Source organism: Telmatherina bonti, assembly GCF_933228915.1.
Source record: "Telmatherina bonti genome assembly, chromosome: 17".
Lineage (NCBI taxonomy): Eukaryota > Metazoa > Chordata > Actinopteri > Atheriniformes > Telmatherinidae > Telmatherina > Telmatherina bonti.
This window is the reverse complement of record NC_136615.1, coordinates 22,810,900-22,955,078: the sequence shown is the minus strand read 5'-3', so window position 1 is coordinate 22,955,078 and position 144,179 is coordinate 22,810,900. Positions and strand designations below refer to the sequence as shown.

Genomic DNA, 144,179 nt, shown 5'->3' with positions numbered 1-144,179 from the left:
GGATGTCTCTCTTTGGTAAACTCACCGGCCATCGTTGGAAATAACTTTATCCAACGTTTTCCACCCGCCTGATGTATTTGTACATGTCCTTGTTAACCAGTAGAAGGTAACCAATCACCGAACCTTATCCCCCGGGACGTCACAAGGATTTCCAAGTAGAAAAAACTCTCTAAAACTACGTGTTTTTTGTTGCCATGGAAACCGAACGGAGAGCGTGCTGGAACTCAAACTCAAACAAACATGCGTTTAGGTGATAAAAAAAACAGTGCCGTTCACATGTCTGATGAGGATTCAACCCTGTAACACTGTAGAAAGCTCAGAAAACTCCAAATACCATAATAGCACCCCTTTAAAGTCCACTTTCAGTTTTTATGCCTTTGCTCTCACTAACTGCTCAGTTAAAATAAAATCCTGGTTATTAGCAACAGTAAAGGTAGTGTTTTGCTGTAAATTAAACCTTTCAAAACCTGCTTTACCACATTGCATCACAATGTAAAAAGGTGTGTTTCATCCATCTCTTTTGGTTGACAAATGGTCATCTTATTTTGTGAGTGGTCAGCGCCAAAACATTAACAGCTATTGCAGTTTTCTGAGGCTGTCCCCCTGAATATGTTCCTGTGCATGCAGGTTGACACAGACCATAATTATGACTGAAAAACTGCATGTGGAGGAGGAAATTGGTGATGATGACAGTTACTTTGTAAAACTAATGTACGACAGACCTTGCTGTGATCCTTTCCTGAGCATAACTAAATAGTTTTGTATGTTAACCTTATTCAAAGCATTTAAAAAAAAACAGAAATGAAAGTTTAATCAGTTCTACCGAGGTAATGGATTTTTCAGGCTACTGATGACATACATGTTGTTCTCACGCTCACATAAAGACCTGTCATTGAATGCAATGCACTCAGCTCCTCCATATAACCCGTCTTTCTTTGTGATGTGGACTTTGTGGTTTGTGAATGAAAGATTTCTGAGTTCTGCTCAGATGTAGAAGTGTTCTATTTAGTGTATTCCCCTCATGATGAGTTACAGGATGACATTATGAATGCACAGTCATTTGGAGGATTTTTCAAGCTTTTTTTGAATGTTTTATGTAGTTTAAAAAGTAATAATTAAAGTGTAGCCAGCATTCAGTAGGACCAGTGAGTAGTATGTAATGACATCTGTGAGGTTGGACATTCCAGCCAGCTGCTTGTTTTGCTTCGTCTGTGCATGCAAATGCTTCAAACTAGCGTACTGAAACCACAAAGGCTTGAGATTCTACATTTATTCAGTTCAATGGAAAAGTTATTTACATAGCACCTTAGAATTACTTCAAGAATGACAACACTTTAAGCCATTATACCTGATTTCTGGAGTTATGAGATATTTTAATTAGTCATGTAGTCAGCATAATCTGATATTCTTCATCAATTAATTGTGATTATCTGATCATGAGAAAGATCTGACTTTGATCTCCCCTCAATACACAAACATATTTGTGCATGTTTTCACATATATCTGATTATTTTTTGTTCATAGTCATTTATGTCAATGCAAGTGAGAAAATAAAACTGCATGGGTTCCATCCTCTGCTTCTTCTGTAGATCCATCACAGTGTGACCAGATTGTAAACAAAAAACACAATGCCATACAACAGCTAGACACTGATATATACCTGAAGAAATGAGTTCACATTTTAGTCTATTTTGCAGCTTATTAGCCCCACAGCATCCAATGTTTAGACTTCATTGTAGACAAGGACGTTTTAGACAGATTTTGATGGATATGTGAATGAAATTATTTATGAATATTATATTTTAACTCCTTTTTTAGGTTCACCTTGATGAAAAACAGTGGAAATTTGTCTTTTTGATACGTCAATTTATGTCTTAGCAATGTGATACAAACTTTTAGGTTGAATTATTTCTTCCCATGCATGCTCGTGTAAAGACTGAATAAGGATCTTTCATTTAACTCAAACTGTGGTTTCTAAAGTCAGTCCTCAATGGCCGCTGTCCTGTGGGTTTTTGATGTATCTCTTTTGTATGTCTTTCGTTAAATGGATCCAACAACTAATTATATTCTGCACAATGGCTCATTCAGTCGATTAAAGTATTTTATATGGGATACCTGCAAGGCTGTGGCCCTCGAGGAACTGGACACTCCTGAACTGAAACTACGTGAGCATGATAGTCTTTATAACTTTGAGGATCTTTGCAGAAGAGCTATAAAGGCAAGTACACATACAAAAGAGGAACCTTGTCTCCCAATGCTCTTTAGGCATTACAGTTAAATAAGAAAAAATACAGGTGAGGCTCCAGTTTGACATTACTTTACTTTTTACGTTTTACCTCTTGACTGACATGTACTGCATGCAACTTTTACAACAAAAATCATTTTGGGAGAGTCTGGAAACCTCCATAGGTGCAAAGAGGACAGCAGCATGATGCATAATAGCAAAATATGACAATGATAATATGCTGTAAATCATCAGAATCACTGCAATTCTCTCACTTTCAATAGTGATTTGTTTGCTGTCACTGCCTTGAGAGGGGAATTGTTTGCACCTTTCTTCCAGATCATCCACCAGACTATGGCTTTCAACATTAATGAACCTTTTTCTGAGCCTGAGTGATAAATATGAAAACACCTTGGGTGTATACAGTTTGTCCAAACAGAACTTGTCAGTTTTCCTTTAGAATAATAAAATCAAAGTTGTGGGCTTTTCAAGTGAATATTGCATTAGCGTCAACTTGATACAAGAGAGCTCTTGCTGTAAACACTATTGATGCTACAACGAAAATATGTGCCTGTGTGATTTAATATCTGTTAGCATTTGGGTATGTGCTCAAATCCCTTTAATACAGTAGGCACAATGCTGAGCATATATACAGTCTTCACTTTTTCTGTCAACTCGTTTGAAAATCTGAGTTGAGTACTTGGATCCCAACATGCAATTGAGAGGAAAAAAGCCTGAGCTAGTCCTCTTTGAAGTCTGACATCCTGTTGTGCTGATGTTTAAGCATTGCCTTTAGGTACTTCTTCAATACATGAAGCTCAGGAACATGGCAAGAAAGGTTTAAAAAGAAAAGAGAGAGAATTAAATTATAATTCATTCTATAAAGTATATAGGATGATGAATTGGTTGTTTGTTAGCAGGTGGTCACCAGCCAGGACTTTGCACTCAAATCGTGTTTATGTACTTGTTGAGTCTTAGAGAAAGTTCAAGATGCTTTATTAATTCTGTTTTTATTTGCAACCAGTAAACAGCTTCAGGCCATTAAATGAAACTGTAATGGTAGTTTGCTTTATGCCACTGCCACTCTGTTGCTTGCTAATGACATTTATCTAAATTCTATGAAATGGAAAAACCTTTTTCTCTTCTGCTTTACACACACACACACACATACACACACATACATATATATAAGCAGACTTGTGTAGAGCTTGACATCAATATATATATGTACCAAATGTACCAAATCAATGGGTAATTAGCAGAATTAGCAGCATTTGATGTCAAGCTCTACACAAGTCTGCTAAAAGGTCTGATGTGTTGCAGCAGGGAAACTCTCAACACTTTCAGGACCACGGCTCTTAAGGACCAGAGTTGCCAACCCCTGATAAAGTGTACAGGGAAAATTATATGGTGGGACACTTGCTGTAATAACAATTTGTTTTAAATGGTTGATTTGTGGGCTTCAATTTTTATTTTTTTATTTATTTATTTGTTTATTTTAGTGTTTTGGTTGTGAGAAAACTAAAGCCACACCTACCTAATAGATTTGTATAGATCTGAATGACACTCAGTGGAATAGAACAGAACAAAGTATTTATTTTAAAAAGTTTTGCTTTCATTATGACTTTTAAGAAGCCCAATTATCAGAGATAGGGCTTTAAGATCACTATCTGAATAGTTGGTTTAGCTCTTGAGATGTAAAAATAAAGATATGAGCCAGTATTTTAATTCAAAACTACTGTGATGGTTGTCACACAGTTCTCTATAATTATTATGGATTATATTATATTATAAGCACATGTTGCTAATGTTCAGTACACTTCTCCCTGATAGTGACTTGGTGGACAAATATACATGAAGCACACTGGGAAGCTCAGGCAGGATACTGGGAAAAGAAGCTGCATGAAACAAATCTTTATTAAAACTAACAGTGGCTGTTCATTAATGTTCCACATAGGTAATGTGCTTTTTACTTGTGCCCTTGTTTATCCTGCCTTAGAAAATCAGCGGTGTGTTTTCATAAGAAGCAAAAAAAAGACAGAGATCGGTTCATCAACATCAAGCTAAAGACCCTTGTGCAGTCAGTACAGTGCAGTTTTTTTTTTCTCATTTTCTTCTTCCATTTAGAAGGAAAAAGGGAAGATGAAGCAGTAACTTAATGGACCAAAGTTTCGAACTGGGATGGTTCATTAAAATCGCATTATGCAGAGTCAGAATTATGAGAGCAAACGCATAGAAGCAAACTGTCGATACTTTGGATTGACATTCAAGAGGTGAATCATTTATAATGCCAAAGGGCAAGTAAATAAAAAGATTATTTTTTGTGAATACGAGTAGAATTTAACTTATTCAGCTCACTGTTCACCATCAGTATGTTTTATGAAGGCTGAAGGAAAAGAGAGGCAGACCATTGACGTGTTTTCCTATCACCCCCACACAGAACTGCAAAGAGCTAAAAAATAAAAATTACCATTTATTAAACACAGTTGGGGAAAGTAGACCCTACATTTGACCCATCTCTAGAGGAATGGACTGCCATGCTTTAGTTCACCCTTGTAGCCAGTCTGAAAACTCAAATCAACTCTAGATTACCACCCCCTTGGATACCCTACCCTGGGCCAACTACAGCAGAAGTCATACAGTTTTTACTGGTGCTGCTGGACTTGACACAAACCCTCAAGTGCCACGGCATCACCAGAAAAGTCAGTATAGAGAAATACGATTCACTATCATTATGTGTCTCTGAAAGACATTTCTGGAATGCTTGAGATAATTTGTTTGAAACTGTGGGTACATTCAGACACTCAGACTGTTTTCTTGTTGATGTGCAGATCATCCGCCATTGTTAGTCTGCCATTGTTCAGCCATTCAGTGCTGGTGGTGTGATTGGGTGATGTTTACTTGTGTAGATTCTTTGTATTGTGGCATGATTACCAATTACTGAATATTCCTGTTTACCTTTTTATTATATCTGAATATTAACATTAGGTAACATTTTCACTGAATCAGGACTCCACACAGGTAATAATAAGAAAGCCGACAAGAAAAGTCCAGTATCAACAGAAATGAACAGGAGCTGGAAGCCACTTTTCTGTTATTGACACCATCTTTCACAGTTTGAAATAGCTGGAGAAAAAAATCCAGATAAATCCTCCTTCAGAGGGTCACAATCCACTGTGCAGTTGTAAACTGCAAACAGACTTAACGATTTCTATACATAGAAGCAGTTTTGAACAAAAGATATTTAAACTGACACAACTAAAAGTAAAAAAATAAAATCTTTTACAAGATTTGTTTGTTCATTCTTTTATTCATTTGTGCACGTGTACATTTTTTTTGTATGTGCAGTTTCTAAATATGTGTGTGTGTGCATTTAAACGTGCATTTGCAAGTACCCTAAGTTACATCCAAAATGGTTTACATTGTTTACAGATCATGTTGCATCCACAACTATCCAAAGTTACACACAAATTAGTTTACACAGTTCACAAATCATGCATTATACACAGTGATATTGAGCTGCCTTCCCACCTGACGGTGAGACAAGAGGAAGATTGTAGTTCATTTATTTTGATATAATAATAACATATGTGACTTTGGTGAATGAAACTGCAAACTGAATCTTTGACTTGGAATTTGATCAACCAAGCCTTAAGAAAAAAGTGCAATTACTTGTATTAGATGGTTTGTTTTTTTTTTCCTTTAGTCCCTACTTTATTGTGTATTAGAGTGGCAAATTGATCCTGTGGATTGTGGATTCACCGCCATGAAATAAAAAGGTTTCCGCACCTCCCAAATCAATTCAGCTTAAAGCTCACATTCAGCCTTGGGCTGCACTGTTCTGTCCTTATCATTTATCAGAGGGGACACGTGTGTGGTAAGAGTTCAACAAAGTACAGCTTAGGTGGAAGCTCCAACACTGCCCCCAACAGGTCTGACTACAAAAGCTTTTCCCTGAATGGCTTTGTTTTTGTTCAGTACTTTGCGTCTATCCTACCTGAAAACAATTTATTTTATATTAAAATAGTATGTTTTGCTCCTGTGTTTGTTTCTGTTGAGGATAATGTCAATGAAAATGTTTGTAAGTATTTAGTTGTTTGCTCTTGTATCAAATGTATGAAAGTTTGTCAGTGTTTCTTTAGAATTACTAGAATAATCTTGTGGATATGAGAATTCACATGCCTAAGGGAAAGCTTCGCACTGTAGCCAAGTTTAAAATGGAAAGTTTTGACAAGAATCACAAAACCCCTGCACAGCTACCATTTTCAAGAAATTAAATTTCAAAGTCTACAAAAAATAAATTTAAAAGACCAAAACAACAACAACAATAACAAAGAAACAAGGACATGCTGGCCACAAAGAAACCACTGCAGAAAACTATAGTGACAGTAAAAAAGAAGTACCGCCGGTTGTGCTGAAAAGATTAAAAGCAACATTATCCTCATCAGGATCTCCACAATATTCTATTTCATTTCCATTTACTTCCCATGCTGATTGTGACACAGTAGACACAAAATAAATGTATATCCATTGATTGAAACAATAGGTGGGGGGGGAGGGATCCTCTGTGAATACATCTATTTCAGTGAGGTCCTGAGACTCATAACATCTAGAAATGTCAGCAATTTGCTGTCTAATGAAATATATCCAGATGAGCGCAGATAGAAAAAAAAAAGCTAAATCAGTTCTTTGTTATATCTTCAGGCTCTGTCGTCCCTGCAGGGTTTCCATGTCACCGAGCTATTACAGTTCCTATTATCCACCCTCTTCGTTTACAATGAGGGGATATTAAAAGTGAAGCTGTTTTTACAGTGTTGTGAAATTTTCAGGTTTCAGTTGAGCCCAAAGACTTCTTTCTGCTGCTTGCAACTGTGATTCTGAAGTGTGTGTTTGATAATTGTGCTGGCGCTTTGGAGTAGATCAGGGACATGAAGTCACAAGGTTTGTTCCACTTAAAGTCACTCATCTTGATCACGGTGATGATATCAGAAAAAGTTGGCAGAAGCAGGCAGCTGATGAGTTTAGTTGTTTTGATCTGACTACTTATAATTCTGATTTTTTTTTTTAAGCTACATTACAGCTCCTAAGCTGGAGTGTTTGACTTCCTGGGAAAAAAATAAGAAAAAAAATTAAGAATTAAGTAGACAATTGAGACAGCAGGCGTTGCTGGGAAACAAAGGGATGGAAAAAGTGAGATTTTATGGTCAGTCAGTTCTCTGACCTTGTGTTTCTTCAAAAGAGAAAATGAAATGAAAAGTAAGAACTGTACAGCGATAAATGTGTTTAAATTTCTTTTGTATCCTAACGGTTTTGCTTTCTATTTGTATGTGTTTTCGAAAAGCTTCAAAATACCATTGAATAAGAAAAGATGCATCTCATTTTTGGCTAATTAATCAATAAAATCAATACATTAGCATACTCATACAAAGTTATAGGTCGGGATTTGTTATGGTATTATCGCAGATATAAATCTTTAAAGCAAATATAACTCTGATATCCAGCAATAATCTGGAAATTTAGGCGGCATCAACATCACCTAACAGCAGCAAATGCAATGAATCCTCTTGTTGTGCTTCGAGGAGTGTGCCAAAGTGCCATCTAGTGTCCAAATATGTCTACAGTTAGGTTTCAGGTCTCACAGTCTAACTTTCTCATCTCAAATTAACACCCCCCTCTGCCTACGCCCCCAAACGACAAACTACCTTTTCCGTCACACATCATTGCAGTAGCGCGTGGGGTCTGTAACATAATAATCAAACCAGTACAGAAGTGGTCTTGCCTGATTTACAAACTCTGTCAGCTCTGACACTTGTCTGCACTTCTCGTGATCTGGTGTCACTCTTCTTCTTCCTTCTGAAGTGCTGTCACGGGTGTGATCAGCAATGTCTCCAGGAGTCGATGAGATTCATCTGCTGCAGCTTTGCCTTGTCAGTGTCAGTTATCTGAGCTTCTCTCTTGACAACCAGAAGAGCCTTGAGCTGAAGTACACAGCTCAGTCTTCTGCCTCACCATGGCAGCGAGCTCATCTCTAATGCTTTTTTTAAAAATAAAGGATGTATTCTGACATCTGCAAATGCAGCAAATGAGTGCACTATTAAAAATTGTCTTTGTCTGACTGGATTAATTTTGGCTTCTTTTTGTTGGGTGGTGATGGGGGTGACTTATCCAGCAGAGAGCTGGACATTTCAAAGCTGGGTCAAGGTGGCTTCTTAAAGAGATTTTCAGGTCAGAGCTGAAGTACAGAGGTTTCCTTCTCCATCTTCTTAACATTTTTCCACCATGCCAGAGTCAATCCTTCTTGCTAAGGGTGAGAGGTCATAATCCTGCCTTTGCAAAATGAATCAAACATGCATTTATAGAAACTGAATAACAAATTTTACTCATTTTGGCACTTCTTAAAACTTTTTACAGAGCAAAACTTTGTGTTTGTGCAAGAACAAAGAAAGCATTAGCTCAGTGCAGATGGTAAAAAATATTGTTTTATTTTTATATTAAACAATAATCTTCTGTTTTATTCACCTTATTCTGTCACTCCAGGATCAAATTGGTCCAATTTAGACAAAGGTCACATCCATTCATTTTTCCACTAACGGTCTTCTCATTGTTCTGGCAGCCATTTTTCTGTCTAATCATTTGAAATTCCAAAATGCATTCAGATCAAAAAGTTTCCCTTCACATAGTATTAGATTTTTTTGATTTATTTATTTGTGGTTTTTTTATTTTATGCAAAGCACTTTGATCTGTGATCCTGAATGGAAAACAGCACTGAACTTGGGTCGTGTTCCTTCTCTGCTTTTCTTGTTACAGCTGGAAATAACAAAAGATGCAATGAATACATGAAACAATGCAGGATGTTAATGAAGAAAGTATGGCAGCCTGGGTTAAGAACCTTTATATAAAAAGCATTTTGGATGGCCAGATTGCTTTAGAAATAAATATCAGTTTAAAAAAAAAAAACTTTTACAACTATAAAATCTTTATGCGTTCAGCTCATTTGTGAGAATTTAAGATAATCCAAGGAATGCAATTACAATTTCTAATTCCATAAAAAAGTGTCATGGAGGACAAGAAGAGAGAAGCAAAACACACAAGTTTGTATCAGCTGCTGTGTCAAGGAGGCAGGCAAACATCAAGGATCAATTTACCTACTAGCTCTGTTCTGGAAGCTCAGGCCAATAAATTTTACTTTTTTTTTTAAATCACAAGACACATTTGACTTATTTTTAGTTAATAAAAAAAAAACTGGAATTCAGAGATTTTGGCACCATGAGAAAGTAAGCGGCGATTTAATCCTCAATAAAAAGTTACATAAAATCCAGTTGTAAAATTTTTATTAATCCCATGCCTTGATATAATTTTTCAGGAGGAAAAACTAACTATTTGCAGCTGTTTGGAGGAGACTGGGTGCTACTTCACAGTCTAATCACTGAGAGTTTCTTACTTTTTCACAGCCTCTGACTTGAAATTGATCTTGGCAGGTTGAAGTCTTGTTCCCAGGTGATTTATATTCAATAATGTTATCTCCTTTTGCTGAGAGAACCTAAGGTGAGGAGACTACGAACTAGGAGGAAACACTTCACATTTGCCTTTAAGCAACTGAAAGAGAACGGTAAGGGGTTTCAGAGGAGGTAGTGGCACTGTCATCCATCTTTTAAACAGAAGGGGAAAAAAAACTAATGATAGATGCATCCCAGAGGAAGGAACTCAAATGTTTTGAGAACTTTACTCTGGATCCTTTTATAGCAGGTGGTGTTCTCTGCCATGTTGTACTTACGCCACAATTTAAGTCCCAAAACATGCAGTTTGTTGAAGTAAATGACAGCTTAATAATCACACTCATGCTTAGATAAATGGTTTGCTTGATGTTTCTTGTCATGTTTGAATATACTGTACTGTAGCCCACTTAAAAAAATTCTCCACTGTATCAGAATAGGACAAACATGGATATATCACACTTCACTCAAATGTTTTATTTTTTTCATTCTGAATAAAACATGCCCAAGATAATTCAGCATGTTTGCATAAACTGGGTAGAGGGCTGTGTGTCCAGCAGTAAAACTCCAGCTATTATTCACCAGATTTAAATAAACTTCTCAAATTCTTCACATTGATATTTTATTTATTACCAAGTAGCTAACATAACAATTCAATTATAAAACAAAACTTTAATGACAGAAAGTGTAGTGTGGAACATAAGCAGCCCACACTGTGACATTTGGACTCTCATCCATTATGCAGTGAAATGACTAGATCTCCTTTATTCTATCCTGACAATGAATGGTTGCAGGTTTTCAGGTGAGTAACTACATGGCCTGTTACACTGTGCAAATGTCATTACAAACCTTGTATGGAAAATCCATGTGCATATATATCCTTAGATACAGATGATTTTGCCCTCTGTGTTGTTATAACAGATAAAGTCAAGACTTGTGAGACTCCATTCAGCTGTTAAACTGATGCATTGTTTACAAAGTTAACTACTTTGTCTTTGTTAAAGCAGTACAATATGATGGGCAGCATGGCGACATCGTGGTCAGCACTGCAGCCTCACAGCAAGAAGTTCACTGGTTCAAGCCTCGGCAGGGGGGGAAGTCAAACAGAGGCCTTTCTGTGTGCAATAAACATGGGTTCTCTCTGGGTACTCCAGCTTCCTCCCACTAGACAAACACATGCATGATAAGTTAGTTGATTACTCTAAATGTTCCCTAGGAGTGAGTGTGAGTGTGAATGCTTGCTTGTCTCTCTGGGTTGGCCCTGTCCTTGCGTACTCTGCTTGATGGATGTTGGGATAGGCTTCAGCTCCCTGTGACCCTTAACTCGACTAGGTGGTTAAGATAATGAATAAAAAATACAATAGAATGCAATACAGTGTGAGTTTTTTTTTCTTTTTTTTAACCTGTCCTGTCCAGCATCACAGCATACAGTACAGCAATCTGTGTGTCATATTTTTGCCAGACAGATTCACTCTGTCAAGTGAGACATGTCATGTATATGGCTGCCCTTGATATTCTAAATATTTTCTTTTTTTTTTTTTTTTTTAAATCATCGTCGGAATTGATATAGCAGCGCTGGACCTGATGGGAAAAGAAAGAAAAGAAAATGAGAGGAAAAAAAATAAAAAGAAAGTGAAAAGAAAAGGAAAGAAGAGAACGTGCCCAAGCTGCTAAAAAAAAAAAAAAATACAGTATTCGCAAAAACAACAAAAACTACTACAGTATTACAGTACAACAAGATTTATAAAGTGGAGTGATAACGATGTGCAAAAAAAGTAGACACACACACACAACCGTTATTGGACATACCTGCAGAGAAACTTAACAGATAAACATCTGCAACATTTAGTAGGATGTACAAAAGATAAACACTTTTGTGTGCATGCACACGTGAATGTGCAACCTGTGGTTATGCCGACGCGCGGGTCAGACAGCAGAGATCCAGCACCCCACAGACCCCAGGACCACCCATACCCCTCCAACAGAGCCCTGACCAAAACCCAGAGAGACCCGGCACCAGCCACATCCAGACAGATGATGGAGAGAACATCCACGGAAGTATTTGTCTGCCTGTAGATTGCTTAGTCTATTAAAGATTTTTAATCTCTGGTTCCAGCTCCGCGAATATTCCATGTAAGAAATCCAAGTGGTGGTCATGCTCATGGTGACAAGGTGAGTGTTAGAAGCTTCCACTAGACATAAATTTCTAATGTACTGAGCAGTTTTATATCGGTGTTCTGTGTTATTCTGTGAGGTGGCAGCTAGAGAAAAAGAAGTGTGTAAAAAAGTTGGCCAAAAGAAGGAAGTGGATGGGAAGAGAAAACAGACCCATAAGGAAATCTATTTTGTGAAAGAGACTGGGAGCTGTTATTGTCTATTGTGAACAGACATGAAACTCTGTGAATCAAACCCAGTGAGTCTTATTAGTGTCATATCACCTGTGCAAAGTGTGGAGAGTGTCGATACATATCTGAGATCAGCAGAGCCATGGAGTTGTGTTGCAGTCATGATGTAGCTGTCCATCAACATAATTCTTGTCCACCGAGATGACCGCTCGGGCTCCTCCATCCAGAAATTTCCTCTGGACAGGTGGATAATAGGAGGAAACTGATCATTCATGGAGCTGTCTGCCACAACGCTTCACCGCTTCTTTTTCTTTGTGTAGCACAAATTTTGCGACTATAGGTCTTGGTCTGCCCTCTGTTTTTTTCCCAATGCGATGGACACAATGAAAGGAGATGGCTTTTACCTTTTCCTCTGGAAGTTTCAGGTGGGATTGCATGAATTCTTTCACAGCTCCTTCTATGTCTTCCTCCGGCTGCTCAGGGATCCCTGAAATAACTAGGTTATCTCTCATGCTACGAGCCTTTACATTAAGAGTAATTCTTTCATTTTTTTATTTTCCTCCATTGGTCAACTTACTTTGTTGGAAACAGTGTAAGTTTCCAACGTTATAACTCTGTGCTGATGGCACACTGACAATTATTATGGGCATTCCTGGAGCAGTTATTGCCCTGCAGCACCCCAGGGCTGAAAAACCACACTTCACAACTTCACAGCTGTGTTTTACTGAATGTCATCATATAATATACTATACGGATCAATAGAAACACACTTGCTATTTTGGTTCATGGCTGATTCAGAAAAGAAAGTCAGGAGGATGTTAGTAGAGGAAGTGAGAGAAAGGAAGAAAGAAAGTGACACAGCAAGAGATAAGATAAGAGTCCCCGTCAGACTGACTTTTACTGCCGACAGAATACATAAATCCACCAAAGTTTAGTCGTGCCACTTTAAAGAGGTCTTCTGAAGGTCAGCAAGACACTGGGGAGCATGCAATTTAATAACAATTTCCAATCAAAAACCTTCATTTTATCTTTGTAATTATATGGTAGATAAATACATCCAGCAATTATTAATCATGATGTTAACACACACAGCACCGCAAAGCTGAAAATCTGTCTTTTCTATTCAAAGTCTTAATTTCATTTAAGTGAAGGCAGTCTTTGTGTGTGTGTATTTCGTCTATGATTCATATGGTGAAAACACTTCTTAGGATTATACCTCATTGTTCTTGTAATAGTCAAGATAATAATTACTGCAGTCTGTTCCAGACAATCCTGTAGCAGTGCTCCTCCTCAACTGTTTTTTGGAGTTTAAATTAGAAGTGACTTCTCTGCAGACATCAGCTGAGAGAATAAGTCCCATTAACAACACAGGTATGAGTAGGAGCTAAAGTCTTATCAGCTCTGACTGTTTTTGAGTGAAGCCTCTGTCTTTGTCCCCGTTGATGTGCTGCAGGGCTGTAAATAATCACCGGGGTAATGAGGTGTTCCATGTGTAGGTGCTTACATTTACTTTCCAATAAACTCCAGCAAGCGACAATATCATCCCTGTTTCTTCTAATGGCATTTTAATAGATAATCATTTCATAACACCAGAGTACCGTTAAAGCAAGGGAGGATGACAGCTACAGGGATGTGAAGTGCATGTGCCTTTGTGTAGGTGTTTATGCCAAAACATCTAATGAGAGAAATCATGGGAGATGGATAAAGTGACATTTTAATAGCCTGCTAAAGGACATGTTTTATATTCTCTTTATATTCTCACAACAGTCAAAGCTGCACGCTTCAATCAGGATGTTGGCCAGAATGCTCACTCCTCAGAGATAAGCTAAATTTACAGGCTAGCAGGAATTTTGCAGATGAAAGAAAAAAATCCGCACCTGCCTTCATGTTGAAAGCTGCTTATTATATATTGAAGGTTTGATTTATCTATGCTGACCTCAGTGAGTTTTATTTAGCTTTTGTACATCAAGCTAAATAAATAAATGCAGCAGGGATGAGTAAAATAGTGTTTTTTGGAGGGGCGAGTGAAATCATTCAAAAGATAACTCACTGCTGAATTGGTTGAGAGTTTGATTTTAAAAAATAAATAAAAACTACATATTACAAATGAACACATTTATTATATCTGTGTACCTGTATTGTTATTTGTAGAATGGTTGAATTCTAGTTCAAAAGGGTTTTTCTGTGTGCAGTGTGTGTTTTTTTCCCAGTTGGCATGAATTTTCATCAGGTGCTTGTTCAAGTGGGAAATAATTTAATAATTGAGATCTGCTGCATTTTTAAAGCAATATTTCACAATAATATGACATTTTGCTTAGTGATATTAGTACTATTAGTCTTCACCCACTGATCTATTCCTGTACTTCCCCAGTTAGTTTGAAATATTTGCCTCAAAAAAGTCACTCAAGGGTAAAATCACACTATAACATTAACAAAATTAATACCATTTTAGGCCATGAAATAGTGAAATGTAAATTTACAGAAGAAAAAGAGAACTAAAGTGAAGTCTTTTGTGACAGCTTCTGGGCAGCCAAATTCACTGAACCATTTGGTTTTTCCTTTTTATTCTCTTACACCTTGGGCTTAATTCTTACTCTGAAATGTTATATTTTACCATAATAACTTTAATTTAAATTGCTTTCAAGTATTTAGGAATCTAAAAGCAAACTAAGGGAACTGAAATAGGAAACTGTTGAAAACTGAACAGTAGTTTTGATAACAAATGAATAAATAAATAAAGAGTAGCACCTCAGTGATGTAGCGAATATGTTGGCCTTGAATCTGCATAGCACCACCTGTAGTCTCAGAAAAGTGATGGCGGCCATTCAGGTGAGATAGTTGAAGGATCAACTTTTACACCTGTAACTGAGGAATCAAATCCTGGCTCTCTACACAAGTGGCTGTACAACTCATTTTTATGCACCTAAAGTAAGCTTTTAGTACAGGACACCATGCAGAGATCGATACAAAACAAAATGGATGTTGTTCAGTTGGGGGAAGATTTAGGATTTGACAGGTTTGTACACATTATCTATTACATGTATCTGTACGCATGTGTGCATGTTCTGGGTTAGGGATGTGGGAGGATGGAGAGGGGGTAGGGCTGATTTTAGATGTGCACAGCATTTTGCATAGTTTTAATTTGTGACAACTACTTTATGAATAAAGTTTGAATTAAGTTACATGCAATGGAATCCATACACACACACACACACACACACACACACACACACACACAGACACACACGTGTGAAACTGCCTCAGATCTCCAAAATATATGTATAAATAAATATAAATATAAAAGTGAGGGTTTTTTTTTTTTTTTAAATGTTGGGTATATGTTCTGATTGTGATTTTAAGTTGTTTAATTCCAATTGTGTTTTGAACAACTTAAATGTTGCAGATTTCTGCTGGTTGTGCAGGAAGATTGACGCTCAGTAAGGAAAAGTATTTCCCTTTGCCGACAGAGGGCAGCATTGCACCCTTTTTGACTGCCTAAAGGGGTACAAGACATGTCACCTCTTCAGTCCTTTTCTGATTTGTTTGACATATGATTATTAGAAATCAACTGAAGAAACTAAAGAAATATTTTTTTGTCTTTCGCTGATACCTAAAAGTTAGCCCTTGTCTTTGATTAGAGGAAGTTGGCAAACAGATTCTTCTTTAGTCATTTTGTTGTCATTTTTATCCTTCTTCCTTTTTGATGGGAAACTTTGCTGATCATGTTTCCCCTTTCTTGAAGTTAAGTCTAGAGGAACAACTTTTCAGCCTGAGAAATGGAGCAGATTGAGTACGAACTAAACCCACAGATCCTATGGGATTTGGTTTGGGTTTGTGTGCCTGTGTTAAATGCCTGCACGTATAACGTTAGTTGAACTTGTGAATGTGTGTTAATGTTTTTAGAGTAATAGTGTGTGTGTACGTGTGTGTGTATGTGTGTTCTGACTCCCAGTTTGAGCTCCCAGTGTGGGCTTCCTTCTATCCACAACACTCCTCAGAAAAATAATTCCTGTAAATGGGATCCATTGACCCAAACTGGGGCTGAGTGACACCCTGTGGTGCAGTGCCAGCGCAAAAATTGTTCATTTGTTTATAAGCTGACAATCACAGGCAGTCCAACCTTGAGAGGCCTTTAGAGACATAAAAATGTTTTCGTTTTGAAATTCCAGCTGAACAGAAATATGGACTTAAAGTCTAAATGGATGAGATGACCGCAGGATCATTTTTAACCAAATATTTGTTTTAGATTTGAGGGCAACAATGAATGGAAAGATAAATGATTTATTCTATATGAAAGAAGCTAAATGTCTTTGAGCTGATGGACTAAGCAAGAATTGTTTCAGTTTATTCACACATCTGCTTTGATTTCAGTGTTTGTCATTTTTACCATGAAGAGTCTTACAACGAAAACCAAACTGCTTCACAGTCAAGTTTCAACTACGTTTTAAAACAAAGTGCTTTTCTTGTATTTTAAAAGCTTCTCTTTGATTGTCAACAAAGGCTAATAACAGATTAATCATAGTAGAACTTACATTTCAATTATTTATTATGTTTGTTTAGCTGCTTTTGTACATATGAACTTATTTTTTTAACAATCAGCTGGAGCAGCGCCGAGATGTTTTGGGGTCAAATATGTGAAGCAGCTATAAATGAAAACTTTAGAAACACCTCTGGTAATTTATAAGTGACACTATACACTAATGTTACTAAACAAAGATAATCCTCTTCTGATGTAGTTTAATGTCGTTTAGATGTTTTTGGATCACATCCATAAACAGAATATATCAGCTCTGTGGACAACACAACAAAAGCCTGTAGCTACTTTCTTCCCCAACTAACTTGCACTATTTTGTTGGTTACACTGGTTTGTCATTAATTTCATAGTTTGGCTTTCAAATTAGAAATATCTATCTACCCAGCAAGTTGTCGGGGCTTTGTGCTCCCATCTTCTGCATATAGACTCTTTATTTTGAATTGACATACCTACAGAAGAGCCACAGCAGTAAAAGGGTGATCTTGTTCATATTATGCCTTATAACATATAAAAATGTTTTAAAAACTTGTTAGCGAGGTAAAAGTCTTGAATCTCTCCTCGAGTTAAACGCGATATGTATTTAACTTAACAAATGGCTCACTGTATTTTTACATTGCAACAGAAATGTATAAAATTGCAGCTGATAAAGAAGGATTAGGCAGGCTTTCATTTTTATCCAATGCTTCTTGGCTGACTTTTCTTACTATGATAGTAAAAACCTTGAAATGATTAAAAAAAAAAAAAAAAGACAAAGTTACTTTTTTAATTTGTTTCTTTATTGTGAGTACTTTCCAGTAAAAGTTGTAATGGTTATATTTATGGTATTAAATCATTTCTTCAATATCCTAACCGCTTAATCTGATGAAGGGTCTGATGAAGGGGAAGCTGGAGCCTGTCCCAGCAGTTTTCAGGCGAAAGGCAGGGTACACCCTGGACAGCTCACCAGTCCATTGCAGGGCGGTATTAAATCATATCAAGTGGTAATAAAAAAAGGGGGGAAAAAGCCGAGTAGATGAATTAACTAACTTAGAAATAGGAATCTTGATCATCTAAAATGGAAACATGGCATGGAAGTTACATGGAAACTATGACATTATTAAAAAGGTCAGTATAAAATATATGTCAAATCTAAATCAGATCAAATCAAATTTTATTTTTAAAGCACTTTTCATGCTCAAGGCAACACAAAGTTCTTTACAATATAAAAACAATTTATACAAAGTGTATGACAGTAATTTAAAATCACACACCTCATTACAGTTTTCTTTCACATCTACATGACATGAGTATAGGAAATATGATAACAAATAGCATTTCTCTCTTTTTTTTTTTTTTTTTTTTTTTAAAGAGAACTCAAGAAAAAGGCAGTTCTTCCATTTCCAAATTCTGCTATTTATATAGTCAGTTCCCACTGGTCAATGCTGTCAAAAACACTGATAAAACTTTAAAAGGATCCAAGGAAGACTTACTGTGTAAATATACTGAGGACTCAGTCAACAGAACACTAATTGCCATGGGTCTCAGTTAACACTGAAATAACTGTTTTAGACTGATGCAGTAATAATAGCAACAGAGAGACACTCTACACTTACTGTCAGCTTATTTATGCAAGGCTGCAGGACTGATCAGAGCAACATCAGATAAACAACAGCCTGCTGTTCTCGTTTCCACAGGCAGAATGGATTTAACCACCTCCTGCTGAATGTACAGTATGATTGACACTGCACAGTCTGATAAAAGCATGACAAAAATGAGTCTTTGTAATGAAACTCATAAAATTCATGGCTAACCAGTAACACTACTTTTTTTTTTTTTTTTGCAAAATGCCTAATTATTAACTACCAGACTGTACTCGTACTGTTACATATTTATTTGCTGTATCTTTACATTTGCCCTCAGTTTTCCCGCCTTACAGGAAACAGACGTCTTTGTGGACATCTGCTTTCAATTCCTACAGGTCTGCTTTTGTCCAATCTGCCAACCCTACCTCCAGTCCAGTGTAGTGTGTTATACTAAGACTTGTTTTCTTATTTGATTGTCCATGTCTGTTGAGAGGATTTTTTTCCTTTCCGTTTTGTGATATATGTGAGTACAGTATACTGAGAGAAAAACGTCCTGCCCAACAAATACAGTTACAGATCTGAAAGACAGTTCTGATGTAACATAGTTTGTTTTCCCATCATTTCATATCTTTACAGCATGTTAGTTGAGGATATATGATGATGATCAGAATTCCAGTAAAAATATAGCTCCGTCCTCAAGTTAATTCATGTCAATCATTTGAGTGGCCTTAAGTCTGAAATCAGACTTACTCAATTAAAAAAAAAAGGACTAAACTGAAAGTTCATAAAATATTTTCTTAGTTGAAGGGTCTAGTCTTGATTTTTTGAAGTGATTTATTCCTTCACTGCAGTCAGCTCTTATGCTGCTCAGGTCGATTAAGAATTCACACCCTTTTTAAGCCATATTTCTGACAGTAAATGAGCTATAACATCTGTCAGCAAAAGCACTCAGCAGAAGGCAATTACAGGAGAGACCTTCACCTTTGTTTGTTTGTTCTTTTATGGAAGTGACTGAGTGACTTACATGGCTGGTTGTTTGTAAAAGTTTTAGGTTACATGGAACAGAGGGGGAAAAAATGTCTTTCAGAATGACATGCTACTTTGAACATGATGTGTCTTTAATTTTTTTGAGCAGTTGGACTTGTTACAGACATGACTGGAGCTACAAAGTCATTCTGCCCTTTTCCCTATACAATCAACCAATGAAAGGCAGTAGTGTTCAATTTTGTATTTACACATAAGGTCAGCAGAAAATGTCTGGGACTCAGTTTGTTTAAGAGGGAGGGAAAGTAATGCTGCCTGATTAATTGCAGTGTCAGAAGTAGGACTGGGTCATTTGTTGAGTAAAAAAATTCAAACAGCTATCCAGGTGTTATTTTCCGATGAGATGAATTAAACTACCTTTATTAATGACACTCTGATAGTATCACTTTCTGGTATATCTCCAAAATCTTCACATCATCATATTGCACGCTTGCATCGGCACGTCTAGCATACAGCCCCTCCTAACTCAAATTTGCAGACTAACAAGTCAATTAGCTATCTTTTCCTGTTGATATAACAAATCAATTAGCTCTCATTTCCTGAACATCTAACGGATCAGCTCTGGCTCCTGTTTCCTGTTTGTTTCCTCATTTGCCAGCAGAGCAGCTGTGTTGGTTTGTGGCAGACCACATGCAAACATCAAACAACTTTTAATGGCTGCCTTATCAGCGTACAAGAACAACACACAAACATGTCATGAACCCTGGATGAGGGCACAAGGGCAGCAATGTGTTTTTCATGTTCTATTATGTTCAAGTTAGCAAGAGCACACAGTCATTATGCCACGATAGCAGGATTAAAGCTGACTTTGATCTATTACAACCTTATAAAGCCGGTGAAAATCTTAGTAAGGAGTTGCTTTTTCATACATTCAGAACTTTAGAATTCATTTGGACTCAGCTGATGAAAACTCAGGTCTATTATTCCACACTGGTTTCCATGGAATCCTTAAAAGAAAAAGAAAACCACCACGTCCACCACTAAGTTCTTTACTTTCTCAGTGTTCTCAGTAGCATTTTATGGATCTGGCAGCATGGTAGTGGATGGGAAAATGTGAGCAGAAGATATCCAACTTTACTGAACGGATTCTTAAAGGTTCAACAAAGAAATTAAAATCATGTGCTCACAAAACTTAAGTTATGCACTGATAGCAAAGTAAGGATCGTCATCAGTACTGGGCTCTGCAATGAAAATCTTGCACCCAGTAGTTCAGTATGGTTCAAACAGTCGTTATGTGAACCTGGAAGTTGAGGTGTATAAAGTAAAAGTAAAAGTAAAGTAAAAGTCCTGCCATGTTTCTGGATCTACCTGTGCATTTTGAACAGGTGTTTTCATGAACAAGCTCATCTACTTTGCAGTGGAGCTGAGCTAATAAAATTCATCTGGTTTAGTGACTGAAAGCAGAAAGAGCTGCTGGACAGGACTTTTACTTTCTGGCACCTGGATTATACACCTCTGTCTGGTAGACAGGCTCGCTGGCTTTGATCCATCCAGCAACATGATGCATCCTTGTAACCAGTGAGATCCATGCCAAGGATCATAAGCTACCTTTTGAGCTCAGTTTGTCCTACTGGCTAACAGGTATACAGTTATAAAGTTGAAAAATAGTATATTTTAGCTGCATGAATTTGAGCTCTGGTTTATTCATTTCCATACCACTTAATCCAATTCAGGATAGCAAGGTGGGGGGGGGGGGGGGGGGGGGGGGGGGGTCAAGCATATTCCAGCAATTAGCAAGCAAGATGCAGAGAACATTCTAGACAGGTTGTCAGTCCATTGCAGGGCCAACACAGAGAGACAAACACCCACATTCACTCCAGCAGATCAAGAGACCCGTTAGCCTGACATGTATGTCTTCGGACAGTAGGAGAAAGCCAGAGTATCTGGAGAGAACCCGACTGCACACAGAGAACATGCAAACTGTGCACAGAAAGGCCACTGTTCAAACCTCCCTCACAGCAAAGGCTTGAACCAGCGGCCTTCTTGCAGTGAGGAGCTAACCATGCAGCCATCTAAGTTCAGGACCAAAACAAACAAACAAAAAACAAAAAGAAAAGCAAAGTCCATCTATTCATTAGCCTAAGCGCTTAGTCCAATGACGGGTCGCGGGGATGCTAGAGCCTATCCCAGCTGACTTTGGGCGAAAAGCAGGGTACAACCCTGGACAGCTCGCCAGTCCATCGCAGGACCACACAGAGACAACCACACATGCTCACACTCACTCCTAAGGGCAATTTAACTAACCAATTAACCTAACACGCATGTCTTTGGACAGTGGGAGAAGGCTGGAGTACCCGGAAAGAACCCACGCCTACATGGGGATTGCATTCATGTATGCATTTGCACATGTGGGCAAACTCCACACAGAAAGGTCACTGTCCAAGCCTCGCCCCAGCTTCGGATCAAACAATAGATATTCTTGCTGTGAGGCCACAGTGCTAACCACTACGCCACCGCGCAGTCCAGACTTAAAAGTCAGCCATTAAATTTAAATTTCTAAACAGTCTCAGGTGAGATACACAGTCCACGTCTCTTCCAGTTCGACCTTTAAAAACCGAGCTCCCTAAATTGGGAAATTTTAAGAACAAATGGTGCTGTGCAAATGTGCTGAAACTGTCTGTTGTAAAACCTGTAGATTTGTTCTTATTCACTTTATCATGGCGCATCTTGGCGGAACTAGTATCCACATGCTGTAAAATGATTTGTAATACTACTAAAATTCCAATTCAATTATATTCTTTCTCCTTTTTCAGGGAAAGTTTAAAAAGTTTTACATTTGTGCTTTGTGCTATTTTAATAAATTTCTCATGTGTTTCCGTAGTATTCAGATTAGAGCAGTGTTTGCAGATATTTCATTATGAATAGAGGCGGAAAACAGACACTACACTAGCAACATGATAGCTACATGAAAACCCATCCCAAAATATTATTACTAAAAAATATTTATACAATTATATTTATAATGATCCATTGTGTTTATTGATTTGAATGAGCTTAAGAATCAACAATAAAATCAAATATGACTATCTCATATTTTATTGTTTGTCAATACTAATACAATCATCTCCTGCCATGAATGAAAAGTGAAAACCCTAAAGCACGATGACACATGTGGCCTACAGGTGTAGACATTTTATTAATTTAAAACATATTGTCATCAAAACTTGTGAGAAATACACATTTGGACATAAAATTGAAAAAAATGTTTATAAAAAAAAAAAAAAAAATCAAATGAAATATCTCATATGATTTACAACAAAACTACAGTAGTTAAATAAATAAAACAAATGACCTGTATGTGAAAAATGCATGTTCCCATATGATTTTATTTTTTGACAAATATCAAAGCAAATGATAACACTGATAACATAAAGCACAAGAACCATCATATGTCTCTTTCAAAACATTTGTTTCAGTGAGACACACAATGTGGACTATGGTGGTTAGTTCCTGATCTCATTTTAAAAAATATACTGCATATGTACATATTCAGCAGAACGGCAATGCTTTTGATAATTTTCTTATTTAATAACTCTAAAATACATCTATAATATTTAAAAAACATTATGTACAATTCCCCCCCACAGAAGGAGTTTATGCAACATTAAGTACATTCCTCTAAAATGGAAGAATAAATTAAGGTCTGAAGAACAATTTTGTTGGAAGGAAAAAGGCGTCTAAGAGCTGACAGACTATGTTTGTTACCCATTCACTCACACAAGCACCATACTTACACACACTCTAACTCACATAGTTACAGGACAGACACATAGTTACAGTTGTGCTTATGAAAGGCATTTGATATTCTGCAATGTTTTAAATGATATTTTGTTCGCTGAAAAGTTACTTGAGTGAGATTTTTTCGTTGCAGACAACTGAATGTTGAATACTGCAGGCCTGTAATCCATCAAGGAGCCGACATGCTTTATAATTTATGTGAAATGTTTAAAAAAAACTTCCTTTTGTGTTGTCATTTTTCTTATTTGTTATGCTCAGTATATGCTCAGTCCTGCTCTGTGCATAAAATGATAAAAAAGAAGGGTTTTTTTGTTTGTTTTTAAGAAAGCTCACTTTCAACAGATTTGCACACTCATTAAGACCTCAGTGTGATGGATACATGCCTTCTTAGCAGGATTCAACTTTCAGCTCCAGCAACACATTTTTTTTATTTTTATTCAAATCCAACATCCATGAGGTCAACCATCAGCCAAAAGCTACAAGTAAAAGCTCATTTTACAAGCTTCCTCCATGTTTTTTGCAGCCTCCTCTTGGTCTTCAGCAGACCCTTTATTTATTCATTTATCTAAAACCATCAAATGTTTGAGTTTAAACTCAAGAAGGCCGACTGATGTTTACAGTCCTAACCAATGTCATGCTAGAGGATCACAGTCCATATCTGCGGGATCGCTGTTAGCGATGTGCAACCGAGGAGAAGTAAAAATAATGAGGATGAAGAAGTGGCCGATGCAGACGGTACGTAATGATGGTCATGGTGGCTGTGGACTCTGTTAAGTGGCTGCACTGTGATGTAACCATTAATGATGCGAACCACGGGGGGAGGCGGGGACTGCACCATTGAACTGTGGAGAGAAGACGAGAACAGAAAAGACTAATTAGATTAAAGATTCCCCCTTTATCGCATTTTCAAAGGCATTTTGGGCTCTTGTGGCCTTCATTCAACAGTGGATTGACAGGAAAGGGGTCAGAGAGAGAGGGGGGGAATTAGATGTACCAAAAGGATCCAGACCAAAACTTAATTTTCATCCTTCTAAAATCTCTCAATACCAATTTCTTTCATTTTAGCTCATCATCTTAACATCTCTAATGTGTCTTTAAACCAAGACAGATAATTATTAATTGATTAAAGACTCATGTCAGCGGTAGTTTTCTTTCACAGTTTCTAAAAAGCCTCACACCTACTCGTCTTGGCTTAAAGCCTCCCATCCTGTTTTAGATTTGTATTATTCAGTTCTTCTTAAATGGTAAATGATGTCAAAGAAGTTGCTGAGGCAGAGTTTTTAACAGTACAGAAAGAAAAAGATTCTTATGAAGTAGGTTTATCTAGGCTAAAGGAAGCAGGTGTGACATCAATGTGTGGCCACGCATCAAACACAACAAAGCGTCGTGACACTGCACTCGTTTCTGTTCTTTGGACCGCCTCGTCTTTGCTTCCTTGGCCACCTTTTCAGATGGTAAAATATACAGAGTACACTTTGCAGCGTGTACACACAAACAGTCTGTTTCCTTTACATTCAAAAACGAACGGTCTCGCAGTAAGACAGAAAAACATTTCTACAGAGAAAATGTACACAAACGGCCACAAACCTCCTCTGTTCCCTTGATGAACAGATGCCACTTGTGTGGATTTTGGTCTCTGTCACTAATGTGGAATTAGTGCATATGGAAAAAAGAATGCATGCTCAGTCAGGGAATCTAAGAGTCTTGTACAAATTCAGCTGCCTCAACCATTTCCCTTTCAGAAATTATGATGAGGCTAAGATAAGAACTTTTTAGGCGCACAGTTGCATAAACTAGTAAATCCTGCAATGACAGAGGAGGTTTTCTTTTCTTTCAGATTTTCCTGTTTGATTTATCTTTTATGCATCTCTTATTATTTCTGTAGGACTCTCCTCTACAGTCTTATAGTTGCAAACCACAACGCAATTATAGGCAATGCCGATGAAATGATGGGATTTAAAAAGTTTTAGGTAGGTGGACATGCAGGAAAATGCACGGGCCCTAGGAAGCTCAACATGTGACCACACTATAGACATAAGTGGCTCAGATGACATCACACAGGTAAACTATAGCATGGCTATTTATATGTATGATAGTAATCTTTCCCCAACAAGTTTACACCCTATAAGGCAAAAACATGTACACGGTATATGACATCCACAACAATTCTTGATTTATATTTGTCACCAAAGGAATCTAAAACTATAAATAAACAAACAGAATTAAAGGAAATGTTCCAAAAATGTTAGCTACATGCTAACATTTAGATATAAGATGTGCTGCAACGCCATGTGTAATACCAACATTACATTGTTACATTTACACATGTAAATGGTTCACAATTCTCTTACAGATCAATTTTAAAAAAGTGGTGGCTAGGTTTAAAAGATTTTGATCAGCTTCACTTTTCAATTCTGGGAATGCAGCTATATTGAAATACTTATGTTTTGGCTTAAGTTTAGCACAGTTAATTTTCCTGAAGATCTAATAAAAAATGTCTTATTAGACTTTTCCTGTTAAGATCTTTATTTCTTCCTCCATTACTTTGTTTTGTCATCTTTGTGCAGTTTAGTTAAAACAGAAACTAAAAAAAATGCCCGTATATGTTAATATATTAATGTGAACCTTCTGTTTTGACCTCTTGCGATGCTGTGAAAGATTCACACAACACAAGTGGAGAACATAACAGATAAGCGTCTCTCATGAATGGAAGTATGATGTTTTGGTCATTCTGACCACTTTGCTTCCTGTGAACGTGAATAATTGCCATTAAAAGAAAATCTTCTTGTTACAAAACATTGAAGGAAATTGACACTGAAGCCTGTACCTTGTGCAGAGGGATTCTTTTTGTATGAAAGGCGATCATGTTTTGCTGTTTGGTTAGTCCCTCCCTAGAGCAACAGTGAAACCAAAGCTGGATTTTTAATAGAAATGATCAGGTTGCTATTTCCAGGATACTTATACCTGCTAGGAACTAGTCTGGACTCATGTGCTGCAGGGTGTGAGGGTATTTTCTTTTTTGCCACAGCATGATGAGCATTGTGATGTGATATGGTGGCTGTTTGAGCCTGCGGCCTCACAACAGGAAGTGTTGTTTTAATTCTACACAACATTACACATTTCTGACTTCCCCTCCCTCTCCCTCACACACTCTGTCCTTCTTCTAAAATGCTTTTATTTCTTTTTGTTTTATTCTTTTGTCCTCTCTGGCTGGCCCTTGTATTAATAATACATCAGCGATAAAGAATTGTTCATCTTGACACCTCTCTTTATGTCTTCTTACCTCTCCTCAATGCGAACCCAGAGGTCATTAAAATGCCGGTTTCGCTGTTTCTTCTGTTTGTTCCGCCTCTTCTTCTTCTGCATTTTCCTCTCAGCTTTCTCCAGCAGCTCCAGGCTATCTGCTGGCAAAAGCATGTGGGGTAAAAAATCTTCCTCCAGCCCCTGATCCTCCTCCTTGTGGGGGAGCTCATGAAGGAAAGGCTCCAGAATAGGAGACTCATCGCAGTGATCCTCCGAAGGTGGCAAAATAGGTCTGGATGATGATCTCCTGGAGGGCACATATGAGAAAAAGCTTTTAAAGGAGAGAAATGAGAGACATGTTTTATACTTGCATGCAGTATTTCCATACAAACTTGAATTTGTTGTTAATCTATTGCAAACATATGACAGTGTTAAGGTATGAACAGGCCAGATCCGAGTTTATCTCAGGCTCATGATCCTAAATAAAACCTAGGATTTGTGTGTGAAAGTAGATTCACTCATTCATTGACACACACACAGGATCAAGAATGCAGATTCAAAATGAGATAGCCACCCGCAGCGTGCCATGGTAGACTGACTGCACTACAAGCTTTGCAGCAGGAGGTACGAGCCCTGCGAAGGTTGGCCTTTTCAACACCACTTCACTGGTGGCCGGTGGGGAATTTGTCAGACTTATCAGCTACACGATCTATAAAGTGGAAGCAGTCAAAGACATGCTGAAACCCCTGAGAAAGAGATGCGTCACTGAGAATTATTTTACTAAAACTGAAAAATGCAAACAAGAGATCCATGATTTGACTTCACTTGACTTTGACTTGGCTGCACGGTAGCGCAGTGGTTAGCACTGTGGCCTCACAGCAAGAAGGTCGCTGGTTCAATCCTTGGCTGGTTTGGTCAGTGGCCTTTCTGTGTGGAGTTTGCATGTTCTCCCCGTGTATGCGTGGGTTCTCTCCAGGTACTCCGGCTTCCTCCCACCATCCAAAGACATGCATGATAGGTTAATTGGTCACTCTAAATTGCCCCTAGGAGTGAGTGTGGTTGTTAGTCTCTCTGTGTGTGGCCCTGCGATGGACTGGCGAGCTGTCCAGGGTGTACCCTGCCTGTTGCCCAAAGCCAGCTGGGATAGGCTCCAGCTTCCCCATGACCCTGAATTGGAATAAGCAGTTCGGAAAATGAATGAATTGACTTTGACTTTATTGTCCCTGAGGGGGAATTTTTTTTCCACAACATAACAGTACTACACAGAACACAACATAATTCTACACAGATCACCACATATTACATATAACTGTGCGACAGCGAACACATTATGACAACTCAGCAGGGCCTATTGTGTAGGACAGCCATGACTCCAGGCATCAGGCTTTATCCAAACCAAGCCTTTCTGCACCACAATGTCCTCTATCTACACCCTGAGGGCAGTGGGGGGAGATGTTTGTGTAGTGGATGTGCGTAGTACTGTGCTATTGAGACTGCAATGCATGTGCTGGCCTAACTATTGAGTTCAGTTAGGTTGGATCTTTGCAGCAGTGTTGGTCAAATGAGTTAGTTTGATCTTGTTTCTAACAGAGAACATGCTTTGAAAGCATACTGAGCAGTACACAAGAATGGTTTGGATGATGATTTGGTTCTATGACAAGAGAAGACGTGGAGCAACATAGAGTCCCTAAGTTTACAGGTGGCTGATTGTCTCTGCTTACGCCATTTCTAAATGTCTGCAATGGGCTGATAAAAGGTGAGTTGTGGTGAGATATTTGAAACGTCCCTCAAAAACATCCTGTTTCGTACAAGCTGGAAAGAATTGAAGTTAGTGCGCCATTGTATGGTACTATAACACTGTGGTTTGTGCTTTTTCAGTTCCTGCTAGAAGTAGTAAGGAGCTGATATTATGATCGGCCAGTCTGAGTGGGAGATACGAATGAGGACAAAATGCATTGGTGATGTCCAAGATGTTTTCCCCTTGAGTGAGAATGTTCATACAGTGCTAAAATGATGGTAAAACACAGCCCAAACTGCAGGTGTTCAAATCCCCGAGTATGAAAAGGGGAGCACAGGGATACATAGGTTGGGATTGCTGTTAGTAATGAGTCCATGTACGTATCTTGGTTGCCACATGTTCCTAGTGTTCATTCAAAACGTAGGTTGCTAGGATTGACGTAAGACAACGTGCTGTGTGTGTGCAAGGTGCCACATTGACTTGACTGCTGGAGGCACTCGTGCAAACAAGGGCATGAACACGAGATCAGAGGTAAACACATTGAAAACATGTCTCTCTGGTTTTTCCTCCTTGTTGCACAGTGACAAACACTTGTACCTCAACAGTTAGCAACAGACTGGTAAACTGATGTTTATGGAAAATTTCTGGAAATTCTATGTGACCGGCAGATTGGCTCTTTCACTAATTCAGAGACCAAGTGTTGTGTAATCTCCTGTATTATACATTTTAGCTACACATCATGCTTTTGTTGTTAGGAACAAGCATATATAGAGACAGAGTGGAACATTGCCATGTACATTTGTGCACACTGCAAGTATATCCCAGCTCTTAGCCAACATGGCTATAGCATCCCTGGCTATAATCTCTGCGGCAACAGTAGTGTTAACACCGGGCCAACACATACATACACAGCTGACCACAACGGTGGAGAATGCCCGGGGCAAGCAGTAGGAGTGAATTGATATGGTTAGCTTCTTTAGGTGGGGTGTGCAGAGCTTATGGTGGACTTTGATGTTGTTTGTCCAATTATGGTTGATATACAAACTTACTGCCACAAGTTTTCCCAGATTGCCCTGTTTTATCAAACAGGTGAATGTGTCCAAGCTGACCTCAGAGTCTGAGACTGTTTCAATAAGCCACATCTCTGACAGGGCAATGATGCAGTGTTCCCTGAAGGCCTTCTCCAGACAACTGGCATGAAGCAGATCCATTTTATTGTAAAGTGAACAGATGTTTGACAAAATGATGAAGGGCAGCAGCGGTTTAAATGTTCGTCTACTCAGTCTGCTACAAATGCCTCCGTATCTACCTCTTTCCCTTTGCAACTAACTAAATAGCAACTGTAGCCACATTTGGCTTTGCAGATACAATTTCCATAGAAACTTTATATTGCATTTCCGTCCCTGTCAATGCAACATTACATAACTTTGACCTGTTCAGAGATGATTATGATGGAAGCTACTTGACATACTTGAAGAGTGAGTACCTGCTTATGGGCTGCCCAGCGGGGGTGTGCTCCACCTTGTATCCTTGGCGACGGAGAACATCAATGACTGTGTTGTTGCCAAGAAAGTGGCCTACAACCAAGAAAAAGAAAAGAGACTTCAGGTTTTGAAAGGTCATGATAAATTTTGTCATGCTAAACGAAACAAGACACCACACAGTTAAGCCTGTTATGGTAACAAAGTTTGCCTCAGAAATTATTGCGATAAATTGATAATATTATTGTTGTCATTTTGACACCATTTTCAACGAAAATAACAATAATGCCATAATAATGCAAGTACACCCTCTCAAAGATCAGCATACTTTAATTTCTAAAGAACATTTAGTTCGATGTGCAGTCGAGCTTATGTTCATCCATTCCCTAGTCTGCTAAAAAAGATCCAGATTTCTCCTGCAGTTTTGACAACGTGTTTATCTGGAACATATGTTTTCTAAACACAATGTAACACAGTTACATAGTCTATGGTAAAGCTCATATAAGGGGACATGTTTGGACTTGACCAGAGGTGGAATGGTAAAACTGAATGTCTTTAAACGCCTTCAGTATGTCATTTTTCATGTTATTGTAAGGTTGCGGAATTGCTGTTTGTAACATGTATGTTCATCCAGGCAATTCATACTGGCTGTAAAATGTTTAACAATGTTAGAGGGCAGCGACATACTGTCGCACCACATTTTGCACTGTCCTGTTTGTATTTAATCTGTTGTTTAAACACCCCAGTGATCATGGACTGTCGGGAAGATGGAGCTAGCCTGTTTGTTAAGATCTTTTTTTCCCCAGCTGAGAAAACTGCAGTTGATGTGCAGATGGAAGCTTGTTGTATTGCCGTGTTTAGTTAATATTGTCTTAAAATAAATGTGGGACTCAAGAAAAGAAAGAAATATAAAAATTATTGCGTCCAGCAAACTTATTGTGCACATTTCTTCTCATTGCAACAGGCCTACACTCAGCAACACGTCACAATGTTGATTGGATTTATGTTACATTGGAGATGCAAACACTCAGGATGGGACATGAGCCTATTATATTGCATGACAGAGGTATTTTCTAACTGGGTGATACTTTTCTCGGAGGAAAACCTGGAAACTGTTTCTTTGTGTTGGGAGAAGAAATTAGTTAAAACATATTTGTCATTTGTGACATCCTTTCTCAAATCCGGCACGATAATGAGATTAAAAACTGATACAATGCAATTAATTATTGTGAGTGTGAAAAGTATAATTTATGCCTCCATTCCTGCCTTCAGATTCTTCCTCTTAAATATTGATTTCTGCTGTATCCTCTCCATTTTCTTTCCAAATCTCACTGGGTATGTGACACTCTCCACTTCCCTGAACTTTAGAGTGACAGTCCTTTATTTTCATTACTCTACATCTCCTTATCTATTTTTGTCCATCCTTTAAAATTCTCCATCCACCCCCCCCTCATATTCTACCTCCTGCCTTCCCTTTCATTTTGATCTCTCCATTCTCCTCCTTGCTTATCTCTAACTTCCCCTCTTGATGTGACCCTCCCAGCTAGGTGAAGTGGGGGTATTGAGGCTTCGGGTTGCCATGTCAAGAGGTCTCCATTCTTCCTCTCAGTCTGACAAAGGGGAGCAGGGGCCCATTGTTTGGGCCTGCTCAGCCATGGCACCACAGAGCTGTGTAAACAATGAGCCCCAGCACTCTAATCTGGCCCAGAGCCATCGATAGAGAGAGGTTAGCCTGGATGCACTCTGGGTGCCATGATGCAGCCCTGTGACTTGGACAAAATGCAAAATGCACCCAACAATGTTGGAAGATCCAGTCATGGAAAAGGGTGTAAATAGGATCTTTGGAAAATGTCATATACATATATATGTGTATGTATATGTATGTATGTATGTATATATATAAATATATATATATATGTGTGTGTATATATATATATATATATATATATATATATATATATATATATATATATATATAGTTCAATCCACAGAGAGGAGGGGAGACATCAAAACTTCGAGGGGACGTAGACACGTACATGGATTGCATGTATTAGTTAATTTTGTATTGATAGAAGCAACCAAATGAGAATTTGGCAGTTAATTTATCTGATTGGCAACAGGTCAGTGACATCACCGGGTATAAAAAGAGCAATTCTGTGACGCAAAGCTTCTCAGAAGTAAAAATGGGCAGTTTTACCAACAGAAAACATTTGGTGCATCATGAACTAAAAGGCTCAGCAATAGAGGCTGTCGAGCCACTAGAATACTGCACCAGACAATAACGTGACAGCATTCCTATTGTAGCTATCCAATGACTGCATGTTTTCAGGCAGTTGTTTCAGAAGGAGGGGATGTTACACAATGGTAACCATCACACTGAATCCAACTTTTCTGAGATGTGCAGCTGTCATCACATTCAAAATGAGCTAATGTTGTCCCTGGAATTTTAAAATGTCTCAATTTCAACATCTCACATGTTGTTTATTCTCTACTGAAAATAAAACAAGGGTTCATGACTTCTGTAAATCACTGCATTCTGTTGTTATTTACATTTTATTTAGTGCCCAAACTTTTGTGGAATAGGGGTTGTACATCCATTTTACACCCTTTATATTCATTTCTTTGACAGCTTTGTATTCACTTAATCAAACTATGAATTGCCAGAAAATAAAATAATACTAATAGTAATATTTATTGTGACAGTAATAGTAATACTAGTTATCATAATGTGCCACAGTTACAGTGTCTTTTCCAAAGTAAGAGACATGGTAAACAAAATTATCCAAATATCTAAAAAGTACAAATGAAAAGGGGTTTTCCAATTATGTAAAGTGGACTTAATATAAAATTATTACATTTAAATAATAATAATTTGAAAAGAGGCTGCATCAGCCGACATGTTGTTTTATAAAGAGGAAACTTTCCTTTAAACAGTAATAAACTACATTTTTATCTGTTAAACTGAGCAATAAGGACATGACTTTATATGGTGCTTTTCTAGTCATGCTGGCCACTCAAAGAGCTTTCCATTACATGTCACATTCACCCATTCACACACTCACACACCGATAGGCATATCAGGGGGCAATGCAGAATTCAGTGTATTGCCCAAGGACACTTAGGCATGTAGTCAGGTAAAGCATGGAATCCTTCCTCTAACTTTCTGGTTGAAAGATGACAGCTCTTTCTCCTGAAATACAGCCATCTTAATATGCTGCAAGAACTCATTAGGAAGATTTTTACATGCAGTATTTTTCCATAACAAGGACATATTTCACACAACCATTCTGCCAGTCTGTAATAAAAGCACAAACAAAAACAAGTGTTAAAATGAATGATGCCTTGGAAGTAGAAGTGGAGAATATGATTTTGAAGGTCATTTTTTGTTGAAACTAGGCTTAATGTATGATGTCTATTGTCCATCCTGTATGTTTCAACCCATTCTGGGCTAAAACTGAGAAAAACTGATGGGGATAAGTTAGAGCTGTCAGACTGAGCTGACATCACAACACACTAAAACCATCCAATGGCGGAAAACTAAGCATTCATTCCCCTTTTTACCTAAAACAAACCTGGGTTTCACAAGATGTCCTACAGTATAAGACAGCTGGTTTCACAGATGTTCTGGCAACATGGTTTTGTTCCACACACACAGTTTTTTAATAATCAAATTAAAAATGCCCAATGAACAGATGCAATGTTTTATTTAAAATGACTTTTTTCTTTATTAAATAATCTAGTCAATTATTTAAATCTAAACATTCATAATATTTGGTGTGGGAGTTTTCCACCTTAAGGCAAATTCTTTTCCTTTTTTCTTTTTTCCATCCACCCATCCTCCAGGTTACAGACATAAACTGTACTAGATATATTTATTTAAAGGCTCCCTCTGGAAACAGACCTGCAGTCCATGTTCCAGCCCAGCCCCATAGCTTTAAAGGTACACATCTGGAGTAATATGTGACATCTGACATACATTTCCACTGGTTATTTATTCAAGCCAATTTCATACATTTGAAATCTATGAATCCCGTAAGAAATATATACACAAATGCACAATGTATTCACTGTAGGTCTTTTAAGTAGCATTGAGAGAGAGAGGAGATGGTAGAGATAAAGAAGTGGGACAAACTTGAAAGCTTTCATTCACAGTAGACTCCCTTCATGCAACACCATTTGTACATGAAAGGACCATAGAGTAAGAGGATCGCAGATCAGTCCACGTCAAACTTAGAAAATCTTGATTTCAATAAATTCTTTTCAGTTTTTCCATGATGTGACAGATTTTAAAATTATTGGTGATAGTGTCTAACACAAAATAAAATGCAAACAAAAAAGTTATACAAAAAAAAAAAACCTTGTTCAAAGCCTTCTTTCACCTCACTAATAAGTATAGCCACGTCTATGAAACGTAGAGTAATTAGTTGCTCTGCCAAAAGTATTTCTGAGCAGCTATTTCACCCTGGATTAGGTTTACAGAGGGGTGCTCCAGTATGGCCAAGAAGCTGAATGGAGGAGAAAGAGGTGTGTTGTTGAGGGTAAGGCAAGCTCAGGATACCAGAAACCAGTAGTTTATGTTTTGCGAGAAGGTAAAACTAATAAAATACAAAATTTTAAAGGTCCCATAAAATACTCCACCAAGGCAGGTTAACTTCAGCCTTACATGTTCCCACAGGGTAACTTTCATGTTTTAGTGCATAACACTACAGAGGAAGCTCATTTTGCCAACGTAAAATCTGTTCTTTTTTCTTTTACCATTTCAGTGTCTGTAGTTTTAAATATTATTGAGGTTTCACCGCTCAAATCTCTTCTGGGAAACTCATGTTTGGCATCATCAATATGGTAAGAACAAAGCACGAGGATTTAGATCAGATGTTTTAGCTGCAAATCAAAATGAAGACAGTACCTTATGGCACCAGTAATTCAGCAAACTACTTTTATATGACACAATTATGAAATTTTAGTTTGTAAAGATTGAAAAGAATGAGAATTGGTAATGGATGGTTTCTAACCAGAGTGCACACACAACTGAGGGGTAGAATTGACAATTTATTATCAACATATGCAGTGCAATTCTGCAAATACAAATATGCTTGTATGAAGAAATGGTGACAACAAAGTCCATAGTAGTGCATAGTTTTAGGAGATATCTGATGTATTAGTTGTTGTTTGCAGATGTCTTCATTTGTTTCTCTTTGGTAATATATAGTACATATAGTAAATTTGACATACTTTGGAAACATAATAACTGAGAAATGCTTATTTCTGTTCAAATAGTTTTTTTTGTACCGCTGTGCTCAGATGAACACTAGATGAGTACCACAGCAATATTTGTCCTTAAGAAGACATCAAGTCTCCACAATAAGTGGCTGAAATTATTACAACACATGGTAAGTCTTAAATAGTGCTTCGTTTCCATACACTTCAGTATTTACATTACAGCTTGTAACCAGGGCCAAAGCAGCAGTTCTCATAACATTACAGCATGTTGGATAAACAAACGCCTTTCTGCCCCATACAGCCTTTTCTTGCTGTTTAGAGCCACACATGTGTCTTGCTGGTTGGTTGGCCTTGGCAGCCCATAATCACCACCTCTGTGCACATAGTGAAGCGGTTTATTGAAAAAGATGGGAGTAAAGTTACACCTTATATCTGTAAATTTTTATAGCTTGCTATTATTTTGTAGACATTTGACACTACAGTGGATTTAGGATGGTCCCACTGTGTGTAGATCATTGCACATAAAGACACACACACACACACACACACACACACACACACACACACTAAAGTTAAGCTTTTGAAATACTTGTCAAAATGAAATAAAAGACAGAATTTTGCTATCTGACATTTCTGGGACACGGTATCTGCTAACCAGCAGAGGATTTTACTGGAAAATCACACCACTCGGTGCTCAGAGTCAAGAAAAACCTCAGTTTGTTCATCTGTCAAGAAGACTTAGCCGTCCATAAAAGTGACAGTCATGTCAAAGGCAAATAACAGGAAAATGAATAGTTATCCATTGGCATAGAAATCTCACACTGTGTTTCCAAACAATGCCAGCTCTATGTTAACATGCGGATAAAGTGTCTGGAAATACAGACTCTGCTTACATAGCACTTTTTTAGATCCCTGGTTAAGCCATGAAGTCATATGTCCATTATGGACAGACAGTTCCAGACTATATTGAATTTACTAGTATCAAAGAGGGAAATCTTTATTTGACTCCAGGATACTGTTGGAAATAAGTCTCAAACACAGACAACATTATTAAATACTGACAAACTATTTTAGAAAAATAATAATATGGGGTAATAATGCAATTCAGGGTATCTGTGTTCTATTCATCATGTTTTAGTTATTTGAAGATTAACTATAATGACTGTGCTGTAGTTTTGCCCAGACTTTATGGTTTATTTAACTGGTTTTGAACCTGGCTTTCTGAACATTATATTTTTACAGTATTTGGGACAAGCCAAAGCCTAATGGGGAGATTCATATCACTTACTGATCAATATATTACCAAATTTAAAGACAGAGAGGCAATTCTTTGTATTGTCTTCCTGCTGATCACAAGACTTTTGCTGTCAACACACTTTAAGTCATTAGTATAAAGTTATAGTTATTTTCTTCTTTTACTGATTGTGGACTTCAGAAAGCACTTAAGCTTTCTGCACCATTATGGTACACAGAATCACTGTAACGCAACCAGTGGAACATTTTCCTGGAGTTGCTGGCACTTAACCACAGTGAAGGTTAGTATTAGGTGAGGCCTGTTTGTTAGCATGCCAACATACATGCAAGACCTGGTAACATAATTTAAAAGTCCAATCCAAGCCATCTTTATTATCTGGATTTAGCATGTTAGCATGCTAACATGGTTGTTAAAATAACGGGGAAGTCATTTGCTCTTGGTATTGGCCTAAGGATCTGGCTCGATATATTACTAAAGCTGCACTTTGAGTGGTGCTGGTCAATATTCCAGTTCCTACTTAAAACTATTTTATTCTTTTTATGAAAGGAATTAGCCTTGTAACATGAACTAGTTAAAATAGGCCTAAAACCAATGTTGGAACAGAACAGCCAGAGAGTAGTGGCTGTTGCACCTCTTGACGTGCATGCAGCGATGCAGCCGTTATCAGACACGTTAAGCAGTTAAAATGAACAGAGGAAGTTCAGAAACATTAACAGTTAAAAAGTTAATAAGAAGTTTGTAAAGAATAATTGTAGTTTGGCAGCAAGCTCCAATCCCATCACTCCTTTTTAAGCAATATAGCAATGTAGCATGTTTATTTAATATTGATGTGAATGCTGAACATTGTACAGTGGTGTGGTGGTCAAAAACAAGGGAGGAAGTATGCAGCCTAAAAAAGCCATGCAAACTAGATGAGCATGTTTGATATAGAGCATGAAATTTTTGAGGCAGATCATATGTGGTGCAGCACAGCAGCTTGAGTTGGCTGCCTGAACTAGCTTGCATGTTTTTGAATGTGACGTAGTTTGGCTTTCCAAAAATGCATGGAATTGCTAAAGGTACCGTCCAGATCATCAAGTGATGATCGGACAGATTGTGATGACGGATTCCCATCAGAGGTCATATGTAAATGTGTTTGATATTGGTTTTCCTACAACAACAAGAAAAAAGAAAGATTGATGGATGAAGATAGCTAAGACCATCACAATTCATGAGTACTATGGAGAAAGACAGATTCAGGGCTTTCATCAAGACCCTTTGGACATTATAAATCTTTTCTCCCTTTCTGTTTGAGTTATCTCATATTTAATCTTCACTGTAGCTACTGAAATTAATTTTCAACTAATTAAATTAAACTTTAACTTTTAGCCCAGCACTAATTATTTCCTATCAAGCATTAAAACTATAAGAATTAAAACAGGCTCAATGGTAATGAATGAGGAAAAAGAGTGATGATAATGACAACAAAGTAGTAAAGCAAAACAATAATAAAAACAACAAAAAAGGACATTAATCTTATTAGTTGCATCTATCCATTAAATTATCCATCCGATCATCCATCCATCCATTTTCTATATTGCTTATTCCAGTACAGGAAAAGGGAAGTCGGATCCTATCCCAGCAAACACCCTGGACATGTTGCCAGTCTATCACAGGGCTGCACCGGCCATGTCTATGAGGAAAACTCATACATCTTAAAATTCAGTAACACTCACTTCTTTGGGTCCATAAATGCCTTGAAGTTTATCACATTTAAGTCATTTCAAAAGGGACAAAACTGCTTTATCGACACATATTTAGCCCACGAGCCACTACAAAACCATTAAGTATTGCTCCAACACAACAAAGAATGAAATAAACATGAAGTGTTACAAAAAGAGAAGTATAAACCAAAATTCAATTACAGCAGCAGTTAAGGTTTTATTTAAGTAAATTTTTCCACTAATGTCAAGTTGCCAGCTTGTGGTCATGACAGGCTCTTAATGTTGATGTATGTACATCCCTACAGGCACCACAATTCTTTACCGCTGGATGGGTATGGAAAACCTTTCTTTGCTATAAATCAATGCCGTATAAGTTGTTAATGTATGGTGTCATTTTTCTGTTAATATTATGGCGAAGGGTACAGGATCAGCAGCCAAAACCAAGGCAGTTAAATGAGTTGTCACTTTGAATTCCCATAAATTCATTTTTGGCTGCAAGAAAAAAGAAAACATCTTCATCAAGGCAGTCTGAATATACAGTTTATTAGCCTCAACCAGTTTATTTTGTTTTTTTTTTTAAATGAGAGAGAGACAGGGCGAACGAGAGTAAAAAGTGTGAACAGAAACAGTTGCTATATTTACATGGGAGTTTTAATTCCTGTTTAATTCCGAATAAAAATCAATTCCACTTTAAACTAATGAAAAGTGACCATGTAAACACTTAATTTCTAATGCAAATTTCTATTCGGAATTAAGCTTATTTCTGATGTAAGTGGCTGCTTTATTCGCATTTTAATTCCAAACTATTTAATTCCTCTGTTATGGAAACCTTCATTCCGTTCTAAGTTAATTCCGGTTGTGCGCGTTACCATGCGCGTTACCTTGTCCTGTCCCGATGACGCGCGTTATTTCGTCTCCCATGTTCGATGGTCTATCTTTCTTCTCCTTCTCAGTTACTGCAAAAAGTGAAGTAGTATGCTTGTGTTGAGCTGGTACTTCAAATTCATAATAAAAATCGCGGCGAAACTTATGTAGTTTTTACAAGTTACGACTGAAAAGACGAGAAAGCAGGGAGCCAACTTTGTTTATTTCCGGTATACGTCATACATCACTTGCACCTTTTGTCCAATCAGAACCCTTCCCAACCCGCCGCTTTAAAGAGGAATTAAGTGAGGATGTATATCATGTAAACCTTCATTCGGAATAATTATTTTTATGTAAACTTGTAGGAGAATAGGTTAATTCCAAATGATTAATTTGGAATTAAAAAACATCATGTGATGATAGCCATTGAAAACAGAGATTCATTAGAGTGAAAAAAGCACTGCCAGAGCCCAGTTTAACCTCCACAACTTGTTTTAAATGACCCGAAAACTTATCTTTCAAATCATTAGGTTATATGAAGTTTCACAATATTTTGAAAGCAAGATACCAATGGTGAGTGTAAACCGCAATAAAGGCAGACCAGATCACACGACACATGAAGATGAGTGTTTGTACATTAATCAGTTCCGTGAAATAAGCCTTTCTTAAGTCAGTGTAAGGAATGCTAACATCTCTGCTGACACCAAAAGTAATCTCCTTTCTTTTATTCTTTCCAGGCACAGTGTGACACCCAACGTAGAAACACACTGGATTTGATAGATCACCTCTGTACTGTAGTAGTGATATCTATCAGCACTCTTTAAAGGAAAGACATGGGAAAAAAAGGAAAAGCCAAACAAAAAAACTTAGCATGTAAAGAAAAAACAGGAGTGGAGACTAAAAAGAAAAGCAAAGCAAAGCAAAACAGGAATTTGTCAGCAGATGCCACACTGTGATAGCTGAGGCTGAAAGAAACCTTTAAGGTTTTAAGCTGTCGATGAACCATTGATATAATAACAAAAAAAAAAAAAAATCTATTTTGATGCTGTTTATATACAAAATCTATAGCTCAATGCAAAGCTTAAAATCTCAGAACACATCTCATCCCAAACATATTCATTGTTGGAATCTGTATTTAAAAATAGCCAGAAAAATGAACATTTCTGAGAGATAAAAAAAAAGAGTCATACCACATCTCAAATAAACTTTCAGGGAAAACATTAAAACAAACATAAAGTAAACAGAATGTTGGAGGTCTTTTTTTTAAATGCATAAACGTGAAAAGTAAATCAATGCCAACTGGGTCAATGTTACACAATGACTTAGGAAGGTACCAACTGTGTGAAAATATTTATGTAATCCCCTTGTAATTCAAATTTCTAAAACAAATACCTGCTCAGGTATAAATAGGTAAATGACTATGAAAACGTGACCACAAGAAGAGTTCAGCTAGTTCAAGAGGACATGTGAGAGTAGTGGAAGATGTTGGCTGATCCTAGTCAGCTGAGTCTAAATCTGGCGCCAGTAACAACTAAATGGGAAGGTTCCACAGGAACAAATACCATGAAAGACATCATAGCAACAGGACATAAAACTGAAAGCAGTATGCCCCTTAAAATGAGAAAATGCACAGCAAATGGATGGAAAAGGAGAGCTGAGAGGAGTGTCAATGTTTGTGAATGAACTGTGAGAAACTGACTGAGGGAAATTTCCATCCAGATAGCCCAAACACAAACCACCTCTAACACCTGAACAGAAGAAAACAAGGTTGCAGAGGTCTAAAGAAATGCAGCCAGAGCCTGTGGGGGATTGGATGAAAGTGATATCCAGGGATGAATAGTGAATCTGCACTTGGCAAGGACATGTTGCTTGAACTTTAGTTAAGTGCAAGTCAAATTGACCATAAAAAGACAACTGCCTGGAGAAAAGAAGCTCATTTTCACACTTGTTGATGATGTGAAGTTGATGTCAGGGGATATGGCAGTCATTACCAGTAAATGCACATTTGTACTCTTTTTTTTCCCGTTTAGTAACAATGTCTCTAGGGAGGAAATAAATTTACTGTTGAAATGAACCCATAAAAACCCAGCGTGACAGATATGATACATACGGTTTCTGAGACATTTGGCATCACTTTATGATACAAACTGTGTTCAAAATCCTGTGGAAAAACAATCTGAATCTTGTCTTCTGCCCTTTAATGGACACATGAAAGCAGAAGATTACAATCATTTTGAACTAGCACATGGTAATAAATGGTTAAATGTCCCTGAAAAATGTTGGTACTTTTTTATTAAAGGAACAAATAAAGATCTCACTTTAAAAGAAAGACTTGTACAATCAATTTTTGAATTGGTTGGATCTTTATGCGTTAAAATATCAATATCAAGACTGACTCGCCAAAACTGATCTCTCAATGGCTATACATGTATCAGCTGATGAAGAATATTGTTGTTCCTTGGTAAAGTCAATCCCTATATTGTGATGTGGGTTTTGTATCTTTTGTTTTCTATCTTTAGTTCTGGTTTCCTGTTTTTGTTTGTAGTCCTTCCTGTTTAGTTCACTTGTGTCTTGTTTCTTGTTTGGCCTTTGTTCCTGTTTATTAGATTCAACTGGTCTCCTTAGTTTCATCCATTTCACCTGCATCTTGTTCTGTTTTTCAGTATTTGTACCTCTTTGTTTCTGTTCCCCATTGCTGGCCCATTGTGTGTGTGTGTGTATGTGTTTAGTCCTGTTAACCTCCTGTGTCTGCCTACCCTCAGTTTTGTTTTTGGGATTAAAAATGTCTTTTTTCTGCATCTCTGGCTCCCATTTCCTGCATTTGGTTTCTCACCTCCACGCCACCGTGACACCCTAAAGGAATTCAGGCTGTCGTAAAGGCCAGAAGAAGAATAACAATAGCGACTTTTACAATGATTCAATAATCCCTTTTTTCTCATTTTTCTCCTCATGTTTTAGCTGTAAAATAAAAACATATAGTAATAATAAAAAAAAAAAAAAAGTAAAATCTATCATCTGGTTTAGTGCTTTTATAATGTGTAAAGTACTTTGTGTTACGTTTTATTGTCGGAAAAGTGCTTTATAAATAAAGTTTGATTTGATTTGATCTGTCAGCCTGCAATCCCATGTGCATTTGTGTAATTGAAAAAAACTGATTGCATGCTTCACATTTCTACATTTGAGTTGCTTTTTCTTGGACTTCTATTTGCAGCTTGAATGATGTTCCACTGTGTTTATCATTAGAGTGTTAAGATGTTCAAGTGTCTGTGAGAGGTTTGTTAAGATCACACTGAGCAACTGCAGCTTTCAATTTATGCTCGGCGTAAATGAGAAACAGGGCGCATGAGAGGTCTGTGGTGTGAGGTTGTTTTTTAAATAAACCCTTGCTCAAAATTTGTGGTGGCACACGGCACTTTAGAGCCGTGTTCGGATTACATCTGTCAGCCTGCAATGGTCTGCACTCTGCGCAGTTTTCACTTTTGCTCCTTCTGCCAAGAAATTATGGTGCTTGAATACACATCACCTCATTCGCTGTGGTTGTATGAAAAAGTGATCAAAAGTAGGAGAAAAGTCATAAAAAGTGAACAGTCCTGACAAAATAAACCAGAGCTCTGCCAGCTCTGTATGCTCCTGTCACTCAATGTTTAGTTTTTCTTACAAATACAGTCTCAAGGAATATTTTGGCGATAAAAGATAAATAAAAAAAGAAGAAAAAGAAATAACTGCCTCCCTGTGTACCACTGAAAATGAGCAGAGGAGTATTTAATGTAATATGAGGTGGAAATGACACTGAAGTATATTAATTTATATCCACAGTTGTGGAAAAAATTATTAGATTACTCTTGTTTAGCAAAATTTCATGTTCATTTCCAATGCCTTTAACAAATAAAAGTACATTTGTTTGGAAAATGACTACACGATATGTATTCTATTCTCCACATTTCTAATGAACATAAACATGTCATGGTCTTGCAGCTAATCATGTTGCTTTATCTTATCTTCATTTTAAAAAAAACACATTAAACTGTGAATTAAATTCATACTCACAAAAGTTTGAGTGAATTATCTAGATTTTTCTTTAGAAACCTCCTTCTCTTGCTTACAACATGTGTATCATTTGCAGATGCTCTCCATCCAAATAAAGTTGGGCATATCTCTATTTATGCCATATTTTGGTCATGTCCTTGTTTAAATCAAAGTGAAGGAGTTTTATATTCTGCTTTTGTTACCTTACTGTACAGGAAACGTACAGAATGGTGGCATGAAAAACCAAGGTACGTACCGAACCTTGATTATGGTGTATCGTTAATCTCCAGTTGTGATATTTATAGAAGGTGACCAGGACTGCACAAAAATAATCGGATTTTGATTGTGATCATGATTTTGTTGGCCACAATTAAATAAACCTGATTATGTACAATATTTACATTCAAAACGTGAGCTCTGATCACTCAGATTCTCAACCAGTAGTCTACCAACCACCAGGGGGCGAACGTGTGGTTAAGGCTTCATTAAGCTGTCTAAATACCAAGCGCGCACATCTTTTACTAGCAGCCAGTTAAGTATCGTTGGATTGGTTGGACATTTGAGGTCCACATTTTTGATTGTTTTGATGAAACAGCTAATGGAGGTGGTAAAAAATCTGATTATTTTTACAACATGTGGCATTAAAATACACAAACCCCGCCGTGTGCACAACTTGCCCTGCCGCAGATGAAGTTGTTCATTAAATATGAAATAAGCGGCTTCATTGCACAAAAAGCAGACAATGCCACCCGCATTGATCCCTCCCGGTTTCAGACTAAGCTTCTCGTGGAGGATGTAACAAGCTTTAGACTGATGAGAGCAAGTCATGTCGAGAATGGTAAATACAGCTGCATCAAAACACTGGAAAAGAAATAATACATGTGATTAATGTGATTAACAATTGTGATCACAATATTGTTTAAAATAATCATGATTATTATTTTGCTCATAATCGTGCAGCCCTAAAGGTGAGACACTATCAGCCTGTGACCTGTTTCAAAAGTAGCAGAAAAATAACTTCTTTCAGTGTCATGGATAGTGTTACGTTAGGAATCCTACAAGTCCTATGTAGATTGGACTTTTCTTTCCATCACATCAGACCCCATTAGACTGATATCTTGGCTGTTTGAAGACTGAATAAACACCTCAGACTCCTTTTGTTCTTTGATCCCTTTTTAAGCAGTGTTTGCAGGGCTGCTGCTATTGAAGCTTATGCAGTCTTGAGTTAAAAAGAAATTTTCAAAGTTTATGAAGTTTAACATCAGCCATTCCAAACATGCACAGGGTGGAGATTGTGTTATGACTTTGTGATTAAGTTCTTTTTTAAAGTTAAGCTTTCAGTCTCACTGCTCGGCTTTAACCATACAAGTATAATAATGGAACAAGAGGGATCTTTAATGTGATGAACTGCATTTCAAGTTGACACTTAAGACTACACAAATGCAAGAAAACATGCCAACAGAAAACTAGCTGACAGGTACAGCATGCATTAGTCTTAGCACAAATAGAAAAATCTAATTTGGCAGCTTTCAATAATATGTGTTGAACTGATCCTGCTTGAACTGACACAATAATTTACAGAATATACAGAATTCAGAAATTTTGTGTAAATGTTTTAGAAGTTTCTTGTTCATAATACTTCTGTGCAAGGTAACGTGCATCTCTGTTCCTGCCCCAAAGTACCACAAAAACCTTCAATATGCCGTTATAGCATCATGGTTTGGATTTCCAATGCGTCTGTTTCACTACAGATTCACTGTTTGTAGATTAGGGACATATAAAGGGTTAAAAGATTAATCGGTTTGGTTACAGGATGATTAATGGGAAAGAAATGCAGAATAGCACATTTTTGCCAGACAAAATTATGTTTTACTTTTCAAATGTTATTCTTATCTGCACTTGTGTCTGCTGGGTAATTCTACATCTTTAGATCCAAATAAAACAGCTTGAATATTTGTTTGAGCTGGCCACCATACACAGACATAATGTAATCTGCATGCAGGGAAAGCTTTGTTTGAGGGGTCACATGCCAGAGAGTCAATTTGTTAAACTGCTCTGACTTTTAAAAGCTATACACAAGTATTGAGGCTACAGATGAGCCATACTCAAAAGCTGTGATAGCGCATTTATTTATTTATTTATTTATTTATTTATATATAGCCATATAAACTAGAGTGTATACCTGCAGTTTGCAGACTGTGGTCAGCTTCCTCAACAATAACACAGAGGTTTGCTGCAAGCCCCGGATCCTGCTGTGAGCCCCCGCTCAGCCTTTCAACTGTCTCGGTCCAGGAAAAAGGATACCAATGGGAGTCGGATGCCCTCTCACTCTTTAAAAAGCATTCCACACAGCGCCTCCATTTAAAACATGTGGCTTAGAGTCCAATTTTGTGCCTGTTTAGTTTGAGTAATCTGCAAGAGATCTTGTAGCCGTCCCAAGAGGCCTGGATTTCATCTGTGATTTAGGTCTAACGTATAACCAAGAGCAGATTCACTGGATTGAGTCTTGTAAATTCCCACTGGCCCTGTTTTTCACTGCCGTCCTAATTCTCTCTAGTTCACTGTCAACGTTTATCCTTATTTCCAGCCAGATATTTGCTACTTCACCACTATGTTTGTCAATTCCTCATTTGGCCACCCCATTTCATTCCTTACTGCTGTTATGTTCAAGCCCCATCAACTGGTCAGCCAAAGCAAGTTTTAGAAATACCGTAATAGAAATGTGGCACTTTTTTTTGTATTGGGTTAGATCTTGCATCTTGCTGCAAAACTTTCAGCATCATTATACAACATGGCCAATTTCTACATCTGTTAAACATCTGAAACAGCCTTAAGAAAAACATAAATTTGGGTTTTTTTAATGGATAACAATCTCAGGTTCCCTCCAGGGTCTGTGTGTTTCAAACAGAAGCTAGATATCTCAAAAGTGTCATTTCAGCAGCAAGTTCATTAAAATGAATTTAAACCCAGGAGGATATTTTATCATGGTATTCTGGATTTTGGATAAAATCTAGTTCAAAATGATGGTTTCATTTTGTTGACTTATGACAGTAAATGGTTTCTGAAAATGGAACTTTTGATGTTGTAGGGAAAAAAAACTTTCAATAAAGGATGAAAATGTTTTATTTGTAAATAAAACATTATATTAATCAGGTTTTAAGCGACACATAAACAAATCCCACAGTGGAAAACTTAAAATTGCCGAAAGAAAGCCAGACGATTAATGGCTAAGGGTTTGAAAAACATCAAACTTTCCAAACCTAAAAACACTACTTTTGTGAAAAGTTTTTTATAAGTTTTTGTCCATAATTAAATTTCTCCAGTTTCTTACTTGTATAAAGACTAAATCTGAATGATAAGATATACAGATATGCAAAGTCTTACTGTAATTTCTGGGCTATAAGCTGGTCTTTTTACCACACAATTTGAATCCCACGGCTTGTATGTATGGATATTTATGGATTTTTACTGGCTAATGAGTCATTCGGATTTAGATCTGAAAGGTTTTTCACATTTGAACTAATATATCTTGGTTTGACTTTATATAAAAGGAAAAAAAGATCTAAAAAGAAAAAAGATAATTTTGGTTTAAAAACTTGAACAAGTGGTCCATATTATGCTCAAATCCTGCTCTTCACACACGATGACCAACAACACAAGCACATTCATAAGGAAAACCAGAAAACTCTCTGCTCCACTGCAACAAGAAAGTATTCAATAACTGCACAGCAAGAGACAGAAGGAGAATGTGGAAGCCACAAATCACACAAGTCATGTTCTCCTCTGTGTCTTCATATCGTCTTTCCCTCCGGCCAGTGTGTTGCTCTACTTTATGTTTCATCCCCAAAATGAAAGGGGACAGCTCCTTCATAACAATTCCCATTCCGAATCATCAATAGATGCACTGCTGCTTGCTAGCTAAAGATATAATTTTCCTTATCCTTTCCCCTTTCATATAGGAGAGAGGTATTTCTGGTCCAAATGAAAGTTGAGCCCCTGGGCAGGCGCATAAAGAGCCTGTTCCAGGTGGATAAGGAAACACTGCTGGGTTTGAATGGGGTCAAGGGTGAGGAGTTCAACTCTTTCAATAAATCACAGCAAGCTGTTGTGACAACTAAGAGAGAAGTGTGGGCTATATGAAATATGTCTTTCAAGAACAGAGACTGAGGCCTCTGACCATATGAGAGGAGAAAAATGTATATATTTAGGTGCTTTTCACTCGACAGCTTAACAGGCAGTTTGTTATCCAGAGTGGATGACAGGTTTATCTTCCTTTTATCCTTATTTAAGGAGGGATGGGGTGTACTGATGACACATTACAGATGCTCCTGACATCTTATCCTACTGGTAAAGTGTTTTCTGGCTTCATAAGCGTGGTGTTTGGGATTATAAATACTGTATGACCAAATCTAAGATTAAAGATACCGACAGAAAAAACAACATAGGTTTATTTAAATACACTCAAAAAACAAATGTGTAATTATTTGCTGTTTGAATAAAATTATCTAAATAATTCAACCATGCTAAACCCTGGCAACTGTTTTGTTTTTAGAATTAATGAAGAAATTAATTTCTTAATGGGTCGTTTGCAATTTGCAAGAGAGCAAAAGCAGGAGCAGAAAATAATTGCTGTTTCAGTAGCAAACGTGGCATCCTGTATCACTAAAAACAAAACAAAAAAAAAAAAAAACTTTTTTAAGTTAAGAACAAAAAATCCAACATAAAGGTGTCATTCACACAAAGATCTGGGACTCAATCCAGGTTTTGCAGACGGTTCGCCCCTGCATGCTCTGCTTCCCCACCCAGTGTGTATGTGTGGTGGGTCTGGTCTGAATTTTAATGGTGCCGGATGACATGTGTGTACTCGTGTCAGCGACTACCCCAAACAGTTGTAAACTGGCTGTTTATGAGGGTGAGGTGCTGCGGAAAAGCAGCACATTTTTTGACTTTCACACCATCTGGATCAGAAAAAAAAAACAGAAAGAAAGAAACTATGTAACTATAGTGGGGTAGTGCTCAATGGGTTTTGCGTTGATATGGATTTATTAAATAACAATATCCAGTGGATACGTATGAAAGCTCAACGTTTTAATGGGTGTTGATGGTGCAGCATTATGTTGCACATGTTAATTGAACAAGCTGCTTCATAACCTAAAAAATCTAAAGACTTGTAGGTAGAGATTTATCTATCTACACCGCCATCATATATATGTTTGTAGGTTTGATATGATTTATAAGCATTTTTTTCCCTTTTCACCTTAAGGTTTATCACTGGTGATGTTTAACTGTCTCTACTAAACTTATATGGTAGACTGGGTGGTGTTTCTCAGAGAGACATCATACGTATTGATAATTTCTCACTTAACAAATCCTAACTGGAAAACTTTCAGCTATGCTGATAAATTTTCCCAGATCTGCTCTGCCATTGGTTTCTTACTTCATGTTCGGTGAGGTAGGTCTGAACTTGGAAAGACTGTTTTTCATTTTATTGCTCTTGGCTGCCAGCACAAAATACAACACTTCCTGAAAATCCACACAAGCATCTCAGTTTTTCATTTTAATGTTGTACATTTTCCAATAAATTCCACTTTACAGGCTATTTAACTAAATATAATAAACTTTGCAATAAATTTAATGATTTCTCACATCGCTGCATTTGCATTACTTAATGTAACAGATCATTTCCCCTGAACAGTAACTTCTAAACCAGAGATTGTGCGCCTCTTTGTTTTTGCTTACGTCATTATTTTCTCTAAATATTTAATCTGCATCCTTACTTGAATCCTCAGTTAAATAGTCTAAACTAACCATCAATATTCTTCCTAACTTCTTTTCCTTGACTTCATTTTTTAATACACTTGATTCAAATGAATGAGCGAAACTTGATAAGGTTTTCCTTTTCATTTTTTTTTTCTAACTTGAATTAAGTGTAATAGAGCAGGGAAACATCTCAAACTTCTCCAGTTATTGGTGATAAAACTAGCCTACCCTGTCTTACACTAAACTTTTATGTTGTATTGGGGACCTCAGCTAATACAGGTTTAGATGATTGTTTCACGGAGACTGAAATAGGTGATTTGAACTGTTTAACGTGATCAGGTGGAGTTCAGTGAATTCAGTAAGTACTCTGTAGCTCTGGTACCAAAACCAACCAAAACACTGATATGTTAAGGTGCTTTTATATCAGTCTTTTCCATGGATCATGTATTTCTGGTCATTCATTTATCACACAACACGCTAAACAGCTCACTAACTAAGGGGAATTCATTTTAGTGAGGCCCTACCAAGTTAAATAGCAGAAGATCCAAACGCAAACCTTAATTGTCTGTGAAAAGAGTCAAACATTACAATGTACAGTAACCAATAGAGCCCGTCAACCACACCAGCAATTACTTTGCCACAAACATTTAAATTTGCGGTTTGGAGCGAAGTCTGAGTAGAAGCATGGTGTACTAAGCAGATTCATGCTGAGGCTGAAACATGGATCCATACAAATTCAGCCTGGAGGAGAGGAAGACTTTCAGAGGGCTGCAGAAACAGAGTACGGTACTCAATCTTCAGGATGGCAAAGAATATGAATGGAACAAGGTTTTAGATTGTATACATGGATTGGGTTACTGTACCTACGGAGCTCGGCAATAACTGCTTCCATATGTCTTTCAGAGAATATGATGCTTTTCCAACATTGTCATTAATGCTGAGTGATGGGTGTGGTGCTTTAGACAAACAAATGAAGGAGAACAGACAAATTACTGTAAAAAAAAAAAAAAAGGATGACAATGACAGGGATATGCCTAAAGAAGGAAAAAGACAGCACAGCCATTTATTCACACAGGGATATTCAGAAAAAGTTCCATATTTCTGCCATGGTGTTTATTTAAACTACTCAAAGATCCAAAAGCTTTTAAACTGTAGACATGTCGTATGTGATGTGATATATATATATATACATATATATATATATATATATATATATATATATATATATATATATATATATACATATATATATATATATATATATATATATATATATAATCACATCACATACTACATGTCTACAGTATAAAAGTTGTCATGCCATGCTTCAAAACTCATGTATGTATATACATATATATACATACATATATATATGTATATATATATATGTATATATATAAAAAAGCACTGATGACCATATATATATATATATATATATATATATATATATATATATATATATATATATATATATATATATATATATATATATATATATATATATGGTCATCAGTGGTCATATATGGTCATCAGTGCTTTTTTTTCCATTAACATAACGTTACTGTAAGTAACATATTAAAAGTTCTCGTCTCTCTTTTACTTTGTCACTGTTCCCTCTGTGCAGCCTGTGCAGGTCTCTGAACAGCAATGTTAAAAGAAGACAAAGTGGAATAAGCGTATGTTCTGCTGGAGCTGTATGTGAAGTCTAAGAGCTGACCAGTGACCACAACTGTTATTTTGACTGACCACGCTGTAACCAGACCACTGAAAGAACAAAGTTTTTCCAACAGTGAGAGTTGGGATGTAAAATTGGTCACAGGCCTCTTTGTAATGAGTCAGAACAACAAAAACAAAACTGTCTTTGAATAGTTTGGCTGTTTTTGCTGAATCCCTGACTGTAATAAAGATCTATTAAGTGATTTCTCCATTTTCCATTTGTGTATCATTATCCACCACCAATCTCAGAGACAGATCTCTTGTTCGCAGCAGAAGAAGCTAAACTTGCAACAATAGAAAATGTAGCATTTCCTGTACGACTATAACTTCTTCCACTTCTTTTGTCTTAATCCAGAAAGTTGACCTGTCTTGTTACAGTACAAACACATGTTTAGCGTTCCATGTGGATTACATTAAATCAAGTATAAAACATGAGATCAAATCATTTGTGTTCGCTTTTGTCTTCTTTTTTTTTACAAATAGGTTATATTAAAAATTTCCTATATTGTACAAAGGACTGAGGCAGCTGAGCAAAATGTATTTGCAGAGGATGGAAAGAGGTGAAAACATATTTATATATTTAGGTTTGGTTTCTTGGTACAAATTTTGGTGTATCTGCTGACATTTGGGCATTCCATTCAAGTGGGTGTGGTATTTAAAGGTGGAGTTTGTAAGATTTTCAATATTTTCAAAATAAATTAACTAAAAAAATAACTACAATCATAATTAGATAGTTTTTTTTTAAACATGTAGGTTCCAGTCTGTCCATATTTGATGCGTTATTAAATTACAAGTTTAATTAATGACAAAGACCCTTCTTAAATGTTTGCCTACCAGTAAAAAAAAAAGTGCCTTTTGTCATTTGTCATTAATTAAACTTGTAATTTAATAATGCATCAAATGTGGACAGACTGGGACCTACATGTTCACTATCTAATTATGATTGTAGTTATTTTATTAGTTAATTTATTTTGAAAATATTGAAAATCTTACATACTCCACCTTTAAACCACTTTTTTTTTTAAAGCATCTTGAAAGTGAATGTATCTGAAAATGCCACAATTTATTTTTCATCTTTACTATCCATACATACCTTTCCTGAATCAATGAAGCCATAGTTTCTCCAATCCCTTCACATGTATGCACAGCTCAGCTCAGTCACTGCATTGACTTGCAAATTCATTCATCCATTGCATATAACGCTTAGTCCAATTAAGGGTCACGAGAAGTTGGAGTCTATCCCAGCAGTCATCAGGCGAGAGGTGGAGTACACCCTGGACAGTTTGCAAGTCCATCACAGACTTGCAAAGTTTTCTTTTTTTTGTCAAGTTAAAACAATGGGATAGTCACAGTTCCTTACTTTTCTGCTGTTTTCTCATCCACAGAGGGTTAGGTTGGGCTTATCTTAAGATGGAAATATTGGTAGTCAACAAATTTTAACGTGAGGGGAACAAAACTGCAATCCACGGGATCGATAGTGAGGCATCATGTAAAAGGCAAATACAACAAAGCAACCAATATATTGAAGTAGGTGTAAAACGAAAAAAAGAGAGCAAAAACAGTAAAATAAGATCAAATAAATAATAACGTTGTGAGCATAAACAAAGAAGCTGTAAATCTTTATGGTCAAGGCTTAGACATTTTTATATTCCTGTGTCCTGATTCTAATAATATATAGCGATAACGCTGCCATTTTACAACCATGAGTTGTGAAAACACTACAATTTGGCCAAATGGTCAAACACCTAGACACCTAATTAAATAATGCTGCAATCATACTTCTCATATCATGAACTGTACAGGAATTTTGTGGTAATAGCATATAACAAAAATACATAAGGCAAAAGCATCAATTATCATAGCAGTGGTTGAATAGTCGAAGCAATTTGGTCAGCTTCCATAAACATAAATAAGCAATAAACCCAAAAACATTTATTACTTCATTTTCTGGTCAGTATGCACAGCCTGGTTAGTATCTAACCAGGCAACTTGACAGGAAGTAAATTATAATGTATAAACAGTTTTGTTAACTTTTTATGGCAATAACGTTTACCAAAGGCGCAAGAATGAGAACCCACAGCATTTTTGCACATTGCATCAGTCAAGAATGTGCAGCCTTACCCTTGCAGGCTGATGGGATCATCACACAGGAAGAGAAATATGCTTAATATGCCTCTGCTCCTTCAAACAACACAACCCTAATTCCTCTCAAATTTTGAGTCCAGACTCGATGCATTTAAGCTAATCGCAGATCATCTAAAGCTTGTACCTTTTATTTAAAGGGGTGATAAATCTAGTTCTTTCCCAGGGTCTGGTTACTGCAGGATGTCACGCTGACAGTTCACTAAATGGAATTGAACTTTTAATCTGGAGAGATGTCCCACTGTGGTGATTTAAAGGGACATGAGATGGTCACTGATAAGTCTCACAGCTGATGGCAACAGGGAAGAGAGTATGCTGACATAATGGGCCCCATTGTATAGAGCGGGTGTGTGAATGTGTGTGTGTCCTATGACCCTTCCAGGGATAATTAAGGACACATTTTACCCAGGTTGGTTTTGGGAATGGCTTCTGGCTGTGGGCTTGTGTGTATATGTGTGTGTGTGTGCACATGCACCCTAATGTGGCCCATCCCATTCCTTGTACAAGTCGACCTAACCTGCCCTCTGTGTGTCTAGGACTAGTGCTTCTGGGCTGATTGGCCGTATCACTTTCACCCACCAGCACATACACACACACACATGCACACACACAAATGTACACGGAAGCACACACCTTTAGAAACCAAGCCCTTGTAAAGGCACCTCCTTTGGGACATGCTGTGAAATGTACTCCTTGTTAGGGCCTGAGTGTGTGTGAATGTGTGTGTGTGTGTGTGTGTGTGTGTGTGTGTGTGTGTGTGTGTGCCTGCTTTTCCTCAGCTGTTTCCTGTCAGCTCAGAGACCAACAGACTGTGAAGGTTGCTAACGATCCAGCTAAAAACTTTGCTTTTCTACCTGGAAATAAGCAACAAAAGCTTTTAAGAGAACTGTTTCTGGCTAAATCTGACATGAGAGATGAATTTAAAAAAAATCTTATCTGTCTTCACAAAGAAAACTGTGACTGAACATTGAATGACTTTAAAAGTACAGATACAGAATCGTATACTTTGGTAGCTTCACTCACTAAATTTTAACGCTTCTCTTTTTTCGTGGCTGTATAAATGATAAAAGGTGTAATATGAATATTTTTCTGATAATATTAATGAAAATATTAATGCAAATTTTAACTTGGTATTTGCGCTTTGTGATCAAAGGCATTTAATGGTATAGCTATGCTAGCATGTAGAGTAGCTCAGCTAGCAAGATGCAAGTAGCCTACAGTACAGTGTCAAATTGTGAAACTATTTCCATTAGATTAAATGTGTGCCTTTTAGCTGTCAAGAGTTCTGGTTCAGTTATGAAGAAGCACAGCTTCTCAACACATGAACGAAGAATAACTAATACATTGGTGCTATAGCCACAAAACAGCTAGCCTTTTTGTTTTCTTTGTGCAATACAGAGCTTGGCTGATGCAACCTGTAAAAAAATCTGTTCTTAGTTTTAAAGATATTTACTTGGTTTTACAGCTCATGTGTATGAATGCAAATTTTAAAAGATGACAAACAAGCCAGCCCTTTCTTTGTTAAACTTTACACTGATGACGTGCTAAGCTCTGTCTACTGCAGGTAAGTTACGGACGCCTCCCTCGATACATGTAATTCACATAACCCTGGTGAGGCTCTCTTGTCTTTTTAGTGTGGAATGCAAAGTCTGCACTTTCAGATCTTGTCAACATTTATTTTTAAATTGTTTCAACATGTTGAATCAGCATCAGGCCTGTCAGCATGAATGATTTGATTTGCTGGTCAGCAAAGCTGGAAAGTCACTGATGTACCTTTTTTTTTTTTTTTGGCAGTCTTTTCATATTTTCCTTCTCTGCCTCTTTCTATATTATTCCACAATCAACAAGCCAAGTATTGCCAAACCCAATTCCCACAACAAAGTTTTCACTAACCATATCCTCAAACTTCACATAAAATTCCACTTTTGGAAACATGAAAACATGCATGCTTTATTGACTTACACAGCAAGTAACTTTATGGGATATAATGCGTTACGTTTAGAAGCAGCAATGTTTTGATCTTACCCAACTTCACTAAACCTATTCTAAAATTTATCAAGAGATGATCTCTGTGGAAATAAATTTCAATGTTATAGCAGGGACATTTGTAATTCTGGTCTAAAAATCTACTGGAATGAGCGATAATGAAGTAGCCTTGTCTGCTTTATTAGGTGTGATCGATGCTTGGATTGGACAGCCAAAGGCCACACAAAACAATCACAACAAAGGTTCCCTGCCTTGAGTATATAGCGTGAAATAGGAAGAATGAGGGTAATGTGCTTTGAAAGTGAGGAAGCAACTTTGTGAAATCTACGCTGTCGCCTGTTCTCTTTATCTTCCCTGATTTTACTCAAGTTGTTCATCAGGTAATCTGTGCATGCAATTACCATTTTAGCATGGTTACACATGATTTTAAAGTATTACACTGACATCTTTATATGATCTGTTTATTACTTTGATAAAGTTTGGTTTAAAAGAGCATCTTCTAAAGACCAATAATTTGACTTATCATCATACGCATGAAACATGCAACATCAATTTCCTACAAATGACTTTTCTTGATTTCCTCGTATATGTCATGTTAATCAAAACACCAACCTGCTCCAAAGGCAAAGAAGAAGCTCTTGTCAGGGTGTTCCTCAAGCAAGGCTATGACCCTCTTGCCCATCCTCTCATTCCTCTTGTAAATGAGCTCCTGTCTGAAGTAGCTGTCTATCTCCTGGGCAGTCACCTGCTCACTGGGTGGCAACGTCACATTGTTGAAGTTAGGGACCTGCAGTTGTACAGGAAGTGGTTCAGTTGGGCCACACATGTGTAAAAAGAAAGAGAGAAGATGTCGTTTTTATTTTTGTTGAACAAAATCAAGATAATCAAGATAAGATAAGATAAGATAAGATGTTGACAGACCTGGGAAGTGTCATGATTGAAGATGACGGAGTTTAGATCTCCACAGTTGTAGTGCCTGATAAGGTCTTCAGTGGTGTAAGGGACCTGCAGGCTTCCTGCTCTTAAAGACTCTTGTTGTAATAATGTCTGGTTCAGGGCAAAGATAACCTAGAGTGAGACAATAAACGATAAGTTAATTCGTCTCTTTGATGAAAATCTAAATTTTGTCTGCTTTCTAAAACATTGTTTATTAGTACAATCACAGAATCCAAATAACAAAATTTCAGGCCTTTCCACAAGATTAAGGATCAATTATAGTCACTTCATGTAAGTAAATAGGTATGCCTGTTTCAAATGTTGTCAAATGTCACTGCCCACATATTACCCGTACATGTTGGTTGTTAGGCGATAAATCCACACGAGAGCTTTGTGTTTTCAGAAAAAGATATAAAAAGAGGCAGTTGTCTGGCCAATAATTACATAACAACTTATTCTTCTTCTGTGTTCCTTCCACTGGTTACATGTAAGCTATACTGCCCTCAATACTCTGGTGGTACTTAGTTTGAGTAATTGACAAATGAGAAACTATAGCAAATGATAACAAAACAAATAGACCAAAAAGACATGTAAACCTAGAAAAATGGAGGAACTACAGTCTCAAAACTGCAAAACAAACTGAATCATCTGGAGCAATTTGCATTGTCTACGGCGTGACATAAATAATCAGAGAGAAACTTTTCTGACAGTTGTTATTGCCAAAGCAATGCCAAACCACATGGTCTGGACACACATTCAATAGAGCTGGGTTAAAAGAAATCAATTGATCAAAATGTGTGGTGACACACAGCCCTAATACCTCATAAAGTCATAAAGTGCTAATTCCTATAATAGAAATTTCTTGCAAGGATTAAGAAACCAATGAGATTTGCATATAGGAAAAATTCTTCAGCAACATCTAAATACTTTTTTATTGTATCACTTATGCAGAGACGTGGCCTTATTTAAATTTGCAATAACAATGCAGGTACGGCTCTAACATGTATGCATGAAGTGACTCTCAATCTGTTTTGCCCAGCTTACAGTTACTCCTGTATTTTACTAACAGCTCTACAATAACTTTCATCATGATTTGTCTTCTTGAAACCTAAAGAAACACAGAAACTAAAGCGATACCAACACTAACACACCCTAACCAACACTGTAATACCAAAAGATTTAAAGAGACAACAGATTTAATGATTCAAAATCATGACGATTTACTAAATGAGCTAAACACCATATGAGATAGTTTGAGTTTTTCCACCCAAAACCTTCTCAGTTTTGCTGCAGAGATTCAGCTATTTTGTGAGCGTTAAATCCGCCAGTGTTTGGTGACAGAGTCCTGGTGTGCTCGCCGCCTGCGATCTGCACCGCAATGATGAACACACACCATGCAAATACACATACACATGCTCTGAAAGTTATACAGTCCACACACAGTCAGACAGAGGCAGACGCACACACAGAGAGCACTGCCACTAACCTCGGTGCACGGCCTCCCTGTGATGTCTCCACAGCACACACACGTACATCCATGTGCACAACTTTCACCGTGTGAGACACTGATCTTTAATTTCCATGAAAGAGGAAAGTTTGTCAGCGAAATCACCCGAAGTGAAGATGCGTTTTGTCAGCTGTGGAACGGTCTCTATAGCATGTCTGCGTGTGTCTGTGAACAGTACATCTGTGTGAATATGTACATGGAAATGAATTCTGTTTTGATACTCAAACGTGTATGTCAACACAAGTGGCCATTTATCCCCCAACTTTTAGTTTTCTGTTTTCTAAGGTGCTCTGATGACATTTTTCCCTCTCCGCCATCCCATTGTGGAAGCCTCGGAGTAGCAGAGGAGAGGAGGGCAGCTGAGAGCAGATGCCTTCTTGTCAGGGGACAAAGAACCCCTCCATCACCCTCTCTTCTTCTCTCTACTGCGCTCCCTCCAGCTTTCATCGGCCGCGCATCAAAGTGGCGCTCTGCATATGAAAAGGACCTCGTCTTTATACCCCGCAAATTAGCCTATCGTCGCCCCTCCCCATCTCATTTCACAAAAAACACTCTCACATCTGTGCCATGTCCGTGAAGGAAGGCCCTCATCTGCAAGGTCTCCCCTTTTTCTTAGCTCTCGTCTCTGCTTTCTCCACTCGCCATGCCTTTCAGCCCCTTAAATTATGGTAGTGAAGGGAGGAGGAGGAGGCAGGAGAAGGGGTAAGGGTGAGGGGGAGGACAGTCATATATAAGCAGATAAAAAAATAAGTAAAGAAAAAGGCAAAAGAAAGAGAGAAACAGCAAGACACGCAAACAAGAAAGTGAGAATTTTTACAAGAAAGAAAAAGTGGCAGCAATGAAAACAAAAAACATTAAAACCCTGACAAATGAATCTTTCTTTCTGCTGTGATCCTCCTCTTCTCTTAGTGCACTGTGGGTCAGTGGGTGCATTTTCCCACTCGGTCCCTTTCATCAGTCCCCCCTATTTCTTCTTCGCCTCTACTGCCATCCCCTAACCCGCCCCCTCCTGCACACACACAGAGACACACAGACACACCCCTGGCTGATATCAAAGCAAGCGGAGCCAATGAAAGTCAATAATTGTCCTTTGTCATGGAAATGTTCGCTCTTGTTGAAATGGAGTGGGGTGGGAGTGTGCATCTAGCGCAAACATCATCACACTCAGATTCCCACATGTGGAGATTTGAAGTGTTCGGTGGCTCGGTTTAAAAAGCTCGCACTCCAGAGTGTGTTGGCTTAAGCTGTGCACACACAAACACAACTAACAGCATATTTTTCTGTGTGTTTGTGCCCTTTTGTCCACATACAAACACATTTTTTTGGGCAATGAAACTAAATTATTTGGAAAACGATTTCCAGGGTGCAGATTTTCTCTAACTTAAACTGTAACGTTTCTGAAAAGATGAGTTTCTGGCAGGCTGTCTTCTTGGTTTGATTTCACAAACACACCCCTTTGTTTATATGGTAATGTGTCTGGACATGATAGTAATGGGACAACTTTCCTCATGGTCACACATAAATGTATGGTTGGTTACAAAATGACCATATGAAGAAACAAAGTGTCCAAATGTGCTACAGTATTCACTACTACATACATTTACTACCACATCACTACATAAAAAACACTATGAAAGCAAAATATGTAATCACAGTTATCTGGTTTTGAGAGCAGACCTGGTTGATACTTAAGCTTTTGGGCCAACTTGTTTTTTTTGTTTTTGTTTTTGTTGTTTTTTTTGCACAAGAAAGATGAAAAAATCTGTTATTATAAAAAACATCACTGTTGGACTGCTTCTGCCGTACACTAAGGTTTAGAAACCAGCTGTCATTCCTGTCAATAAAACTGTAGGCGCACTGTGTCTGTGCATTTTCATTTAGCATTTCATGAGAACAGACTTTTGTGATTTTGTTAACAGTGTTGTGTGGATGTAGTTTCCATTTTCTTTCATACATATTTGGAAACAAAGGAATTGGAACTTGAACATTCTTAAAATATGCATATTCATGTGAACTTATCCTCGAGGGATGATCTACAAAAACTGTTAAGAACGAGCTCTGCAGAGAATCAACAAGGGTGCTTTGTGAAAATCATCATTTGGGTGGTTAATAGTTCCATTCCAACTTTAAATCTGGTGGGAAATTTTGTGGCTGAGGGATAAATGCGCTACACTTCGAGTAAACCCAGGCTAAGGTACATAGAAATCAGGCCATCGTCTCCATTAAGTTAGCAACAACTGTGCAACATATACTGTAAATATACTACTTGCAATATGAATACATAATTGCAAAAATGCAGAACGAATGCAAACTTCAGAGCGTGGCGGATAACACTAATGACAATGGATTCTGCTTTGTAGGAAATAAAAGTGACATTCTTGTTGAACACTCTTTTCAGACAAGTATCAAAAGATTGTGGCCGAGTAAAACATAGGTGCAATAACATCTTAATGTCATTCCAGAACTTAATTGTTGCCTAATTTTTACATAAAACTGATTTTCAGTTGCTCTTTTGAGCTTCAAAAGTCACTAATTATTCAAAATGTCATTCCAGTAATTTTCAGTCATTTGTCTGTGTAGTTTTTCATGACTTTCTATTAGAAACGGGATCCTCACAGAGAGAACAGACTTCATTAAAAAAAAAAAAAAATCCTTAAACACAGAATGGTTTAAAGAAATGTAAACATCAACAAAAAAAAAAGAAAAGAATATGAGAATGTAGTATATACACCAGGTCTTTAACACTGCCACATGAATGCACTAAAAACAGAGATTAAGGCATGTAGATGGAAAATAAACTTGCGCAATGACAAAGACAAAGGTAATGGAGAATCAAGCTAAAAGTTTGAGGATTTTTTTTTTTTTTTTAACGTTTTGCTGTACTCATGCTCAATGACTCATGCTGCAGCACAAACACAACACTTTAATCTGTCATTGCTGTAGCTGTTGGTGAATTTTCACATGCGGGTTAAGAAGAGAAATGAAGCTAAGGCCTCATTGTTCCAAGAAAGATGCATTTGATTTGTAAACACAGAAGTGAGATAGTGGCGTTTTCACATTTATTCCCTTTGGTAGCTGGTTTATAAAACTTCATGTAAAGGAAACATCCTAACAAAGAGTTCAAAGGATACACCTAAATTTGTCCGTGTGTAGAAATGGTCTGGTCTGTTTTTTGTGATTGACAATTTTTATGTGCAAGTAAGAAAACACTTTGTACTTGAGCGTCGCAACCTAGCTGTTATCCTTCCATAAATATAAACATGTAAAACAACGGATGGTATGTGGACTGATCCTGCCAGGACCTTTCAGCTTGCCATGTTGTTGAATTGCTCTTGATGAGCACACCCCAAAACTTTGACATGGGAAAACTCCAAGAATTGGCTGAGTTTTCAGAAAGACTTCTTCTGGCAAGGAAAAACCTGTCTGCCATCACGATCGTTTATATATTTAAACCAGAACACTGAAAGACATGATTATTGTATTAAAGCTCAACATTAAAGTTAGAAACACATTTTATTAGTATATAACTGAACACTCCGTGTAAGTTGTATAAAAAAGTTTGATTGCAATGAGCATGCTTAAGATAATGTGCAACACAAAGAAATACTTCCCTTATAGAAAAGCCTCTGGCTAGTTCAGGTTATTCTTCCACTATTTCTAAGCATGTTTCAGTAAGTTAATTTCTAATTTGTATTTAATGAGACTCTAAAGAGGAGCATATGTGCGTCTGCTTGCAACTATCTTTCCGTGTGGGTGTTTTTCTTCATTTTATGACTGATAGTGTGTCTGCATGTGAGTGGAAAACCATGTGTTGTAACAAGTGTTTCAAAGGTAGTCCTCTCCCACACACACACACACACACAAATACATACACATTTGCAGTCAATTCAGTGGGTCTTGGCTGTCTCCCAAGCTCAAATGAAGACTTCTAAACGCACTTCTCTTCTCTCCTGCCTTTGAGATGTTATCACAGTAATACAACTCTAACTTTCCTTCTTTTTCTTAAACACTCAGACACACACATAGCCGTATGAAACTGAGAGGACAGCACTGTATGATTTCTACCAGAAAGCAGTAGGTATGAAAGTAAAAAGTTGAACCAATGAGACAGAGAGAAAGAAATAAACACTGAAACACAGTGCTGATGTTATCAATTAAACCTCACATAAGTAGAGCGTTGAAAAGTGAGGGGCACATGGAAATAGGTAGATACAGTATATTCTGAGTAACAATGAAGTCTGAAGACAAACCCCCATCAGAGGGCCAGAAACACTTTAAAGACTTTACAGGGTTGTAGTGTGACTCTGAAGCACAATGTTACACTTCCTGCATCCTCAAGTATATTTGGGCACATTCACATCAGCCTTTTTGCTTTGAATCCAAATCTGTTTGCTCGGAAAGTCCACTTTGTTTGGGGAACTGTGAATGCGCCAAACAAATTCTGATTTGGACCAAAGAAGCGGAGTTGGTCTCTCTGCACACACAGATCTTGGCACGTTTCAAGCAAACTAAATACAAAAAGTGGACTACAAAAAAAAGTCACTTCCTGTATTGGACCTATCATTGCATTGTGGGTCAATACATAGGTATCGTGTTAAGAGTCTTTTGTCTCGCCTGCTGCTCATACTGTGGTCATTGTTGCAATGCATTTCGGCAGTATACTTGCAAAAGAAAACATAAAAAACCCAAAAGAGCGATAGTTTTGTGCTCTATGTTCAACTTACAACAGAGTTTTCTTCTTCACGCAGATCTTGTTCTCTCTTTTGCTAAATATTAGTGCAGTGGCACCTTTGGAGGGCATGGGGATATATTATTGGAAAGGTTTGGCACGTTTGACAAAACTGCAGCGTGAATGCAATATTGGTCTGAATGGATACACCCCACCACAACTGAGATGAAACCCCAAACGGACCGAGTCTAGCGGACTATCCTGATGTGAATGCACCCTTAGACCCAAGTAAACCTCAAAACATTTGTTTTGTTCATACATACAATAGAATCCTGTGTGATGCTGAATATCCTGGTTGTCAGGGTTGTCCATTATAACTGATGTATTGGATAGCATGGCAAGGCATTTCGTTACACAGCATATATGTATGTATACACACACACACACACACATATATATATATATATATATATATATATATATATATATATATATATATACACACATATATGTATGTATATATATATATATATACATATATATATATATATATACATATATATACATAGTTGCTGGGTAGGTTGTTTACAAGTGGTGCAATAAAAATACATGTTTTTCCAGACACAATGAATGATCGTGATTAATAATCATTGTACTACATTGTAATCATTGGGGCAATGTTGCGGTTTAGCTTGTATGCAGTCAGCAATAGGACAGTCCAAAGCTGTCTACTGTGCTTCTTCTTTATGTCTCTTACCAAGAATATCTATTAAACCATTTTTATGCTCAAATTAATTAAAAAGAGTGTGTAAAAAGCCTCTGTGCTAATATGTACATCAACACAAATCTCCTGCAAGGTCTGATTGAAATAGCATGAGTCTTATTGTCTAATTTTGTGCCAGTCACCAGGTAAAGATGTTATTAGTGAGACAAGTAACAACCTGTGACCTGCTTACATGACAGGCTCAACTGATTATTACATGATTTTGTACTTTACAGATGGCGGTGTTCAAAAATTTCAAACATTTGGAATAGTGGAATAGATAATAAAAACATATTTATAGTTTTATTTTAACATATACATTAGAAGATTTGACACGTAACCCATGAAATAATATGATTGTTGTGGTGTAAAATAATGTGACTGCCCACCTTCCTTTTTATTAACGTTTATAAAAAAAAAGCCTCCAACATCCACAGTAGCTTGTGTGTACGGCGGCTTTAAAAAAAATCTACTCTCTTTTGTTCAGCAGAGATTCACAGACACTCCCCCAGATATATAAATCTTTCATCACTACACAAGCTTTCACTTTCAGCCTGAAAACCTACCGTTTGAACACAGATACACACACCTGTCAGTCTGAGTTATCTGTATTGTTTCTGCACTCCATCCCTCCACCCTTTCCCTCTGCCTTTTTTCTCCCCATCTCTAACCTTTTCTCTCCTTTATCCCTTCCTTCCAGCACAGTAACTCATACTTCCCTCCACACTCATCTACATCTCTGCTTTCCTTCACACATTCATCCTCCCATCATTTCATTCCTCCCTTCCTCCCCTCTTTGATCCAATATATTACCTCCCTCTCCTTCCATCCACCTCTCCCTCCCTTTCCCTTTCTCTCCTTTGATCCTATACATCCCCTCTATCAGCCAGGTCTTTTAAGATTTGACCTCTGCATTCCTTGGGTCACTAATGACCTCCTTGCTGGGTTTGTGCGTGTGTTCCTATGTATGTAAGTGTGTATCCACCTGTGCAAGATTAGGTCTTTTTCTTCATTGTGCATTTGTCTGTATATGTATACATTTGTCCTTGTTTAAGTGAGTTTGTGTTTTAATGTTTAATCGTCATGGAATACAGCAGCCACTGCAGAACTGAAAGGGCATCTTTCAAGATTGGTTTGGTAATTTTACAAAGTAAATATGGGTCCATGATTTCCTTAATAGGAGGGAATGAACACAAAAAAAAAGAAAAAAGAAGAGACCAAGCCACATAAGGATAACTGCTCCAACCTTAAATGATGACCAAAAATTGTCATGACGAAAATCTATGCCTAGACATAATTGACAACCCTTTTCCTTTTGATCGTGGACATTTCAATCGATGAATGTTGACAGGAACTTTCTCCTAAAGCCAGACATATGAGGTCATTGTGTGCACACAAAGTTTCTTTTTTTTTTCAAAAAGGGCTGAACAAATCAGTTTTCAATGGAAAATGTATATTTGCAAAATCTCAAGTGGACCGTTCATTAAATCTTCTTAACATCTCAAACATTAGGGATTCCCCAAATACATTCTCAACAATCAGGTTAGGGTCCCAATTATTTTTTCTGATTGCTCAGTATCAGGGTCATTGGGTACAACTCAGCTCCTGTGACTGTTGTTTTGCATCGGCAGCACAGTAATATGGCTGCATTATGGAGGTGTGGCATTACTGTAGTTGAAGACAAAAGCTCCGCATGTGGATTTTCAGCTGCTATTTTATCTAAAGACGCCACAGACAGCTTTACTAAAGACCTTTGGAGTTGAGAAGTTTGTTTCATTGCAAACTAAACTGAGTTCTTTTTATTGATAAAAAGTACATGATGCTCTGTGCCCAGCAGGTTGTGGATCTCATACTACAGAGAATGCAAAGCATGCAAATGAAGGCTTGTTTAATATATGAGAAATAGTGATGATGCGTGTCCACATCAGTTTGTGAGATCAAACAATATGAAAGTGCAAAAATAAGCTCATGGTAGTTTCAGGAAAAGAAAGACTTCAAACAGTATGAACAATACTGCTTTTCTTAGTTCCAAACATGTGTATGATATCAATTTTAAAAACTTTTATGTTCTTATGGTGGGTAGTTTGCAACTGTCATAAAATTGAAGTACTGGATTAACCACTTGTATAAGCAGATACTAAAGTTCAACTGACCGGTCCAAAAAAATCAACGCTAACAATACCAGATGAGAAAATTGACCAACAAAGGAGCTTAGAGTATACTGTGTCCTGCTTGCTGTTTGTTCTAACGCCAAATATTTCAAATACTGATGTCTGGTCAGGACTGCTCCGGCATTCTGCTTTAGCATTCTGTGTCAATTAGATTTCAACTGAAGTCTGAAAACAGATGCTTTGAGATCATTGCTAAATCTTTTGTTTAGATAACAGAGTTGTGGGAGAGGGGAAAAGTGTCCTGTGGCTCAGGATGAAGACTCACAATCGGTAAAAAAATCTCAGGAGCAGATTCTCCTCCCCACACGGCAAAGTCTTTTTGGGCAAAAGATTAAACCCCACTGAACCCGACACAAAGGGAGACACATCTGATGTGTTCATTCCGGTGTAAATGCATCTATGATAGATGCATTTACATGTGCTTTTATGTTGAATGTGGCTTGTGAAAAAAAACTGCAAGTTTTACAATTTGAGGGTATAAGAATCTTTAACATTGCAAAGTTTCCCCCAAAAATTAGAGATTTTATACATAACTACCAAAACAGCAGGTGTAAAAACATATTTCTACAAAAACTGTATCCACAAAGCTTTGACAAAAGCATCTTAACATCCAGAGTTTGTTGTAATTTTGTTTTTTTTTCATAAGAGTTATGACAAAGAATTTAATAGTTACAGAGAAACATTTATCCTATCCCTAATTTGGGAATCAAATTTATTTGTATGATAAATTTGACTTCTGTCTGTAGATATCTGGAATTAAAACGCACATGAAAATTATTTAGAGCTTGTGAAAAATTCTTAATTTCTTCTGTGTTACAAGAAATATCATAGAATAATGAAATAATGCTGATTAAGGTTTGCTTAGTAAATTCATACTGTTTGCTTTGGGCTTCTCTGTCTTTATCTTGACCAGAACCTACCACCCTCCCCTTTTCTGCCTCTCTCTCTCTCCCGCCCTGTAAAAACATTCTTGTGGGGTGCATTTACCTTGGTGCCAGGATGCAGCCAAATATTTAGGCTGTCACAGCGAATCAGCCTCAAACCAAATGGTTTGTGAGTGTATGTGCACACATACGGGGGATTGTGGCAATTGAAATGTCAAGTTCTGAAACCCCCCTCTCTATCATGCTTCACTACACCGTGAACAAGCTGTGCACAAGTTCCAACCAACAGACTCAAAACAAAACTATATAAGATTTGGACATATCGTGAGGAAACACTCGGTGCCAAAACTGTGGCCAAACAGGAGACGAGTGTGTGTGAGAGCAGGAAATCACAGTAAGCCATGGCAGATTTCCTCTACTTGTGTCTGTATCCATTAAGCTTCATTTTATTTTTCCTTTCTTGTGCCTTCACAAATGCAAATGACACAACGACCAGCCAGCAACAAACTCCATTCATCTGCTTAAAAGCAACACGCTCATGTTGAAAACAAAACAAACTGAAAGGTGAATAGACAGCAATTTCATCAGCTGTCTGACTGAAAGAATTCAGAACGGCACGAGACAGAAACATCACAGCCAAGTTATTTGTGACTGAGAATTTTCAGCAAAAAGCTTATAGCGTAGACACTGTGATGGCCTGCCATCTTAGTTTTGTTTGTGGTGATTGGTGATGAGTGGAGAATGTGTTGCACCTGCAGAGGTGGGAGTGGCTAAACTCACAAAGCCTGCTTTATCCAGACTCACTAGCTGCGCTTCCGTTACATTTTTTTCGCAATATAAACGCAATATTTGTAAGTTTCGACAAACAACAATTGCAATTTGCAGGTGATTCCATTAAACAGTGTTTAGCACATTATCCTCAAGTCTCGTAAATTCTTGTTATTCTGCGAGATTTTACGAAAATTGTGTTTTATGTAAAGTAGGGATGTAGCGTTATTTTGGGGTTTTGTACTTGATAATTTGGGATAATTTGCTGTGGATTTTCTAAGCTTTTCTCCCTCATTTTCTTTTCTAAAAGTCTGAAATTCACTGTTTCCAATTACATTCATATTTAAACATGTGCATACACATTCAGATTGTTTGCACCAATGCCTATTTCAGAAACAAAAATACAGTTTTCATGCCATTGCCGTTGCTAAATCACACACACGCTCTCTCTCACACACACACATACACACACACTCACATTCAGAATCCATGTATGTAATGGAAAATAGGACATATTATCCAAACCAGCAGTGAAATGGGTCTGTTTATTGTGCTGAACGACTGATCAGCAAACGATACAAAGAGACCGACAGAGATAAACAGTTACAAGTTTAGAAAAATGAGAGAAAATGAAACTGTCTGTGAAAAAAAAAGGAAATAGGAGCAAGTGGAGAGGAAGTGTTGGTGGAAAGATTGAACATCATAGTGAGAATGATGCTGTTTATTGTACGGATATCTGCCACGTCTCACACCCTTACCACAGGCTAACAACAAATCAACAGAATATGAAAAGTATCCAAACAGATTGGCTTTTTACTTTAATAGCGGATGACACACTCCCACAAACCGGTGGTGGAATGTTATAACTAAAACAGCAACTCAGAGCAACAAAACATGATGGGATAGAATAAGAAAACTGATTTTAAGTTTGGGTGGAGAAACAGTGCAGGACGAGGAACAGTAGGTTGAATGCAAGACTGGAAAGAAAGGTTTTATATCAGCAATGCTGCAGTTTCAGGTAAGAGATCCAAAGAAACATATCTACTGTGTTTGAGGGATTCTCACCTGCAACCCTATCATCTCAGTTGATCACGAGAGAAACCTTTTTAAAGATGCAACAGAAATTGGTCTGAGTATGATCACACTGAGCAAGAAAATGCAAAAAACGTTTAGTTTTAGTGAACATTTCTTTATGCACTGATATAATACTGAGGCTGTGTGGACGGGGATCCCTCTGAACTGAAATGTTTCAGGTATGCACAACAAGAGGAAAGATTCTTTGTCAAAAACAGCCTAAACTAAGTTAGACATTTAAACAGGGATTCCCCTTGACTTCAAAGGTGGAAAATGTCTAATTTGTTTATGACAAAAATAAACCAACAAGCCAACATGACCAACAGTGGAGACACAATGCTGGCATGGCTGAAAAACTTTTAATATCCAGAATAAAACTATAAAAGTAGCATCAATGGCTGTAAAACCCATTATAGAGGAACCTCCACGTCGAGGAGGCAGACAAAAAGAAAAAAAATGAAAGGGTGGTGAAGTGAGCTAAGAGGCTAAACAGTTGTGTTGCTGTTAAGACTCTCACAGGTTTTATGATCTCAGTAACCACAAGCAGTCAAACCCCCAAAACACAAACAATCTGTGGGCTGAAACAACCCTGAAAAACTTTCATCCACAGAGTGGAAGTGACTCTGGGTGGTGGGAGGAAGTTGATACATGAGTTCATTATATCTGTCCTTGTGAAATGCGCAAATGCCATACATAATTGTTCAAAGCCTGATGGACAATTCTGTATGGCCTGCTTTTTGCATGTGAGTGTGCATGCATGAGCTTGACTCTGTAAAAAATGAAAGAAAAAAAGCATGTGGTGATGTTATATAATTTTCAATTCCATGCTGATAAGGTTAATTCATCTTTATTTTAAGGTTAGGGTTAGGTAGTTTATTTGTTTGTTTTTGTTTCTGTTATCTTACATTTTGCGGTGACACTGCGATAAAGAGACACTCAAACACTAGGAGTATCTGAAAGATAGTCGGACACGCAGACAGAAATGCACCAGACACAAAAACATGATTGCACACCACATGTTTATACAACATCTCTTCCTTCTATGGATTCAAAACAAGTTAGAGCAGCAGACCATCACATTTCCAGCTGTGTTCGGACCAATATCTGTCAGTCATCCAGGATGCAACAGCTATTAATCTTCTACTAAAAAGATCTTATCTAGAAGCTACAACTACAAACTGCTAGAGCTGGTGATGCTTTTATTGCTGTTGTTTCAAAGGAACTTTCGACCATGTTCTACTTAAATCCTGACTAAATCAAATGCTATGAGAGCAGCAAGTACATGAAAACAGCTAAATTCCTGTTGTAATACATAAAAAGACAGAGTCAAAATGAACCAACAGCTTGTAAAGATTTATACTGAATGTAAAACTATCGTTAGTGTGTTTTAATGTCGCACATCAAGAAACAATGACTGAAAGCTAAACAATTTTTTTGCTTGAACGAGACAACATAGGGGCAGTCCAATACTGGACTGCTGTTCCAGATGTGGAGCATCTGGAGCACTGATGAACATCAAAGTCTTTTGCTGTAAGGTGGGTTGCATCATAGCAAAAGAAGAGCAAGACTGCATCCAAGAGACAGAAGAAGAGCTCCAAGGAAACTAACTGAAGTTTACAGAGTTGTCTGACATGTTTTTCTGCCAAGTCAAAGAAAAGTTGAAGCAGTGAAAGAGCGCAGACTTCTGCCAAGCCACTGTCTTTTTTTTTTTTTGCCAAAGATTGTGGGCATTATTTTTTAATCAGAAGCTCTGGCAACATAGTCCCTATCCCCCTATAGTAATTAATGCTTAAAAAAATCCTGGATCCAACAGTGACTCAGATCCCCCTAAAAATCAAACCATTTTTTTATTCCATTTCTGAGATTCCCTAAAAAATTTCTTCAAAATCCATCCATAACTTTTTTTGAGTTATGTTGCTAACAGACACACAAAACAACACAGCCAAATATCTCTGCTTTGGTGGGGGTAATGGTGACCGTGAGCAAATATCCTGATTATCATCACATAACGCACACAAAATAACGCAGTATGAAGGTATTATTTGTGAGTAGATTGTGGCCAGGGGCTTGATGAGGTTGCAAAAGAAAAGAAAATCATGAAACGTTCTCAAGGAGGGAAAATATTGCTGGTTAGCTTTTTTGTAATTGTGTTTTGTCTGAAAGAGGTGCCAGAATTTCAGAGGATTAACTCACACAGTACCATATTTTCTTTAACTTCTGTTTTCCACTTTTTGAGGCCAAATGAAAAATGTTGCAAATATCAATGTTAAACCTAAAGTTTCGAGAAGTTCAATGAACCACCTGCTATAAGGCCAGCAAAATAACTGTCTGAAGTGCTGAAAAGTATAAACCTAAATGCAGTTAATGACACTGTTACGTAAATAATAATATAATCATTTAGATTTATATAGTGCATTTACTGCTGATGGCATTCAAAGCACTTTCTTTAGAGCCATTATTTATCTATTTTCATTCATAATTGGTGATAGTAGACTTCATGTGTAGCTAAAGGAAGGATGGAGATATGATGGAGATATTCAATTCAATTCAACATTTAAATATGACAGCCAATGCATATCACCTCAGACACCTCTCTGACCACTACCTGTACATTTGTACATGTTCATTTAGTCCAGATGCTGATACTGGAGGCAAGGAGGTTAAAATGTATTGTCCAAGGGCAAAAAGACAGGTGACTGGGGGTGTAGGATTCCAAGTACCAACCTTACAGTAATTGGACAACCTGCCCTGCAGTGTGTTAAAAGGTTCAGCAGACACTTCCAAAGGAAATATATGACTTTTTTGGCTGAGCTGTGCATGTAGGGCCTGTTCACATGAGCTGTCATAACTGAACAACTCAAAATGCGAATGCTCTCAGGAGGATGTAGGACACAATCAGATCTGAGCATTTAGAGTAATTTTGGAGGTGTTCCAGGAGACATTAGTTACACATTTCTTAGACCATCAACACAATGGTGTCCATTTAAAAAATGGAAAAATACCCTTTTTACACATGACATGAATCACAGTATCAAGAATATCCATGTCAACTGGACTTATAGAGGGCCATATGTGACAGATTGGGCAAACCTTGTTTTGATTACGATTACACTCCTGAGGTTAACGCAACATAAAATCCATCGAATTAATCAAATCCCAAAAGTCTTACCTTTCCAATGGTATGATTTATGTAACCACTGATGCACAGTACTTGTGCACATAAGGGGTTGCATAGAAAGAGCTTGAGCCATCTGAAGTTAGGGCCAAAAGAATTAGCATAGATAGTTCACAAGCTGTAGCTCAGGACGTATGTTGGGACAGATTTAACTGCCAGCAATAAATCAATTTAAAACTCATTTATCAACAGATCACACAGGACACACATTTGCACTAAATATGTCTCCAAACAAGTGCTGTGTTACATTTACTTGACATAATATTTTTAATAAGCTGATTTGTTAAAATCAGTATAATATAGGCTATTACATTATCCCCCAGACTTATATTAGATAGTGAACGCAACCTAAAATGTCAGGTAGAACTTGTTAGAAGAGGTAGAAGTTGTGTTAACGCTCGCTAGTGCATGACATTTGGAAAAGTACGGAAGGTGATCAATGATATTTTACTGGTTACAACTTGCACAGTTGTACAAGAAGTTGCAAAGCGAAGCATCACAAAGTAAAATTTGCCATGGCAAAACATCACTTCTTTCAATTTGAATGAAGAGCAAGATCGTGAAAAGTCTTACAAAACAGGTTTGTGAATCCTACCTTACAGGTGAGCAATGTCAAAAAGCCATTTTGCAGTACAGGTTGAAATTCTTGTTGATGCACAAGACAACCTTTCACTGCATGCCTGTCATGTGGAGATATCCAAGAGCATCAAGACATTTGCCTGTCTGAGTCTGAGTCGAGAGTTAAGTCTCACAAAACCCTCCTGTGTGGCGCTCACCTGTGAAATTCCACTAAAGCCACAAAAATGTGGACCAGAGCCAGAGAGACACAAGTGGATTTATGGTCATGTTAGCTAAAAAATTATGTGGTTCTGACCATATCGCACCTCTTTGCAGGTTTATTTTAATAGGCTCAATTTCATTAGTATCTACTAGTATTAATCAATGTAAAATCACTATTAGCATACCCTTCTTCAGCTAAACTGCTGGATAAGCAATTTTGCAAAAGGACAAACATATCTTCACCTTATTAAAGGCCAAAGAGAAGAAAAGGAGGTGCACACAATACATCTTAAAGCAACTCGAGCAACGTTATCTCAACGCAAATGTAGAAATATAATTCACTTGTCCTTTTTTCTTCATTACGTATATTAAACTTTTTTTTTTTTTCAGATTTTAAAAAGTGGCTGCTGCACAAAAGCTCTCAACACTGCTGCGAAGCAGAAACTATTAATCCTCTGTGTTGGAGCTTGTGGACAGGTTTGTATTGCTCTGCTGAGGTCCAGCCAGGTTTGGCTCACTTCTAGGAGTGGTGAAGTAGCTGGATTAAATTCAGACCAGCTACAAATCAGTATACAAGCTGCAAAAGGATTAATAAAATCAGCAAATTAGTATGTATTGTATTTGTTCATTTGTATCAGACATAGGCTAATCCAGTGCTGATTGGTTGTAGCTTTGTAAGCACAATGGCCAGCGGTGTCAACCAGATTCAGCTCTGCAAAAGATTTATGTTACATAATAGGGGTATATTGGGGTAACAATATAAATGTGTAGGGGTACACTACACATATTGAAATTAATGGTGACTCTTTCGGCTCTTATGTATCCACATAAAATATCTAATAATGGAAACGTAATTTGTGAGTGAGTAATAAATACATTTGAAGTTACTTAATTTTTTATTTTATTTTTTTTCCCTAAAGATACACTACAGAACTTTTGCCATTTTCCCCATCATGCAACCCCTATCGACAGCAAATTTGGCATCCATCTTGCATCCTACCTTGGCCTACTAGCTCTCTCTAGCCAGCAAAAGATGATCTTAAAACGATTCTTGATTTGTCCCTTTCTCTCTTTCAATCTTCTTGCATTTCTTTGCAGAATCAGCGACGTTGCATGTTCAAAAACAACCAGTTCCTTATATTGTGAAGTGAATCACTGCTGCAACGTCACGCTGTATCCCGGTTGTAAAAGTTGTATACTGCATTTTCTTAGGCTTGAGATGCTGCTGGTTAGCAGCGGATCTGGAAATGCACGATAGATGTCTCGGTCTCATCGAACAAGTCTTGAACATGGAATTTTCAGGGTCAGAAAGTAAAGTAATGCGTCTTTAAAGGTGTAAGATTACAGAATGTATTTTCTGTCTTTCCTTGTGAGGTGTTCATGCTCAGAAGGTTTCATAATCAGATGCTGGACCAGCGCATGGAAACTCCTAAAATAAGCAGCAATGCAGGTATCTGCTATTTCATCTTTAACCACATTGAGGGCTATTTTCATGTGTCGCCATTGAGTTATTATGAATTAATCACTGGAGAGAATCAGGTGAGTCATTATTCAATTACAGTGAACCCTGATTTATCGGAGTGTTACCATTTAAACCGTGGCCAACCTAAACATTACATTGAGTTTGAGTTGTTGGAAGTATAATCACTCTATTTTGACATTCTGTGTCTTATATGAACAGAAATGCAAAGATCTAATAGTAGTGCAATGCCAAGTGGGCATGTCAACGTGAAAATCTGTCCTGAAAAAAAAGAAATACTTTGTCACACAACTACTTGAGCATGAATGTTGAAATCCCATGAGAGTATTTTACTTAGTTGTGAAGATTAAATTTTACCCTGCAAAGGCAATAGTAAAGGCAGGCGTTTCCTATCTTCTTAAAAGTAAATATAAATTGCATGATTCAATGTTGTTTTAAAATGCAGTAAAACTGACAGATGCTGCATTTAAGTTGTAAACACAATGCATTAAATTTATGTTTATAATATAAAACAGTTTACATTTTGATGTCATGGGATAATCCTCAATTTCATGCAAAGTCAAGATGGGACGATCCATCCATCCATCCATCCATTTATTAATTTCCATAACTGCTTAGTCCAATCAAGGGTCACGAGGAAGCTGGAGCCTATCCCAGCAACTACTGGGCGACAGCCGGGGTGCATCCTGAACACGTCGCCAGTTCATCACAGAAGATGAGACCAACAACAGACTACAGAAGGTGTGTGTTTGTTTGGTGAATGCTAGGTTGAACAGTTCACAACTAAGCAGGTTAAATTGCTGCAGGTTTGTTAACAATATTGGCAATAAAATAGCATATAACCTGACAAAAAACTGATAAAGGAATAACTACATACATTTTGGAGCATTTCATAGTCACGGCACCAAAATTTGTATATATAATGAAAACGTGGCTACACAAAAAGAGTTTGGGTGTCAAAAGTGGCCAAGCTGCAGTTTAGACATATGCCAGCCACTAAATGCATTTGATGCTTTACACATGCACAACTACAGCTCCACTGGGAATCCTAAATCAAACAATAATGGTAAATTAGTTCACTCACATTAGATTCTCTTCTTACTTTCCATACATTATTCAGTAGTTTTGACAGAAAAAATATTTACCCGTTACTAATATTTTGTGGTCTTTATCAGTAGTTTCCATCAGGGAAAAAAACCACACCAGTATTTAGTAAAGCTTTCCGATATTACCAGCCTACCAATGTTATCGGCTGATGTCTGCATTTATATGCAATATCGGAAATTATCTGTATCAGTTTTTACTTATGTTATGACACAACCTTTGAACAATAGAAATATAATATATATCAAACTCTTTAGCTGTGTCTCCTCCTGTTGTTTTTCAGATATTTTTGTTTGTTGCAACTTTCTCCAACAATATTGGTACTGGTTGATATTTGTGTCAGAAATTAAGAGTTTAACACAATCAGTATATCGGATATCGGTAAAAAAAAACTTTTTTCAAAAAGTCAGTATCAAACATCCCTATTATTTAATGTTGTTGTGTTCTTTTGCCTGGCCTTGAATTGCTTTGTGTCTTTATTTGTTTTCTTTTTTTTAGAATTCATTCATGTAAGTAAATATGTTCATTTCTCATACAAGCACTTTCAAGACGTTTTGATCCCCACATATCCCCCACTACTTTATATCCTTTTTATGGCAAATTTGGTTGGACATTAAAGAAAAATCTGTAATACAAACAAATATAAATAAATCATTCCAAAGACATAAAAAACACAATTCATTACAGACAAAACAATAGTCAATCATCAATATACTTCAACTTATTTATTCTTTTTAGTTAAGCCTTATGTAACCAGGCAAAACAAATTAGGATAATTTTTGTATTTACAAAAGCACTTCTGGGTTGTAACCATTTAAAAGTCATCACCTTCTGTTTTATTTACTTTTTATTTTCCAGATAGCATTCCAATGTTTGTTGGAAACTAATCAAATGACTTTGAATTCCAATAAATCCAAAACTACCCAATGAAAAATTCTCTAATTATCTTTAAACATCTGTCAGAGTCTGTTTGTGAGAGACAATGAGTTGATATGAAGCATATTTGTGCAAGTTTTCTGAAGTACTCTTGTGCTTAAGAAAGCTTCTAGACTAAGCATAGGGTGCAGTTTTAAGTATCAAAGATTTGTTCGGGTGCAGCGCAGTGTTGGTACCATAAGCTTGCACACATTTCTTTGACCCGTTGTTAAGTCAAAGAGACAAGCTATTAAATCCCTTTTTGAGCTGCAAAAGCTTGTGTTACACAACCAGGAAAAGCCTGGGGCAGTCTCCACAAGTCAAACCCTGCTCCAAGGGAGAGTATTACTATGTGCACTTTCATGGATCTAAGCTCTTTTTCTTGGCACACAGTTGGCACCATCCAGCGGCGTCTGATTCCATACATTCATTCATTTTCCGAACTGCTTATTCCAATTCAGGGTCGCGGGGAAGCTGGAGCCTATCCCAGCTGGCTTTGGGCGACAGGCAGGGCCTGTCCATCGCAGGGCCACACACAGAGAGATGAACAACCACACTCATGCTCACACTCACTCCTAGGGGCAATTTAGAGTGACCAATTAACCTAACATACATGTCTTTGGATGGTGGGAGGAAGCCGGAGTACCTGGAGAGAACCCACGCATACACGGGGAGAACATGCAAACTCCACACAGAAAGGCCACTGACCAAACCAGCCAAGGATCGAACCAGCGACATTATATATACTGTGAGGCCACAGTGCTAACCACTGCGCCACCGTGCAGCCCCCGTCTGATTCCACTATCAATCAAATATACTTGAGAAACAAAACGATGCAAACAGTTGGAATTACTTACATAGGAATGGGAAATCTAATTTGTTAAATTATTCTACCTTAATAGAAGGGAGAGCAGAAAGGAAGGGGTTTTAAGGTTAAATAAGTAGAACACTTTGAATACAAATCTTGATGGAAGTAACCAACTGTATATGGTCAGAAAGCTTAAAATATAAACATATATACAAAGGACGGAGTTTGGGTCAAACTTAAATTGTTAATATTCTCAGGCAGCATAGGGATAAATATTTTTATATGGCATGTATCGCCTCCTTATTTCACTAGAAAAATTAATTCTTCTCATTCAGAACAGACTGAATGTTCATGTGAGTCATAAATTCAACAAACTGTTCCAACTGTTGTGTGGCTTTTTGTGCTCAGTATTGGTGTTTTTCTTGATAGCTTGGTGATAGATTTCAATTTCTGTTTATGTACTTTTGGGAAAGAAAAAAAAATAAAAAGGTTTGAAAGTTAGAGGAACTCCATATCTTTGTCTCTGGTGTCATATAACCAGACAGATGGGCAGATAATGTCTGAGGAAATGCCAGACATCTAATATGGGACTGTTTGGTCAACAGTGAGGAGGAAATCAAGCACCTCAGTGTGACATGAGAGCAGAGACTCAAAGGAAGTCATAAGTCACTTTGGAAATTCAATCATAGAACTGTATGCGTGCATTAACATACACATATTCATACAAGTCCTCATTCATACCCAGACATGAACTCTTGGAAACAAGCTTAGAAGTGCACATGTGCATGGAAACTTTCATCCACACAAATAATAATAAACAGCAATTACATGAACAGATACACACTAGACAAATACGCCCCTCGCTGTAATTACACATGGAAAGTTTACTCTTTCTAATCAAAGCAGAGTGAAAATGATTTCATAAACATTCTCGGGCAAAAATACAAGTTGACCCAGTTCATAAGATTACAAACAATTTCCAACAATGTAAGTAAATAAATATGTAGCTCAGTGCACGGCAAGAGCAAGACATTGTTGGGTAAATGTTCCGATACCATATTTAACAATAAATTACTGCACTTAATTTACTACACTTCTTTGTTTAATAAATTGCATTTTTCCTGTTAATATCTCATGTGATGACATTTCCTTGGCGTAACAGTTTCATTAGTTATTCAAAAATGTCCACTTGATTTATAGAATGTCCAAATAAAAAATGAATATCCTTTAAACCCTTTTAAGCCAGGATTATTACTTGGCAGAGCATTTATCTGCCATATTGAGAATACCTTAATGAGCTTAATAAATTGAAGAACATGTTAGGCTTTTTAATTGCTGGGTTTTTTTTCAGCTACAGGGGAGGGCGAGTATAGCATGCACGTTTCATCGCAGCAGGTCATTCCGCTTTGACAGCTCAGGCCACGATTCTTTCAAACAGGAAAAATGAGCTCTAAATTAGGTTTTCTGTGTATTTAATGCCAGAATATGTTTTCTGAATAACACAGTAAACACAAAATTTTGACAAACTGCAATTGCAATGTCAAGGTGTCTCTACTAAATGACGTTTAGCAAATTAACTGCAGTTCTCGTCAAGTCTAACCCACACTACCAGGATTTTATGGAAATTATGGCTTACGCCACATAGCCATGTAGCATTGTTTCTGGGTTTTCCACTTGCTTAAAAGGATACACCACAATTCATTGAAAAAAGAGAACTTAACATTTCTTTAATGTTAGAAATGTGGGTTTTGTTTGGATTTCATCAGACCTTGCATCGTGTAGCCCTGCAGATTGTAGCTCCGTAGCATGTCAGTTCAACTCAAAAGGAAATACGGCAACTGGGGGTTTCAAGGTTGTCAAACAGAGGTAACGTCATGATACCTTTAATGGAGATGGAGTCACGCCTTCCTTCTTTAATGGCTCTTCTACTGATCTCAGTCTGCATCTCAACTCTCCTTGTTCTCCTGGTCATGAATGAACTAAATGGGCTTCAAACATTCCTTCTCTGCTCTCATAGACGTACACTGAGACCTGCATTCATCACATTTCCATGCACCATTACTCCCAGTGATGGGAGGAAAGAAACAACACTTTCATTAGCAGGCCTGCACCACTGAGGTGTGGAATGTCCCGTAGGTTTCTAACAACAGTGACACAGAAAGCCGGCCTTCATGTGGTTATTGTTGTCCTGGAAAGGCTCACTTAGTGTAATGGGCAAGGCTGAACCCGCTCTTCAAAAGACTTGGGACACCGTCCATGAATAAGAGCAGTCTCATGCTTAGCCAGATTAGAGATCTGAACAAAGAAAATATAACTCATAGTGGTTTGATAATAATGAGCTAAAGGGCTTAATTTGTATTGACAAGCTAACTTGAAAACAAATGTTAGGTAGTTTGAGACAACCTCGTGAAACCAATTGCAAATATTTTTTTCCTTTATTGGCAACTTCTATTTGACTGGTAAGAGTCAAAACCATCTCTAAAGGGAAATATATCTGAGTTCATGCAATGCAGAATTCAGTGAAATGGTGAGTAACAGCAGGTCCAACATTGCAAAAGATTCTTCAGGATTATAGTTCAGCAGTCACAAAAGAGCTTCCTTCCACCATGGACATCAGAAACAAAGGATCCAGCAAATGGTGCAATCATCCAACCAACTGCACAAAGGATATGTTTGATTTTTCACCGAATAAGAGAAAGTCTGGTTCAACTATGGGTCCAATCTCTCTGAACTACATATCATCCGGGCTGACGGACGTAAGCAAGCAGTCAGGATGCCATTCTGGTTTTGCCTTTAATGAGAGTAAGGAGAGAACTTTTCACTGCTTCAGTACTTCAAATATTTTCATTTTGTTCTTTCATCTATTTCCTGCCAGATACAAATGGCCAGTGAAAACATTTCTGAGACTTTTACAAAGCATAAATGTGCCTCTATTTGTAGCATGATTAAACATCTTTTTCAGTCAAGAATGGCGACTGAGGCGGCAGCATTGTTTCATCAAGCGTGTCTCTCACTCATCACACTCTGTCTGGACATCTTACAGTTGAGTTGAGCTAAAAGGCTTTAAATGGAACTGGCCTTTTCACCTGCGCGAAAAAATCTTTGAGAGAAAGGTTTATTGCAATATCACAGCAGCAGGGTGAAGGCGTCTGTCGAGCTGCTGGTGATAAGATTTAAACTAAGTGTGAAAGGTATGGAGTGCCAAGCTATGTGCAGTTTTGGTGAAGTGCCAGGATAGGGGTTGTTTATGGGACAGTAGAGTTTATTGTTAAGCTTGGTAGGGGCTTTGCAGAATAAATTTAGTGAAAGTCGGGATGATGAAGGGTTTATTATCTTTACAAATGTGTTGGCAAACCAAACTCCAGCGTTTTGTTCTTTCTCCAAAAGCCACAATAATTACCAACGTCTATAACAAAAATCATGCAAAGACTGTCACAATTTGAAGTCATTGAAGTAACATGGCCTTGCCATTAGATTTATAAAACTATTTGGGTCAAGGCTTAAAAACTGACAACCAGGGACATAATTGAAATGGTAATCTCTAGTTTAAGTTAATAAAAACTCACAATAAAAGGGCTTGAAATTTAGGCAGTACAATAATGGAAAAGAACTTCTGCTTTTGTCGCTGCACAAGAAATTATTCGCAAAAAATTGGTGTGTTTCTGGTTAGAAGATTCCCAGCCTAAACCCTAGTCATCAGAGGAAATTTGTATATTTCTGGAAACTACAGACATGGGTCATTTCAATGTTTTTAGGTAAAGGCAGCAAAATAATGCGCAAGTAGGACACAGGCAGTGTTTTGTAAGAGTATATGACAGGGGTGTCCAGCTCCGTTCCTCGAGTGCCACAGTCCTACAGGTTGAGTAAAACTAAGGTCTATTCCTTAAAGTTTCCAGAAAGTACTCTAGTGTCACCTTTAAAACTAACCCGTGAAAGAGGCCATGTTTGGTGGTTAATGAGGCACAAACTGGTGCATGTTGTTGGGGTGTTTTCTGAAAACTACTGAGATGGTGTGGTTGTGGTTTTTAGGTACACAACAATGCAACGTCTTGTGTCTAACATGTTCATAATGACTTTAAAATGGCAAACAAGAAGTATCTTCATCTAAGAAAAGAGGAAATAGTTAGAAACCAAACCCAATCTAAAAAACTCCTCTTAATTGGATTTTTAAAATTACGTTCATTGTTAATTCTGTAGCACACTGAGTGTGTATATCAGTACTTCAAAAATGCCAGGGGAAAATCAATCTTTTTTTCTTTTTTTTGTGTGTGTTGTGTCCAGAATTTAAGGAAGCAAAATGGTGGTCTGGATGCTGTTCTGCTGAGCAAATTGACTTTGCCAAGGGGAGCTTTACTGGTCTGATGAGCCGCTTGATTTTCTGGACTCTTATTTTATTTCTCTATTTATTTTGCGTAATTGTTTGTAATACCGAGTCTCTACTGCTGGACCAGACCGGAGAGGATAGAAGAGAGACAGAAAGACAAGGGGAAAGAGAAAGAAGAGAAAACACCTCAGAGAGAAAGAGAAAAAGAGAGAGACAAAGAGAGAAAGAAATAAAAAACAGATATATGCATATATACACGCATATACACCCATACGCATTCACCTATATAAACACATGTACATACACATACACACACATATGCACAAAAAAGCCAACCTTAGATTCATATTCTCCCTGCGGAGGACTAAGCTATCAACTGTCAGGAGCACCAAAAACTATCAAGTTAAATATAATTGAGAAATAAAGAAAATTTGCTGCTGTTCGTGAATAAACATGCAAACGACTTAGTGACTGCGTCATATGTAGAACATACAGAGTGGAACGTGTTCAGAAAAGAGTGGTCATGCAAATGTGATCCCGCCCACACAAAGGCAAGAAGCAGGCCAGGAGAACCCCGAGACCTGGGCGGCCAGCAGCCACTCCGAACCTTAGGCCCCAACCGCCCCACTTCGGAGTCAGATATGCAGGAGGCGGCTGAGGGGGGCCCCAGCCAGAGTCACCCACAGTCAGGATGAACAGGCCCCAGCGGGCCCGGACCGGCCACCTAGGGCAGACAGAGTGCGGGCCCCAGGGCCCCAAGAGCCCGAGAGCAAACCCCCATCCCCACAGGCAGAGGGCCCAGCCCACGACAACGGAGGGCCATGATCCCCAGGCCGCCACCGGGTGGCAGCTAGGCCGCATCCCAGTGCACCAGTTGCTCTCCCCGGGCACAAGACACCCCCCCCACCTCCCCACTCCAACCCCCACGGCGGAGGCCAACCCCCACACCCCGAGAGACAGGGGAGAGCCCAGTGCACCGGAGCCCAGGACCCGATTGGAAAATCAATCTTAAATGTCTGTACAAACATTTGATAAAACAAAATCCGTAACTTCACAGGTATTGAATTATTCCGTAAATTCACTATACAACTTCTCAAAAAATATATTTTTAAAAGTGGTTTGCTTAGGGTCCGACAAAGGCTGCTTTAAAATAACACCACTTAAAGCTTCTGGGCATTAGGCTAAATGGTCAGGGCTAATCCCTTTAACTCCTGACCAACATGAACTGAAATTCCTCAATAATATGCAACATGATTTTATAGTGACTGCTGCCCTGAGACATGTTTGCAATGCTGAAATGGTCTCTAAGGGGCACAGAAAGGCAGACAGACAGGTGGACAAGAAGGCTTAAGTGTGCTTGTCTGAGAAACAAGGCTCCTTTTTTAGGTGATTGCAGACTTGAGTCATTAGGATCCATTTTTCTTTAATAACAAAGGACATGAGGAAGCAAGTGACTGAATGTTTATACAACTGATTATTAACACCACACTGTTTTCTACTTGACTAAGCTGTGGGATAAAGAGGAAAGAGCCTTCTTATACACTCACACACACACACATATATATATATGTATATATATATATATATAGATATATATACATATATATATATATATATATACATATATATATATACATATATATATATATATATACATATATATATATATATACATGTATATATATATATATATATATATATATATATATATATATATATATATATATATAAAAGGGATATTCAGTTTGTTGAATCATTTCAAAAAAGAGCTAAAATCTACAATAAACTTTACATGAGAACTTCATTTGACTTTCTGTAAAGTTTTTAAAGGTTGTCTACACACCAAAAAAGTGTCTTAAATGAAAGAATTACATAACTTTACTTAAATTACATTCATTAGATAAGTGTAGCATTTTCTGTCTCTTCCACCCATCATTTTCATGAAGGGAATCTTTCAGTGCTTTTAAAATTTATAATTGAAACCTCTGATTCTGCACACCACACCCGGGACAACATATGATTGTCAACTATTACATTCATTCACCTTCAGATTTTAGAAATCTAATATAGTTCAGGCCATGGTGAATGCCACCAATGTCATAATCTTTCATAAAACTTCATTTTCCTTAATTGTTGTAATATTTCTTCATGCTACAGTCATCTGGACATGGTAATGCTAATAGGGGAGGGCCAAATCCTCCGAAAAATGCTTTTGTTTATAAAGGTTTACAAGATATCCATCTTTGTTTCAATCTAAAATATTCTGTTGCATGCTTTACCTTATCTGTTCCATTTTAGTTCGATTTTTTTTCCTTCTTCAATTGTGCCAGTTTAATTAAGCATAATTTTAATCTGAAGTCCAGTAAGCTAGTTGATATAAATCATTACAAATTTGTTCTAGACTGCTTTTTGTCATGAGCTTTATGATGGATATCCTAGTTTATCTGTTTCCGTTGCACTGACTAGGGTTAGCTTATAACAAAGATCACTGTTAAAACATCTGGACTCACATTTTTTTGGAATATAGAGGGCATAAAAGTGGCACACTTCAAAAGAAGGCTGTAGTAGCATTCAAACTCCAACAAAAATGTGAACATATTGAACTAACACAGCAGTACATTTTGTATCACTGCCACATCTGGTTAATAACCAATCTGCTTAATTTCAACATGAAAATCAATAAATACAAAATTCTCAAGAAATCTGAATAAAAATAACATGCTTCCTACTTTTCTTTTGTCATCATCAATAAATATATGCCACTGTGAATATTGGGCTTATTTGATTCTGTTTCAATACGGATGTCCAATGACAGATTACCTCTTATCAAATGTGAAAAGATATGTGAAGAACACAATACAATGCTCCCAATGAAGATGCACCAAACGCCACAAAAAAAAGAACATCATGTGTCCTCTTATGACCAACATCTGGGCAAAGATGCTTCTGAGGTAGACTGCAGACGCCACTCAAAACATAATGTAAAAATGAGCATCGACTAAAGCTTTGAAAAAAGAAACTGATATATTAGAAAACTGAAAAAGAATTAACTTATCTAAAACATCTGGACACAGAAATGGAACCTGGACACATCACAAAGACCATATCTAACTAGCAGCTAAAGCTAGGGCTTACAATCTACACTTCCATAAGTGGGCTTAACTTTCCAGAGTGGAAGACAGCTGTAGTTTATTCAGTGAGCTACACATGATGAATTTTTGTTGGATCAAGATTGTCAATGGATACCAACAGTCTCGATAGTGTAATCCCAAACACACAGGAACACCAAACGTTCAACAATGCTCCTCATGTTTCCAATAACTGATTATAAGCCTGATAATTAGGTGATCTGGTTTCAGCAGTTTCCACTAGTTTTAAAACTATTTGGAGTTGGTTTTAGCAGATTCTATCTGGTCTTAGCAGTTTTGACTAGTTTTTTAATGTTCTGAGCAGTTTTACAGTCTTGACAAGTAGTTAACGATTTGAGTTGTTTTCTTGATCTGGATCAGTTTTTAACAGTTTGGAGCAGTTTTTAGTAGTTTCTCTCTGGTTTCAACAGTTTTGACAAGTTTTTAACTATCTGGAACTGGTTTAAGCTGTCTAAATCTGGTTTTAGCTGTTTTGACTAGTTTTTAACTGTTTTTATCAGTTTTACAGCCCAATGAGCTCTAGGGAAAGTAATTTTCATCATTCCTGATAATATTATTCATACAAAAACAAATAGGCTCAGCCTTTGTGCAGATCTTCTGGTTTTCCATTAACTGACATCTTTATGGGGGGTCAAAGAGATTGAAAATACAGCTGAAACAATGCAGTGGAGAAATAAGTACATCTCAAACTTGAGCTCCAAATATTCCAAACTCACCTGGGAGAAGTTGAGCCCGTTTAGTGGGTGGCACTGTTCCTCTACCTTCTCTACTGCTCCTGTTCGCTTCCTCATCCTCTCCGCCTCTTGGGCCAGGTACAAGTCTAACACTGGCACTCCTCGCGTCTTGATGTCTGCCTCAGTTAATGAGTTGACCATCAACATCACCCAAACAGGTCGCTTCCTTTCCCAGTTTCCAGCAATGGCGTTGAAGAGGTAGTCTGCATAGAGTCCCTTCCCTCTCTGATCAGGAGTCATCCATGAGGGCATCATGAGTTTGACATATTCAAGGTGTCTTTTAAGTCTCCTGTAGATGTCTCTGGGTAGAACATCCTGCAGGTTCTCGCCTTGAGGAAGCAGCTGGCAGCTGGTTAAGGCTGAGATGGTGTAAGGATCTGTTAAGTCCAGCTCAAAGTACACGATGTTGCTCTCCTGGAAGGCCTGCTTGGAATTTTCAGGAATAAAGTCCCAAACACGTGTATATGGTACATGGATTGTACCATAGAAATATGAGGGGGGATCACGTTTAATGGTCCACAGAAAGGAGTTTAGGTCAGTTTGCTGGAGGGAAGAGCAAGAATATCCGTCAGGACAAAACAGACCGCTCTGTTATCTGAGTTATATTTGTGATAAATCCGTTTTGACTGATTAAATATGTAAAAAGCTTACCATAAGGTGACCTCTTCAAATAGTCTGTTTTCTAATTAAAACAGTCCTAAAATCAAATTTAAGACCGACCTTAAAGATAAATCCTGGAAATCCAAACATTTAAAAAGAAGGAATATTTTAGTAATTTCAGATTATTAAGTTTATTGCAGTTTATCAGGGCTCAGTTTATTGTCTAAATACCTCAGAAACACACGAAAGGCCTCCAAGAGAGGAAGGGGCTGGATTTACAGTTACTTTACAACCAACAATAAGCTTGTCTGACACCAAACACCTCTTTGTGGCAGAGTGTTTGTTAGGCTGCTAACAGACTGATAATGACTTATTAACAGGCCACTTAGAGCCCAAGTGCCAAACAAACAATGCACATGTCAGTGATTGTCAGAATATGGGCTGTTGCCCAGAATCCCTCACTCTCCAGCTGTTCCTGGAACTGAGCATAAATAAACTAAGTGACAAGTTTGAAGAAAATCAATCAATAGGAGGCTGAAGAATAAACAGGAGGAAAGTGAGATAAGTCGGTGTAAAATAAGTTTGCTTTCAGTTAAAAATCGCCTTGCTTTTCTGCAGAATGTTACACAATGCCAATACACAACGTAGTACATATGTGCTTCAGCAATCAGCCAGTCGATCAATTAACTAACAGGGGTCTTGATCAATAATAGCTATGAGTTACTGGTGTGTAAATTGCATTTGGTTTAGTAAAAACAGATCTTTTAACTGTATAACAAATATAATTCTACTACAAAAGTGGTCGTAGGGAGGGGAGAAGACAAGCATGTTATAGAAAACAGGGTGAATGGCACTTCCCAGGAAGAAACTTTTATGAAGTTCTAAAACGTGCAAACATGAATGGGTGTCCAGATTAAACGTTTTGTGGTTATAACCAGTCTACCAACTTGTGCAACAACCCTTGTTTCAAAATCACTTACTTTCTTGTTTAGGTCGCAGTTGGCGGAGTCCTTCAGCCTCCACTGGTCTGCCCGGACCAGCAGTATGAGACAGGACTGGATGAATGCGCCCAAAGTGCCCCTCATCGTAGCTCTCACCAAACTCTGCACCACAGGCTGTGTTTTCTTCGCCCCAACGTGTTTGCTACAACTATTCCCCAGAAAGCATGGATGCTAAGTCCTATTTCCACAGCTCGGACTCCATGCGGTCGCGTAAAATGAGCTGACAAGTATCCGACAAACCGCCGGACAGGGTCATGTTGACTTGGAGCGTTGTGCACGCAGAGCTTCTGTTTCACGTGTGTTTGAGAGAGGGCGAGGTGGTCACTGGGGTTTTGCACAGGGTTGCACCATCTTCCCACAGCTGGTCAGACTACTTTTCCACTCTTCCTTCTCTACAGGCTACTCTTGCACGGCGAGCTGCGAACACTGCGCAAGTGTGGAAATGAAAACGAAAAGTTACCAGCGAGATTGATCCAACAGGTCCACGCAGGTCCGCTGACTAAACACAGAATAAACGACATGAACTTTTATCAGTGTTCCCATAGTTTAGTCAATGACTCCCAGTCGGGTGTGCGTGAAAAAAAAGCACTGTGGAGTCTTGTTTTGCAGAGAAAAGTTTAAAACTCCAGCTTCTCTACACTCTGCTCGCCTGTCCGCCAACTCCGCACCGTTTGTGCGTCTCTCTGTGTGCATGTCTGCGTGTGGGTGGGTGTCAGAGAGCATGGCCAACACCAACACTACCTACCCCCTTTGGTTTGCCTGCAAAACCCCACCACCAGCACAGCACCCCAATCTACCCTCTCACACATGCACGTACACAGCAGTAACTTGCGCGCAGCGTAATCTGATTAAACCTCACCATGTCTGCATCTGCCTTATTCACGTCAATAAAACAAACCAGCATCTCTTCAGAGTTTAGAAGGCTATAATAATATTATATCTATATTACAATTTAACCCTCCTCTTGATTAAATTACCACTATCATTACCTCGTTATTCTCATTAGGGCTCTTGTCGTCTCCCTGCAGGAGACCCGAAGACAATCAGGGATGCCGATGGGGATTCCGTGGACATTATCATGCCCTGGCAGTTAATGCCTTACAAACTGCAAGCATTAACATGAAAAAAGCTGTAATAACGCTGCTTTACACGACCCATTTGAGGACAGATAAAACTCCACTTTTTATATATATATATATATATATATATATATATATATATATATATATATATATATATATATATATATATATATATATATATATATATATATATAAGGAACCAACATTTGGTGTCCCACTTTGTCATTCATGTCATTTTTCTCCTCGTGATACCTTTTGGTTGATTTAACTAATCAAACGGACTTTCACTATACGTAAATGTGTGGGGTTTTTTTCTACATGTAGACAGTGTTGAAAGGGGCCAGGCCAGTCTGTAGCTACTCTCTTTTGCTGCTCTTCCATGCGGACAAAGTCCTGGTTCAGTAGGGGCCAGCGAGCACACACACGCTGATGCTGTCAGACGTCTGTGCAAACACAAAATTGACGATGCAGAGAATAACTTCAAGGTTTATATTTCGTTGCTGCTCTTTGTAGACTGATAAAATAAATAAATTTAAAAAAAAAAAAAAAAAAAAAAAACAGGCTAGCAAAGTTAAGACTGTCTGGCATGATAACTGATTTTTAGCATCAGTCCGAGGGGGGCTGAGTAATGAAGTAAGTAGTTTGACTCTATACAGGTGAACATTGCAAACCAAACCAGAGTAGAAGATTATATTTTCAAGATTTCAGTTTGACATGATAACTGAAAAAAAGAAGAAAATTATCCATATATGCAACAAAATTGGAACTTCCAAGACAACTAGACTTAGTCATCTGTGTTTAATATTAAGTCCTGTTTATCAGAGGCTAATCCAAGGCCTGTTAGAGCTCCTCCTAGTGGAAATAGTTTTGCACACATATTGGGTAACGTATTAAACTCAAACGAGATGTTCTTGAGCTTTAGCTACAGTTAAATGAACCCCTCATATCCGGTCAAATAGCTAAATTGTTGATGATGATAAATGCAAGGACAACTTTAAGGACATTTTCTCATCTGTTCTATGAATGTGTCTCTTGTTTTCTCCCTTTATTTGGCTGTTGGTTATCGGTCATGAAGCATCAAAACAAGTTAGGAAAATTACTATTAGGTAAGTCTCTGTCTTAGACCATATATAAGCAAACAGTAAAACTCTTTGTTTTTACCTTATCTATTAATTTGGTATTATCGTTACTGTTTAACTATATATGCACAACAATATGGTTGAAATCATCTCCACAAATTTTTAAAATTATAAAACCAACATCAATATTCATAAGTATTCAGCTCCTCCAAAATCCCATTACTTTGTAATATCCCATTCTGTTGACTCCTGGGTTATGTCCTCATAATTCTGGTAAACCTAGATAGTTGCATTTAAGCCCAATTCAGACAAAAAAAAGAGCCTGCTCTTTCAATCTGAGTAAACCATTTCTTGACAATTAATATATCATCTTGAACTACACAAGTATTGCTTACAAAATATATTTATGACTGTGCTGAAAGCTGTCTGTCTCAGGTTGGATTAGTTTTTCTGAATCTAATTGAACTTGTATTGAAATGATCTACATTATGTTTGAAGTGTCTTGTGTTGTGAAATGGTCCTTATTAGATTGTCAAGGAGGTTGTTAACCTTAAGATCAGGATGAACTGGTTATGGTAATGTAATTTATTGATTAATGCAAAGCACGGTCTTAAGCCTGGACATTTAAATGCAAAATACTGTCAAAGAAAAAATAAAGTTAAACTGAGCAAAGCTGAGGATGATGCGTCCCAAACAAATAACTAAAACTATCAAATAATTACGAGATATTAATAAAATTGCTTCTTTTTCTGTGTAAAGATGCTGAAAATCTTACACAGCAGCAAGTGGATGTCAGCAGTGCAGGTAAACAGATGTGGGAGCAACAGGGATTGGTTATTCTAAGCATTCAGACATTCCAGCCAATCACAGATGGAGAACTACACAGTCCAACAGGTGAATTATCTATCTGTAATTACAAATATAAATTAAATACACTTAAGGAACATGCCTAGGCCTGTAGCCATGTAACACTTTATGTTCTGAAGACATAACTAAAAGGTTAATTTAAAACAAAAAAAGGTCCATATAGATAACAAAGTGTTCTCTCTGAGTCAAAGTACATTTCAAAGTTAGAGTGTCAAGAGCAAAGTTTTCCTAATAGTGGCATATCTGAGGTTGTGTAGGGCAATGTTTTTCAACCATTGCTCTATGGCTCACTAGTGTGCCGTGAGAGATCATCAGGTGTGCCATGAGAAATGATCCAATTTCACCTAAAATGATCTGAAAAGCAACTCTGCATTAATTCAAACAGGCCCTGGTCCAGGTGAAAGATCATAAAATTCCTTTTTTCTTGTGTTTATTTCTTTTCAAGACACTTTGACAAGATTGACTTTATATTAATAATATAGGCTTAAAAAATGGTTTGTGGTGTGCCTTGTGATTTTTTTCAGTGGAAAAGGTATCTTGGCTCAAAAAAGGTTGAAAAACACTGGTGTAGGGTAAACCTCCAGGAAAAGCAACATAAAAGATGATCAGCTTCATCATTACTTTCCTCTGCGTGTACAGCACCCTTATGATGAAAACAACCATGGGCGGAAATGTTCCTTTGCATGGACGCCGGTCACTGGGGCTCCCCTCTGGAGCCAGGCCTGAGGGTGGGGCATGAGAGCGAGCTTCTGGTGGCCAGGCCTGTGCAATGGGGCCCGGTCAGGTTCAGCCCGAAAGGGTTACATGGGCCCCACCTCCTGTGGGCTAACCATCTGCGGGAGGAGCCTTAGGGGTTGGGTGTAATATGAGCTTCGCAGCAGCAAGAGGCAGGTCCCTGGCAGAAACTGGCTCTAGGGACGTGTAATGTCACCTCTCTGGTGGAGAAGGAGCTGAGCTTATGTGCGAGGCTGAGCAGTTCTGGCTAGATATAGTTGGACTCACCTTGACGCAAGGCTTGGGCTCTGGAACCAGTACCGTCAAGAGGGGCTGGACCTTCTTCTGAAATGAGTTGCTCATGGTGAGAGGTGCCAAGCAGGTGTGGGCATTCTCATAAGCCCCCAGTTTGGTGCCTGTACATTGGGGTTTACCCCAGTGGATGAAAGGGTGGTTTCCATCTGCCTTTGGGTTGGGGTTATGGGTCCTGACTGGATGCACCGATACCGATACCAGTATCAGTATTGGCTCAATACCAAGCGTGTGTACTCATACTTGGTATTAATAAAAGTGTACTGATACCACAACCTATACCACACTGGTCAAGCTAGGCAGATGTGTTTGAAGACATGCTTCAGACATGTTTTAAAAGAATAAATGCCTTGAATGTTAAAATTTGACATTTTTTTGTTAACTAAAAGCTAGATCTATGTTTAAAAACTACACAGTTACAGTTGTATTTAGGTAAAATATGCTAAATCAAAATAAACTTATTGAAATTGATAGATCTGTAATGTTATTATATTTGTATTGGTGAGTTAACTTCAGAAAGGATGAGTAGTTTATTACAACCTAATGAAATCTTACACAGTTATAACAGCAATAGTAACCGTAGTCACAATGATGTTGACATAAACCGATTTGGTATTGGCAAATACCGGTATCGACAGATATTTAAATTTCACGCTGGAGGGATTATACCTCTCGGCTGGCCTGGGAACGCCTTGGGATCCCCCACCCCCAGAGTTGGCAAATGTGGCTGGAGAGAGGGAAGTCTGGGCTTCCCTGCTTTGGCTGCTGCCACCACGACCCAACCCCGGATAAGTGGTAGAAGATGGATGGATATGGATGGATGTACAGCACCAGCTTCCACAACTCTGGCATCCGTTTCCAGTTTAGAAAGTATAGTCAGGTCAAGAGCAGAAAACAGGTCGATGATTCAGCAGTGTTTACTCTTCAGCGGTGTTCACAAAATAAGCTAGTTAGTGGGTAAATATCTTTGGAAAAGTTGTGGAAAAACTTTCTTTAATAGCTTTTATCTTAATCATGTGTTTCTGTCTGTCTTCTCACACATCTAGACCACCGAATGTCCCTTTCCTACTCGACGGGTAGTATGATTTATTGAACTTTGGGGCAACCCATAAAAGCTACATAAGTCCACGCCCACGCCTGTACACTTCCGGGGTTACACTTATTCCAGTTCGTACTGAACACAATAACATGGGTGGACCGCTCTGCTACTACTTGGATAAATGACAGGATTTTAGGCAGATTCATACTAGCACTACTTGGCCTGCTTTAAATGAACTCTGGCCTGCTTCCATAGATGGTTCGGTTTTGTCATGGTTTGGACTCTTTGTGTGTCTTTTGTTCTTGTTTCCTGTTTTATTTAGTAGTTTTTCCTGTTTAGCTCCCCTGTGCTGCATCCTGTTCATCAGCTCACCTGGTTCGATTTTCAGCGTCATTTCACCTGCTACACACACATCATACCCTCAGTGTATTTATACTCATTGGTTCCATTGTCAGATCATCCTGTTGTGTCTCCGTACTGTCTTCAGTTCAGTCTGTGTTCATCAATTACTTGAATTAAATCGTGTTCCTGTATTTTGTCTGCCTCCTGCCTCTCTCACGTTCAAGTAGTTTGGTTTGTTTCAGTAAAGTACAGTGTGAATCGAAAGGAAAGCAAACCAAATGAAAGTGCACACTTTTTGGTCCTGAGCTCCTTGGACTATGCTAGCGTGAATGCTCCCATGAAGTAAGTGACATGTCAGCAAGCCATGTAAATATTTGTTGTAGGACTGTCAGAAGTTTTTCCATCAGGAGGTATAGACAATTAGGTCATCCAACTGTGCATTACAGTTAGACACCTCGGCGAAAAAAGTGTTTTCTTGACACCAAAAAGCAGCTGGTGTGTTGCACATGCCAAAGCCATGACTGTGTTTTATCTGGAGTGTCGAATGGGGTTCTTTCTAAAGCCCACTCAGTAAAAAGTACCTGCCAATATCCAAGTTCCTTACATACTGGGCAGTGCCAGCTATATACACAGAGTGTTCATTGCTGGAGAGGTTGTAGCCATTACCACTAACAGTAATAGCATTAATGTAATGGAAGTCCATGATAGAGCAATGAGAACCATTAGGTTTGGTTTCTGAAAGGCACGGAGAACTCTGAGGACAGGAGTTAGGTTCTGCAACCCCATATACTTTGTTTTCATCAAACCTCTTGTAATAGGATTTATTGAACTGTGATGCTAAATGAGTCTTGTGACATTATTATCAATGCCGTGCTGGATAGCTGGAATACAATCTTGTACTTTGCGAAACATACTGGGAAAACGGTTTACTAAGGACAAAAACATAGTTTAACTGCTCTTCAGTCAAGTGTGTAAGTTAAGAGGGCATTCTTTTATCATTTATAAGTTTGCTGCAGTAGAGTTGGAGTTGCTGGCTGACATATTGAGCAGAGCTGCCAGCAATACATGTCATGGAGTTGGACATGTTTGCAGCATGTGGAGAACCGTCTCGTGTATGATAAAGACTTAACATGTTGATATGACACATTTTTATTACAAGTAAATTGAATTCAACTGAATTGTGTTGAAGTGTCTTCATTACTGAAAAAGCTTTTCCTGAACAATTTGCTTACATTTTGCACTTTTGATCACTTTAACATGATACTGCCGCCACCATGCTTTGCTGTAGAGATAATGTTTTCAAGGTGATTAAAGGTGTTGGGTTACATGGCTTACTCTAGTGACAACTCTGACTGCAATATCTTCTCCCACATGTGTGTGTGGAGTCTCCAAATGTCTTATGTAAATTTTACATGTACTTTCTTATTTTGTTTTCTTCAAAAGTGATTGTTTTTATTTCTTCGCTAAATATACATTATTCTTCTATGGGGCTTTCTCTCTTCAGTGTATTTTTCTGTTTCATGACCATCTTTTCTGCTCATTAAATTTTGGTGGCCTGCACTTACTTGGCCATAATAAATCAATTTTGAGATATTTAGAATTTTTAGCAGATGCTTTTATCCAAAGCGACGTACATATATACCCCGATAGGCACACTAGGGGGGCAACTTAGGGTTCAGTGTCTTGCCCAGGGACACTTCGGCACGCAATCAGGGGAAGCCTTAAATCAATCCCCCAACTTTCGAGTTGAAAGACGACTGCTCTTCCTCCTGAGTTACAGCCCCCACTCCTGAGCTACAGCTTCTCTAACCCAACCATAATCTGCACCCCTGCCGGACTTGGACTGATACGGAGAGCCCACTGGTTGTGTTGCCTGCTTCATGGTGGAGCAAACTCTGAGGTCTTTCATAACAGGTGTGTATATGAGTTCATGTGGGTCTGTACATCAGCCTTATTCTTCCAAGCTGTTTACGGATCAAAATTAAAGAACCAGAAAGACTGTGTATGCTTGTGCTTGTGTTTACAATGAACCTTACTTGTGTTGTGCAAGATTAAAAGATCACCATCTGTGCAGAGAGACACACAGACACACACCTGTTCTTCATCTTCTCACTCAACTAACACAAGCTACGCTCTCATCCTGAGGCTCTATGCAAAATCAAAGACGGCATCCCTGATGTAAGACCTGTTACTGATGTGTTTTCACATATATCATCTTTCGTTCCTCATTACAGTAAAGTGAAACCACATGTTTAAATATTCACCTGGGATCAGGACAGAGGCTCAAGTTCATGATGCCACAGAGATAACAAGGATGTAAACCAATTATCATCAGAGCTACGTGTCTCTATGATTTATAACATAGGATTTCTCTGACTTATTGTGTGTAAAGGGTGGAAAAGGCTAGACATTATGTTATAATTTGGATTTATGTGTACATCCCTCAAACAACGGCTAAGAATGCTACTTTTTAGATGTCCTGTTGAAAAAATTATAGGTATTCATTAGGTACATTAATAACTAAAGTGACCGATGCCACTTATATTTCACAAAATGATGTTGCACTTTAAAAAGTGCTGTGTTGAATTCCTCCAACATTTCAACGCAATCCTATGATTTTATGAAAGGGAGTCTTTTTTTTAAAGCCTGTAATGGATTTTGATGTCTCCCTGTCAGTACTGCTTCTAGAGTACATCTGTACATTTCCACTTTAAAGTGGCTCTGTTTGTGAACATCAAACGAAGAGCGGGCCCTCTGAAAGATCCGAGCAAACATCTGAATCTGCCTCTTTAGAGAAATCTTCAAAAGGATTTCACAATATGGAAATGATCACATATGCTTCATCTTATAAAGACTGGATGGTGAATGTGTTTGATCCTGCCAGGTGACTCGTACAACAATCCGTCTTTCTCTCGCTGTCTTTTGGATCACACTGAAGCTTGCAAAAAAAATGTGTTTTTTATTTGTTTTTTTGTCCAAAAGTGCTTTTACAGAATAATAGAAGAATAAAGACATTTCTGAGTGTAATAATAATAATAATAATAATAATAATAATAATAATAATAATAATAATAATAATAATAATAGTAAATAGTTCGGAAAACATGTGGTAAGTTTGAAGCTTGGATTAGGCTGATTAGTGTCCATTCCTTACTGAGCCTTTAGCATGGTTTTTGCTTGGAGAGAAAAAGACATGGAGCTCTTCCCTTGGGGGCTTAATGCTTGTTAATGCCTATGGGGGAAACCAGTTCAGTTGTCCTTGTGCAGAAACTCTGGACCATGTTGATCTCTTTCAGGCAGAAATGTGCACTGGTACCAATGGGTTGCTTGTTTTGGAAGCGCACTTCCTTTTCCAGAGTTACTCAAGTTGGGTTGATTTAATCATAAATACCCAGCTGAGCCCCCACTGCGCTAATGCTCAGCACTGAATGGCCTGACTGGGATAGCAAAAAGCTATTTGGCGTGCCTCAGGTCGAAAGATAGTGGCATGTCTTGTATAGTTTAAAACAAAAGCTGTGTGTTTTTTAAAAGTGTGTACATTAGTTAAATAAGAAATTAAATAATTTCCAACTGCCAGATGCAGCGCGTTTATTCTGTCTACTTCCTAGAAGACAAGTTTACCACAAGAGGAAAGGATGACATTAATCTCCATTCTACAGGTTATGTCTGATAATCTCGACACAGTCAGAAAATTAGGCTTGCTCATGCTTTGTCCCACATATGGATAAAGACTGAGCTGCTGGCTGTCTTGACAACAAGTAAAATGAATCTATGATGTACTTGCCCGTTTCAGAGCCTCTTTGCAGACATCATAGTCGTTAAATAGAAATAAACTTGTATGTAGAAAATAAGAGCAGTATCTACTCATGTAGCCCCAACAGCATCTAAAGTAAAATATATAAATAACCTATGCCTCAACCTGTTGAGTTCCCATTAAGTTGTACAAATCACTGATTGATCTTAAACCACAGCACTGTACAGTTTGAGGTGGCACTGGATGATGATTAAACACTCCCATTGCATTCAAAAGCCACATTTTCAGCAGTTTTTAAGTTTTTTAGCAGCAGTATAAAAAGATCTGGACACTCATATGAGGCTAAACTGAGAGGGCGAGCCTGGCATCAGCCCCCTTATCTGTAAGATTGTTATCACCTGCTTTCACATTATTTGTGCATTTTGTGGAGACTGGAAATGTGGAGTCAAAGCAAACCATGTTTAGAGACTCCGGAGGTGGTTAGTTGGAGCTGTGGTCAGGGGGGTTCTCAGTACCTGTCAGGACTGCAACTTGAGAACCAGCTGGCAGACACCCATGTGGAAGGAAGCTGTCAAGCTGTAAACGGGGTGCTTTTTGGGCTTGGCTGATCAGTCGGTTTTCCGACACAGTCATGCCATGTCAGCTGATCCATGCTGTGTTTAGTCCTGTCGGTCACTCCAGACCTGGACTGAGGATAATATTGGGTGTCAGAAGGAGCTATAAAAGAAGAGAACAGAGGACAAGAGATGAAAAGCATATGGACTGTGTAATCTTTCCAGTAATAGTTTGACTTCATATGACTCAGCCCATTTACAGATGGTCAGTCTTATTAACTGTGGTCCACTTCCTTCACAGCACATAAAACTTGAATTGAAAGAACTGGCCCTGCTTTGTGCATCACATGTAGCTTACATGTGTGCAGTATGTCTTACTCTACTCTCTACATGCAACAGTATGATTTTCTTCATGCTTAAATTGACATACAAGCACGCATTACTATAAGTCATACAAGTTTTTTATGTATCTTCAGCCAAATGTTGAGAGGATCCAACATGGAGATATGAGAGTAAAATTGATATTTCCATAGAAATGACTGTGTACACATTCAGTCCACAGTGACAAGCCAAATTTGAATCAATGTATTTATGCAATTATTTCCAGTTGTTCCTTTGAACCCAATTAGTCCTTTTGGGGAGATATAAAATCTTTGAATTGACTAACAGCACCCTATAGTGGTGATACAGCACTATCTGATCTGCTTCAGCCTACACTCCATCTTTACTTTTAAGGTCTTCTGACTTGCAGCTCCTGGTCGTTCTGAAGATGAGACTAACATGCAGAGGGGATCAGCACCAAAGCTGTGAAAACAACTGCCTTCTAACATTGACAGGCCTCCTCACTATCTGTTTTTAAAACTCTCCTTAAAACCCATTTATTTCCTTTGGCTTTTACTAATTAAGGTGATACTTTTATCTTTCATAAGATTTAATCTTGTTTTTGGCTATTTTATACTTTCTAGACCTATGTATTTTAACTTAAGTATGAAATGACAAATGAAAATAAAATTAAGTGAGATAGATAGATAGATAGATAGATAGATAGATAGATAGATAGATAGATAGATAGATAGATAGATAGATAGATAGATAGATAGATAGATAGATAGATAGATAGATAGATAGATAGATAGATAGATAGATAGATAGATAGATAGATAGATAGATAGATAGATAGATAGATAGATATGGGTTAGAAGGATGCTGAGTTCAGGTTCCAGCTTTTCCCTCATAGGTTTACGTGAAATACAATGGACTCCAATGAACTTCATTGATCTGTCACACATTAAAACTAGCAAAGTTAAATTAATTCCAACTTGAGATGACGATTACATATGATGGCATGAATGTGAAAGTAGTTAGTGTTTTTATAGGATGCAATCTACTGTACAAGTGCATTTCTTAAAGGGTAACAGATTTTTTTTTGTTTGTTTGTTTTCATAAGGTGCAGTGAATAATTGATACTTGCTTTGTGAGCAAACTTAAATTTCAGGATCATATCATGTACATGGAAAGCCTTTTTAACTTGTTAGAACATGATAGAGCAAATACTGGGTGAGTTGTGCCATAATGACAACTTTATTGAGTGGTCTTTTCCATTCCCTAAAAGAAAAAGAGGCAAAGTAATCTTGAAGTGTCTGATATTTATCAGAATAATGGGTCTTTTTAAGGTATTTTCCCTCTGAAAGAAGCTTCTGCCATCTCTCAGAACCAGAAATTTTATTGGATATAAGAACTATATTGTTTTACCATGTTGTAATTTTAAATCTTGATCTAATTCATTTGACAAAAACAGATTTTATTAAATGCTTCTGAAAGGGTTTGGAAGTTACAACATTATAGAATATTTTTCTGATTGAAGAATTTGGGCTTTTTTGAGGGACAGAAATATAATGTTTGAGAGTTATTTGACCTCTGAAATGATCATTTTTAAGTTAGACTTGTGTAAAGAACATATTTTCTTCCTGCTAAATGTTCATTTGTGAGGTGTTTTTGTGCTATTGACAGTAACTCCATCCTCTCTCATTGGTGACTTCCCAACATGTACGCAAGCAAACTATCCAGATAGCTCAACTTCAATAAGATTTATGCTCTGATTCTCTTTTCTTAACAGGAAAACAGACTACACGGTTGTTGTTTGCTATATTTGTGACACATCAAATTATCCGGTTCTTACAAACATCTACAGTTTCATGTTTCAAAAACAAACATGACATGAATAGGAAATGGCACATCGACCAGAAAAGGCATGACTGCACACTTAGTTGTAATGGAAGTGGTTGAGTGAGTGATGCGTTAGTCACATCATCAAAGCAAAAATGGTGTTCAAAGCATAAAACACTTACTGGAATCCAGTTTGTCCTGGTAGCTTTGTGGGCAGACTCGCATACCACGTATACTTGATCCCAAAGCGCTGATCCCAGCTTATGTCCTCTGTTATCCCACCACCACTTTGCTACTTTCTTCTGAGTCTTTGGAAAATATTTTTCACAGTCTATTGAATGTCAAAAACCTGTACACACTGAACAATGTAAAAATCATTTTAGGTATACTTTTCCATTACTAGTCCTATTTATTCTTTATATCCACAGTTAAAACTCCTTTATTTGTTTGTTAGAATTATAAGTTAAAGTTGTGGTCAGTGTTGTCTAAAAGGCTGAATAATCACCACATCATGCTAAAACTTAAGATTTTACAGCCTGGTTTAATGTAATGGTATAAATAAAACACAAGACGTCAGGCCGCATTTTACAGCTACACATTCTTTAAGTTGTTTAATCCGATGTCCAGTCTTACCTTACCATAACTATTTATTGAGTCATCCCAATGGTGTTAAAAGCTTAAAATGCATATAAATGACTTGCAAGTAAAAGTTGCTGTATAGTACATCTCAATTATTAGACTGGGACACCCCTGAGATATACAGTAAGTGTTAAGAGAGGAAAAACAGGAATGTGCTCACTATACAAAACAAGCATATAAAATATAAAGAAAAATAGATTAACATCTAATTTACTTGATATTTTGGTAAGGTCTTTTATTGTCTTTGTTTTGCCATTGTAGCTCTCATGGATAAGAAAAAAACTTCACATGCAGCCACCATTTCTACAAATAGAAGTCTTCATCAACACTGATGTCTACATGAATAAATGACTCACATTTTGGGGAGGGGGGACATGGCAGGTTATTTTTAACAATTTGTGGGGTGAAAAAGAAAAAAAAAAACCTTAAAAAGAATCTCAAAAACACCATTACAAACAAAACACAAATAATTCACCTTTGTTTACTTCATTTACAACATTCAGAAGGTAAACTTGGAAATATTCACAAAACATCCAAATATTATATAATAACAATAATTCAAAAATTTAATGATAATAATATATGATGTCAACAGTTCATAAAGAAAAAAACACAATCATCATCCTTCCAATTTAACCCTCAGCCTCCATCCTATTCCAGGCTGGTCAGCATGCATGTGCTTTCAGATCAGTAGTTTGCACAAAGACATGCTGAGAATGCCGGCCACTGCCAGAGTCTACATTTCTTTTCACATTCGAAGAGGACACAAACAACCTACCACAACAGCTCCTCACTATTTATAATTTTTTTTATGATTTTGACTTCCATTTTTGTAGCTACTGTGTGATTTTTCTTGTCATTTATTAAAACGAACACAAAGGATAACTTTACAATGCCCAGTTCTTGGATCATTCCGCAGCTTCACTTTAATAATGTAATTCCAACAGAGGTGAGCCATATGATCCATGATGGTGGTTGACAGACCTCATCTGTTTAGCATTAGTTCTCGCAGCAGACACTACTGCCAGACTGTTCTCCCTCAGGTGGGAAGTCTTCCTTTAAAAACGAATTGATGAAGAGCTTCATTTGGATTCCAGCAGCTTCTCTAGAGAACGCAGCAGCAGATAATTACCGGCGCTGTCAGGATCAAGGGATGGTAAACGTAGATAGATTTGCAGAAATTTTCTTGGCACTCTTAATTCCGGCTGTTTGAAGGCCATGAAAATACCTTCAATCATTAAAAGCTCATATTTCTTTGGGAAGGAAAGTTCACGGTAATGTCACTTTTCTGTCTGTTGGCTGTCATGTGTGCAAGAATAATTGATCTCATGATAAAAAAAAAATAAATAAATAAAAAAAAATGCATTAAATTATGACTTTTTAATGGATGCCCTGTCATCCCTCAGTTCTCTCAAGAATCAGTCCATAAACTTGAGCCAAAAGTAAGTTATTGCTTTAAGTGAGCTTGTGGGCCAAACTAATTCAGAAACAAATCTGAAATACTCAGCTTCATGCATGGAAATGTTAATCTTGTCAAATATTTACAGTAAATATTACTATTTATATGTTAAGTAAGGTTTAATGTAAATGTTTATTTTACAGTGGCATAAATTCTCACTGTGTCACACATTTAAAGCAATGCTGAATCTAGAGACCGTAATGATGCAAAGCTTTGTAAGGGGAAAAATGTTAGGTAATAAAGATGGTCACCTCAAGCAATTCAATTCAATTCAGCTTTATTAAGCATGCAAGGGAAATATTTTAATGGGGTTAGGAAATTGAGAAAAAAAAAAAAAAAAGCCAATACTGAGATACATTTAGCAGGATTGCAGAATGGTCTGGTAAGTGCCTTTATGGAACAATTGCAGGTTCTTACAGTGGATGTAAAAAGGGAAAGAAAAAGATGGGACTTCAGAGCTGCATAGGCAGACAGAAATTTTCTCAGATATGTTACTCCCTTTGACATCACATAGTTACATGAACAGGATTATAAATGATTCCTTTTTACTCGCTGTTTTGAAAACCACTATAACTTCTGACTCATACAAATACTGTGCATGTTACCCAAAACTGATGGTCCAACAATGGAGGATTCTGGAAGAGGGCGGCTGCGTGCGTGAAAAGAAATGGAAGCTACATAATGACTCACTCAGGCTGTCACGGGTCTGTAAATCAGCCACAGTTGCTGCTGTGAAGCCTCACAAAGTTCCTCTTGTTCCATGGTAATAGACACCTGCCCAACAGTCAAATGATGACTTAACTTTCTTTTGCACTCTTTTTCCATTAAGCTTGATCTCCATCACACCAGAAAGACACGGACCGAGGTGAGGAGGAGGGGGGTTTGGGTCAGCAGCAAAAGCTAAATTTGTATTACTGCATGGCAAGAGAGCAGGAGAGGATGAAGGGGTGTGAAGGAATGCAGCTGTTCAAACAGCTCTTTGATTTAGTGGTCACAGCGTCCAGTGTGACTCACTATGGCTAAAACACAGATCACTTCCTTCATCCCATTGGTCCCATAGTTTATGGATGTCTGTTTGTGTCTCTATATGCGTGTGAGAAAGGGAGAGGAAAGTTTTCACATGTGGGCAGTATTTTCTGCATACATAATCACATATATGGATGCAAGTAATGCCTTTGTGGTCTTTTTTTAAACTTGCTGGATACTGGGATCAGCTACCTGGAAGCAGATGAACAGGCAAAAAAAAAAAAGATAATTTAGGTTTCAATTCCTTATCAGCAACATAAAAGCTAACCTTAATACAAACACAGTAATGAAAGGATGCAGTGGTTCTTTATTTCTCCTGTTTTTGCTGTATAGCACCAGCTGTGCAGAAGCAGCTCACAACCCAGGACCGACACAAACTATTTGGCATTTGTTACAAAATATGCATATTTGGTTAACCGTGCCAGATTTCTAAAAATGCATTATCCAAGCATTTATAAATTCTGTGGTAAGGGTGGCTTGCCATAATAAATATGATCAGAATGCTGTTTCAGATAGATGATTATATATGAAGGAAAGGTACCTTGCATTTTTCTGACAAAGAAAATGTCTGTTATTTTCCTCATAAAGAGAAACATTGCGGTCATCCTTGAACTCTGGTAAACGCCATGAAAACATGTTTGTAATGTAAAGCTCTGCAGTGTGCATGTTTTCTTTTTTAAAGTAATTAATAATTATTGTGTTGTCTGAGGGTTCAGGCTTGGGTCCTTTCCCTTTAATATGAGTGAAAAAGAGCCATGAGGATCATCAACAAAAAGGGATATAAAGAGCACCCGAACGATTTGTTTTTGACAACCAGACAACTTCAATTTAAGGATCTGGTTGGTTTAAAATGTGCACTTGTTATGTGGAACGATAAACAGAGAATTCTGCCTGATGCTGTTCAAAATCTTTTCACTTTCATTTCACAGGAATTTGGTCTCAGACGGAAATATAATTTTCGAACTTTATTTGCTCTAACGACACAGAAACAGAAGTGTGTGTCTGCTTAGGGAGCTAAGTTATGGAACTCCTTAAACAAAGAGCTGCAATGTCGTAATGCAGTGTTTTCATATTCAAAAAAATGTACAAGGTAAAAATTATGAGACAGTGTACACAATTGCAAGTTTATTGAATCTATCTACAGATACACAAGACAGATGTTTGTTTCATGTAAAACAATGGGCAGCTGTAGCTCAGGAGGAAGAGCAGTTGTCCTTCAACTGGAAAGTTGGGGGAGCGATTCCAGGCTTCCCCTAACAGGCCGAAGTGTCCTAGGGCAAGACACTGAACCCCAAGCTGCCCCCTGATGTGCCTATTGGGGTATGAGTGTGTGCGTGAATGGGTGAATGTGACAAGTAGTGTAAAGTGCTTTGAGTGGTCTGTATGACTATAAAAGCGCTATAGAAGTACAAGTCCATTTTTACCATGTTTTGATATAATTATTGAAGTAGTGTGTGGTGACCTGTTTAGGGTAGGGTTTAATTTACTGAGGTCAACTTAACTTATTATTATTTGAAATGTGCTTTAAGGGGCAGATTACACAAGATTTATCTTCTATCTGTGCCTATTTGTTCATGTAAAACAATGTAAAGTTGAACTGAATATGAAATGAAATAAAATAAATAAAAAAATATATAATGATATGATGAAAATAATTATTTAAATCTATCTTAACTTTTCTGAAATTTTTTCTCAAACATTTGTTGACAAAGTAGAGATCCAGCCTCTTTTTTTCTCCTTAAAGACTCAACTTTTTTAATATCAACAGCAACCTCATGATTTCCTTAACGCTTCATTTTTTCAGTGTTGAATTGAAAGACATACTGCAGCTTGCAAAGACTGAATCAGTTTTACTGCCTCCAAAATCTTAAGAATTTCCAAAACAGGGTTTTTAAGACTGTTTGGAATGAAAATTACTCCTTCTGCTGGGTTATGGGTTAGGTATGAATTATTTGCTGTCAATACCACATTGTTGAATGATTCTCTGGTTGTAACTAGTCTTACATTTCATTTTTAATTTAAATAATTTAATGTACAAGATGTGTTTGTCTAAAAGCTTCTAAAACTTGTTACTAAACCGGCAACATTATAAGCCATGGAAATGTAAATGGAAGCTGTTTGTCAAAATACAAACAAAAAAAAATCCCAACTTTGCCTTCATGTTCGCATTTTATAAAGCATACATGATCTCCCACATGCAGCAGCTGTCTGTCAAACTGCTCCCCTCCACCTCTGCTCACTTCTCCATGCTCTCAGGGGTCAGTGCAATCCAAAGACCCGCTCTGCTCTCCTTTTACTCTCTATGTCAACAGGCTGGGCTTGAAGTTTCAGTTTCCCCCGTGCACTTCTCACCTGAGCTTCACTGAAGTCATGCCAAAAATGATCATGCAACATTGGGGAGATTGTCTATGTGCTGACTGACGGCGATAGTGCAGAGTGTGTGTGTGCTGGTGGTTTTTGTGTGGAGGAGTGTGTCAAAATGGGGAGGTCAGGTATCCACTAGGCCTCAGTCCAAAAGTGCTGAAATACCAGCTGATTTGTGTATACGTCTTGATTGTGTGCGCATGTAGGAGTGTGTGCATCAATGAGAGCCTTGTGTTATTGAGCCTCAGGCACCCCATCACCACCATCACCGCTAATATGATTGAAATGGAAACTGAAAGTGTCATAAAGCCCACATTGTCAGCTAAACACTGAGTTATTAAGAAATAATAACAGGCTCTTTCATGAGCAAAGTGACAACTCTTGTTTCCTCTAAATGAATGTTTCAGTCACTAATTCAAGATTGAGAAATAAAGACTAAATTAGAGGGGAAAAAAAACACCCATCTGGGATCAATGATAACATTTTCATTGGATATTTAAGACAAAATTGTTATTCCAACAGAATTATCTGCTAAAAGCCACTCTGATGTGTTATATACAGCAAATTCATACAATAATCATATCATATATAGTAAAAGTCTATTTCTAATAAATGCATTACTGTGCTTGGTACATTTTGGAGAAAATTTGTTTGGTCATGATGAAATAACTGTCTCTGACAACATGTTCTTGCTTCCCATTAAAAGACTGGCACACATAAACAAGACCTAAAAAAATCTAAATTTTAGGAAATGATGAACTGCTCATCACAACGGAGATTGTAGTTTAATCTAACAAGTATTATTACGTATTTTCACACTGTATAACTTTATCAATTCCGCACAAGGACTTCTGTATCATCCCGCCTGTCACTTAGGGCTTTGATGGGTAACCACAGAAGTGCATTTATACTCATTCTGGACCTATGCTCTAGCTTGAGTGAAAAAGCAGTTAGAGGATACCTTTTTAAAAAAAAAAAAAAAAAAAAAAGCTCTAAACTGACCATCATCTCACCAATCACAACTAAGTCAATTTATCTCATGCTAACTATCTGAAAAGCTGCTAAAGCACCTCATCAGGGAGGCTCAAGCTGGCTGGATGGAGGCTGTGGCCTCAGTCTCTGGTACAGCAAGTTACATCCGAGAACATGTTATTTTTCTTTTTTTTTAAAAAAAAATGTATCCTGTATATCCTCCCTCAAAAGAAGACAAAAATCAGATCCAGTGCTTGAGCCCAAATACCCACTCCCTAACCCTGCCCCCCTGCTCTAAGGAATGAAGAATGGGTTACAGGGAAGTTAACGTTTCCACAACTCCCAGGGGCATTTTGGGTTTATTTAGCTGACTGGGCTGAGTTTGCATTAGTTTAGAAAAAGAGCAAACACTGTATATAAAAACTAATTATTTTTCAGTAAAAATGACAGACATGTAATGGTATAGTATGGCATTGCCTGTAAAAACATCTGGGACAGAAAACTATCCTCTGACACGTGTCAGCGACGAGCCAGATCTGATTTTCCATAGAAAAACAACCTGAATCACTCTTCCTTCATCTGCTCTTCAAGCATCTTCAGCTGACATAGCTTCAATAAAGCAATTGAAAAGTATCATAAGACAAGGATCAAACAAATTCAGCCCAAAGAATTATTTCTGCAGCTTCGTCGTTTCTGGTTTGTGTAGGTGTGTGATCAATGATCAATTAGCAAAAATGAGAAAACAAGCAGGCAGAATATTTTGTTGTTTTTTTTTGTTGTTTTTTTTACAAGCTTTATTTACAATGTTTTCAGGTTTTGTGGTTTAGGAAGCACATTTCCATCAGCAGGTCCTCAATGAACAGATGTGAAATGAAACCCATCTAAGATGTGATTTTTTTTTTTTTTTTACCTTCTCAGATATCTGGACACTTCCCATACCACTATCACATAATGTATGTACAAAGTATTTGTATACAAGCAATATAAAACTTGGCAAATGGAAGGTTATTTGCTACTTCAGTATTTCAAATGAGTAAAAAAAATACAGCAAACACGACACGCTTTATACTTTTGACCTGTGAACAGCCTCGTGTTGCTCATGTCAGATACATTTGGACTGGGCCCTGGTGCGGTTAGCAGCAAACACATCGAAGGAACACTGGAGATTCATTTGAGCTTTTTATTTTCAAACACTGAGGATTTCCAAGTTATAGTTTTATTAGAGCAACATGACACTTTTCATTCACTGCTGATGAATTGGTGTTAATAAGGCCTTAAAATGACCAGACGAGCCAAGTTCTGACATCAAGTAATAATGATAACCACAGAAAAAGCTAATAAATTATGAAAGTAGTCAATTTAATGGGGAGGAAAAGAAGGAAAAACAATGTCTCATATATATATATATATATATATATATATATATATATATATATATATATATATATATATAAAAAAAAAGGTTTTCCCACATCCCTGAGTGTGGATGGGTTCCATTATTTACAGATTTCTTACCTGACTTCTGGGGATGGACGGTTAGAAGAGTTCCATGTAATCTAACTTATAGCTCCGACTGCAATGACCAGAGGGTGGTTCACAAAACTCAAGACATTTGGACGAGACCATTTTCTGAATTAACGCCGCAACTCTAATTTCACCTACTCGGTTTTGGAAAAGAAATTTATTTTTGACTAATTTAGGCTGCTAATACTGTATCAAAGCCATTTCAAAGGCAGCTTTGAGCTTACAATGCTGGTCTCTAAACCTAAACACATAATCTGCAGGAATCTCCACAAATTCACCATTTCAGTGAATTAAAAATGTGCTTTTTTTAGTTGAGAAAACAAACAAAAAAAAAACCTAAACACGTCTTTGTATACGCATCGTCTTGTGTAAACCAGAGATTCATATACTGTAAAACTTTTTTCTCCAGTTTACACCATTTGATTGATGCATTCCTCGTTTTGTTGCAAGTCTTTTTTTTTTCTGTTTTTTTTTTTATCTCCATCACATCCACTGTAACAGTATAAGTGATAATACTACTAATTAAAAAAATAACAAACACACGAATAAATAAGCCATTAAGATTAAATACATGGCATGAATCAAATTATGGATAAATGATAGAAATATTTCAGTAAAACAGGGTAAAAATACAGAGAAAAAGCCCTCATTAAGCCCAACTACAGGTTCATTTTCTGAGCAGGCAAAGCCCGATTGAGACATTTTCATTCCCTAAAAATGACAAACTAACTCGAGTCATGAGGCAACATGCCTTTAACTCCTGAAAACCACAAGGTTTTTAATGATATAAACAAAAGGCACTAAACTGGAGAATTGTCATCTCTCTCATTTAAGTTATAAGCGTTTAACACTACAACATCTTCGGGGCTTGGTGTGGTCTGTAAACTTAAAGTTTCTCCATCGCTAATACTATAATTTGTGTCCTATAGAACACTGCATATCTACCAAGTCCCCTTATTCTAATTGATGCCAACTTCTAGTTTCCTATTGCTAGCAGATTAAAAAACACTGGCATCTAATGCAGGATGTCTGGAAAATGAACAGAGGCTCAAATTAAAATGATAAAAACACCTTCACCAGGGAGACCAATTCTCAGTGTGCATCTCATGAGATGGAGGCACACTGAAAAATATAGCAATTAGGCTTAATGTGGGCTTTCATCCCGTATAAAAGCACATCTGTAACAATGTTGTTCATTTAAAACACTTTGTAATCTTATGCTCCAGATGCAATCCGCCCAAACAGCCCATGGGGCAACACAGTGAAGCCCTGTAAAGCTCGCCTTATGCTAAAAACTGGCTGCAACTGATATGTGAGGTTTAAAGCGAAGCAATCTAGAGACAAGGTTGGACATAAAGACTCAATGTCGAGGTTTAAAAGATGCCGACTCCTTATTCCAGAAAATACAGTCCAGTTTGCAGGGAACACCTCTCAAATATTACCTCAATCCTCCAACCGCGCAACGTGAAAAAGACATGTGGAAATATGTCACTGAGGTATCCTGAAACGGCCGATGTCAAGATCCACACAAATACGACAGAAATTACTTGTAAAAAAAAAACAAAAAAAAACAACAACACTGCTGTATCCTAACCCCTCCTCCTGGGTGTTTGTAACATATGCTGAACCGTAACAAGCTGTGCAGACGCACAAGCAGGCATGTCCGTAAGAAATGAGAGGAATGGAAGAGGAGGAAGAGAGTGGGATAGATGAAAACAGTAACACAACAGGATCATAATGAGAGGAGAGGAGCCCGAGTGGTGGAAAAGAAATTAATTGGGGGAACAAGAGCATCTCCTTTCTGCCCCCCATCTCTCCTCAGGCTTGTCTGGAGGTTATGAAGCACGACACTGCTGAGGGATTTGTTAGTGCTCATGCTGCTGCTAGAAGGCTGGTTATTTGCAGTCTCGAGTCAATGCAAGGGTCATGCAAACAGTATGCAGGGCAGGCAGATCATGCATTGCGTGCCTCGGCCTAGCCCAGCCATGGAGACAATGTAGGCCACAGAAAGGCTTGGGCAGGTCACTGATGTGCCACTCATGCAGTAACATTGCTGTTGAGGGAGGAGAGAGAGAGAGAGAGAAGTGATGGTCAGATGAGAAAGCTTGTTAGCGTGAATTCAATAATGCACCCTTGATCTCCTCAGACGCCAATCAAATTAAGTTCAGAGTTCATAGAAGACCATTAATCGTGATATGCTTCAAAAACAAGAAATAAAAAATGGGTCAAAGAAAGGATAAGAATAACTGCATTCATCATGGAGGTGCAAAATTCCTATTAATAGGGAAACAAGCAGTTCTGTCAAACTGAACCAAACATTTATATCAAATTATGGCAGCAATATAATAATTCTAAATTAAATCAAAGTAAAGGAAAACAACTGTGCAAAACTAATTAGTCGGCTTTGTGTTTGTTGCACCTGCATCTTGAACTTAGCGACAGTCTCACAGTTAAACTTATGTGCGCTGTTTTAGGGGTAAAGTCTGCACTATAGTCGAAGTAGCATTGATAGATCACTGATACAATCAAACTCTATGGCACATGAGGTGTTGTCCGACCATCTTCGTATATGCTGGTAAAGCCAAAACCAAGTCAAGTGGTTTTGCTTAACAGTGACTTTGTTATTTGCTCGATACAACAAACCAGCATATGAGAAAACTACCAAGCTTTAGATTGCACATTCCTAAACAACTTTCAAACCTACCAAAGTGCCTTTTCTTGGGAAAAAATGCTAAGAAAAAAAATTATTGCTACACTGTAACCAGCCAACAGTTAATCGTTGTCTTTCACATCATGTAGTCCTACTGGAAGTCATTTAAGAAGACCTTCAGACTTTAAGCAGGCAAATCAGACATTTACCTGTGAAAATGCATCTTCATTTGCCTGCATCTAATTAAGACTAATTCAATAACGTGATGAAATTAGAGACAGCTTCCTTAAAGCTACATCGTAAAGACAGACTGTGTCTCCAATGAACATCAAATGTGATCACAGGTAGAGATGTGCATAAATACTGCATGAACAAGTAGAGCACTTCCTCTTATTATAAAAATGACAGTAACTTGTTAACAAGATGTGTTTCTTCTGAGCCTCGGGGTCCAGATTATATGAATAGTAACAGTTTGCCACACAGTACAGGTTCAACAAGGGTTGGGAAGGGATGAAGAGAAGAGGTTTGGAGTGATTAGTTCCTGTCAAATATGCTGGGTTTTGAAAAACAAAAAGGTAGAAGTCTTGCATCATAGAAGTCATGGTAAAAAAAAAAAGAAAAAAAAATAGTGGTGCAAGAATTGGGCAGCCTAGCCCGGCATCTTTACCTCATGGATCTGATTGAGAAGAAAAACAGAAAGTCAAAAGGCAGAATGCAGCAAGATAAGAACTTGCATTAGATATGAATGGAAACAGTGCGCCTCAAAACAGGCACACCTACTCAATGCAAGTTCAGGGGATCTGAAAGGTAGCTTGTGGCAGTAATTTTGAGCACTGCAACCATCTACCTTGCGGTAGCTGGCTGGACGTGGCCTGGGTAGGATCGACGTGTGCTGGTGGCCTGTCTCTGTCGGGCAAGGAATGACTGACCCGAGCCCGTGTTGGCAAGGCGGTCTTCTGCCGCCTTCTTCTGCAGCGACATCCCCTGGGAAAACATCAGGAGGAAGAATCTTAATTGATGGCAGAGCTACAATTGTAGGTAGAGCCAACACTGACACAGGAGTAGAAAATGTTTTAGTACAAAGTCTGCGACCATCAGAGCAATAATCCTCATGCTGGAAAAAGCTAATTAGCTTAGATGAAACATTTAACTAATCACAATTAGAATCAGTTATCGATCAGATACAGAAAAGTGACTAATCAAAGCCAAAATAGACTTTAAAAAAAGTGTTGCTCTGTTTGGCTGTGGTGCTTTGGCGTTGGTTCGACTGGAGGCATCAGACACCAAACGATATTCCCTCTTTTGTTTGAAAGATGAGGTAACAGCCATGTCTCACAATTCAGTTCAGAAAATTATTTTGAGCGTTCAAATTGGGAGACATCAGGTAACTGCAAAAGCCACAAGCCATTTCATATTCATCAAACTATTTACTGACCCCTCGTGGCCTATGCATCGGGTCAGTGCCATCCTGGAAGAGATGACACACATCAGGACAGGAAGACTCAAAACACCTATGTATTGAACTGTAGTAACTCCTTTCTTCAAAGTGAACATGTGGACACCATACGTATCAACAAATTAAATGTTAAAGTGTAATAGGGGGCCTTAGTCCTGCTTGGGTCTTCCTTTAATTTATTATTCCTCTGTACATCATGAGGAAACCAGATCCGCTGACTGCCGTCGTCTGACAGTCTATGCTGCCCTCTAATGGCTGAGCAGCTTGATAACAGCCTACATTTTGACCAGATAAAAGGGAGTACTTGCTCATTTTATTTATTTTATGACTTAGATGTTGTTGGTCTCCTTTGCGTAAAATCTAAAAATAGATCTACAACATAATTTTAAAAAAGAACACTGGTAACCAGAGATACCAGCGGTAGTTTCAGTCTGTAAAGCTTCCTCTTACCATGGTGTACCAGGCTGAAACAATCAGTTTCTCCTCGTGGTCCCTCTGGCTCTTCGTCTTGTCCATTTCTTTCTGTGAGGAGGAAACACAGATGCAAACGGTTATGCTAATGTTTATATATATTTATAATGATGTTTGTTCATCTGACTACTGATGGATTTTTGCCTTTTTTTTTTTTTTTTTTACCTCCAATGAATGCAACATCCTCTCCTTCTCCTGCAGCTGGTTCTTCAGCGCCTGAACTTCTGGGCCTGAACCCTGGTTCTGCTTGGGGTCCAGTGTCCGGATCACCTGTAAATGGCAGATTCCATCATTTTTTTCCCTTTCTGTTTATGTCCAGCTCATATCAGATGTAACTGCACTTTTTTTTTTTAATGTAAAAATTAACTCACACTCTTGGCTTTTTCAAGGTATTTCTTGTATCTCTCTTCCATTTGTTTCATCTCGTCATCTTTCTTTCTCAAGGCTTCTTCCAGCTCTTCTACTCGATGGGCTACGATGGAAAAGCATTGTAGTTCAGCTGGTTCTACAACACATCCACGGTGAGTGGAATATTTTTGTGCCACAGCGTAATAAAGTAGTGTTTTTACAGCACAGTCTCAGCATGTATCTTTCATCAAGGCCAAGGTTTCATTTTGCAGTTGTAATAAAAAATATTCCTAATCTGCACATGATATTGATGGCTTCTTTCTTTGTCAATGCTCCACATTTCCACTAAGTTTAATGAAATTCACGTTGGTAGTTTTTGCATTATCTTGCTGCCAGACAGAAAAAGGACAATGATCCCATTTCTTCTTGCTTTGGCAGAGGAATGACAGTAACAACAGGTTTCAATATTTCAGCATTGACTCCAAACTCACAGCTGGCGTTGTACTTTGGCTCCATTTCATCAATGAAGGCATTTTTCTTCAATAACTCATTGTTCAATTCTGTTACTTTTTCCCTAAGAAAAAAGAAGACACTGATTAAAAGGGAACCTTTTTGTCTTATATGGGCAAATATTTAATGGAACGTACATCTGGAATTAAATGATAAAGACATGTAAAAGTACTTTAACGCACTGAATTAGAAACTTAATTTATCATTCAGTGAAACTATTCTTTAAGATCACTTACATGTGCTCTTCATATTTCTTCTTCAGAAGTGAAGACTGAACAAAAGAAGAAGAAAAAAAACATGGTAAATAACACATCCAAACTTTTTATCAGTACAGTATGTTCCACTTCGTATAAACACAAAAATAAATGATTAGATAATATTCTTTCCAAGCAAAGTTGTGGTGTGCTTTGCAAAGAGTCCTAAACATTTCTAGGCACATACATCAGGGGAAAATGGACAATTACACAACTTTCATTACATCCTGTATCAAAGAGGGTGTGGAATAATGATTAATGAGTTAGTCCTATCCATAAGCATCTTCTATACCTTAATCCAACTTTGTTAAAATACTAATAAAGTGAACAATGACATCTCTATTTTTTTTAATAATATATTAAAAATAATATATTATATAATATCAGTGTCTCAGTATGAAATATAGTGATGCAGCATGCAGCACACTGGTGTGAAAGCCAGTCGGTTCATGGTACTTGAAGATCACATGCTCTGGTTAGTTTCAGAATGTAATTAGAGGAGGAAGCAGGAGGACTGGGTTTCTACTCAGGGATGGGTTCCAACTCTCTTCTTTAAAGGTCTATAATACATTACCTTTGCTCCAGCATAAACTATTTTTCTGTTTACGAAGTACACTTTATTCTACATCTATTTACTAAACTACACTTTTAATTCTACACATTATATTCATATATATATATATATATTCATATATATATATATATATATATATATATATATATATATATATATATATATTTTCATATATTCATATATATATATATATATATTCATATATATATATATATATATATTCATATATATATATATATATATTCATATATATATATATATATATATATATTCATATATATATATATATATATTCATATATTCATATATATATATATTCATATATTCATATATATATATATATATATATATATATATATATATTCATATATATATATATATATATATATATGAATATATATATATATATATATATATATTCATATATATATATATATATATATATATATATATATATATATATATTCATATATATATATATATATATATTCATATATATATATATATATATATTCATATATATATATTCATATATATATATATATTCATATATATATATTCATATATATATATTCATATATATATATTCATATATATATATATATATTCATATATATATATTCATATATATATTCATATATATATATTCATATATATATATATATATATTCATATATTCATATATATATATATATATATATATATTCATATATATATATATTCATATATATATATATTCATATATATATATATATATTATATATATATATATATATATATATATGAACGACAACATCTTAAAAGTAAATAGATTTACTTACAATAGTCTGTGTGGAGCATTATTTGAAAAGGAAGTGGACAAAGGTTTTAATTTATTTACCAACTGGCAAAAATCCGAGACATACCAAATCTTTATAATGGATCGTCCACATAATGATTTCACTTGTCTTTAAACATTTAGCATTGACTTAAAACAGTCCAGCTCCTCACTTAAATAAAACATAAAAACATTAAGATAGGCAGAGGAGAACTAAATAATGATTTGCTCGACACAGCAGGCCTAAAGTACACATTCAAAGAGTATAAAACTGGACTAATTCTGCTTTTTCACCCTTAAAAGTTGAATTTAAAATGATTTATGAGCCCTCAACAGAGGTGGAATGTAGTGTTGGATAAGTGGTATGACTGGAATTTGGCTTGCTTTGGTCATTAAATCTATTTCCATGGATATCAGAAATACACCAAGAGCATGGAAAAAAAACCACAAAATCTCTTACATCATCTGCTTTCGAGCCCTGTTCTTGCACAGTCTTCTGCAGCTCCTCGACCTGACTCTGCTCCTCCATCAAGCGCTGATTGATTAACCTACATAAAAACAAAAAGCCAAGTTAACAAAACTGATTTTCACACAGGAGTGAACAAACTGATAGCTCAACAGAGACGGAATATCAGGGTCAGCGAAGACAAAAAGAACCTTTGTGGGAAAACAAATGGGTGACTTATTAACACTCAAATGCATGTGAACAAGCCAAAAGCAAAATCTTCTCGTTGCCCCTTTTTGGTTTCGGTTTCAGTGGTAGAAGCTGTATTATCAGATGAATGTGTCTGTACTGGCCTGTTCTCCGTCTCCAGCTCATTTTTTCTTCTGTTGGCATCTTCTAGTAGACTCTGCAGCAGAGCGATCTTCTCGTTGTCTGAGCCCTCCTGGGCCAGCTTCAGCATCTTGTTCTCATGCTGAAGACGAATCAGGTGTTCTCTACAGAAACATATTGGACAGTAGCAGGTTAATCTGCATAGTCATAAAAGGTGATTCATCACTTCAACCAACCAGATCCAATCTGATCACATCATCAAACACAATCAATTCTGTACATAACTTATGCAAAATTGCATTCATACTAAAAGCTTAACGAATAAAGACTTGTTTCTATTGCTGTAATAAGAGGCTACAAGCATTTGAATGTCACACACCGACACCACCAAAAGCTAAAAATAAAAAATAAGCCTAAGTCGTCTCTGTGGCTGCTAAGCTGGGTCAATAAAGGTTGCCTTTTTGAAAAAAAAAGAAAAACATTGATTTTCCAAATCAGGAGTGATACAGTAGCAGATAAAACAGTGTAAAGGGGATAAAGTGTAACACACTTAAGCAGTGCAAAGGTATTCACAAGGATTTCCCCATTTACACATTTTATATCAGGAAACAAGTCAACAAAACATGCAACAATATTTCGCAGGAAGTGCAAAGAGAAGTGAATGAGGAGGACACAGGTCTTGTCTTGGACACAGGTCTGTGAAACATCTAAACAAATAGAGAATCGCGGGGCTTTGTAGTGAGGTAAACATTGAGACAAAGGGTGGAGAGCTGTGTCATGTTTATTTCAGGTATTTTTGTTAGACTACAGGTTGGTTGTTGGTCTGTCTCTTGACTTGTGTTTTGGTTCCCCATTAGGAGAACTGACTAACCTTTCCATACATTTCCATATAAACTCACAGCCCTTGGCAAGCAAAGGTGAAAACTTTGGATCAAGTACAGCAAACTGCTCTCTCAGCTTACATAATGTAACCCCAAACCCCCGATGGGGCTGATTACAGCAACAGGTTGATGCTGAGCAGACACAAATTTGCATTACTTCACATACCAAGTGGACATTTTTCTAGTTTACCCAAAGTGTATGATGAAATATTACCATTGCAACACCTTACATCCACCTTTAAAGGGTTTCTGCATGTGAAATCAGGTCACGCTATAATACTGTTGTTTGGTGAGTAATAAGTTTATTGAACTTGGTTCATTTAAATCTTTTCCCCTCCAAAAAGGCAGCTTTTCATAGATTAGTATTACTGTGTAAATCCACAATTGTTCTATGATCAAGGCCAAAGTGTACTAAAAACTCTTAGAAAGCCATTATCAGGCTGATGCAACTCTTACACAGCTGTTCACTAAGTTTCCATGCAGTATTTTGCTCAAATTAGCTCCCTTAAACAGTCGTGCCTGACTGCTGTCCTAAAACTTCAAAAATGTTTGTTGAGAGTAGCTTTCTTTTTTAAGTAAAAAAAAAAGGCTCATGTGTAAAAAAAAATTAAAAAAAAAAAAAGGATTGCTGTCTTCCCATCCAGAAATCCAACCCTGGTTTATACACTTTTTACAAAAATTGAGTGGCTTCATTATAAGTTATGTGTTTTTTGTTTTGTTTTTTTTTTTAGAAAAAGAAAAGGCATCAAAATGGCAAAATAAATGTTCAAAACAGATAAATTTACCGAATCTCTGGAGTGGTGATCTCAGCCGCCAGCGAGTCAGAGCCGTCGTTGCTGGCCAGTGGGAACAAACCTTGGCAAACAGAAAGTAACTATTAATACATCTCAGCTGAAACAGAGTCAGTAGACTATACTCATATTCAAAATAAAAAAATTCATATAATATCTCTCAATCAATCAATCAAAGCCCCAGGTCTCAGTCGGTTTTTCACACATTTCTTCACCTGATGTAAGCTGTCCCTCTTGAGCCTGGACACAATGAAGCTCCTCAATTGTCTCCTTCAGTGAGTCTCTCTCAGTCCTCATACGCTGCAGAGGAGAACAGTTAAGATATGAAATGAAGACTCCTAATGTGTTTGATGATTTTTTATTCTAATCTAAAGCAGGACCCTGTACTTGTACAGTTTCCGCTTTAGGAAAAACACTTTTGGACCAGTCTTTTCTCCATATAGTCAAAAGAAATGTACATACATCCTTTTCTTTTTGGAGAGAGTCCACTTTCTCTTTGACGCGTTTGTACTCAAACTCCATTTTGTCAGCTTTTTTAGACTCTTCTGACAGCCGGTTCTGAAGTTCGACTACCTGTGCAAATAAAAGAGAAGTCAACCAAAGACGTCATCTCCCAAAATATAACATATGACTCATGCACAAGAGCTCTGTAAATGAATATCCGGCAGAGCGGAATTACACTGCACAGCCAGGGGAAAGAGCTCAGAATGACTTTTGCATATGTATGTTGAAATGGTGGCCCTGTCAGGTACCTGTCTCTTGTACGTCTCCAGCTGGCCCTTGGTGGCATTCGCCTTTCGAAGCTCTTCTTCCAAGCTGACATTGGTCTGCATCAATGCTGTGTTCTTTTCCTCCATAAGTTTATTCTGAAACAAAGTAACAGCAATGTTAGCTTAATTGGGGATCAAAGTTTTTGACCTTTAAAAAAAAAAACAAACAAACATTCAGACAGTGACTTTAAGATAAGACAATTAAAATCAGAAAACAACACAAAAACATATACTGATCTGTGTGTGTGTGTGTGTGTGTGTACCTGTCTCCTGAGTAGGCCCATGTCCTCCAGCTTTTTCTTGTAGTGTTCCACTGTACCCTCCAGTTTTGACACTTTGTCAGATGAGTGCCTGAGAAAGGAGCAGTTCTGGTTTGAGTTTAGTCTCATTCTGACATCCAACAGGCTTTTGGCAGAAGATCTGGGATGTTTGACTCATCTATCAGTTTGTTTGGCCGATGACAGAAGGTTTTTTTCGTGGTTCTTTTTCCACTGTCAATCCAAATATAAGACCACTCCTGTTCTCTGACTGGGTACGGTTACATGATGTTTCTTAATTTGGAATTAATAATTTGGAATTAAATCATTCGGAATTAACGTATTCTCCTACGAGTTTACATGAAAATAATATTTCGGAATGGAGGTTTACATGAAACACATCCTCACTTACTTCCTCTTTAGAGCGGCGGGTTGGGAAGGGTTCTGATTGGACAGAGGGTGCACGTGACGAATAACGTATACCGGAAGTAAATAAAGTAATTGGCTCCCTGCTTCTTGTATTTTCAGTCGTAACTTGTAAAAACTACATAAGTACCAGTTTTGCCACCATTTTTATTCTAAATTTGAAGCACTGGCTCAACACCAGCATACTACTTCACTTTTTGCAGCGACTGAGAAGAAAAAGAAAAGGAGACCACCAAACACAGGAGGCAAAACAACGTGCGTCATCGGGACAGGATAAGGTAACAAGCATGCGCAGAACGACTGGAATTCACTTAGAGTGGAGTTAAGGTTTACATGACAGACGAATTAAATAGATCAGAATTAAAATTCGAACAAACCAGCCACTTACATCGGAATTAAGTTTAATTCCGAAAAGAAATTAGCATTAGGAATTAAATGTTTACATGGTCATTTTTCATCAGTTTAAAGCAGAATTAACTTTTATTCAGAATTAAACAGGAATTAAAACTCCCATGTAAACGCAGCAACTGTTAAGTTTTTTGTTAATCAAAATTCTGCATCATACCTGAGGACATCCATCTCATCCTTAAGACTCTGGGCTTCATCAGCCAATGAAGAAAGCTCTTCGTTCTGGGATTTCACATCCAGGAGTTCCTTCTCAAGCTCCTCACAACGGATCCGGAAGTCGTCTTTTGCTGCCTCCAGCCTACAAGGCATCAGTAACCAATTAATCCATTCAAACATCTTAAAAATCAGCCTCAGTCAGTTCAACCTCCCCATGGTAATGTGGTACAATCTTTGCATGTTACAGCTCCACACCTGAAAGTTTCTTCCTGTAGCTGCTCCAGTTGTGTCTGCAGCTGGAGATGTCTCCGTCCAGCGGGGCTGTTTATGTCCTCTATGGAGTCAGACTGGTTAAGTCTCTCCATCAAGACTTGGTTTTCAGCCAAAAGACTGCTCTTCTCCTCTTGCAGGGCAGCAACCTGAGGAAAGGAAGGTGTTGTAGAAGAGTGTAAAGAAAGGATCAGCAGAGGAGAGAGGCAGCAGGAATTTGGAAAGCAGCAGAAAAACAAGGAATGAAGAGATGAAATGGAAAAGTATAGATGGAAAGAAAGTCACATGGATGAGAGGAGATGCAGAAAAGGGAAATGGGTTAGACAGGCATGAACCAAAAAACAACTTTTCTTCTCTGAAGTTATGAATATGGTCTTGGAACAACTTATTAACACTCAATCCATTAAGTCACTGCAGCATCAGGTTTGCACACACCAACGCACTCCAACAAGCCAAATAAACTAACAGAGCAAGGAGGGCTGCAAATGGGTTCATGTCATCTCGGTAAAAGACAAGAAACCATACTCCACACAAAGCGAAGCGGAAGCTGGTTGCTGGATTTCTTTCAAACGTGAAATGAACCAAACTGATTACCAGCTTTGAACCTAAATAAATAGATCTGTCCTGAACACATCCATCTATCTATATTTATTAGGGGTGGGACTTTAATGTGTTAGTTATGATTAATTAGTTACAGAAACATTAACGCATTAAAAAAAATAACACATTTTAGTCGCGGTACTTTTGTCACAGTACAATTTCCTGGTACGAAAATAACACTGATGCACACTGTACATCTGCTACTAACTTAGCCACATTGGCGCTATACTTAGTGATGTTTCAGACCCTTTAGTCAGTTTATTTAAAGACAAAGTGAGCATCAACAAGTCTAGTGTCTTTTTCTGGTGGTATGGAGGACTTCTGGTAATTAACAATAAAAGAATGTGTAGTTTTCTCTTCTCCATTAGCAACACATCCCTCCCCCTTCTAATAAAAATAGCTCGGTCTCCATGCAGCTCCATGCTGTTGTCAGAGGAGGAGGTGAACATCTCTGCAGCATGGTCAGACTGAAGTTGCCACGAATTGATCCTGTCAGATATTATTGTCTCTTAAAAAAGAGTGGACGAAACCTTTAGAAAGTAAAAATTCCTGTAACATGCTGTACACTCCCGGTAAAAGAATAACTGGAGCTGCAGCTGTTAAAGTATTTGGAATGACACTTTAACTTTGGGACTGTTAAGTTTTTGACCAGGGATGTTTTCTCCTCTTCTTTTTTTTTTTTTTTTTTTTTTTTTACCATTTTAAAAGTTAAATGCATTTTTCCAGGAATTAATAGAGTTTGAGTTTGAGTATATATATATATATATATATATATATATATATAAAATTCAAAGCTTTTCTGGAATTTTGAACACGTTAACAGCCTGTGCTAAGTAAATGCATTCTTATTTCTTTTTTTTTTTTCAGATTTATTGATGAAAGAAATGTAATTGTGTGGCAATACTTTGCAATGATGTTAAATCATAATATATTGCATATCACACCTGTAGGTTCTTTTTTGTTTGTTTTCATTTCCACAATGTATGCCATATCACAGATATGCTGTAACAGTGATATGTGGAAGCACTCTGGAAGAACTTACACATGTGTGAAAGTTCTCTCACAAGCTTACATCACATCCAAGATGTAAACAGCACATTTCAAAAAGCAGGAAACCAGGTGGGGGATCAGCTGTATTCAAAACCAGAAAGAGGTTACCAGAAAACAGGTTTAATGTTTAGTCACTAAAGTAAAGCAAAACAAGAGATGTTTGATAGCTGAAAACAGTGAAAAAAATGTACCAAACAATGTCTGAAAGTTTTTTTTCTATCAAAAAGAGAACAATGAAAAGATGAAAACTACAGGATAATAATTTTTGAAAATACTTTTTTTTAAGAAATGTCTCCTTCCTGGATTCAAATGCCAACCTCTTTCCCGTGCCGTTCGTTGTTGCCGTAGGAAAGCACGAGACACACTGAGGTAAGACACGCTGAGGGTCATTAGTGAGGGGGCGACATCTGACACACCCAGACAAAACTGCAGCTGAGGCTGAGGTTGGTGTGTCCATAGTGGACCAATGTGTAAAGGTGTGCACATTTGTGCACAAATGTGTACACACACGCACATGCACACACAGTGTGGAGAAGGAGAATCTGGTGCAAGCAGACTTTAAAAATAAAGAAAAATCCAGGACTACTTGACACACCACACATCATGAAAGGACGGAAGCAGCAGAGAAAAAGGAAAAAGTTTGGATTTACCCTCTCTTCTAGCTCATTAAACTCTAACCTCAGTCTATCACGCTCTTCTTGGACATGGAGGGCCTTAAAAACAAGGCACACAGTATTGAAATGGCAAGTCAATAAGAGGAAACCCATTCAACAAGCATGTTAAAAATGACTATTCTTTACATTATACCCTCCATTTGCAGACACTAAATATAAAATAATGATGTACCATTTTGCTGATAAGACAGTCACAAAAATGTCTTTCTTTTCTTCTTTCTGCTTTAGGACTAAGATTACAAAAGGAGACAATTTCACAGGAAATTGGATGAATTCAAATGAATAAATTAAAAAAAGAGGAACAATAGATCAGTTAAGCAGAAAAAAAAAATTGTTTAAATATTACTTTTCAGATATTTATATGTGTAAAGAATGGTAACAGTTTACTTAAACAGTATATTAGTTGCAAAACATTACATAGAATATGAATAAAAGTTCAATTTTATGTTTAGATTTGGCAACTTTTTATGCATTATATCATTTGTTGTCTTACATATTTAAAGTAAAAATAACAATAATAATAATAATAAATGAGAGAATATTAAACAAATTTTTACATCCACCAAGGCAGAGGTTTTGTTTTCAGCAGCATTGGTTTCCCTGTTAGCAATGTCATTCAAAACGCACTAAAATAACAAATTAATACAATTTCTTAAGAACTCGCAAAAACGGATTAAGGAACAGATCATTAGGATTTGGCAGTGATCAGGATTACTACCTGGATCTAGTTTTTTTTTAGTTTTTTTTTTTTTAATTATTTTTTACAAGCAGAGGACATGCACAAACATCCGAGGAACACTAGAGAACTTCACATCTTTGTTTCTCGAAGAAAGGTTACTAAAACGTAATACCATTGGATTTTCCGCATCGTATCAATATAACTGCATGATATGTTTTGTTTTTTTTTTAAAAAAGAAATGAAGAACAGATGGAGAAAACTTAGAACTATAAGAACAAGTTGCACAAGTTGTTTAAACATGGACGCAGGGTTTGTTTTCACTTACAAATTGTTCATGGTCACGTGATCATTAGGCTACAACACAGGTTTGCACCTCCCCATAAGGAGATAAAAAATCATGTTGCCATTAGATTCTAACAAATAAAAGACCACAATCATTGGCAAGAATAAAAAAAAAATACAATGGCCAAAAGTTTGGCTAAATGAAACGTTTGGTTGCAGAACAAGGTTGTACAGTTCAAGAAGTTTTCATTACTATTTTAGCTGTACTATGGTGATGGGTGTGAATGTGCTTCCAAAGAATAAATAAATAAATAAATGCTTGTGTTAAAATATTGAAAAAAAAATTACCTCTAAGAGTTTGTCATGTCTTTTTGAAATCAGGCAGCTTAAATCATGGGAGATGATCACTTCAAGAAACCAACCTGCATGTCAAGCTCACGACACCTCTGGGCGATCTCTTCCTTGGTGGCCAACGCATCATTCAACTCCTCGACGGTCTTTTTCAGCTGAGAACCGAGAAAAAAATATGGATTAAAACCTTTATAAGGATCAGATTTAATTTGACTGCCAATCGATTTATCTTTTGTATTAATAAGGCTACACTGAACACCGTCTATTTTATTAGATGCTTTCCAACCACAGCAACGTTTGCAGATCTTATAACTACTGCAGGCAGTTGCCTTGCCACTTGTGAATGTAGCTCCCATTGGTGGAACTTTCGCAACATGAGTACAACTATAGAAGACATTACCTACAAAGCAGCAAGTTCAGACGATCAAAGGGATGTCACAATATACGATTTCATAGGTATTATTATTGCCAAAGAAATAATCAGATTTTCAAATTAACACACTTATTATGCGCTTATTAATTTCCCAATACTATAAATGTGCAAAATAACATGAAAATCCATTATGAGCCTTAAAGGATTGTCAAAATCAATGTGTGAATGCAAAGAGATTTACACTTTTTCTTTTGAATTAACACCTAAACAACGTTATCACTCAAAAATCTTAATGTGTTTAAATGAAATCACATTACTGGTAATGTACCCAAAGCTAACCTGGTAAGCCAGGTTTGCTTTGGGTACATAGGAGCCTTGTCACAGCACTGCACAGAATCCAAGGATACAATGGCATTCTATTGTCTTTATTTATAAGGTTTCTGGTAGATTTTCAAGCTTTCATCATAGCTGAAAAATTAAGTTGTTATTTATAGTCCTTTTTTTTTTTTTTTTTTTTTTTTTTTTAAAACAAATGTGAATTTGGGATCATCTCTAAAGATAAGCCGATTTTGGACATGTATGTGAATTGCCATAGTGGCAAACCAAATCTACCGAGAAACACTTTATTCTCCTTATTTAAATAGAAAAAAAAGTTTTGAAAAGACAGTTTTCAAGCCTTACATTTAGAGGATGACCACACGATCATGTTTGTTTTATGCACAAGTTGTGTTGATCTGATATTGGATCAAATACTAAAACCTAAATATGGACTTAAGGGACAAAACTAAGTGTGTTTTTTTGTTTTAAACAGCAACACCAACAATAATTTCCATACCTGTCTGTCTAGATCCACATAAGAGTCATTTCCTCCTGTGACTGGAGTCTCTTTACTCATCAGCTACAGAAACAAAAAAACAAATTGGTAAAACAGTCCTATATGCCAAGACTATTTGATTGTGGACAAAACAGAACAATAAATCTACCTCTTGGATAGCCGTCATGACAACATGCTGCACTGACTCCTCCATCATCATTATGGTTTGGATGTATTCTACAGATTTCAGAGAAGACGACAAATGGAAGTAAAATTCAAGTTCCCCAGCCCTGAGCAATACATTGTGTTCTCTCTCTCTCACACACACACACACACACATGCACACACACACAGAGAAAACTAAACTCAGCGCATGCAAATATCACCTTGTTTCTGTTCACAATTGACAGCACAGCCCAATATGAGCTGTAGCATCCTCCCAAGTTCTGCTGCATCAGAATGTTCTCCAATCAGATTAACATCTGGTAGTGTGAAGTCATTGATGTGCTGACCTAAGACCTAGAAAGGGACAAATTATTTTCATGGAAACCCTGAAAGCATCCTGTATTATTACATCAGGTTTATCATGAGATTTTAAGTGTTAGAAACGGCCACACAAATTTCACCCATTGGATGATATGTTGGAAATTCTCAAAACATCTTCTTACCTCCTGGTTATAATCTAAGATGCCTTTGAGGATTTTCTTTAAATTGCTGATCTGGGAGAAGAAAAAAAAAAAAGAAAGAAAATGTGACGCTCTTCAAAGAATGATTTGCTTTATATAAACAGCAGGAACACAAAACGCTGCATAGAGAAAAACAGTATTCTCACCTTTAACCTCCAGTTGTCTCCGACCTCTGGCTTAATTCTGCTGATCCAAGCATCATTGAAATACACTATGTCTCTGGAAAAATTCAGAAAACAAATGTGTTTTGAGAACATGAAATCTATTTTGTTAAATAAGCCAAAGTCACATGACAAGAACTTCAGGCCAGTTGTCCAGTTGCAGAAAAACAATGCCAGTCGGAAGGGAATCAATAGCTTTGTGTGAAAGACATGGTCTGAGATGTTAGTAGTAGTCTCTGCTCAAATATCTGAAATGTTGGATGAAGAAGCTGTTAGTGGGGATGGTATGATGTAGATGGTATGTGAGGAGCCAATGGAAGTACATATGACAAGCTTTAAAGGTGGAGTATATAAGATTTTCAATAATTTCAAAATAAATTAACTAATAAAATAACTACAATCATAATTAGAAAGTTTTTTGAACATGTAGGTTCCAGTCTGTTCATATTTGATGCATTATTAAATTACAAGTTTAATTAATGACAAATGACAAAAAGCACATTTTTTTTACTGGTAGGCAAACATTTAAGAAGGGTCTTTGTAATTAATTAAACTTGTAATTTGATAACACATCAAATATGGACAAACTGGAACCTACATGTTTAAAAAAAAACTATCTAATTATGATTGTAGTTATTTTTTAGTTGATTTTTTTGAAAATATTGAAAATCTTACATACTCCACCTTTAATGACATAGACCATCGCAAAAAAGTAAACAAACAAAATGATGATCTATTCAGAAAACTGAGAATTCAGTTGAATGATTTAAACAGCAAAATCTTAACAATGTTTCCAGCTTGTTACAAAATGATGACACAAAACACAGGGGGAAAAAAAACCAAAAACATTTCTCTTCATTAAATCATTGACTTACTGTAACATGAATGACAAGAAAGAGATTTGCCTGCTTGACTGATGGAACTGTTTAATAGAGATCAGCCAGATGTGTCGGGCTTAAGTTGATGATGAAATTTTTCTGGCGTGAGCTTACCTTAATGAAAACACAAACAAAATATCTACTGGTGCATCTTCTACTCATGTCGCTTACATTTTCTGAAGAGCTTGCGCCATGACGACACCGCTGGTTAAATCTTCTACCGTCTTGCATGGTGCCTCCACTCCAAATGTCTGAATCTAAACAACAAAAAGAAACACACAAATGTTGAATGCTGGGTAAGAGGCAGACTTTCCAACTGTACGCAGTTGCCAGGTTATCAACTATATTGCATCTTAGAATTCAACACAATGTCTTTACAGAAACATGCTGATCACAATAAATAACTCATAACTGCTTCATACGAAGCTTCACGGTCAGTGGAATGAAGTACTAGTAAGGTGCTAGTATGGCCCACCTTCCACCACTGAAAGGAGGGTCAGCTGGTGGAAACTTTGTCATAAAAAAATAAATAAATAAATATTAAAAAAAAAAAAAGTATCAGCTTTCGTCAGGAAAATCCAATAAAATCAATAACTGAGCAGGACTTGTAGTTTTCCTTTGTCCGTGTCCACAAAACAGTCTTTTCATATGATTTATATGTAACATTGATGAAAAAAAACATCCAGATATTACTTGGTGTCACAATTCCAGCACACTTTATCATTGCCTTCTTATTCAATCACTGCTATCATGTAACAGATCATTTCCCAAGTTTCAAACTAGATTGTTTCACGTTCGTTTGTTCTGTTTCCACTTCACATTTTCTTCTTTAACATATGGTCCAGATAGAACGTCTGCTGTCCAAGCAGAAATTATACTCTACAGTCTGGATGCCAACAATCCATGTGCCAAAGGAGGAAAGGATCTTGAAAGCAGGAATGTTGGAATTTAAACAGGAAGAAACTGAGGAGTTGCAATGCTGCCTGCATATAATTCTCTCTCTTTCACTTTTCCTTTCTTGGCTGAAAAACATGTTCGTTCAACAATTCAATTGAACTTTAACAGTTTATCCAAACTGAGAAATTTGTGATCAATTGGACACAGTCTAGCCTGAAGACACATGAGATATTTAATACTATAATCACACATATTCAGATGAAACAGGTTTCAAACATTAATTCACTTGAACTTGCAAGAAAGATTTTTGTGCAAGGCAGCATTAAATACAGTATTACATAATGATCCTGACATTTTAGGTGTCGTCATCTCAGATAATTTCTAAAATCTACTTGCCTCCTTTAAGCAATTTTCTGAAAACCGAGGATACAAGAACATCCCGTCCAACTCCAGCAAAACCATGTCATTCTAACTACGCATAAACAAGATTTTGAAAGAGGTAAATTGATCTGTGCTTGATTAACTTAATTATTAAATTCTTAAGCAGTGATTATATTATTCTGAAGAACTACAAAGCTTTGGATTAAGCCGCAGAAAAGCAACTGAGTATTGCATCATTATTAGCAGAGACAGGGAGTAAGAGCAGTAAACAGGAAGACGTCTGACACTGTACTTAGTACAAGGACAACATTCAAACACTGCGAGGGCAACATGATGCCGACAAATGGCGCTAGTAAAATCAAATCAATCTAAATGACAGTTTTACACTGGTTTATTTTAGTTAAACATGAAACTTAACTGTGCTGTTTAAATGTAAAGCAAAGTATTGCCTTGTACTGTTTTCATTTGTTACACTGATCTTCCAAATCTAATTATTTGCACAAATATGTCCATGATAACGTTAAAAATGATGGACTAATTACAGTCTGCTGAGTTCCAAAAACACGAGTATCTTGTAGCTAAAACTAGCCACTGGCTCAGAGCCAACACAAAAGAAGACCAAAACAATACCCCTGGTTACATAACACTAATCACCAGTGAGAGGCACGGATGCTTTTGAATATTTAGCCATTTTTTAATCATCTAACACCTCAGTGAACTATTTCCCTTGCTTTTTTTTAATACTGTTTTTTTTTTTTAATACTTTGATGTAACCCTGCATGTGAAACATATTTGCTTCTGAAAATGCATAAAACTAAAGAAGGCGGAAACAGAACTAAAATGATACAAAAGGCTGCATGAAGACCTATTGTTATAACCAAACCACAACATTTGGCCTGCATCCTTTCCCCTCTGCAGGAAAGATAAGGAAGGAAAGAAAATATAGGATGAGCCTTTACTTCAACACAGAGAGTACACACTGAACAGATGTCAAAAGGCTGAAAAGGCATTTGTGCAAAGGAAATGAAAAAGAATGGCCCTTGACATGCAACACTTAGTGGTTGATGACAGGCTGGAAATATGACCAGCACCTGTTTTTGCTGAGTTAATGAATATTGATGTTTTCAGAATAAGTCACACTTAATCAACCACAACTTAAGATCCAAAAGATCCAAATTAGTTTTCTTTATTTGGTCAATAGCATTTTCACCCATCTGCCTTAAACTCCTGTCTCTAAGAAACAAAGGGTCTTACCAAACTGCCATGTCACTTTTACAAAACTGGATTTCACCAGAAAACAAAAGATGTAAAAGGAATGTAAGCACAAAGGGGAACAGATCAGGTGATTTGCTTTATGCAGGACACTGGGTATGCACCAGTCAATTGTAAAAGAAGCCTCTCATTACTGGTTCCACTCCAGACATAAAGTCTGTGCAACACTCAGGAATGTTGTTCTTCAACTGGTTTAAAAGTATAAAATGCCCCAATGTAAAAAATTAAGAGCCATCTACAGCCGATTGGCTCATCTTTATCTTGTACAGACACAGACTTAACAGTTCTGAACAACATTCACTGCAACATCAGATCACGTCCCAACCAGCTTATTGCCAGTAAAGTAACTGCAAACCTCAGTAATCAACCACCACTTCTGTATCAAGTGAAATGAAACTTGCTGTGTTGGTTCCAATAGAAAGCTACATGAACAACTGTTCTGCTTTACTGCTCAAACCTAGCTGTTTAAAACATAAATCTCGATCTGTGTCTGTAACTGTGGGATTTGTAGAATCACTTTTTCAGTATTTCCATATAATTTAAACGTGATAATGCCTGTGATTAAAGCAGTTAATTAGTTTTGAATGTTTAAAGTATGTTTTTTCCCCACAATATTTTGTGAACGTTTATGCATTCAGATATTCTAAATTTGGCAAATTTGCTCCTGTTTCATGATCTTAACAGATTACACCAGTGTGGTTTTGAGAACACCAGAACAGTCAGCTACAAAGGTTCATACAAGAGCTTAAAAGAAGCTTGAATCATAATACCAGTTTACTATGGAAGTTATCCAACACAACTAATGAGCACTTACACGGAACTCTACTCAAAAGTCCAAAGTACCTTTGAAGTAAAAAAAAAAAAAAAAAAAAAAAAAAAAAAAAACCCTTGACAAATAGATAAAGCCTTAATTAATGACAGCAAAGAAATTGCAAAAAAGAAAAGCAAAAAAAATAAAATAAAAAGCAGGAAACAAAAATAATTGCAGCAAGTAAGCAAACAATGCTACATGGGCACAAACATAGGGAGAACTAAGGCCCAAAAAAGGAAATCTACACCTAAATGTTTGCAGAAACTGTTGAAAAAAAGAGATGATCAAGCTGCTGTAAGAGCATGACTTGCTCAGCTAAAGGCAACAGAAACATGCTAATTTATCTCATAATGATAGTGATCAAGTTTAAAGAGGAAATGATTATCACCACGGGGGGCTTGACATCACACATGAGCATCAGTGAGCTCTGTTTACGTTTTATGTGGAATTTATTGAGAATAGACACTAAGGTCACGTGTCCCAACTTGGTGCAACTTTAATGACAAAATTACAAAATTCCCTGCTCTCAATAAGACTGTCATGATCAAATAATTTCAGTAAATAATTTAAAATAAAATAATTTGCCATTTTATTATTTTGTACAACCACTTTTAAAGACATATTAAATAAAAGAAAAAAGCATGATACGATTTCTGAAAGAACAAAATGTGTTGACAATAACCTTTTTTTTTTTTTTTTTAAACAAAGATTCATAATTATCTGTCTTTTTTAAATAATCCTGCAACAACTCAGACATAACTGAAGATGATGGTGGATTTTGCCAATTTGCATTGCGTTTGCATTACTGTTTAGTTCCAGCCTCAATGGCTTCCAGAAAATGAAACTTTCATCAAAACAGCTTGACAAAAATTTTAAATGTGATTTATTATAAAAAATAAATAAATAAAAAAGACCTAATACAACACTGCGCTACAACACTAATACAACACTTCCCTTGTGCACTCCAATGCACAAAGGAAACAATAAGCAACAGAAAAATAAAAGAAAAATCTTTAGGCTCTTCAGCAACACAAGTATCTACTATAGTGAGTTATGTCCAACTACTGGTTGATACTGGTGTTTTCTTTTTGTGATTATTTGTTGTGTTTAAAAGAAACATCATGAACGGAGGCTTTATATAGGCTAGCAAACACGAATGGTAACTATGGCAAGCTTCCACTTTTAAAACCATGTAGTAAACTGCTATACAGCAGCTTTTTTAAGCTTTCTAGGCATTAAAGTGTCTATAAACTGAATTTTTATTTAATTCAGTTTACAATTATTATCTTCAACAGAAATAAGAACAGGCGAATCAGCCTAAGAAAGATTATGTTATACATTTCACAAAGTTACAACACTGCTTCCTCTTTTGCTTCTAACTTATTTTTGACCAATAACGCCAAAATATCACCCTGTCCGACTGTGTGGATATTGATTTCAGCTTGAAACAACATCATGGAGAGAGTGAGTCATCATAACAACTTATGAAGAATTTCACAGAACAAGAGAAGCCCTGGACCCCCATCTAACCCGACAGTCCTTCCAAGCTGCGAGACTTTAAGATCACAAACACTTTTTAATCAAAATGCTTAACATAACAGTGCTAAAATACTTCACTGCACTAATAGATGTTGGGGAAAATATATGTTTTCTTCATAAAACATCTTGGGACTTGTAACTGGCAAATCTATTCATGTTACTGTTGTGACTAAAATGTTGAGCACAAGGTGAAAGTAGAAATGTACCTATCTCAAAAAATCAATTGTCAGAAAATATTTGATCAAGTTATATTGCCCAATTGCAGATGGGCTTTGTTCGTGTTGCAAATTAAGCCTCAGATTTCCTGAGACACAAGTGCAGCAAGAATTGCGTAATAAAATGAAGACTTCTCTGTAATCACATAAGGTGGATAATTTCATTAGTCCACATTGTGCAATCACCAGTTATTAAATTAGTTCTTGTCAGCTCACTAAGAGTTATGTGTAATATCTACACAAAAAAAAAAAAGTCCAGTCTTTAATACACCATAACATTTTTCCATGCACAATTTTACCACTTTATCAGCTATTTAGAGTTATGTATCAAGTAACAGACTACACACTGCCTTCCTGTTACAATGTTTGATAAGAGATATGCTTTCAAAGACAATGAAAATTAAGTTTTTTTGCTTGTCAAAAATCTGGGGTCTTTAAATATCACACACTCTTCTTTGACACCAGTCCAAAACTGAATACAGGTTCCCTCCAAAACATATGTAACACAAATAGACAGATGAGAATACAGATGCTTAGAACCACCAAGCTCTCAGTCCATGTCATGTGCATGTCTTTATGATACACTACTGATCCATGCTGGTATTATTATGTGGCAACAGGTTTATTATATGCAAACGTTTCCAGAAGATGACATCTCTGCCAGTTCATTTCCATTCCAGTTTATAAATCCAAACATGATTAAAAATGCAAGCTTCTTTTGCATAAACTGCAACATTTCACTTGCATACAACTATATTACAGTTAAGAGCTACTTTTGTGGAGTGCTTCCCATCCAAGATATATCACCTGAACAGTATAATATATGTGTGTGTATATATATATATATATATATATATATATATATATATATATATATATATATAATCTCAAATAGTCTGCATCCTTATTTTACTTTCTTTTAAATTATGATGTACTAGAAAAGGCAAGTGGAATGTTTTGTGAGCCAAATACATATTAAAAGTAGTACTCCTTGATATGCATTAATTGTTAGGACTTGGGGCACTTCATTTAATAATGTAAACAATCAGTTGTTAGCACGTGCTAATAAATACTAGCAGTTGCTTTATTGTATAGGTTCAATTTATTTTTTAAATCTTTAAATAGAAAGGTGTGCGCTTCATTTGCAAATCAATGTCTCTGGAAAGTAAGGAATGAAGGAGGACATGTGAAGATCGTGGCACACGAGACAACAATGATAGGAATTTGGTGTTCAGCCAGACACAGTACGTTAAATGCTCAGAGAAAGGAGTGCTGTATTCTACCACGGACAATCTCCTTGTTTCTACAAAAAGCATAGATTTAGTGTTGGAAAGTTGAGCTAACGCTGGGTAAGAGCGCATTTGCTCTGCGCCAGAATCAAACAAATAGTCACGCAATGGTAGGTTTGCTTGAAGCTAGCAAGAGTTTATCAGTAGCTAACACAGCAAACAGCTGGCCTGCATACGTAACCAAAGTGAGCCGTGTCATTTTCCTCTAGTCAGCTAGCGTCCCCCTCGTTAGCATATCGAGCTATGATTAGCCTTGAATGCTAGCTAGCATCGCCGGCGCCGGAGAGCTGTCTGTCACTGGGAAAACACTATAATGTTATTACTTACCCATGTTAAAAGACTTTCACATAGTTCCATTCGGTCCAATGACTCTGATGTACTCATCGTTACCCAATCTAAGCTGACTTTACGTGGCGGAGGGAGCTTGGACTAACAGTAAGCCTTCATACAGTCTGGCTCTCTGGGTGTCTCACAAACCGTCAGCCAATAGTCAGGTTCGCTGGTTGACTAGACCGGCGTCTACCAAAGGCGGGTCAGTTGGGCGGAGCTTCTGGTGCTGTAAAGGAAAATTCCCACTAATAACAGTCTTGTTTTGTTAAAACAAAAACAATTAACAGTCTATAATTATATCATAATAATTACACAAGAAGAAGAGGAGGACGACGAAGAAAGAGAAGAAATTAGTCATTAAAAGAAAATGGGAAAATAATAAAATAAAGCAACAGCGGTTATCTGGAATGCACTATAACATACTTTTAATTTTTGGCAGGCAAAGTTCAATAAGTTTGTTTAGTGACATTCTCATATGACATCTGATAAATGTCATATTCAAGACTTTGGAAGTGCACTGTCGGCCAAGTCAGTTCTGATTCATCTTACATCACAAGAATGAAGACGCACCAAGCCCAAACCCTGTGCTATTTCAGGCATGATAAGTATTCTGACAGGTAGTCATGGACTGCAACAAAGAAAACCTCAAGACCGTTTCATTATATTGCATCACAGTTTAATTTCAAATCACTTAAGGGGATAGTTTTGTTGCTAACCCCTTGACCTAGACTAGAGAAAGTGGCACACAAGATGCAACGCCAGTGATGGGTGTCAGTGCAATAACTATTAAGAGTATAGTGAACTCTGAATACCGTCAGAGATATCTTTGCACGTGTGCATTAAGTATGCTGCATCCTAAATCCTTACTAGCATGCTGTTGAATATTGAAAATATATTATTAAAATTCTGAGGCAAACAACAACCATGTAAGTCTGTTTGTCAAACCGGTTCTGACCTGTACAACGACAGCAGCCATCATGCTTTGACGAGTTTTGGCTTAAAGAAAGGGTGGAGGTTGCTCAGAACCCCTGAAGTCAAACTGAATGAGATGTTAACCTGTATAAAACTGTATGATATGCTTTGTCATGTGCCTTGAAGACAGTGAATTAAAATTTAAAATCTCTCCTGACAATACAGAGCAACTTTGAAACACAAATAAGTTGTCAGTTTGAGCCATTTAAGGAATTTTATCAGATGTTGACACCCAAAAATGACCCAATGTTAAAATTTTCAAAAATCCACCGAGGTGTTTAAGGTGCCATTTGTTCTCTCTTTCTTTATAATGCACTTTAAAGAAAAAATGTGATTCAACCGGGTAACAATTTTTTCTTTTAATTGAGCAAATACTGTCTTTATTCTTGAGTCTGAATCTGACAAAATCCCAAATAAAATTCACTGAGAAAAAAGACCCTGTAAACTAAATAAGTCTTTATCTCCATGATGGAGGCTGCTTTCCCAAAATGACCACAAAAGCCAGAGCACTCCCCATAGCATGAACGGTTTTTAGTCTTTCATAAGCACTATTTGGGAAGCTGATTTGTAGAAGTTACAAGTTGAAAAATGTTCAAGAATAAGAACTGCATATTTGCATCAGTCACACCCTGGAAAAACATTGAACCCTAAACTATTTACACCAAGTAAAAATATGCACAATTTTCATAAAAAAAAAAAAACATCTAATTTTGGGTTTTTTGGAAAATTGAATAATAAAAGGGTAATAAAATTTGAAGAATATGAAGTCTGATGCATGTTTACTATCACTGGCCTTTAAGTAAGATTTTCATACTAATGCAAGACAGACAAACTACCATTATCTTAAACCCAAGGTCAACTTTAAAAAGAATAGTTAACATTCATCATTAAAGTTATCATTTACATTCAAAATGCTCCATGATTATCCCTTTATACTATCAGTTTTTCAAGTCATGAATATGCATAGTTATGCTTTACTGAGAAAGGAGCAATCCAACGGGCTGACGAGTAACAGCCATGACAGGGGATTCTAACAGCTCCACTTTGCCCTGTAATCCAGATGCAGACAGTCATCTTTATATCGATTTAATACGACACTGCCATCAAGTTGAGTTCAGGCTCTTGTAATACAGAACTCTCTTTATGATGGTGATTTTCACATTAACTAAATAACTGCTGTCCTAGTGACATGTAACACTGGATCACAAAACATTTCTGACTGAATTTAATATTGGTAACTTTTAAATACAAAAATCTAAATTTTTTCCCTCTTTTTCCTGCCTTACCCTTCTACTGCATTAAAATATCAGCTCATGCTTTGAGTAAAGCCACCTGAGTAAAAAAATATCACGAATGAACATTTATTCAACGTTTACATGTCCACCACAGATTCGACTCATAAGAAAGCCTCGTTTAACTTTTCCAAACAATCCGCTAGCCGTTCAGTCTCTGCGTGACCACCTCTCTGTACATGATGGAGATGTACACAAACAGAAGAAGGATTACAAAGAAATCATCCATAAAACCCAAAAGGCCAAAAAGCGCTTCTGGCAGAATGTCAAGCGGTGAGGCCAGGTAGGTGATGGCACCAATCAGGCAGAGAAGAATTCGAATCCTGAACATCCAGAAGAGGCCGCCCACGGAAAACATTTCCCTGAAGGCGTGACGAAGCAGAGTAGGTACATCGCGCAGCCTGTCCAATAACTGACGGGATATGCAGAGATAGAAAAAGGCAAATTTATGTTTTCCTGAATGAAATGTCACAAAGCAAATTAATCAGGTCAAAATAAAAGTGAAAGATACTCACAGATCTCGGCTGGCCTGAAAACCTTCGGTTGTAATCGTTGATATCTCTTAATATAAGCTGAGGTTGTGCCTCGCCATCTTGTACTGTCTGAGGAGAGGCGTGCTCGTGAAATAGCGGAAAAACCAGTGTTACCTGGCAATAAAGAAAAGAAAAAAAAAAATGAAATAAGCTTTCAAGGAGGACTGTAAATTTGAATACATAATGTCGCAATGCAGAAACTATCTACAGACTTAAGCATCCATCATTTACACTGTCAGAATATATAAACAGCTTACACAGCATTGGGCAAAAATGCAATGCTGTATACTAAAATCAGGCTTTGAGAGAATTACAAAATATCAGTATTCAGTCCTTAATAAAATTGATTTTGCAGTAGTAAAAGATACATATCTGCACTGGTTCAAATGACAACACACAGGTCCCACCATTTGTCTGCAGATTGGACAGTTGATAGCTCCCAACCAGGTGCCATATCTCCAATAAGCTATGATGCAGGAGCCTATGAGAAAGTAAGAAATATTGTGTTTTAAGCTGATGTCATGAACAAACATTAGGTCAGAGCAATTAGTTATAAAATCCTAAACTGCTATTTTAGAAATCTGCCTGTTTGCAATTGAAATCTTTAATTGTTGCACATTTCTACTTGTATTTCAAAGCAAAAACAGGTAAAAAAAAACAACAACAACAAAAAAAAACCTAAAGTTTTACATGGAAAAACATTAAATATGTCTCGTTTACTGCATGTGGGGAATTTGTGCACATCTTACCACAAAAAAGGTGTCCACAATTAGTTTCCACAGGGAGAACAGCCTGCTGTAAACACACGGGGCAAGACATGTCTGTGTAGTACTGCTGCCTGGCTTCTGCCTGAGGATTTTCATCCTGATGAACAGAAATCAAAGAGAGAGAAGAAAACAAATTCAACACACCTGAATGTTTAGTGCTTGTGTTACAACAGAAATGGACAGTCTGAAATTCATCTCTCATAAAGGAAATAAACATTATTTTAGTAAAACCAGTCATGTAAAGCAAATAAGCACTCCTTCACATGTTAATGAGGCACATTTTTTTTTAAATTGTCATGTATTTTTTGTGGCCATTTAGCGATTTCTTGCCATTTTCTGGCTCCTACTTCTTCTTGTGTAAATGGGAGCATTGTAAGAGTAAACACATCTAATAAATTTAAAATGTTAAGCTTACTTACAAGACATTATACAGGTTAGACACTCTGAAATTATATTAAACCCCAAGTCAGATGTTTCACTACACAAAAATAACTTTTATTTTGATAAAAATGATGAATAAAAAAATATATTAAAACAACTCTCTCCCCCCATAGTCATTTGAGCTGCGTTTTCCTCCTTACTTGCTCAGTCTGCAGCTGTTGCCGGACGGCTCGAACGTGGTCCTGATTCTCAGGATGGATATTCTGCTCCTCCTGTCTGCAACACAAAGCAGACATTTTGTAACATCTAAAAGCTGAAACATCTAACAGAGTACATGATAATTTGATATCAAAAAATGATAACTAAAATTACTTGAGAGGTGATTGCAACACACTGAGTTTTTAATTGGCCATAATTAGTCAATTTCATATTAGTTTACTTCATAAACTGCTTTCCATAACTATGGACTCTGCAACATAAGTCAAACACCTGTTTTATGTATATACAAGGCAGTCAGCAGGCCAAAGAGATGTTCATGCATCGGACAGAACAAATAAAGTGTTTGAAATAATAATAATAAAAAGAAAAGCAACTGTTGGCACTGGTTACAATCATTTAGTAAAAAACAAAAAACATACTTTAACAAGGATCCAGTTTGAATTTGCTGCTTACCTGCAGAGCAGAGTCAGGAGGCCAGCCAAGAAGGTGAAACTAAGGACCACAACAAATAAGACCTGGTTGCTGACACCCTCAATAATCGTGTCTTCATCTTGGATCATATAGTCCAAGTCCCCACATTGAGTATCATCCATCACCCACACTCATAGCCTACAATTCTGATAAAAACACAAAACAAACAAGAAAGTAAACATTTTGCTGGGGACACTACCTCTTTTGAGTCCTCTTTCAGACAGAATAACAAGAATAAGAAATAAGAAGTTCACAAGCTCTAAGTACCTAATATAATACATCGCAATCTAACACCTCCAAAATATTGATACAGACAGTCCAACTGGATTAATGCTCCAAAACCACTCTGAAATACAACATTATGTTACAACAAGCTGACCTTTCAAAGGGTTTTTAAAGTCACTTCAAAATTAGCTAATTTAAAAGTGCTTGCAAAGGAGCAAAATGCAAAGGTAAGATTTGATTTAAACTTAGTATTTTCCTTCTAAGTGTTAAAAAAATAATTTTGTCCTTTACAAGGATGGCCAACACCAAAGTGGCAGTCAGGAGGAGACTACCTCCTGCCAAATCCTCCCCTTCCAAGAGTGGAGGAATAACGGTGGTGTGAACAAAAATGCCGTGGTTTGTTTGTTCTAAAAAAAAAAAAAAAAAAAAAAAGAAAAAAAAAATATTTGTGACATAGTGCTGCAAAATCTTGGACTGATGTGGAACAGAAAGAGGAATAAGACCTGGAAGACGACCAATGACATCTACATACTGTAAATTACTCATTTTTATGCAATTATAAATTATTAAATTATTAATTATTAGTTGAGAGTAACTGAATAACATATTCAAAGTACACAGCTCAAAAAAAAAAAATAAAGGGAACACTAAAATAACACATTGTAGAATGAATGAATGAAATATTTCTATTAAATACTTTGTTCTTTGTCGCCCAAAGCCAGTTGGGATAGGCTCCAGCTTCCCCCCGACCCTGAGTTGGATTAAGCGGTTCAGAAAATGAATGAATGAATGACTTTGTTCTTTTCATATTTCAATGTGCTGACAACAAAAATCACACAAGAATTATCAATGAAAATCAAATGTATCAATCCATGGAGGTCTGGATTTGGAGTTATTCTCAAAATTAAAGTGGAAAAACATACGACAAGCAACTTTGATGTAATGTCCTTTAAACAAGTCAAAATGAGGGTCAGTAGTGTGTGTGGCCTCGGATGTTCTCCAGAGGGATCTTCTCCCAGACCTGGACTAAAGCATCCGCCAACTCCTGGACAGTCTGTGGTGCAACTTGGCATTGGTGGATGGAGCGAGACATGATGTCCCAGATGTGCTCAATTGGTTTCAGGTTTGGGGAACGGGCGGGCCAGTCAATAACACCAATGCCTTCGTGTTGCAGGAACTGCTGACACACCTCCAGCCACATGAGGTCTAACATTGTCTTGCATTAGGAGGAACCCAGGGCCAACCGCACCAGCATATGGTCCCACAAGGGGTCTGAGGATCTCATCTCGGTACATAATGGCAGTCAGGCTACCTCTGGCGAGCACATGGAGGGCTGTGCAACCCTCCAAAGAAATGCTACCCCACACCATTACTGACCCACTGCCAAACTGGTCATGCTGGAGGATGTTGCAGGCAGCAGAGCGTTCTCCACGGCGTCTCCAGACTCTGTCACGTGTGTCACATTTGCTCAGTGTGAACCTGCTTTCATCTGTGAAGAGCACGGGGGCCCCAGTGGTGAATTTGCCACACTTGGTGTTCTCTGGCAAATGCCAAACGTCCTGCACGGTGTTGGGCTGTAAACAGAACCCCCACCTGTGGACATTGGGCCCTCATACCACCCTCATGGAGTCTGTTTCTGACTGTTTGAGCAGACACATGCACATTTGTGACCCGCTGGAGCTCATTTTGAAGGGCTCTGGCAGTGCTCCTCCTGTTCTTCCTTGCACAAAGAAGGAGGTAGGGGTCCTGCTGCTGGGTTGTTGTCCTCCCACGGCTTCCTGCACGTCTCCTGTTTTACTGGCCTGTCTCCTAGTAGCGCCTCCATACTATGGGCACTACGCTGACAGAAACAGCAAACCTTGTCGCAGCTCGCATTGATGTGCCATCCTGGATGAGCTGCACTACCTGAGCCACTTGTGTGGGTTGTAGACCCCGTCTCATGCTACCACTAAAGTGAAAGCACCGCCAGCATTCAAAAGTGACCAAAGAATCTGCCAGAAAGCATTGGAACTGAGAAGTGGTCTGTGGTCACCACCTGCAGAACCACTCTTTTATTGGGTGTGTCTTACCAATTGCCTATAATTTCCACCTGTTGTCTATTCCATTTGCACAACAGCATGTGGAATTGATTGTCAATCAGTGTTGCTTCCAAAGTGGACAGTTCCATTTCACAGAAGTGTGGTTGACTTGGAGTTATATTGGGGTGTTTAAGTGTTACCTTTATTTTTTTTGAGCAGTGTGTATGTATGTATGTGTGTGTGTATATATATATATATATATATATATATATATATATATATATACACACACAAACTAAAAATCTTACACCACAGACAGTCAGCTGTGGTGACATTACCACAAACAGACATAAGTAGTTTTTGGGGGGTTTAGTTTGTGTAGTTACAAATGTCGCTTGGTATAAGTATCAGATCAAATACGTATCAATATGCTATACAATAATAACGCACGTAAACATTTAAAAAAAACAAAAAAAAAAAAAACAAAAAAAAACAAAAAAAGAAACACGTAATTTTAACATAAAAATGTCAGACTGAGGATGCAGATTTATATTCGGAATTCAGAAAATTTATACTTCATTGTCCTTTAATTCATGAGTTTCCATTGCAACGTGTTGAAAATAGATTAATGTTAATTAGCAGAGCTGTATTGTTTGCTTTGTGACAGTTTGTCGTTGCTGGTCAAAAACAATTACACCTACATAAAATAGGCGGATTATTGCTCGCAATTCACATTTATGTGTTTGTATGTACACTACCCTCTTGACAAGCTAATCAAGAACCAGTATCGTTCGGTCGGTAGTTACTAAGCAACCAAAGAATTAAAGACCATGTAATTTAACAACACAACAGATGAAAACAACCATATATGTTTTCCAGACATTTCCATTAAGACGGGGGATCTGTTCAGACTTACCAAAAATAAGCTTAACTTCACCAGGGATCCGTTGCCTACTAATCTGACTTGAAATCTCTATTCATTATCGAGACATTTTATTTCCAGCAACAGCTTATTTTAGAAGTAAGTGATTAAGGGAGGGGTTATTACTGGTCGCGATATTACTGGTTTTTTTTTAAACCGCATGCTGATTCAGTTTCAGTTTACTTCTTCTTCCGCCTCAGTTTCTTCTTCTGTTTTTTTTTCCTTTTTTTTTTAAACATCCCGGCACAACACTGCCCTCAGCAGGCCTGCTGGTAATTTTCACCAAAGATCGTCTACATCTGTTCTGAAAACACTCTGAAATTTCTTTGGCTATTGTGTATTACTTAAGCATATATACAACACTTGAACTAAGCAAACTATTCATTTTAACGTACATAAAACTATTCATTTTAACAGAACGTCTGCAAAGTCTTTCAGTCTATTTATCTATTGTTAAACGTTTTGTGATGTAAAAATATCCTTGGCAATAAAAATGTTTGATATTCTTTAAAAAAAAAAAAAAAAAAAAAAAAAAATATATATATATATATATATATATATATATATATATATATAGAGAGAGAGAGAGAGAGAGAGAGAGAGAGAGAGAGAGAGAGAGAGAGAGAGAGAGAGAGATATGGTTGTTTATTATTTGTGTGTAATGCAACCTGGTGATATAGTAGCAATTCCGTTTTCCTCCGACCCTTTCCACCGCACGAATGGACTGGGTAGAGGGGAAAAAATGACAGCCGTCATGATGTGAAATTCACACTTTTCTCAGTAGGTGGCAGTAGTCACACAGCGCGATACCTAAAGAAGAAGACGCGGTGTGGCATTAGTGCGCCATTGTCAAGCATTACCAGCTCCGCGTAGCAAGCAATAGGATCTAAACTTATCTACGAAATTTTTATTATTAAGGCAGAATGCCTCGCTATGCACAGATCGTGATGGGCCCGGCCGGTAGTGGTAAGGTAGGTCATCACTTATACCGCGGCACGTGGTGAGATTGAAGTTATCCGATTGGGTGAGCTAACGAGTTGTAAAGGCGTGAGGTTGTCTTCTGTACAGATCAAATTGATAGTGTTTGTTTATTGTTGACTTTTTTTCTCCATTTCAGAGTACCTATTGCTCCACCATGATCCAGCATTTTGAAGGCCTAAACCGCTCAGTTCAGGTGGTCAATTTGGACCCTGCAGCTGAGCACTTTGACTACCCAGTGATGGCAGGTAAATAGTGTGTGTTTCATACAAGTTAGCTACAAACTTAGAAAAGTTTTTAAATAAAGACATAATTAAATAAAAGATAATAAATTGGAATAAGTTTGAAATCAAAGCTTAACAGAATTATGTCAGAAGGAGACAGTATTTTACTGAGTCCCTATATACTGTTGTTTGCTTTCAGACATCCGTGAGCTCATCCAGGTGGATGATGTTATGGAGGACGACTCCCTGAGATTTGGTCCTAATGGAGGCCTTGTCTTCTGCATGGAGTACTTTGCCAACAACTTTGACTGGCTGGAGGAAAGCCTTGGCCACATTGAGGATGACTACATACTGTTTGATTGTCCAGGTATATGTCTAACATGCAGAGGCGCCATATAGGGGGGTTAGGAAGATTATAAGGGCCCCATGAATTGATAGGGGTTCAAAAGATGTACAAACTATATAAGAAAATCATTAAACCTTCATTAAAAATAATAGATACTTTTTCAAAGATTGTCATAACATGTAGCAGAAATATAAACTGATAAACAATTTATACAAAAAAAAACCTAGTTTGATGTATGCACTGTGATTTAACCCTTTATAGGGCACTAAATGAAATACTTTCAAATTAGCAACTTTAACCTAAAACTGTCCTTCTGGTATGAACCAAGACCTCCATTCTGTTGTTACATTAATGACAAAAAAATGTTTCAGGCTGAATATGAAAGAAAACGAAGTAATCAAAAATAGTCACTTGCCCCATAAAGGGTTAAACACAGCCCTATATCTTTATTATTACCATGAAAAGCTTTTTTTTTTTAAAAAATCAGCTTGAAGCAAAAACAAAAATCTAAAATTTGCAATCAAGTGGTGGGGTCTATGTCATTGTCTTTCATAGGGCCCAAAATTCCTGGCGGCACCCCTGTCAATATGTACTGAAACCAGTTGACTCCCAAGATTCAGGTTTTGCTTCTTGCTGAAATCCCATTCACTCTGACTCTGTTTTTTTTTTTTGATCAACTGTATCGATATAGCATTGTTACAGTTTTGGAGTTTGATCTTAGATATGAAAAAATTGTGGGTTTTTTTTTTTTTGGTAAAACTGTTATATGAAATTACTTTGTATTGTCTTTTAATACAGGTCAGATTGAACTCTACACACACCTCCCTGTGATGAGGCAGCTGGTGGAGCAGCTCCAGCAGTGGGAGTTTCGAGTTTGTGGAGTTTTTTTGGTAGACTCACAATTCATGGTAGAGTCTTTTAAGGTAACCATCTTTTATTGAGTTAGTTATTTTTTTACAGTTTTTGATTTTTGTTTTTAAACTAAGACATATTTATCTTCCACTTGTCTCTACTTGCAGTTTATCTCAGGAGTCATGGCTGCCCTGAGTGCCATGGTGTCTTTAGAAATTCCTCAAGTAAACATCATGACAAAAATGGACCTGCTTAGTCCCAAAGCGAAGAAGGAAATTGAAAAGTACGTCAGTCCAGCACCAAATTCATCTTGTCATGAAGTTTGCATAAAATATACAGCAATAATTCTTCCCCTTAGTGGCAATAAGACTCATGTGAATGAATGGTTTTAAATGCCAACATTAAGTTTCTGTTTTGGGCATCGGTTTAGGTTCATTGAAACTTCTTAATCAAGAAAATTTTTAAATGTACTGGTACTTTCTATCTTCACAAGGTACCTGGATCCAGACATGTACTCACTGATGGAAGATAATGCTGACACCATTAGAAGCACAAAGTTTAAGAAGCTAACCAAAGCCATTTGTGATCTAGTAAGTAAGGTTTTAGATCTGAGTCCTGACTCAGTTTTGGAGGTAATTCTCGTGGTCTCTCTGTTTGTTTAGATAGATGACTACAGTATGGTAAGGTTTCTGCCTTTTGACCGGACAGATGAGGAAGGTATTAACATTGTGCTGCAGCACATTGATTTCTCCATTCAGTATGGAGAGGACCTGGAGTTCAAGGAACCTAAGGTAAAGAAATAATCATGGATCCAATGCAACGGATATATAATTGAGTAAAATCTACATTCGTTTTCTATTGACAATATCTTTTCATGTTTTCCTTCCCAACAGGAACTTGCAGAGGAGCCGGCTAACCTAAATTATGACGAGATCTTTCAGGATAAAGTCAGCAGCTGATGAGTGATTGGATTCTCAGGAAGCTGGGAAAATGGACTTTGTGCATGAAAGCTGAGAATGAAGTTCAACTTCAGACTGTATGAATGCTGAGAAAAGGAAATGAGAGGGAAAATACTAGATTTTGATGTTTTCATATTTAAAAGTTGTTTGGTTTTTTTTGTCAGAATTTATAACTCAGTTAAAAAATCTTTTCATTTTATTTTTATTGAAAGGCATTGTAGAAATGTAAAGAATGTTATGTAAATAGATGGCATATTTTTAAATTAAAATATTACTGTGTACCACCTGTGTATGTGCGCGATGAAAAAAAAATGAAATGGCGTTAGCGCCCCCATGTGGCTGCTATGCCTCATGACACGCTGGCACTTCCTGACTAAAAGCTTGAAGGGTGGAACAGGCGGAAGCAGCGTCTCGTCTTGAAGTGCTTACATTTTCTTCTCGCTGAGCAGTTGGATTGATAACCTTCATTCAACATGCCGGTGAGTGCATGCAAGATCATCATTAAGAATTATAACCGTGTCTTGTTTGGATTTAATTGTAGAAAGTAACTTAACTTACTAAAAGGCCCCTCGGTTGACGTTAGCAGTGATGACGAGTTTAGGTAGCGTATTGGGCTAGCAACGTTAGCATTTGGTAGAATATAAGCGATATTTCACGTGATAAATCATAAACACGTGGTTACATAAGTGCATATATGTTTTAATTTAATCATTTGAGGTTTGTTATTGTGCAAGGGTGCTACAAAGCGATGTTATTATCTCTGTAGTAGCAGGGATGCTACTTCTGCTAGCTGACACATTCCCTTGATGAACACGGATAACATCAACAACCTGAGTCTCTGATGTTTCTGGTTTTTAGGCGTATCACTCAAATCTTATGGCCTCTGAAACCAGGCTGGTGGGGAACATGGCATTGCTCCCTCTCAAAACCCAGTTTAAAGGACCAGCCAGAGGAGACGGTAAGAGCATATGAGCCCATTATTTAACCCAAGAACAGCTACCTTCTTTAGGCAACAGGCACAGTTAATTATCATAGTTTATCCCAGTTAATGTTAGTTTTGTGCAGCTTTAAACGTTGCTTCGGGCTGTATTTAGTTCCTGAAACATGTACCGGCTTTACTTCCTTATATGGCCTGAAAAATGCACCAAGCTTCACTTCTCTACAGGAGTATGTCGTGATGAAAATGTGGCATTTTATTACATAATGTTTTTGCTACTGCAGTTTCTATTAGTTGTGATATCAGATGTTGGTCTAGACAAGTACCAAAAATGTATGTGTGTTGAGAAACGGGAACCTATGTCCTGCATGAGCAAAGATTTTTCTGTTTAATTCCAGGCATAGACTCTGATATAATCGATGAAGCAATCTACTACTTCAAGGCAAATGTCTTCTTTAAGAACTATGAAATCAAGGTAAGACATGCCTAGAAAAAAAAAATAGCTGAGAAAGTTGGACTTTTTTGTTTGTGTACCTGAACTGAGAAATGATTAAATAAAAAGTACAGATTTGTTAAATGACATTATTCAAAATAAACTTTACATTTAATTAACCTTAAATAAGGTCAAATGTAATAAGGCAAAAATAAAAAAAATTGACAAGCATGTGCACCACGAGTACAACTGTTTTTCTTTCGTCCCTTTTCTCTGTGTTGTAGCAGCTGTGCACTCTGTTTCCCCACATGTCCCGGCTTGCTTTCTTCCACCCCTCTTTGCATGCAGTCCTCTCATAGTTGTTTAGAATCTAAATTATGTAGCCTTTTTTCAGAATTGCCTGAAGCTGTGGGGAGTCACAGTGACATCAGGGATGAATGCAACATTTATATTCTCAATATTTGGAGTATTTCAGTAATGTGTATGCATTTCTTTCAGAACGAGGCAGACAGGACACTGATCTATGTCACACTTTACATTTCTGAATGCCTGAAGAGGCTACAGAAGGTAAACTAACAATTTTCTTTTCAATATTTGTCTTTATCTATGTAAAGTTTTTGTTTAAGTAACAGTTTTTACATGCATTGGGGACAAAGTAGCAACTTAGATATATCTTATTGTTCATATGCAGCACTTGGATGTAAATAAACAGGGTGATTTAACACACTACGTGGGCTTCTGTGTGGCTATTTACAGTGCAGCTCCAGGAGCCAGGGAGAAAAGGAGATGTACACTCTGGGCATCACAAACTTCCCCATTCCAGGGGAACCTGGCTTCCCTCTGAATGCTATGTATTCTAAGCCTGCAAACAAGCAGGAAGAAGGTGAGAAGCAACACTGAAATGTCTTTGCCAGCATTAGGAGGTTTAGCAAACATTAAAGGGACAAAGTAAATTTACATATAGAGAAAGCAAGGCTTTGACATCGGCTGAATTGATCACTCACCTATAGAAGACGTCATGGGAGCTCATTTCACTCAACTCTGAAATGACACTGGTTTCCAGATTATTTCAAAGAATTCCCTAAAGTGATGCCAAACCTTTAACTTTGTGTTGTGCGGTGCCAGATCTGTAGTTGCTTTAAGTGCTTCTAGATCCAACTTTTACAACAAACAGTTGTATAAAAATGTATATGAATGTGATGTTGGATATTTTTTACTCATAGTTACACAGTATTAAACAGAAGTTTACACTTTTAAGTGAGAAAATATTTTTTTTTCTAACTCTTCCAGAGACAATGAGGGCTTATCTGCAGCAGATCCGTCAGGAGTGTGGCTTGAGACTCTGTGATCGTGTGTTTGACCCCCAAACTGACAAACCCAGCAAGGTGAGTTGGTATTTCTAAGTATAACAGCACTTTGCTGGAGCTTATGTCTTTTTAAACTACAAATTAACCGAGTCTGCTATGCATGTGGTTGTAGTGCTTCTGTTTTAGAGCATTTTCTCAACAACTGCGTATGTTTCTTTCAGTGGTGGGTGTGCTTTGTCAAGAGGCAGTTCATGAACAAAAGTCTGTCAGCTCCTGGACAGTGAACCAAAACAGCGACAGCTTCTCGTCAACATTTGCAATACAGTTTCTTTTTTTTTCTTTTTTTTTCCCTTTGAGATTTTATACTTTTGACTTCATTTGTCCTGATGTTCAGTTGTCTCATATTAAGCTGGTGCTTAATTCAATAAATCATTGCTG

At 37.3% G+C, this 144,179-nt stretch overlaps 5 protein-coding genes across 9 annotated transcripts in view; 2 read left to right on the top strand and 3 right to left on the bottom strand.

Moving 5' to 3' along the window:
• Positions 1-23,552: 23,552 nt before the first annotated feature.
• Positions 23,553-85,000, bottom strand: trabd2a (TraB domain containing 2A; the record flags this gene model as incomplete). The annotated part of the gene is made up of 7 exons (XM_079257152.1): positions 23,553-23,782; positions 26,224-26,490; positions 29,408-29,498; positions 54,687-54,861; positions 54,996-55,142; positions 83,298-83,858; positions 84,896-85,000. The coding sequence occupies 7 exons, from the start codon at positions 84,998-85,000 to the stop codon at positions 23,578-23,580; spliced, it is 1,551 nt and encodes a 516-aa protein (XP_079113278.1). The 3' UTR covers positions 23,553-23,577.
• Positions 85,001-104,765: 19,765 nt separating this feature from the next.
• hook3 (hook microtubule-tethering protein 3) lies at positions 104,766-130,039 on the bottom strand. Of its 5 annotated transcripts, XM_079256554.1 has the most exons (26): positions 129,903-130,039; positions 123,343-123,428; positions 122,279-122,351; positions 122,115-122,165; positions 121,833-121,965; positions 121,616-121,683; positions 121,468-121,530; positions 120,331-120,414; positions 118,924-118,986; positions 116,609-116,772; positions 116,355-116,495; positions 115,370-115,457; positions 115,089-115,202; positions 114,799-114,909; positions 114,552-114,636; positions 114,331-114,400; positions 112,688-112,828; positions 112,350-112,437; positions 110,481-110,515; positions 110,226-110,308; positions 109,758-109,858; positions 109,552-109,656; positions 109,366-109,437; positions 108,895-108,927; positions 108,307-108,443; positions 104,766-108,135 (listed from the first exon to the last, which is right to left on the bottom strand). In XM_079256554.1, exons 1-26 carry the CDS (start codon positions 129,957-129,959, stop codon positions 108,123-108,125), a joined length of 2,259 nt encoding a protein of 752 aa, XP_079112680.1. In that variant the 5' UTR covers positions 129,960-130,039; the 3' UTR covers positions 104,766-108,122. The 5 variants fall into 5 exon arrangements, with proteins under 5 accessions (XP_079112680.1, XP_079112681.1, XP_079112682.1 ...); XM_079256555.1 differs by lacking the exon at positions 108,895-108,927; XM_079256556.1 differs by lacking the exon at positions 118,924-118,986.
• A 590-nt stretch (positions 130,040-130,629) lies between these two features.
• On the bottom strand, positions 130,630-137,892 carry rnf170 (ring finger protein 170). Its single transcript, XM_079257174.1, has 7 exons — positions 137,700-137,892; positions 134,523-134,686; positions 134,051-134,126; positions 133,452-133,566; positions 133,110-133,183; positions 132,685-132,816; positions 130,630-132,581 (listed from the first exon to the last, which is right to left on the bottom strand). Exons 2-7 carry the CDS (start codon positions 134,660-134,662, stop codon positions 132,312-132,314), a joined length of 807 nt encoding a protein of 268 aa, XP_079113300.1. The 5' UTR covers positions 134,663-134,686; positions 137,700-137,892; the 3' UTR covers positions 130,630-132,311.
• A 641-nt stretch (positions 137,893-138,533) lies between these two features.
• On the top strand, positions 138,534-141,345 carry gpn3 (GPN-loop GTPase 3). The gene is made up of 8 exons (XM_079256190.1): positions 138,534-138,676; positions 138,823-138,931; positions 139,107-139,274; positions 140,052-140,176; positions 140,273-140,388; positions 140,599-140,695; positions 140,768-140,896; positions 140,999-141,345. The coding sequence occupies exons 1-8, from the start codon at positions 138,629-138,631 to the stop codon at positions 141,062-141,064; spliced, it is 858 nt and encodes a 285-aa protein (XP_079112316.1). The 5' UTR covers positions 138,534-138,628; the 3' UTR covers positions 141,065-141,345.
• Positions 141,346-141,437: 92 nt separating this feature from the next.
• arpc3 (actin related protein 2/3 complex, subunit 3) overlaps positions 141,438-144,179 on the top strand; it is a 2,750-nt gene continuing 8 nt past the window's right edge. The window contains exons 1-7 of the mRNA XM_079257161.1: positions 141,438-141,543; positions 141,923-142,022; positions 142,400-142,476; positions 142,933-143,001; positions 143,191-143,317; positions 143,725-143,819; positions 143,963-144,179. The exon at positions 143,963-144,179 is cut by the window's right edge and continues 8 nt beyond it. Of these exons, the coding sequence (XP_079113287.1) occupies positions 141,538-141,543; positions 141,923-142,022; positions 142,400-142,476; positions 142,933-143,001; positions 143,191-143,317; positions 143,725-143,819; positions 143,963-144,025 (537 nt within the window). The 5' untranslated portion in view covers positions 141,438-141,537 and the 3' untranslated portion in view covers positions 144,026-144,179. The remainder of the gene's footprint in view (positions 141,544-141,922; positions 142,023-142,399; positions 142,477-142,932; positions 143,002-143,190; positions 143,318-143,724; positions 143,820-143,962) is intronic.

Excerpts from the sequence above, each read along its gene's own strand:
- gpn3 (XM_079256190.1), top strand. The coding sequence starts at position 138,629 with ATGCCTCGCTATGCACAGATCGTGATGGGCCCGGCCGGTAGTGGTAAG. Across the intron at positions 138,677-138,822 it reads GCCCGGCCGGTAGTGGTAAG|AGTACCTATTGCTCCACCAT; the intron begins GTAGGTCATCAC and ends TCTCCATTTCAG. Across the intron at positions 140,897-140,998 it reads TGGAGTTCAAGGAACCTAAG|GAACTTGCAGAGGAGCCGGC; the intron begins GTAAAGAAATAA and ends CCTTCCCAACAG.
- rnf170 (XM_079257174.1), bottom strand. The coding sequence starts at position 134,662 with ATGGATGATACTCAATGTGGGGACTTGGACTATATGATCCAAGATGAA. Across the intron at positions 134,127-134,522 it reads CTCCTGACTCTGCTCTGCAG|ACAGGAGGAGCAGAATATCC; the intron begins GTAAGCAGCAAA and ends TTTGTGTTGCAG. Across the intron at positions 133,184-133,451 it reads TTGTGGACACCTTTTTTGTG|GCTCCTGCATCATAGCTTAT; the intron begins GTAAGATGTGCA and ends ACTTTCTCATAG.
- hook3 (XM_079256554.1), bottom strand. The coding sequence starts at position 129,959 with ATGAGTACATCAGAGTCATTGGACCGAATGGAACTATGTGAAAGTCTT. Across the intron at positions 121,966-122,114 it reads TCTTAGATTATAACCAGGAG|GTCTTAGGTCAGCACATCAA; the intron begins GTAAGAAGATGT and ends GTCCCTTTCTAG. Across the intron at positions 109,438-109,551 it reads GGATGTTGCATTCATTGGAG|AAAGAAATGGACAAGACGAA; the intron begins GTAAAAAAAAAA and ends TCCTCCTCACAG.